General features: G+C 43.3%; 1 protein-coding gene and 2 long non-coding RNA genes across 9 annotated transcripts; 1 reads left to right on the top strand and 2 right to left on the bottom strand.

Annotated features, from left to right (window-relative positions):
- The first annotated feature begins 5800 nt into the window (after positions 1 to 5800).
- Positions 5801 to 75496, top strand: JAG2 (jagged canonical Notch ligand 2). Of its 6 annotated transcripts, none has more exons than XM_086895609.1 (26): positions 5801 to 6996; positions 7821 to 8144; positions 33020 to 33074; positions 39681 to 39935; positions 40884 to 40944; positions 51492 to 51622; positions 52009 to 52128; positions 54086 to 54199; positions 55059 to 55172; positions 55736 to 55849; positions 56431 to 56477; positions 56752 to 56925; positions 59273 to 59423; positions 59701 to 59865; positions 60406 to 60519; positions 61526 to 61639; positions 62011 to 62124; positions 63047 to 63163; positions 63825 to 63852; positions 64709 to 64794; positions 67003 to 67116; positions 67315 to 67430; positions 68574 to 68819; positions 69259 to 69390; positions 70390 to 70546; positions 73189 to 75496. In XM_086895609.1, exons 1-26 carry the CDS (start codon positions 6817 to 6819, stop codon positions 73659 to 73661), a joined length of 3816 nt encoding a protein of 1271 aa, XP_086751735.1. In that variant the 5' UTR covers positions 5801 to 6816; the 3' UTR covers positions 73662 to 75496. The 6 variants fall into 6 exon arrangements, with proteins under 6 accessions (XP_086751735.1, XP_086751738.1, XP_086751739.1 ...); XM_086895613.1 differs by lacking the exon at positions 5801 to 6996 and adding an exon at positions 7020 to 7196; XM_086895608.1 differs by lacking the exon at positions 5801 to 6996 and adding an exon at positions 7193 to 7537.
- A 28524-nt stretch (positions 75497 to 104020) lies between these two features.
- LOC147652739 (uncharacterized) lies at positions 104021 to 112171 on the bottom strand. Of its 2 annotated transcripts, XR_015288369.1 has the most exons (6): positions 111970 to 112171; positions 111791 to 111879; positions 110408 to 110454; positions 110272 to 110315; positions 106062 to 106113; positions 104021 to 104151 (listed from the first exon to the last, which is right to left on the bottom strand). It is a non-coding gene; the product is annotated as an uncharacterized LOC147652739 (long non-coding RNA). The 2 variants fall into 2 exon arrangements; XR_015288368.1 differs by lacking the exon at positions 110408 to 110454.
- Positions 112172 to 118035: 5864 nt separating this feature from the next.
- Positions 118036 to 126653, bottom strand: LOC147652738 (uncharacterized). Its single transcript, XR_015288563.1, has 5 exons — positions 126134 to 126653; positions 124257 to 124777; positions 120976 to 123489; positions 119344 to 120126; positions 118036 to 119057 (listed from the first exon to the last, which is right to left on the bottom strand). It is a non-coding gene; the product is annotated as an uncharacterized LOC147652738 (long non-coding RNA).
- Positions 126654 to 127466: the final 813 nt, after the last annotated feature.

Here is a 127466-nt window from a genome sequence, read left to right as displayed (position 1 = left end):
ACCTGGATGGGTGTTCCAAGAAAAAGAACTGGTGATCAGAGCTAGCATTCAATGCAAGACAGGAAGAGCATCTCTGTGCCCTGACCTGCTGAATTAATGAAACCAGGTTCCACAAGGACTGATTTCAGAAGGGAGCAGGTAAATACAAGCATCAAGTACTTGTGCAGAGCCATTATAAATGAGGAGAAATACCATTACTCATTAGAAAATCATTGGAGGGATGCTGAAGAGGATAAGGGATCACCTGATGGAATCATACAAGCATAAGGAATAAATAAAAAGAGATTAAAATCTTGATACATAATCAAAATGAGAACTAAGTTTCACCAAAGAGAGGAACCACTTATATCATGCAAGAGGAATGCAGCTTGGGTGAAAATGACCATGAAACAACATAGTTCACAAGCCATAGGAAAGGAAAAAAGGAAAGGAGCAAAATAAATACAATGGGCTTCCAGAAACCATATTTCAAAAACCTCACAATACTGATAATAAGTCTCAGAGAAAAGAGAACTCAGGAAAGTTTGCAGCACCTTAAAGAAACAATGGTAAGGGCATCAATTCAAACAATCCCAGCAGAGCAGGGAAAGCAGCTTTTGTAAGAAACAGTTTTCGTAAAACATGACCACTTCATTGACCTGTAACGAAAGAAATGATTTATTCAGAAAAGAGATTCACTGGCATAGGAATATAAATATATAGGCTGAAAATGTAGGGACCAAACAAGAAAAATCAAGATGAAAAAGGAAATACAACCAACAGGGTCAAGAGCATATCAAGCAAACATAAAATACACTATCAGGGACAAAAAGGCCATCTATCAGAAGAACCATCCAACAGGGAAGAAAAGCATTTGCCTTCTTCACCACAGCTTTCAGTAAAAAGACCACTTGTACCCTAGTGGTTTGCACAGTTGCTGCCATGGATGATGGGAAAAGATCTCAGTCTAGAAGGAAGAAAGAATAAGTAAAGAATACTTGTCTTGATTACATATAATGTGCTTAGACTGCTTGTTAAAGCAATCTCAGGGCTGTTAACAGCTCTCAGGGATCCCACAGAGAACCAACAAGGTGTCAGAGTACTGCAGAAGTGAGACAACTCATTTTTGGAGAAGGAAGGAGCTTGAGAGAATGGCACAAGCCAACACCATCGGAATTTCCAGAGAAAACTGGAATAAAGAAATGTTCTTTAAACATCTGGAAAATAACAAGGAATTGAGTAACAGCTAACACCATTACAAATTTGTTAGATCACCCAGATATTTTTCTTAAAGCTCCAAGACTAAAAAGATGCTCAATAGATGGCAAAGCAAACTGAAGTCAATAACACTATGCCATTGCTAGAAAAAAAAAAAAAAGAGAAAAGGAAAAAAATTATTTAAGCAAACATTATGTGGTGTGTACAGCCAGAAGTGATTTCTGCCTGGTCTGTGATGTGCTCCTCTCATCCAGTGCTGCAAAGATCTCACTGGAACTCTGTGTCCAATCTGGGGCACTGGATTTTAAGTTAATTGAGGAACTAGGGCAGAGAGACTGCAGTAGGACCACACAAATGATGGTCTAGAAAATATGGCAAACAATCATGTAAGACCCAGAAAATAGACATTTTTTTTTCAATTGTAGACAAAGAGAGGCACAACACTAGCCCTCTAATATATAAAGGGTAGCAGCAGAGAGGAAGGGAATTGCTGCAAATCCATTGCAAAAAGGTCAAGAAGCAGGATGAAAACACAGTAATGCAGCAGTATGCATTTTCTGATGGTTAACCGTTAGAACAGGTTATTGCAGCTAAGAAATTTTATCTGAGAATGTTTTTTAATCACCTCTTATGCAAGAAGCAGGCACTGTTTTTCCTTCCTTGTGGAATGGGATAAACTAGACAATCTCTGGATATCCCTTCTGACCTTGCTCTCTGTGATTCATGCACCAGGAAAGCCATGGGCAGGTGTTTCTTTGAGGATGACTGAGGAGCAAAAGCTGGGTGTGGGTAGCAGACACAGCATGGTTCAGCCAGTTTTGAAAAGGTTTCTCTGATGGGCTGTTTTCTGAAAACCCACAAAGAAGATAAACCACTAAGAGAGCAAGAATTTCACTTTTAAGAGAGTGGATTGTGTCCCAGGAGTGAGCTGAGCTGGTTTTCTAATTATTTTTTCCCCAAGTGACCAGTTAACACCTCCACCCTCACACCAGGTGTTCCTGTTTTAAGCAGGGCTCGCACACAGGTGGTGATGAATTGGGAGTAACTCTCCAAGGCTGTGTTCAGTGGTTCTCCTTCACTTTATTGATGTTGCTGACCTTTAGTACCCAGCTGCACAAACTGTGTCCAACTGTCTTCTTGGGCCAGACTCAGCATATGCTTCTGCTGGCAGAAGACCAGGCCCCAAAAGCAGAAAGCACGCCAGACTGCAAAGTTAAAATGATAGGAAACCACCTCTTTTCTGCTCTAAAGCCCACAGAGACCAGTGCCAGATCAGAGCTGGGCAACCACTGAAATAGAAAAGGGTGCTGCCAAGATCTCAGCTCCTTTCCTGGCACAACTTCCTTAAGGCATAACTTTACTTTCCTAGTAGTAGTCAGGAAGGAAGACAAGTATAAGCACTACCTTATGCCTTCTCCACCTGGTCTTCTCTTGGGCTGTACAAGCAGCTCAATTCTAACTAAGAGAAACCACTTCCAGGTCTTATACTGAATGATATTTTAATTCAGCATCTTTGCAGTTTAGATCATGTTTGCTTGCATGAAGAGCAAGCACATGCATGTACATCCTTATTAATGACATTACACGAGCCAAACAAACCCAACAGGACTCTTCAGTCAAAGCCAAGGGACAAGATGTGTCTTTACCCTGCCAAGCCCAGAGCAAAACTGACCTTGCTCCAGTCAAGTTACACAAAGAAGAGATAAAGAAAATTCTCTGCTGGTTCTACCTCTGTTCCTGAGCAGTATTCTCCATCCATATCCTTAACCCTGGCCCAGAAGGCTTCACATGGAGAAGGAAGGAGAGAAATTAATTCTTCACAGCTGGTTCTGTCCTGCAATGCCTGCTCTCAAGGACAGGCAGCTGTAGCCTTTCTGGCCACAAAGGGAGGGTTAACTCCTACCCTGCCAATTTTCAGATGGATAGCATCCAAAATTATCTTCTTGCCTTTAACTTTCCCAAGTGGACACATTCTGGCCTGGGTAAGTGAGATGTATGTCCATATATCCATATGCACAGATAAATGACTTTCCTATACCTCTAAGGCACATGAATAAACCCCACCACTTCCTAGCTGCTGAGATCCTCCAGGGATATTTGATGCAAATGATTTAATAAGCATAATTCCAAATTATTTGCATGCAGGCATAACCTTAGCACAACTGCACATCTAGAGCAGAAAAACTAAAATCCTGCCCCAGAGGGCTGGGAATGAGGAGGTGTGGGATGCCAGCACTCCACCCTGCCTGGGGCTGGCGGTGAGTGCATCCCTCCCCTGCCAGAGGGACCAATGTTCTCCAGTCCTGTCCCCTGTGCAGGATGAGTAACTGCTGGCTGCACGCTCAAACTCCAGTCAAAGTCAACCATGAGTTTTCTCTGCTTTATTTTCACCCCTCTGTCATGCACAGCCCCTGGTTCCCACTTGGTACCGTCATCAGGAGTTGCCAGAGAAAAGAGAAGGAGCAGCAGCAGGAAGCAAGGGAGCAGCAATGGGAGGATATTTATGGGTTTTTAATCTGGATCTTGGCAGCCCTTGTTTTGGTGAGGAGGGAGCAAAAGAACAGCACCTCAAAGCTTGTACTTAGCATAGGGAAATTTATATCAACTCCCTCTGAGCACTGGACAGGTGTCTGTATGTATGGGACAGCCCCGTGACCCAACACAAAGGCACAGGGACCCTTCTGTGGGGAAGGTGAGGGGACAAGGACCCTGCAGAAGGGAGGGAAAGGTCTTGCCCTCAGCCACTGGCAAAAGGATGGCTGCTGGCACAGGGTGCAGCCAGATGCAGGATGGCTGAGGGAGGCAGCGGCTTGGGTGACAGCAGGCTGGGCTGCAGGTGTGGGTGTAAGAGGAGACACTTGGCAGCCGGGGCCTTGAGCAGGCCTGGGAGCGTGCAGCTGATTGGGAATGAGTTATGGAGCCAGCCGCCTCCGGCATGCTTGCTCAGAGCTGGGGAAACCTGGTCCTGAGAGCTGTCCTGCAGCAGGGCCCCAGAGCCCAGGAAATGCTGGAGGAAAAGGGGGAAAATCCTGCCCCTGCACTCCTGCAGGCAGGTGTTTGGTGGCCTGTTGGAAGTGACCAAGACACCCAAAGGCTGCACAGGACATTTTGCTTTTCATCTCACCTAACTTCATCTCTCTCCAAAAGCTAGAAGGAGGCAGCCCTGGTGGGAAGGGAGGGACGGTGCCAGAGGCTGGACTGCCCTCCTTCAAGGCTGGTCATGCACAGGTCATCTGATGCACATTGTCCAAGCTGCAAGGGATATCTCCTCTTAACCTTGCTCAGCATTCACCTCCAGATCTGGCCACTAGGCTTTTTTAAAGCGCAAAGTTCATTTGCTAAGAAATATTCTTGCTGCATTACCTGAAAACCATCACTATCTGTGAGTAACTGTAATTAAACAGCTTTCCATACCTGGAGGAGAATAGAGTGAAATTCCACAGCACTCAAAATATAATAACCACAGTGACAGAACTAAGGAGTTCAGGCTGAAAATGGGGCTGCAGCACTGAGAAGAATAAAATGAAAATTTCCCCAAGCAGAGAGAATGGCCGGAAATAGCTGCACCTTCCCTCTCTGCTCCTGTGAAGTCAGGTTACAGTGAGAAAAGGCATTTTAAAATGGCACCAGAGTTTCTGAGTACTGTGGAATATTTACAAAGGCAAAACTAAAGCAAAAAAAAAGAACACACAGTGTGCTGAAGGTAACAAAGAAATTCTGCGATACAGCAGGTAACCGAGCTTGACTCTGTAGAGACTGAGCATATGCTGTAACTACTGGATCACCTTTCTTCTGTATTACATTTGCTTAGCTCAGTGATAAAAATATGTCTTCCTCCACAGGCATATTGACCGCATAGTGCTGAAGGTAGATCGTGAGGTTTTATGTTTGTTTATAACGATACATGCAAACAAAATACCTGTCTTGCAAAATATTTTGGCTGCCATCCACCACAAAATAATCTTTAGGCAGAAAGCTCATCTAAGAAACTCCTTCCCTTCAGCCACCAGAAAGAGTAATTAAAAAACTAAAAAGCATTTGCTTGTCCGTTTGGAAGCCGGTGAGCAGGTCAGCTGGGCAAAGAGCATGGGCTCAGTGGAGTTTCTGATTAACAAAATGTAGCAACTTTAATATGAGACCTCAGCCCACCATAACAACCCTCCCTCAGCCCTCCCCACTTTCCCTCTGCCGCCTTCTAAAGGTGGTTATCCCAGAGGTTATCTTAACCAAAAAAATTCTTGAACGCAGTTATCTTGGGAGGCACAGTTTCAAAGAGAGGACACATAAAATAATTAAAAGCAATATGCACCTCTCCACTTCAGAGAGCTCCTGTTTTAGCTCCAGAGGGATGAGAGGGAAAGTAAGGGATGCTTCCTGGAGAGCAAGTAAGGTGAACCAGGACAGCAGAGGGGTAGGCTCAGGACAGTGGGGAAGATAGGAAACTGGAGCAGATTGTGGCAAGTGGGAGATGCGGTGGGGAAGGAGAAGCAGGTCTGTAGGTGGGGAAGCAGGAAAGCAAGGGGAGCGGGGCGGACAAGAGGATTTTGGAGAGCGGCTAGCCAGCTGGCACACACATAGCAGCTGCTGCTGTGTCAGCCTAGGAGAGTAGCTGCAGCTGCACGCTGGCCATGAATAGCAGAGGAGCAGCGTGCCGGCTGGCTGCTGGAGGGACGGGGGCAGCGGGGCGCTGAAAAGGCAGGGGGAGGCTCTCTGAAAGCTTTTCTGCGCAGGGAAACTTGACAGCCCTTTGATTTCTGAGCTGTTTGTTCTCCAATTGTCCACTCTGGTGGATGATCAGTACGAAAGAGTTAAACGGGGAGAGGGGGGAGGGAGAGAAATAGTAGGAAAACTTCAGTCCTAAATGCAGATGTGAGCTTTGATACTGTATCCATCGCATGCAGTTGTCTGCATGTATAGCCTTCATAGCTGTCAGCGGGGATCAAAATCACAGGGTGCTTAAACTAAAGGAGAAATCTCCGCGCAGTTACCCTCATATTTGTTTGAGCCACCACTGGAGGAGGACATGATCCACCACTCGGCCATCTGTTCTGTGCGCCGCACATGTCACTCTGCAAGCCCTCCTGTGTGAGCTCTTACGGGGCTGTGGGTTTACACACCCTTTGTGCCTCCCCATGAGCGTGGGGGCGCACACCCCATGCGCTGTTCCACAGCCATGTGTGGCTCTGCACAGCTGCGGGGGAGCGCACCCCACACGCTCCTCTGGGGCCGTGGCTGTCCCCAGCTTCAGGGTTCCTCTGCAACCACGGGTGCATCCACCCCACGCACTCCTCCACAGCTGTGGCTACACACACCATGCGTGTTCTTTCACTAGCATGGATGATCCCGTGCTCTCTTCTCCTCCATGGCTACATCTGCACATACCATACACCTACATGACTGCAGGCACAACCAGCCAGTGCCGCCGTCCGTGACTGAGGGCACACTGTTCCTCCACAGCTGTAGGTGATCCCCCTGAGCCCTTCCCCACAGCCGTAGGTGATCTTTGCTTTAAGCACTCCTTTAGAATTGTCGGTGACCCCACCCCGAGCACTCCTGCACAGCTTCAGGTGATTCCGCCCAGTACTCCTGTACAGCAGTACCAATTCCTGCATTACTGGGATGCTCCCACCCCAAGCATTCCCTGGCTGTATGTGCCCTTCCATGTCTGTCTGCACACTCCCTGGGCAGTTCCACACGAGTGTGGGCGCACACACCGCCTCCTCCACGGCCGCACGCATCCCGAGGCTATTCCTCCATCGCCGTGGGATGGGTGTCCACCCCACAGCCACCGACACACAGGTGCGAGCCCGCAGCTGTCCCGCATCTCTCATCCCTCTCCACCGCCCGGCGCTGCCGGGCCCCGCCGCGGTCAGGGCAGAGCGAGAACCGCCCGCCGCCTTTAAGAGCCGCGGCGGGAGCGGCTCTGGCCCCACCCGCCGGCCGCGGGGCCGGGCCGTCCCCCTCATTAATATGAAGGCGGCGGCCGCGGCGGCGAATGGGTAATGAAGCTGTCACTCCGGCACCTACTTGTTGGGTGTCCGCGGAGCCGAGGCGCACAGAGGGCGAGCGGAGCCCGCGGGAGGGGAGCGGCGGCGGAGCGCTCCGGGCGGCCCCGCCGGCAGCCCATGCCCTGCGCCCCCCGGCGCGCTGCGGGCGGCTCCCCCGCCGCCCATGCCGCGAGCGGCCGCCGGTCCGTGGCCGGTGGGCTCGGCGGGCTCCTCTGAGGCGGCGGCGCGGAGCGGCAGCGGGAGCAGGAGGCATGCGGGGCGCCGGCCGGCCGAGCCGGGCCCCCCGCGCCGCCGCGCTCGGCCTGGCGCTGCTCCTCGCCTCCTGCGTGCAGGTAGGGACGGGGCGCGGGGAGCTGCGCTCCGGCCGCGGGGCGCCGCGGCTCCCTTCTCTCTGCTCCCCTTGCACCTTACTCCTTTCTTATTTCTATTTGTGTCTATAACGCTATGTACGTGCGTGTATATATCTGTACGCGTATGTATCTTGCCGCGGCGGGGTTAAACCCGCAGCCGGCGAAAGTTGTGGTGGGGAGCCGGAGACCCGCAGCACCGCGCTGCCGGTGCTGCCCCCGGCCGCGGTAGTAACGAGGCTGTCTCCCCTTCGGTTTTTATTTTTAGGTGTCCCGGTCCACGGGCTATTTCGAGCTGCAGCTTAACTCGGTGCGGAATGTAAACGGCGAGTTGTTCAATGGGGAATGCTGCGATGGCATGAAAAGCCCCGAGAACCTGGACTGCTCCCGGGACGAGTGCGACACTTACGTGAAAGTCTGCCTCAAGGAATATCAGGCCAAGATCACCCCGGTCGGACCCTGCAACTACGGATTCGGATCTACCCCCGTTCTCGGTGGAAATATTTTCTATTTGAACAGCAACAAATACTCTCACCAAGGCAGAACCCCCGAGACGGGCAGGATTGTTATTCCTTTCCAGTTCGCGTGGCCGGTAGGTTTTTAATCGCGCTCTGGTTATCACTTCTTTTTTTTTTTTTGCGCGGTGTTCCCCCCCCGCGCCCGCTCCGGTCGGTGCTGCTCCCGCTCCCCCGTTATTGAGCGGGGCCAGCTGCCGGGGCGCTGCCTTGGGCGCGGCCGCCGCTTGAGGGGCTGCGGGGCACGGCCGGCTGCGCGGCGGGGGCCACCGCGGGCGGTGGCTGCTGCGGGAGCCTCCGGGGAGCGGCTGCGGGCCGGAGGCGCTCCCCGGGCCGCGAGAGGCTGAGAGCAGGGAAATGACAATAACGGGGAGCACCCCCGCCGTCCCCACCCGCGCAGCGGATCCCGACGGCGCGGCCGCGGTGCGGGGCTGCCCCCGCCAGGGGGCGCTGGCGGCGGGCGCAGCGCGCGGGCCGGGGCGCGTGCCGCGGCTCGCGCGGGCCGGGGGCGGGGCGGGGCGCGCGCCGGGGGGTCCCAGCACCTGCGCGGGGCGGGGCCCCCGCACCTGGGCCGGGCCTCAGCCCCCGGCACCGCCCGCCGTGGGCCGGGGCTGCCCCTCCGAGCCCGGCCTCAGCCCCCGGCACCGCCCGCCGTGGGCCGGGGCTGCCCCTCCGAGCCTGGCCTCGGCTCCCGGTACCGCCCGCCGTGGGGTTGCAGCTGTCCCTCCGAGCCCGGCCTAGGCCCTCGGCACCGCCCGCCGTGGGCTGGGGCTGCCCCTCCGAGCCCGGCCTCGGCCCCCGGCACCGTCTGCGGGCCGGGGCTCTGCGTGTCCGTGTGTGCGGGACCCCGCGGCCGCCGCCGCTGTGCCCTGCATTCCGCTCCGCCGCTCGGGGCTTTCAGGGTTTTGCCTCCTCAGTCCCCGCCACCCTGTGCGCCGCACGCAGGGTGCTGTAGCTTGGAAGGGACCTCGGAGACCATCTCGTTCCGACCCGCTGCCGTGGCAGGGACATCTTCCGCTAGCTAGGGTTGCTCAAAATCCTGTCCAGCCTGCTGTATGCCTTCCGTGCTCCCACGGATGGGGCATCGGCGGGGGCTGTAGGCCGGTGCTAGTCCTTGTCCTTGGAGACTGGAAGCATCCTTCTGCTTTTGGGGGTGCTGGGTGTGGAGAGTGCCCAGCGCTGGGGAGCGGCAGGAGGGAGGGAAGGCTGGGCTCCCTGCCCGGCTGCAGGCAGGTAGGATCCTGCAGGGAGGTTCACAGCTGTTGCCTTCAGCCCTTCCAAGTGGGCCACGGGGTGGAAGCTGGCAAGTTGTGAGGTGCTGAGGAATGGGGATGGTGCAGTGCCCCAGCTTGGTGGGGAGGTGCATTATCGGAAGCCTCAGTACCTGTGGATTGCGTTTGGCACCTGGTGACTAACAGATGAAATGGCCCTTACTGAACCTCTCAGACTGTAGCTCGCAGGATCTTGGTTACTTGGAGAATGCCTGCTAGGAATGGTTAGGCACAAAAATGCTTCATTTGCATTTCAAGCTAAAAGAAGCCAGTCTACAAAAATCATTTCGCTTTCTGTGCTACCACGGACCCTCCAACCTGATGCTTATGCCCCACAAATTAAGGACTGACTTATTTTGCTGCAGTTAAATGTTTAAAAATAAAAAAGGTATAACTAATAAATTTTTTTATGCAGAGGTACTTAAGTTCTGGTTGCCAGGTGGGGGGTATTTTGATGGCCTTTGTTGGTTCTGTGCCCTCTTGAACTTGGAAACGTTCCTGTTAATGGATATAGTCAATACCATAAACCCAGGGTATTGAAAACTGTGTTCTTAAATTATAAGATCAAAGAGAAAATTAAGATTCTTTCTCCTCTTTATTGGCCATTTAATACAGACCTGATGAAATTGTAAACTCTTCAGTAGGAGATTTCAGTAATGTTAGCACCTCAGACTTTGTATGTTATCTGCATGAGGAAGTAGAGGTAACTTAACTCATGCTTTTATTTTGCCAGTTACTAGTATTGCTACTTGAAACACAAGGAGAGTTTGATAATCCTTGCACTGCAGGTCTCTAAGCCCAGCTTCTTTGAATTTTTTTCCTGGAATAAGCACATTCTTACCTTGCAGCTGCCGGATATTGTTGTTCTGTGCTCACCCAGTCCTAAGTAAGGCCTGTTTGACCTGCCTCATGCAGGTGAATTAACACAGTGTCTCCAGCCCACACTGCCCTGTCTGCTGCTGTTTCTTGTACTGTTGCCTCCAGCGTTTTAAGGGAATTTAAATACTGGGGGTATTTATTTTTTTCCCCCATTTTTTTCCTGCAGCTGTTGCAAAGCAGGCTGTAATTTATCTAAACAGTGCCACTGCAGTCTAGTGGATGGTTAGCTGATTTTTGGACAGTTTACTGAGTACTCTCCCAGCCCACCCTGAGTTCTAAAAATAACCTGTGGAGGTTTTACTTACAACAGTCTGTGGATGCATTTATGGAAAGAAGTCCCTTCTGTATGTTGTAGTTAGATCTTGAACTCTGTGTGTTCTGTCTGTTGATGGGGAACACTGCATCTTTGTCAGAGTTGTGCATAAGCTGTGTAGACTTTGCAAGGAGAAGCTTAATTGTAGTGCTAGTTTATCACGAGGGTTTTTTGAAGTAGATTGAGTTCCTGGGTTATGTTTCAACTCCCTGGGGTAATTTCAAAATTATTCTCAAATAGTGTCTTTTCTGTATTTAAGTTTGCAAATGAGAAACAATGATATGGGCATAGTCCTTTCATATGACTTTTGTTTTTGCTGTACAACAGTAATGAAGTTACTGTTTCTTTAATATAATGGGAAGGAGCAAGAGTAAAGAGCATTGGAAATTGTGTCTTTCACTTATGAAACAAATTTGCTTTGGTGTTGGCTGTGGGAAGAGGATTTATTTCAGTAGTTCTGACTTGAATTTTTGAGCTCCACTGATGGAAACCAACATGAGTATATGCAGACTTCTTGGTGGATGTCATCTGAATGATAACTCCGTCACTTAGAGACTAATGCAGTAATTGCTGGGGGTGGGGAGTTCTTAAAGTCTGTGTGATACTACTAGTCCCAAGCTCGCAAGTAGCCGTAAAGCAAATAATTTCTTGAAAAGCGATTTGTTTTGTTTTACTGATTTTCTTTTTTAATTTTATGAGGGAAAATTTTTCAGTTTGGACAACTGTCTCTTCTGTAAAGCTGCAGTACCAGAGTTCAGCAACTTGCAGTGTTTGAAACAGTGTCAGTTATCCAGCTTATTCCTATTTCCTGTCCTTTTTTTTAATATCATTAGTCTGATCTCTGATTTGCAAGAGGGAGCTTGGGATAGTGCCAGCAAGTTCTTAAAATTGCTACCTTGGGATACATCATCCACAGAAATCTGGCAGTGGGAGAGGCTGAGGAACAGTTAGAACAATACAGCTGTCTTCTTCACCCACCTACCTCACATTTTTTTCTTTGCCTCCTGCTGTAAAACTTGAAGCTTAATGCTTGTTTGAGATTGTTAACAAACAAATGATGCAATTGAAATTTATGTGCAACTTTAAAACGAAGAAGACAGAAGAATTCAAATAGCTTTGAATTCTAGCACAAAGCTGTTTGTCCAGATACTGAAGCTTCATGAATACCTGGCACATTAATATTTATCAATAGCCATTGACAGAATTTTAGATTTGGGCTTAATTCAAGGTTGCTTCTGAAGATGGTGTTTTAACATTAGTTGTTCTGTGGGATGGGTTATGTGGAACCATTTCTTGTACTCCTTTGCAAGATGGCATGAAATGGAGTTGTGCGTGGTTTTTCCCTCCACCCTGTTCTTTCCCTCAGGGAATTCAGAGTTTTTCCTGTACCGTAAATATTGGTATGGCATCCATCACTTCAGTTAATTAGTCATATAGAGGAATTGTTCTGACTAGTTGTGGATGTTGAAATCATGTATTACAGTATGCATCATTAGCTTCTCTCAGCCCCTCTGTTTTTGAGATCCAGCTCTGACTGACAGTGCACCTATGGATACTGTGTACTCTGAACTCCTCAGGTGAACTTCAGCATTTAGAGTCTTGGAGATAAGTAGCAGAAACAAGCATTTTCACCTCTCCTTTGCTTGGTGCATAGCTAGGACTCTGTAACCAATCTGAAAGAGAGGTGGTAGAGGTTCAGGCAGCTCTTACATATTGCTTGGATAAAGGGTGCCTTCCCCACTAGGATTAGGTAACTAACTGATTTTATTTTTAGGCACTATTTTAGTGGTTTTCCCTATTTAGAGTGTGGTTGTAGCAGCTCTCTCTAACCTTCTGAAGTAATGTTAACTCTCAGGTTGATAAAAAATGTCTATAATTTTAATGTCCAGTCTGTGTTTCATTTGTAGCAGACCATGTGTGGGTCTCATACAATACTTGGAGGGGTTCAGTCTTGATCTCAAACATACACAGGAGTGTAAACCATCAAATATGTAAAGCTTTTGAGAGGATAGCTTGGCTTCAGCAGTAAATTTTACATTTCTTAGAAAGCAACCTGTACCCTCCCCTGCCAAAACCTGAGCAGGAATACTTGACCTTGCAGGTTTTATTGCTTAATGGGTACAGCATTCTGCCTAGCACTTTCACATATTGTCTGGTTAACTGCAGGATTCTGCATCAAGCTCTCCCTGTCCTTTTAATCTGAGAGATGAAGGTGGTTAGGGCCCTGGAAGACATCTAGCCTTCAAGCTCATTATCTGGGATCCGTGGTGCCTCTAGGGAACTAGATAGCCTGGCTGTAGGAAATGCTCTTGTCTATTTTTGTTTGGCTGGTAGATCCACAGTTGGTCTACCTCCTGTCTCAACACAGCCATCACTGCTCTATGATCAGGATCTTGAGGCTTTGTAATGAAAATATCCTGGATTAGATTACCCTCTGCTCCCTTATAGAGTAAACATGCATCCTGTCATCTAGGATGACAACCCATTGGGACAGATATGCTTAAATTAGGTAGGTTAAAGTTAGGCCGTTTAGCACTGGAAAAGGAGCTTGTGCATGGCTGTGCTAGAGGAACAGTAGGTATGTTTTTCTTATGAAAAAGATTGCAACTTGACAAATGAAACATCAGGGGAGACACACAGCAAACTTTACCTGTAATGAGTTGTTCTTTGCTCCATTGAAACTCCTTCTTCAAGAAAGTGCTTGCAAAAGCACATTTCCAAACAAGACCTGAAGACAGGGAATAAGAAGTGAGAGCAAGATGCTATACCAAAATATAAAATTCACCTGGTAGTGGTGGGCTGTAATGTACATGCATCACATCTTGTTAGCACAGGAAATCAGCATGGAAAAAATAATCTAGTTGGTAGCTAGATCATATTGATGATCTACATAAATGTTTAATATCTTATTTACCAGTAGCCTTTTTTCCCCAGGTGAAAGGCTTTGCTGACCATACTTGACTTTCCCTCCCCAAACTTGGTGTATGCTTACTACTTCTGCCTGGTGGGCTTGTCAGCAGACTGTGGACCTGCCACACCAAAATATTTCTTATTTTTGCCAAAATACCTGCAATCCTTGAGCTCATAAAGCCTTCTGCTTGTTGCAAATCATGAGCAAATACATTGTAAATCAGAAAGCATGGATCCACATTTCCTCGCTTTTGGGGAGGTAGATCATGGAAGTGACATGCTTTTACCTGCTCAGTAATCTATTTGGCTTGAAGCCTTTTTGATCAGAAATTAATGGTTGTGGAAATGGTTTATTATAAAATGATATCCCTTTGGTCTCAAGTGAGGCAAGTGCAAAGGATAATTTTCAGATTTTGTTTTGCTCTTTCTTAGAAGAAGATAACGGGGTGATGTTTAGAGAGTGACTTCAGCAATACTGGGAAGTGACAACTCCAGTTGATTTCAATAGCAGCTGCAGGTGTCACCTCTAAAAAAGAACCAAGGCCTTAATGGTGACTACTTCAGAACCACTCTTTGAAAAAGGGATTTATTATTGGCATGCTGTGTGTGCCAGCAACTATTTGCAGCTTGCCCAGAATAGAAAGTCTAAAGACTTAAGTTTCATGTAACTATAGGAAATCGGTCTTCTAATTTTAAGCAGAAGTGCTCTTTGCACTCTTAATCTTTCATGCATTCATGTCACTAAATCTAGAATTTCTTATGTCTTTGAAATAAATATGCCTCAAAGGACAGTGTTCTGTTAACTATGTAAACTTTATACCTTGAAGTTCTGGGGGTTTTTTGAATGTCACAGAGATGGTCAGATAGTAAAGAACACTTCTATTTATACTCCTTGAAAGTTTCCTTAAATAAACAGGTACTTATTTATTGGGAACACTGAGGCTGAAGTCAAAACTTGCAGACAAAGTCCCTCACCTCCCAGCCACTGACAATGTGCTTGTACACCTCTTGTCAGCTTTCTCATCTTATTCCAGAAGGTGCTCCAGCCAGCCTATCTTGAAATGCTACACTCCTAGCCACACAGCTGGTGTGGGCATGAAATCTTTGACTGAAAATGGAATAGGTATTAAAGTAGTCAGGATTACTCTTACATGAGAGGATGTGAGGTAGAAGCAGAGCATGTTTGATTCACTGCAGTGCAGTAGAGGCTTTGTAGCACTGTCTCTGGGCTGTTTAAAGATGTTCCAAATACTGTTTTCTCAACAAAAAAATTCTGCATAGGAGAGGTTTGCTGGAGACATGACCACTTGTAGCTTTAATCTTTAAACAATCAGTTTATCTTGGGACGTAGTTGGGGTGAAATTGTAATTGGTTTTTGTTATATCAGACTTAAGATATTTGTTCTAATTAGGCTGTGTTCCTACTATATTTTAGGTGGCTTGAGTGATCCTCTGAGGTTCAAGTGTTAGTGTAGATGTTGAGGAGCTTTGTGTGGCAGAAGCTGCTTTCTGTGTTTGACGCTACTGCTTGTGTTTCTTGTGCATATGCAGCTGGCTTTGAGAACTATTGGGAGTTCACTGTTTTTCAGCACAAAAGCTGCAAAAAAATTAAGCTTTTGTCAAGCAAATAATAATGTGGAACAACTACATTTTCTGAACTTTAAAAATGACAAAAATGGTGTAGTAGATTTTTAGTATATTTGTTAATATGTATTTTGCCACAAAGCTTTTCTTGTATGAGAAGGAGATTTGAGACAGATGTGTAAGGTAAATTGTGATTTTATTTTTTAGCCTTGGAAACTACTTTTGTCTTGTCCCTTGTGGGCCAGTAGCTGTCTGGCCTCTTGAGCAATACCTTTGAGTCACTTTGTGTAGGTGAGATGAGTGAAATTAATCTTTTTTTGTGTAGTCTGACTCCTTCACTTGTTTTTCCTCTAGGTGTTGCTTTGTGTTGGCTCTGAAATACATGCTATGAACATACTTTAAAAACTACCCCAAGTTCATAAAGCAGCTATAATCACATTGTATACTTAGTCATCTGCAGGAGCTTTAGGTTACTGTGTGCCAGAAAGCTTCCCTCCCTGCTTTTCTGAAAGCAAGCCCAATGTTTTGTCAACTCTGTGTGGGTCCTGCTTGCGTTGCCTGATCTGCTTCAGAGCTGCTCAACCTGCTGAAGAGACCAGAAAGTGACCCTGCCTTTTCTGCCAGCACATCCATTTGCTTTTGCTTTTTCCCCTCCAGTTCTAGCTGCAGTAATCCTCTGATCTGAAAGGAGCTTGAGAGCATCAGTTTGGAAGGACAGGGGCTGCTTCAAGGCATGAGGAATAAGGGTGTACTGGCAGTGCTTCTGACTCCTGGGTGCTTATCCATTTGTTTACCTGAAGGAGAGATGTGCTGTTCCTTGGCAGTAACTCCACCATTCCCTCCCTCTCTGCTCTGTGATAAACCTTTGATGGACTTCTTGCTAGAAAGCTGCTCTGGCTTTGGCTGGTGGGTGTCTAAAAGAAGGGCAGCCTCTGGTCAGAGGTGACTGCTGGCAGTTGTGTGCTGTGTCCATTCAGTGCTTTTGAGCTGCTGAGCTCTCACAGGAGGTAGAGATAAAACCTGACCACCCCAGCTTGCTCCTGCTCCCAAGGGCTGGTGAATGAACCAGTGTGGGTAGCTGAGAGCATTTCTGCCTGCTCATGTTAGACACCACTGACCTTCTGCCTCCCGTGGTGGGGCTCCCTTAGAGCTGCTCCTTCCCCTCTGTGCACCCAGGGAGACCTGTTGGGAGGGACAGAGCTGAGGAGAACAGTGTGATGGCTCTGCTGTGGATCACCTCGAGTCATGGAGGGATGGCCACCCCTGATGTAACCAGTCTTTCAGTGCCTTTGCTTACTGTATGAGAAAAAATACATAAATGATGGAATGCTGTCTTCAGCAGAGCCTGTCATGTGCCCATTGATACTACAGACAAGCAATGATGCTAGACTAGGACTGAACAGATGAGTTGATTTTTTTGATTACTCCAGTGCTTTTGCTTTTCTTTTTTTTTTCTGGTCTGATGGCCAGGCTCTGCTTGAAGATAGTTAATTTTAGAAATCCAGTGTGTGCAGTGTCTGTCCAGTTCAGCATCACCAAAAATTTAAATACCATTCATCTGAGAGAAATGCTTGCTATTTACCTGAAATGTCTCTACCACTGCTTTTGATATTAACCATTTTTCTTGTAATCATATTTGGGGAATTATTTACTATAAAATGTTGTTTAAGAGTTGAACTATACCTTGTGCTCATTTGTTAAACCATTCCCAAGGGTTTTCTTTGTAGTTAGCCTTTAATTTGTATATGAAGGAGAAAAATTAAATATTTATTTTATTATTACTGTTTCAGATGCTAAATAAAGTGGAAAAAGAATATTTAACATGAGGATCTTCTGATAACAAGAACTCTGAGATGAATCATGTAGTAAGCCTGGATTTTATCTGGTTGCAATGACTGTTTGCTCCTCAATAGAAAGCTACATTAGATGGATGGGGCAAGGCATTTCAAGGCTAAATGACAATCTTAGTCTTACTTGATTAGAGCTTGCAGAGGTTGCTAAGAAACAGCCTAATAGTCCTTGAGTCACCAATTGCATGCCCCTAGGACAGATGCACAGGTGCTCATTCTCTGAAGTTTTTGTTGTTGTTGTTGTTTTTTGTTTTTTGGGGTTTTTTTTTTGTTGTTGTTGTTGGGTTATTTTTTTTAAATCTGAGATAAGGCTGGAGTATTAGTACACAAACTGCAATCTGTTTACATTCTGCTTTGGGCTTGAAAGTCCTGATTATATATATCTTGCTCCCAGCAGGATGTGTTCTGGTGGGCTTTGTTTAATATGTTACAATTTGATTACTGTAACATCTAAATTACCATTGCAGTGCCTTTTCTAGTTCCACATAGTCCACTGTGTCTCTAGTTTTTCCAGTGCTTTCTAGTACTGTGAACATACCATCTTAATTATTTAAGCATATAATGTTCAAACTGGATAAATTTAACATTTTCAGATTTTTAGTGAATCTTAATACTGATGCAGTATCCTACAGTAGGATACTGTAAAAAATGTCCTTACCCCTTCATGCCAATTGGAGAGAATTATTGTATGAGCTAACAGTTAACTGAAGCATTAAATAGGGTTCTTTCCTTTTTTTTCTCTTTTTTTTTTTTTTTCCCTGAATATGTATGATTCTGTTTATAGCATTGCAAAGTTCAACAGTCTACTTTAAGAAAGAATCTACACTTTTAATGTAATAGGTCTTGGATTCCAGCTGGAGAACTTAAGATCTAATTAGGGAACTTGTTCATACTTGGAATACTTGATTGACATGTACTTTAAGTAGTAAGTTGAAAAATATGAAAATAGCTTAATTATTGATCCTCAATTAATTTACTGAAGTAGAATTTTTTAAGGTGTCCAGTTATTGGTACTATTTAGTGTTCTTCCTACTGACCAGGGACAATTTTAACAGTACTAGTCTGGTAACCTGTGCTTAAAAGTTCTAGTTACTCTTCCTTTTTTTATTTCTTTATTTTTTTAAAGATGGTGATTTTGATAGTTCTGACTCTCATGGTACAGTAACATGATTTTCTTATATCACAACATGGAATTTCTACTGTAACTGGCTGCATGTAATCAGCAAAGTCTAAAAGTTAGACCATGCTTACTTGGACAGTTAAGAGCAGGTATATCCATGTGCTGCCCTCAGTAATGACTGGTTTTTGCACAGCACAATGACCTGATAGCACCCCTGTGTTGGTTATAAACTGTTGTTTAAATCAGATGTTTATATATAGGCCCAGCATATTTTAGTGTTGTGTTTGGCTGTTGGATAGCTTTGTAGAACAGAGTATTTTTCCATGATTCATCCACACATATTGGTGCTTTCTCCTATCAGAAAGTGAGGAAGGAAAGGAAGTAGGGAAAATGAAGTGTTTGGACTTGCAAAGATGTGTAAGGTGTTGGCTGTCAAATATTTAGTGCTCCTGCAGTGCCTTCTGATGTTTATTGTTCAGCTGTGATAACTTCAGGGTTGTGGAGAGACTACCAAGTTATAAACCACATGTCTCTTGTTCTGGAAGAGGTGAAGGTAAAGTGGTTGCCCAACCCCAGCTGGTGGCAATTCTTCAGAGGTTAATTTCCAGAATGTATATTCCCTTTATCTAACACTGCATGTCCTGGACTTGGATTGAAGGCTGTCAGAATGTTAATTGTCACAGGGTTTAGGCAGAAGCACAAACTGTTGCGTATCACCAGAACTTCTCAAGCTGCTCATATCTACACCCAGATCACTGCAGATGTAAGGTAAACAAAACAAACTTTGGCTGACAGGAAAGATAGTCTTGGCTTGTGGCAGCTTGCTATCCGTGGTAATTTGTTTGTCCCTAAGCAATTAGGATGGATTTTAAAGATTTGGTACTCTGTGAACCTTCAGCTTGCCAAGGAATCTGGAGAAAGTTGGAACATCAGGGAGTCAGTGGCAAATGAAGTGCTGAAACTATAAAGTAGTTACTGGGACATATTTTTGAGTTATGGCTCCAGCTTTGGACTAACAAAATCACTGTTGGTTTTTTTTTTAATATTAGCCTACTTTCCATGGCTTTGTTGTGTTCTCTAGTGATACACATCCTTATGAGGAAAGTTATAACATCGTTACCCACTAGAGGAGTAACTAGGGGTCAGCAATGAAATAAATTTGAAGACTTGCTGACATAATCTCCCTTTCATAGCTCCCAGATCCATGTCTGTGAGAGGAGATGGATAAAAAAAAAATAGAGGAGCATTTTGAATATATGTGCTTAGAGTAAATTTACAGGGCATGTGATTACTTTCAAAGGCTGCTTCATGTATTTTGCTACTTTTGTTACAAAGTTTTCCTTCCTAAGGTGTGCCCATTTGTGGTTTTTGTCTGATTCGTAATAATGTAAAGCTTTATCAGATCCCCTCCAGATTACATGAACCTGAAAGAGATGATTGGATTTTGAAGTTCTGATGCTGCTTTGTAACAGTGGGATTGATAATGTCTTGGTTGTCATATATTCAAATTGCTTGGAATTGTAGGCTACATATGCTATTTTATGCTGATTTTCTTTACTGCTATAAGCAATTAGCTTTTTAATAGTAATTAAATCCAGTGTAGTGGTTAGTGCTGCAAACATGCTAAAGATTTACTGTAGCCACAAAGTACTGTTCAGAAGATTCAGTCCTGCTGCTGGAATATGATCGAAGCATTTGTTTCAGGAGTGTGTTTATTAACTTATTTTTTTCATAGCTAAACTCTGGCTCTACCATGTATATTTAACTGTGCATAATCCCTGTTTGATCCTTTATTCAAGTTCTTTGTGTGTATTGATGTACATGAAAGAACTTGCACCCACTCTTAGGGTGGTGACTTTTATTTTTCTGCTCAACTTACTCCTGTAAATTTACAGAGAACTTAAAATAAGGTGTTTTATTTCTGTTTGCTTCTCTGCCACCCTCTTTTAGCATGTGCAGAAGTTGAAAACTGAGCTGGTGTTTTGCTGGGGGCTGAAATGAAGGACAGCTTAGGTGTGTTGTCCCTTTCTTTTGGATGAATTACACTTCTGTTGTCGGCCATGAGCAGGTCTATTCTCTGATAAGTCTCTTATGGAAATGTGAAGTTCAAATTGACTTATTATTTTGTGACTCAATGTAGCAGTAAAACAGAGACATTTGTGTTTCTTATTGTTGAAAAGGCCTGTGGTGATACTTGTGCTCGGAGCCTAAGCCATGAGAGGAAGAGAATGGATTTTGTTTAGAGTTGCATGAGGGTTTGATCTGTGAGCTGCTGCCATCACTGTGGGCCAGTGGAGTCTTTGTTTCATGTCCCCTTTCAGCTGTGGCTGCTGCTGCCCAACGAGCTCTAGAGGTGACTCAGTTGGGTAGGGCTGATGTGGGAATTGAGGAGGACTTAGAAAAACAGTGCCACAATCTCTGCTCCCTTAGGAACAGTGATTGAGTGTGGGCCTCTCCCCTTCCTAAGGCACGACATCTAGAGCTCATTAGCTGGAATTGGTTTTGTGGGCATTTGCTTTTTCAAAAACAAAGGGAAAGATTGCAGTGCTATCAACAGCTAACATTATTTAAAAGTGTAAAGATTAAAATTCTACTCTGTATTTCTTGAGCCTTTGCATACATAGAACTTGGGGGCATATCTGGTTTTTTCTATATTTGCTTACCTTCTTAGTATGCATATTTCCAAGACAAAGGAGAGTGCATGCAGGTGTTCTGTGTTTAGAACAATAATTAAAGTATGTTATTACATAGTTAGTTTAATTCCCTCTTGACTTCAAGTTGAAATTATAATGATGCATGGCTTCAAGTGCCCAGAGGACACTAATATCCATGCCACATGGAGTGCAGAGGGGAGGGGAAGAGCAGTATTAATTACTAGTTCATCTTTGAATTCTAAATATTAGCATAAAACAACTCTTGTGCTAACCATTAATGTGTCTTCATGGTTGTTACATACACTTCAAAGGAGACAATCTAGCTACACTTTCATTAATGCAACAAGAAAGTGTGTGTATAATGGGCTTAATTTATCTTGGACTTCTTCCAAGGCTTTAGGAAAAGAGTAGGACGTGGATACTTGGTTAATATCAAGTTTGTCTGAAACAGTTCAAAGGTGGTAGCAAGGCTGAAAGCTTCTGCTTGAATTTGATAGAGTGATGTTCAGATGGACCCCAACTGTCTGCCTGGTACTGTACTTGTCCCTATGTGTCTCTTTAGCTGAAAGTCTTTTTTCTCTTTTCCCTAATTTCATCAATACTTTCTTCTGTTCTTTGCTATTGGATTAACTGGGTGGATTTCTGCAAACTCCTTGTGCCAGCTCCAGCTGTAGTGGAGAGGACTGGAGCTTACTAGCTGTGAAGTCATGAAAGTATCTTAAGATGTAGCTGGTTTATTTCCTATAACATAATGATTGGGCAAAATGTGTGTTGACACTTAATCCTATGATCCTCTATCTAAACCAGTGGATTCTGTTGGGGTTTTTTTGTCCACTAAAACTGGCTACTAGCAAAGAAACATCTACTGGAATTGCTACTCTGATCTTGTATATAATTTCTGATTTGATTTAATTTCAATTTCTAATCTCAAAAATCAACACCTTATGTTCTCCCCAAATAGGATGGAAGGCTGTTATTTAAAGTTCAAACATGTTTTCAGGATCAATGCACATGGGGTTAATTTCATTTTCCTTTCTGCTGCTTTTGCTCTAGAGCTCTCAAAAAGGGAAATGTAACTGGGGGATGTTAACTAGGCTCTCCTGTTTGAGAGAAAGGCAGAATAGAAACTGTGATATTTGTTTGACAGTTATCAGGTAGGCTGCTAGGATGTTGTCTCTTCCTTTTGTATAGTTGTAGTGTTCCATACCAAATCCTTTTGCTCTGGTTGGTAGCTTTTGTACTTAAAATAGTGTTAGTAATTGGCTGGCTTCTCTACTACTTTATTTCTTCTATGGTGTAGAAGAATATCTTGCTAATGCTATTTTATATTCCAGTATACTTTTGAGAAACCTCACTGGGACAGGCACAGTAACACCCATATCAAAGGATACCCAAATATTTGTTAACTTCTAATCAGACTACATAAAGATTTAGTGTATATAGAAAACTTAGGTAAATTAGCAGAGGGGAGCTGTGCCTGTAGGAAGGATGACTAATGCTTCTTCTATAAATGTTTTGTATTCTGTGCTCATCATTAGTTCTTACCAATTACTTGAAACAAAGCAAAGTGATGAGCAGGGTGGTTTAAAACTGTTTGCAGGTGGATTTTACCTTGTGTACATGCCGTTCTTCATTATGGTGTTGATTTTTCTTTCACAGTGGTCATGTATAAACAGAGCATTGCTGTGCTCAGGCTGCTGGGACAAACTGTCTTTTTTTGAGGCCTGTTTTCCACATGCCTAAAGCTTTTTATGGAATGCTAGGCCTCTGCCCAGCAGATCTGAGGATCAGCTCCAAGATGCTTTTGCCATGTTTTTTAGTTGTAGATTGGAATATAATTGCTGAGCTGGGCTTCCTTTACCTGCAAGAAAAGGAGTTTCACAGAGTTGTCAAAGGGTATTGAGTTTCTGCAAGTCTTTCCCCAGGACTTATTGGAGACCTGCAGGAGAAGATCTTATGTGCTTACTGACAAAAACTATAAAGGAATTTTTTCCCTTACTGGAGAGTGTGAAAAAGTTCAAAAGAAAAACACTGCTAGCAGTTGGTTTACCTTTTTATAGGTATGACTCCAGAAGGCCTGTGATGTCTTAATTCCTACTTCTCTACTCGTTTTTTTTTGGTCTAAAATATGTTTCCTGAGGTCACTAAGGATTCTGATCTTTGCTCAGATTCTGAATCTGTGTTGTCTGAGGCATGGGCAGAGCCTGTAGCAACTGTCAGGCATGCTGATACTAAGGCACACCCAAATGGCTAACAGGATGTATCTACTGTTTCCATTTATCAAGAGTACTCCCAGGGTCTGTGCAGAGTATCTAGAAGCATCTTCTGGAAATCTAGCTAATTAACCTGGTTTGCTCTGAAGAGACTGGCTCTTCCTGTATTTTGTGTCTGGGATCTTGTGTTATGATGAGGATTCCTTATGTGATTTCAAGTTGTGTTTTATGGAGAGTAGTATTGCATTTGAGGTGGTTCAATCAGCTAGGGAAAGTCCTGTAGCAAGTCTGTGACTGTTTTTTGCTTTTAATTCCCTTTCAGTTTTTAAGTTCTAACATTTTTTTTTTAGCTGTTATTTCCAGACTGTCACAGATGCTCTTGCCTTCACAGCTTCTGTGCCAGTCATGCTAAACTAATCCTTGCCTTTCCTATTCCTCTTCCCCTCATTCTCCCTGGAGAATAAAGATGATGTTTTGAAAGCTGTTTTGTTCCTTAGACTGGTTCCTGAGTGGCTGAGATGCCTAGCTTTTAATGGGAGAAGTATTTCTTGCTTGCTCTTCAGCTAGTATGGAATAGCATGTGTGGCTGGTGTGACACTTGGCTCAGTGACATGCATAGATGGTACAAAATCACTTTCTTAGTGAAGGAAGGTTAATTAGGAATAGCATTAGCCTTCATCTGTGCCACATGGAAGCTAGAAGGGGTTGGTTTTGGCTAGTGTAAATAGAATAGCTAAAGTTTGGAGATGAATTATGAAATTATTTCAGCTATTTTTCTGTTGGTAAACCTTGGTTTACCAATCTTCTCCAAAAGAACTAGTGGCTTTCTTACAGTTAAACCAGGATTTTTGTCACAAATGCGCTGATGAATTTTTGTGTGAGAAATTGCTATGAAATCATTAAGCTTTGTACCTCACTTGACACTTGTCAATCTTCTTCTGGTGAAATAAGTGCTTGCTGTATTTGAGCATTTCTGTTGTCTTGCCTTGAATGACAGTATGTTCTGCTTTGTGTCACCTGACTTAATTACTATTAAAAGGCTGTCTGGATTACCTTTTCCTCAGGGGATGTTTCAGAAGTCTACAGTCCTCTAAACCTTTATTCTAAATAATATGATCTCCCAGTTAGAGCTTTAGCTCAGCTTGTCTTTTTTTATCTGAACAGCATTTGTTGCATTTACTGCAACAAGTACCTGACTGAATAGCGTGCTTGGGTCAGTGATTTCTGCACTTGTTCTATTTCATGTGATATTTCTGTGTTGCAGAAAGGAGAATCTTGATTAGATTTTTCAATTGTCTTCTGTCATGATTTTCAAAGATGAGTTCTGAGATATAATTATAAATCTGATTTAGAATTGTGCTTTGTTTCTCATGGTTTCCTTTTCTTCCTCAAACACATTTTTGATTATCCTGGGATAATCAAGATTCCACATTGTAATTGTTTTATTAATTTTAGCACTGTCTTGTTTTAATGTCAGCCATCAGAAAAAGTTAAATACTTGCTTCAGAACCACACCTGTACTGGAACTGGAGTTCAGGGAACGTAAACAAATGTTCCTTGGAGGTTAAGGGCAAGAATATAGAAATCTGCTTGTCATTGTCCCTAGCTTTGTTTTCAACCTGAGAGCCTCCAGAAGTAGTTGTGGTTGGTCCCTCCAAAGTATTTGTACCAGTTTTCCCTTGGACTCCCAAAACTCTTAAAACCATTTTTCCCTTGGGCCACCTGTGTAGCATTTTGCTAAGTTCTGCCTAAAATGCTGTCTTCTCTGACCTCATTTCTTCAGGTCATGAGTCCTGTTAGCTTACTTTCTTACCTTTTAGTTCTTGGCAAGACCATGGAAATAGATGATCTACTCCTGACCCATCCCTAGGGCCTGTTCAAGCAGTCTGTCACATGCTCTGGTTGTGTCTTTTCCAGGCTGAGGAGTCTTGGCCAACACTTTAATTTCTCTCATGGAAATAACTTGATTCTTTGTTCTCTCTTGTGTTTCTCTGGACCTTTGATTTCTACAGTCCACCTCCTGAAAGACTTGATTTTCTCTATCTTCTTTCCCTATCCAGGGTGTTCTTTTCAACAGACTTCTGAATATTAAGTAGTCAAGGCATGGATAAGAGTGAAAGGCAGATCTCTTACTGTGATCAAAGAGCTTGTGTTGAGTTTGTGAAGGGAACTCATTTAGCTGAGAGAAGCTACATGGCTTTAGTGGATTGAAGGAGTAGCTGGTTATGATTATCAAAAGATAGAGTTAGTGAAACCTTGCTTATCAGTACAGATTTGAACAGAAGAACGAGGTCACAGGTATCATTAACCCAGGGTTGTGACAGGCTCTATGAAAATCAGTTTACATTCAACAAGGTTAGAAGTTAAAATGAGATTTGCAATGTTGTACACCCACTAAAATAGTTGGTACAAATAAATTCTGAAAGATACTGTAGAAAGAGAAAAGAGTAAGACTAAAGTTGTTTAAAGACCACCTAGAATGTCATTGTTCTAGTAACTAGAGTAAAGTTGCTGGTCATTCATCTAAGATGAAACTGATTATTTTTTCATAAGCATTACGAAAAAGCATTGCTTATTCAGTTGGGGAAAAAAATTCCTCCTTGATGTATTGATTAGTTTGATAAGCCAGTACTTCTGTTGAGACTTGTGTCACAGGGGAGGTGCCTAGAAATGGCATAGGCAGAAGGCATTTGTAGTAAAATAGAAGTGTTTCAATAAAACTGACAGTTTATAGCATAGATTAGTATTAAACATTGATATTCTTGTTTCTTGCTGGAAAATCTCAAGAAAGGCAAATTATCGTGGGAGTCCTGAGTAGCTGAATTTTCACTGATTTTTTTTTTTTTGTTGTTGGTTCTGTAAGTATATGGAAAACAGATGATTTCTAAGTCAATCCTATGGTGTTTGCTGAAATTTAAGTGGCCACAGTTGGCAGCTTGGACTTCATAGTTGGAACTTAATCTCCCTGAACACAGCAGAGATGTGTACATGCTGGAATCAGGGGAAGGGGGATGGATAGGGTGGGGATGAATAGCAGACAGCTATAAAAAGAAGAGGCAAGCATTACTTCTGTTCCCCTTGGACTAGCATTACTGCTATGTGTGTAATGGTGAAAGGCACCCCTTTAAAATAGGGAGGGGATCTTCTAGGAGCTGAGAGCTGTCAGGAGATGAGCTGTTCTTCAGATGAAATCCTCACGTGACTGCTGCCTGGTCACATCTCCTGCAGGCTTTTTTAAATGAGAAGCTAATGATTTGCTCCTGGTGCTGTGAAAACTGTTCCTGGGGTGCCTGTTTCCTTTTTCCTCAGGGATGCTGCTGCCCTGGCTGCAGCAGCTGTCTAACAGGTGCTATCAGAGGTCAGGGCCAGTGCTGAACCAAATGTGCCATCTCTGACTTGCCATTTGTCACAAGGTTGACTTGGCTGAGATGTGCTTTGAGTTTCTGTCTAGGGTGCTAAGTTACAAGAAGGTTGTGGAGTCTTTATTCCCATGGTTTAGCTTCTCATATGTAGATGGATCTCCAGAGGGCTTTTTGATCTGACTTTGAGCTGACTGTGTTAACGTCCTGCCTTGAGGAGCTCTTGTCTGTCATGGCATTTTGGGCTTTTGTGTAAATGGGTCACTGTTTCCTACAGGCATTAGCTAGTATGTGACTTGAGATGAGTTCAAGAACTCCACAGCTGAAATGTTTGCTGTCCCATAATATATAAAGACCCCTTCACACTGAGAAACTCCTGATCCATTCTGTCACTGCAGGAGGATCAGAGTATCTCCAGAGTTCCATCTGAAGATCTTGCTGCAAATGGGTTCTGTGGGAAGGTATATCAGGATCCTGGTAGTTTGATCAGCCTGGAGAGAAGCACACTGCTTCTGTTTCATAAAACACTAGGCACTGCCAAATAGGTGTTGCAATACCCCTTTGAATTCCTCCTTCAAGTTGTTTTATCTCCTGGATGTGTGCAGCTGGTTGTTGATAGGATTCTTCCACCTAGTTGCTAGGTAATTTTCTTTACCTGAAATGAGTCTCTACCTGTGTGTTAAATTTGATATATTAACTCCAGGACTGACTCTAATTCACTTGTTGTTTTTATTTGTACTCTTTTTGCAATGAAATTATCTTAATAGTCAAGATTTCCCTCTGCCACCCCCATATGCACACACACATACACACCCCTCCAACTCTGGTTTTGCTTAGTTTGGTGGAGGAGTGGAATGAGTGTTCAGACTCATGTAGGTGGAGATATCGGCCTGTTGTCTGTTAACCATGGCAAAAAATAGCCCCCTCACCCCTCCCTGGTTTTGCAGACTTCCTAAAGATTGTCAGGTGGGGCTAATTCACAAAGGGTTCCCCTCACACAACAGTAGGGCTCCAGAGTTTGTAAACATCTTGCTTTTGTGACTGGGCCAAGAGGAGTATAACTGCAGTAATTGCTCTCAAATACAAAACTTGAACTTGCTCAGCTGCTTTCTGCTATCTGCTGCTGATGTTTGCAGGACTCTAACCCAGCCTTCCATTCCTAACAAAATGGGATTGTTTGGCCCTGGTTTCCAAAGGGAAGGCTTTTGTTTAGGACTCACTATGATTGTGCCTGAAATGAAAAAATGAAGATGTAGAGGATGGTCATCATTATGATTTTGCATGGTGGATGGTCTCTGAATTCAGCAGACAAACTTCTTGCATTGCATGCAAGTGGCTGAAATATCCTTCAAGTTTCAGAAAAGTCCCCTACCCTGCCCCCAGCCCCCATGTTCCCCCCAAATGGGGATGATTTACCCCTTCAGTAAAGGTCCCTATTATGACTCTATAATGTCTGTTTCTACAAGATAAACCTGAAGACTGCCTGTCTGCCCTTAAACTTGTATTCACTATGAGTCCTAGATCTTCTCAGAATCTTTCTTAGTTTCTTCCTTATTCACTTTCCACCTCTGGGTTATTCATGAGGAAGTTGTATGAACTTGCTGCAGAGTTCCTGGGGAAGGAAATGGAATATGCTTGCCTTGAAGTCAGCTTTTTCCATGGCAAGCATCTGCCTGGGGGAGGGGGAAGAGGTGCTGAAAACAAGAAAAGGGAGGGCAAGCCCACAGACCTGTGCTTGTCTCACTTGACTCTAAGTTTCTTATGAAAGCAAGTATGAGAATTGACTGTGCTGATCAAGACTTAATGGACTTGGCTGCAAGAAATATTGGTTATGGCTTGTTCCAGAAGTTAAAAAAATTAACCTGCAGCAAGACTAGTGATATGCCATCCAGTGTTTGGACAGTTGAAATGTTTGAGTACAAATGTTTCCTGTGCTTGATTGAGGTTTGAAAAGAAAAAGTGTTTACTGGAGATGAGACCCTGCATTTACTGTGTGACTGTAGAACAGGAAGATAAGGTGGGCTTGGGATTTGTTTAGGAGCCACGCTTTCTTTGTACTTCATAGCTTTTTCAGAATGTGGGTTGGAGAATCTAACTTCTATACCTGACTGAAAATGCTGTCATCAGATTGATCATCTCTCTTGGGATGAAAATTCTGACATGACTGGTTTGCCAAAAAAAACCCCCATACCTTTTGAATGTTGATTTTCAGATATCAAGGTGATAGTAATAGTTCATGAAAATACAGTGCCAAACCAATATTACAGGTCTTGTTTCCCCCCTCCCCAGAAAAGAGGTCGCTGGGATAGTAGGGGGAGTGTTTTGTTTAGTATAAACAGTGGAATAATGCTTTGAAGTTGCTTCTGTCAACACCAATCCTGAGGAAAAAAACACAACTGAGGCAGCATCAGCAGGATAAACAGACTTAATTTGTATCTTTCCAAGCTACTTGGCATATCTGTTTAGTTAACTCCTACGAAATGGCTCTTGCATAAGCTGTGCTCTTCTGCAGGAGTGCACTGATGCTTTTCTGACTTGTAGCCTTCAACATCTCCTGAGTTTTGTTGTGATGAGCACAAATGATGATGATATGTTTAATTCTTTCCAAAAAATAAACCTAATCACCAGTCAATAGAACTAAGTCTGTTTTCTAGTGCTGTATGTTCTGTACCCCCACTCCCTTTCCCTCAAATCTGTACCGTGGTCACGTCAACAATATTTTCTAAATGTTTTGCCAGTACTAGTCCTAAATATTTTGCTAGTCCTGGTTGAAATGAACAACAGATACTACCTCACAAAGCTTCTTGTATGTATCAGAGCAGACTGGAATATGCATGTCCTGCTGTTCTATTAGCCTACAGCAAGAGTTGTGTGCAAGTTAAATAAGCATGTGTGGTGAGCTGTGTGTGTATTATGAGTAGGGCTCATGATTTTGGGGCTTTCTTAGGATACCTGTTTAGTGTTTTTTGTTAGATTTATGCATGAACTAAAGCACACTTCCATCAACAGTCTCCGTGGAGAACAGTTCTTAAATAACTTTTAAGTGAGCGTGTTCATATTAAAGGTACATCAAGAAGCCAGGACAGTGCTGGATGATGTGAGGGAGTTAAAGATTTGCTCTATGGGTAGTCCTTAGGTTCTGAAGAAGAGCTAAATTAACGCAAGTTCTGTTGCTATTCAATTTAAGAAAGATGTCTGGTGTCAATGTCTCTGCTAGAGATGAGTTACTTGCAGCTGGTGTCAGTAGATGTGTTGGTTAGAGACTTTCTGTAGAAGAGTTCAGGTGTGATTAATGTCAAGTGATGGTAGAGTTTCCATAAAATAAGTATGAAGCTGAAAATATCCCTTAAAATTCATATCCATTAATGTTATTAAACTTTAGTGCTTACTCTGTTTATTAGGTTACACTCAGGCTGAGTGTATGGATGTTAAAATTTCCTAATAAATCATTTTGATAATAAAATGTGTTTCTGATAATTGAGCCATAACTGGGAAGCTCTCAGTGCCACATATTATGAACATATTTAGTAACACAGATGCTTTTTGTAACTTTTCAGCTGTCCTTTTAAAGTGAAGTGCAATATTCAAAGACATGTAAGCAGATCTAGCGCAAGACTTGATACATGTGGTAGTGGGCAAGACTGGTTTTTTGAACGAGTGAGTTAAGGACCAGTTTTCTCTCTTGAGGTGTAGTAGTTGCATTCTGATGATCCATTGCACTACCACAAGGAGGAATTCCTCTTTCAAGTTGATGGAGAGGAGGAAGGATGACAGGTTGGGTTGGTAACCTTAACTATCTTCTCTAGAGGTAAAGGAACCATAAAAATCAGTTTTACAGTTGCATTTTTGCTGTGTCTGTTTGGGGTTTTTAAAGAGTGGCTGTGTTACTTAACAGAGAGCAGAAGTTGGACAACTGAGAACTGTCCCAGCTGAAGCTGATGGTTCAGTAAATACACATTTGTCTATCAATACTGTGTAGTGCCATTTGATTAACATCTCTAATCTCCTGCAAATGTGACTGCAAGCCTTCCTGAAAGGTTACACTCCAAATGCTTGTTCATATGTGAACAGCCAAGTGCCAGCCTGGTCACCCATAAAAGTAGACTCAGGGAAGTGAAAGGTCTTTGTCTTGTCTTTGTTGAGTAGGTTCTCTAAACTTGTTTCAGATGGGCTGTGGTTCTTGTTGGTGACCAGTGGGACGATGGTTAAAGCAGATGCTGGAGACCAGGCCTGTGGGACCTGGGGCCTCCAAAGGCATGAGGAGGCAACATGAGCTGTGTGGGCTCCTCCACATTTTGGAGGAGCATCTCTGCACCAGAGTCATAGTGGCTCATAATGTACTTTTAAGCTTTTATAAGGCTGTAAAGCAATATTTTTGGTTCCAGAGACTACACCAACTTAGACCATGAGGTTTGCCACCAGAGCTGTGGGATTTCTTATTATAAGCATCTAAAATGGGTAGAATGCCTCTTTATTGCCATTCACACAGTCCAGCACAGTCACACTGGAACACAGTGCATTGCTTGGAACTCTTTACCCACGAAAATTCCTTAGCATCTTGAGCACAGATGCTTTTAAATGTTATGATGGGAAAACATAGATGACTGGTCTGTTTTCCAAGATAGGAAGTCCATCTTAAATTTTTTGCTGCCTTTTGTGGGCAGTCAGATGCAGCAGCCAATTTGCAGCTGGACGGACCAGCCCTTGCATAAGTAAAGACATCTGCATTTGAGCACTGGTCTGTACTTCTAACACAAATCAGTGGAACACAGGAAAACTAAGGGATATGTTAGGAGGTAAGTAGTTAAAAGTGGAAGATGTGGATAACTTTGGACCTTGCATTGATTGGCAGAATTCTGCCTAGATATTAGCTCATAATTTTGGTGCAAAGTAAGGAGGCAGAAGTTGCCAGAAGATGATGTTAGGGCAGTATTATATAGAACTTATTTTCTCAACTATTCAATGTATGGATGTTTTTTTCAGGTAGCAGTTAGGAAGAGGAGTTGCAGGTAGTGTTTTCAGAGTACAATGGAATCCTATCTGCTTCCCCAAGTGCTGAGACTGGGGAGTGCAGGGAGTTGGAGGGTGAAGCTATTAAAATTCTCTGCTAATATTTGTCTTGAAAAATCAGGTGGAGTTGAGCTGTGCTTTCATACCTCAGAGCTTGAGCCCTTTGCTTTCTCAACTGATCTCTCTCAGTTGTCCATTTCCAAAGGCAGTACAAACTCAAGTATGTCTCTGTCCAGTATGGTCACTGCTGAGTTCCCTTTCCCCTTCCTTTAGTCTAATCTAAACAGTCACCACTAAACCTGTTTGTATTTCACTGATGTAAAATCATCTTCTCTAGCATATATCTGAAGGTGAAAACACAGTAGACTTATTTTCAAAAGCTGAGTTGTGGTTTGTATGTTAATGTAAGTGAGCAGTAGGAAAATAAGCACTCAAGTACATTTCTGAGTAGAATGATCTCTGCTGTAGTCATGGAAGACCTCAGAGAGCCCCTTCTGCTTGGGAGCTGCATTGATCCTGTTGCTGCTGCTCTTAAAAAATGGGGAGGTTCCAGTGTTTTGATCAACCCTCCTTGGTGTGGAGTTGAGGGGTGTATAAAGAGCTATCTCAAAATAAAAACACACATCTTGTGATGCAACAGTAAAATAGTCCCAATGACCCTGTGAAAGATGGCTGAATTCTTACATAATCCTCTTCCAAAGAAAGTCCTTGCAATTTCTTGGCTGAGTGTCCCCATATCCATGTGAATTTATAGATCATTAGGCTGTGAACTTTGTACACATTAGGGCTTGGCTCTGCATGAAGATGAGTATAGGATGACTTTATGATAGTGGTGCAATAACTCTTTTCTGTTCTTGATGGTTTTTCCTTGATTTTGAATGTATGTGAGGATCTCAATATTATTTGTAGCACTTGGAAACTATCAAAGCTGAATGGTTTGACAGCTATTCTTGTTCAACTCAAAGCAGTTAAAAATTATCTATGCATAACTTATTTTAAAAAGTTTAGTGTTTGAATATCAACATCTGTCCTACATATTTGATCGTAAACCAAGGAAAATGCCTGAAGCCTTGGTTTAGTGAAGTAAAGCCTTCATGTTTTTTCTAAATCATTTAAGAGCTGTCTGAAATCATGGGTTTTTTTCTTTCCTCAGGGGAAAGTACAGTACCAGGTGTGCTTACTGTAGTAATTGTTTCTGCTGTGTCTTTTTTAGATCTGTTTTTTAACATAATAAAAATGCTACCCTTTCATAAGACAGAAGTCTAAATTTTTTGATAGATGAAGGATGAAATGTGTATTCCTTCTTTAGATATGTTTTTCTGATCTGGTATAGACTTATTTTTCATGTGCTTTCTAAATGATAGCTCTCATTCCTTTTTAGGGGAAGTGGTTCAGTTCTTTAAGTCTTAAATATCCCAGCTGTTTCCCAAGGTTCAGAACCTCATTTCATTTAAACCTTTTAGGGCTGCTTCTGAAAAGGATTTCTGTGGCTATGCAAAGCTGAGCACTAGATGCAGTGGGGAGAGAGTAATAATAATTCAGTCCTCAATGTATGTATGTGTGTGCATGGAATGTTTTTGTTTTGCTGTTAGCATGGCTTGTCCCACAATATTTTAATGCTGTTGTATTTGAGAAGATGCTTTCAATGGCTTTCACATGACAATGGAGAAGTGAAACTTTCTACTGCTTTCAGTTGGCTTTCTTGTAGCAGTAATATCTTCTTATTTCAAATCAGTTTGTCTGGTTATAACAGTTTATTACTGTCTAATTGGTGTCTTGTTTTTTTTCAGAGGTCGTTCACATTAATATTAGAAGCATGGGATTGGGATAATGATACAAAAGCTGGTGAGTATTTATGCAAAGGTTGGAGTTTGTACTTTTGTGCAAATTGGGGAGGGGGAATATTGTATCCTGCTCCAGTCAGCCATCCCTCCAAATCAGCTCTAGGCAAACCTGTTATCTGAGTAAAAAGGGCATGTACAAATCCAAACAGTGAGTATTGGGTTAGGAACTGTGAAAAATTATTACTTTATAGGAAAAAGAGAGGACATTTGAAAATAAAGAGTGTAATTAACACATGACTCCTGATAATTAGCTCTAAAAATGCTATGCCCTTTTTTTTAAAAAAAAAACATAATCTGTAGAGTTGCACTTCAAATTCTCCTCAGTCTGCCTGTGATCCCACTAAGCAATATTGTGTACTAGATACCTAGATCTAGTACAAGTACTAGATCTCTGCAATAAAAAGTGTACTTCATATTTTTGATGAAATTGTTTTGAATCTTGGTATGATCCCTTCTCTGTTTCTCCTTAAGTACTGGAGCTTACCTTGCATTTTCAGTCTGTAAATGCTAATACTCAGTTTCAAGGCAGGGTTATTGATCTGAAGTGAAAGCAAGATGATTTTATAAATACTTCAAAACCATATCAAGGTGCTCATTGCCATAATGCTGCTAAAGCAAGACTCCATCTTGAACCTACTCTTTGTAAATGGTTTACAAATATGTCTTAAAATAACCAATGCTTCTGTCTACAAGAAAAAAATGAACCTCAGACTTGCATTATGGTTATTGATAGACTATTTCATTTCAGTTGGGATCAATGTAGAGGAAGGTAAGTGTTTGAACATTAAGATAATGAAGGGGTTATATATTTCCCAAGTCATCATCAGATTCTGTATCAGTATGAGCAGTGGTGACTTTTTAGCTTGTTCCTGAAACCTTCTTCTGTTAGAATTAAGCTTATTTTGTCTTAACAGCTCCTTTAGCCTTTTTCTATTTGCTGTGTTTTCTTTACATCACTGACATTAATGCTGTTGCAACCTTTCAGTTGAGTTTGTCCACAGCCTTCTTGAATGGCACTTCCTAAAGCTGGGTATGGTATTCAAAATGAGATCTTGTGTGCTGAGCAGAGTAAACCTGAATCTTGAGTAACTCAGAATAACTGGTTGGAGGAATCCTTTTGAATGCTTTGTTTCAGATATACTGTGTGATATTAATTAATTGAAATGATATTCAGGTTGGGAATAATTTATCTAGGGGCAGCTAGTACAACAAATATTTAGAGTATTCATGCCCTGGATACAGAGGGCAGATCAACTCATGAGATGGAAAGAACTGAACATGAAGAGAGCCTATCCTGCCATTCATCTGTATGCATTCAAGTGCTGGATTTCATTTTTTAATTAACTTCTTAGTAAATAAGAGTATTGTAACTTTCTGTTTATTTCTTAGAATTTGCAGAATCCTCTTGCAAATCTGTAGCTTTAAACCCCAGATTTCTTCAAAAGACACTTGATAAGAGGACAGTCACCTCAGGCTTCTGTTAGGTCTTTGTTATGCTTTTTAGTTTAACAAGCTCTAACAAATCTCTTTACTTGCATTCTTTTTTTTCCCCCTGAACTTCAGGCCAACAGGATATAGAGTGTCTTCTGGAGGCCCAATGTGCCATCTCCTTAAATTAACAGTTTCTATGAACTGTGGGAGAGTATATAAGTGTCAGATTACAGTTTAGCTCTATGAGAAACTGCTGATGGAAAGTGAACTTCCCTTTAATTTAGGCTGCCAGAGAGAGGTACTGCAAAGTTATATTGCAGCTGAAACCTTGAAGGCTTATCAGGTGAATTTAGGAAGGCTTTGTTAGCTTGTAATTTGGCAGAAGACTGGCTAAGTGCTTGTTTTGGTTAAATGTTTCTATAGTCTGTTTTCTGATTTTGTGATAGAGATATGTTGCTTTGCCGTGCTTCAATTTAAATTTGCATATAAGATTCCTAGGAAGAATTTCTTAATGTTGAAGGTTTTCCTTTTATTTTATTTTTTTTGAGGGATTTTGGCTGTAAGTCTGAGTCCTCCAGTAGGTTTTGCCTTGTGAATCTGTCAAGATGCAAAGATGCTTCACTTGTATTTTTGCAAGCACCGCTGAACTGCCAAACAGGCACAGATCAGTAAAATTTCACTTTAGAGAAGAGGAAAGGGAATACAGCAGCTCCTCCAGAGAGCAAACAGTATCAGGTCCTGGAGGGGTGAAGTGAATGTCTGTGGAAAGCCTAACTCCCTGTCAATCCTGAGCACTGGGCTGATCTGGGGATCGGGTTACATGTATCTTCTGTTGCTACTGTAAGATAGATTAATCAAAGTAATTGCCAGAGTCTGTTTATAAGCTGATTAATTAGTTTTAGAGTCAGGTTTTGCTTTCCTTAAATGGGGATGAGTAAGGCTGAAAGTTAAGTGTACAGTCTGTGTTCCAGCTTGGATTGTCAAGTGGGTATTAAAAACCAAAACAGCCCAAAACCCCCCATCCAAAACAAAACAACCTCCCCAACAAAATAAAAACAAAAAAATAGCAGCAACAAAAATAACAAAACCCAAACAGAACAACAAGGAAACAAAAATCTTCTCCTAAAACCTAGAAAGAGAGGCTTCCAGTGAACAACTTGAAGATTCATTTGTCATTCCTTCCCTCTGTATCTGAGCATCCTGCATTCTTCTTGCACTCAGTGAAGGCAGCAGGACTCAGAGCTGACCTGTGAAGTACCATCTCAAGAGCAAGTCTGCCATGGCAAATGTTTCCCCTGTACACATTATTAGAGAATCCTTCAGCCCTGGTTCCTGAACTGCTCCTGTGTTTTTCTCCTTCTGAGTGTAGCAGGGTTGGCTCGGGGGTAAACTTCTGGCAGTGTAGTGTTACCACTTGTTTGCTTTGGGAGGGTGGAAGAGGGGGAGAGGAAACTGGCTTAGATACAAAGTCACTGCAGAAGGCCTGCTCGCTGTCATCTGTCACAGCAGTTCCACTTTCCAGGTAAGTCACTTGACTTGGCAGACCTAGCAGAGGTCTTGGCAATGCCCAACCCAGCCCTGCCTTGACAAAGCAAGCTGGCATCTTCATATGTGAAGTAACTTTCCATTTGACTCTTGTCTACTGCAGGGATGCAGTGGTTGCTTTCCTCCTTCCCATTAATCTGTAGGAGACTAATCTGTCCACAGTGCTCAAAAACATGCTGAAGAGAATATGCTTCCTGAGAGAGGACACCTCCTACTCCTTTGGATGTGAAGTTCATCTGATGTCACTCTGCTCCTTTACAAACAACTATCAGCATCACCTTTTGTAGGGCCCTTTTGGCTTGTTGGGAGTGTCTGACCTCTGCCAAGGGTCAGGGTGCTGATGGACTGTGTTCTTATTTGTATATCACAGTTAGATACTCTTCAGATAAGGCTTTCTCATCCGAAAATCAGATGCTCTGGGAACATTAATTAAAGAACTACCTTTTAGCCATCATTTCCTTTATGCAAGCATCCCTACTACTATCTGCTTTTCTAGAGAGGCTTGTAGAAAATCTAATAATCAAGAAAATTGCTTGGGGGCTGTTTGTTTTGTAAGTAAGTTTGAGTAATGAATGATGCTTTCTTGACCAATAACCAAACAAATTCAATTATGCCTTTACTGAGGGCTAAAGAAGTGTGAATCCCTAAGATCTTCTTCTATGGCAAAGTCAGATGCAGGGAGCAAACTCGTCTCATCAAAACAGTTAGGTGAGAGAGGCTGAATATCTTCAGACACACTTTGGTATTGTGGGGGAGGAAGGAGAAACCTTGACAAACACGTTCCTCCCTGTGTTTACAGATCTCTCTGGGAGATGCACCTTCTACCTTGGATCAGTGTTAAATCTTAAGTTAAACAGAGCTCTCATACTTACTCTGGTACCTAAGTTTAGTATTAGAAATGAAATGTCTTGGGGCTGATTCCTTCATGCCTTTTGTGGCTCAGGGTAAATTATTTGGCTTGCTTATTTAGGCTGTTAAACCCTGCTTACACTGATACAAGCTTGAGGAAAACCCCTTAAAACTCTGAATACATTCCTTTTCAGACGAGCTTGTGAAGATAAAGTTTAAGTATTCAAAAAGATAAAAAGAACACTTCTGAGTTATTTCCCCTGTTCCTGACCCCCTGGTATCAAGAGGTCTGTTCTGCATAGGTGTATTTGCCCTAGCTGTAATGCTTGTTCCAGTTAACTGGGTCTGATGAATCTCCATTAGCCTGAAGATTCCTGATAAGAATTTTATTACATAAGCCACTCCTTTAATCTCTTAAAATGAGTGTTCTTCAGTCCATCTGATGCACTTTGAGGAAACACTTTGACAGCAGTAGCTGCTGCAGCTGTTTATAAGGAGCCTATGTTACTTATAACAGGAAAGCAGCTCTGTAATATATATTTGCTATTTGTTCAATTTTCCTTGACCATCTGGTGATTCAGCATGTTTTCCTTTATAGTTTTTCAGATCAATAGTCATTGGAGGAAAAGAAGATTATTAAAGGATGCTGAGATTTGCTCAGGGAAATGGTGGTGTCACCATCCCCAGAGGTGTTTGAAAGACATGTAGATGTGGCACTTGGGGACATGGTTTAGTGGTGGTCTTGGCAGTGCAGGGTTAGTGTCTGGGCTTTGATGGCCTTAAAGGTCTTTTCCAACCTAAAATGTTCTGTGATTCTGTCTAATCATTAAACTTTCAATGGTGACTGGTGTGATAAATATCCTGCTGGTAAAATGTGAAATGCAGACAGCCTTTTCTGTCTGTGCACATGCTGCTGGATGATGGAGGAGCCCTTGCAAGGGAATGAGAGTTAAAGAAGAGGGATAGGCTTCAGTGTGTCTTGGCCAGCCATGATGTATTTTATGAAGTCTAGTGCAAGGAAGTGTGACTTACAGCTTATACATGGCAATACCACTTTTATTGATAAAGCAGAGAGATACTGTGGGGTCTTTATAACTGGAGTACCTTTCAATGCCAAGTTAGAAGGGATTATTTTTAAGTTCAGTATTTTTTAATTTCTAGTGGAAACATTTTTATAGAAGCAAGCTTAGAAAAAGATGCCAAGAGAGCAAGATACTTTGGAGAGCCTGATACTTCTGTAACTATTATTTTCTCTTAATATTGGAGGGGCTGCAAATTGTCACCCTAGTCCTTTTACATGCTGAAGGGAAAATGCTAAGAAATGCACAGGATTCCTCTAAACTGTCAGTAATGTTCTGGTTGAGAAACAGTCATTCCTTGGGTTTTGTTTTCTAAATATATGAGGTTAGTGAGTTTTAGAAAGCAACTGGGTAGGTAAAATGTGTTTGCTAAAGGTGGTAGCTTACTATTGCTTGCTACCAGCTTGGCATGTTCTGTAGTATTAATAATTTGAACTTCAGGCTTTAACTCACTATTATATTAGCCTTTTGCTGTGTGCAAGTTTTTGGTTATTAATTTCTTTTAACATGTACTTTACAGAATCTTTATTTAAAAAGAAATTGGGTGGTGAAGCTTTGAGCTGGCATATGTTCAAAGGAAGCTTCTGTACCTTTTTCTCATCCTTAAATAGTGTTTAAGTAGTTCCAGATGCAATTTGCAGTCACCTAGAAAACCCATTAGAAAACTCTTCACACTGGGGTTGCTCACTGTCTGCCCTTACCCCCCTGCATTGGGCTTTGCTTATTTTCAATATTTGCCGAAGCAACTGTATAATTTCATTGTATTGGCATAGTTGTCTCACCTTCTGCTAATGAAGCTTCTATACAAAGAATTACATGGATGAAGATACAAAATGTATATTAATGTAAATGAAAATACTTTGTGTTGGGAGTTTCTGTAATGTTACAGCCTAGAATCCTCTTGTCCCCTGGGATATGCAGTTCTTTGTGCAGGTTTGGCCTTGGTGAGTGGAGCCTGGCAGTAGCAGAGCTGCTGCTTTCCATGGGGACAAGGCAGGATGCTCACAGAGTGTGCTGCAGCAGGGATCACAGTTATCAGGAGTTTCACTGATAAGGAGAATACAGAGCTGAGAATGGCCCTTGACAATGCTGGCTTCACTTGTTTATTTCTCCTCAAAATGTTAAACACTAGCTATGCAGTGTTCTATGGAATGGTTGTTAAAGATGTTTTGTCTTTATTTTTAGAGAGAATGATAAAATAGAAACAAGCTAGTTTATGTATATAATACAGGCCTACTGGAGCATTCACTATTGCTCAGTAATCTTGCAGCAAGTGGAATATATTGTTATATTTTTTTAAATTAAACTTGCAGCAGAGAACTTTATCTCAGCTATGATATTATGCAGATCTTGCAATTTTGTAAGAACAAAACGGAGGCAAGAAGAGCCTCAGATCAAGATAAAGCTGCTGGTTGTCAGCATGTGGGTGTGGTATGTTTGGCTGCCTTGAAAAAGAAGCTATTTCCTATGGATTATGTTCCAGGGTTTTTTAATATTTCCTCTGGGACACTTTTTTAAATTGGCCTTCCTGTAATGAACTTTGCAAGGCAAAGGAAAATTCAGTTATACAGTAGATCTTTATCATCTTAACATTTTCTTTGCTTTCTTCCCTTAACCAATTGAGTACTTCTGATTGGATTCCATATGTCCTTGTGTGCTATCAAACTTAACCCTCTGTTGAATTTACCTTTCTTTCCAAAAAGGTGAAAACTTACTAATAGAGCGAGTGGCACATGCTGGCATGATCAACCCAGAAGATCGATGGAAGACCCTACAAATTAATGGTCCTGTTGCCCACTTTGAAGTGCAAATAAGGGTGAAATGTGACGAAAATTACTACAGTGCTCTGTGCAACAAGTTCTGTGGCCCTCGAGATGACTTTGTTGGTCACTACACGTGTGATCAAAATGGAAACAAGGCCTGCATGGAAGGTTGGATGGGAGAAGAATGCAAACAAGGTAGTATGTTTCCTTTGTCTTGGATTAGCCCTGGTGTATGTAGAATAGGTATTTCTGTGGTGTCAGTGCTGTAGCATATTAATTGTAGCACTTACAGGCTTTGTCCTTTCAATACAAATCTTTGCATTAAACATCCTCTCTGAAAAGTGGAGCACAGGATACAGTGTTGCATCTGGTGTGTGCTGTGAGCATACCTAAACGAATTTAGTATTCAGGGGAAAATCTTTTTACTAATTGACTTTTTTCAATGGTGGTGTTCCTTCAAAGAAAAATGCTGCATTACATCTGTTAATGTTAGATTTTATTGAAGTGATATCATCACTTACACAGTAGACTTCAATCCTATAAAAATGCACCCATAACACTGTTTCTGCAAGTGAAACAGTTTTAAGTGTAAAGTGCACAAAGCTGAAAGCTTTTTGATAGCCTTTAATGGGAACAGAAATTTGAGTGTAGTCATCTCTTACAATGTACCACTCAATCAAATCTCTCTGTATTTTGCCTTCACTAAGTAATTAGTGCTAAAATTATTTGACATACTCTTCTTCCTTCTGAGGGCTTTTTGGTTTTGTTTTCTGTTCCTTTTCAGTAAAAAGCTTGTTAATGATGGGGAGGATCATTTTTAGGGCTTACTCAAGGTCATGTATCACTTAAAATTTGGGATTTCCAGCATAATACCAGTCTTACATCAGGTTTTAAAAACAACCATATTTTGTAGAAGTTTCAGTGCTGACACTCCTGCTACAAAGGTTTTTGGCTGTAATGGTGCTGTGTTCTGTGAAATAACTGTTTGGAAGGATCAACTATTGGAACATGGCAGAAGGTGATCTCCTTTGCACACACAACAGGCTAAATGATAGGAGCCCTACCTGAAGAGTTCCAGATTGCTGCTGTACTAATGGATACCTGGCTGCCCAGATTGATGCTCAAATCTTTTTGTGTCTACAGCTGTGTGTAAACAAGGATGTAATCTGCTCCACGGGGGCTGCAGTGTACCTGGGGAATGCAAGTAAGTCTGCATGCTTCAGTATCTTTTTTTTTTTGGGTGGGGGGAGCACTGAGTGTCCTCCATGTATATTGGCACTTTTAAAAAGTCTATTTTAAAATGGAAAAATTCTGTACAAGAACATGGATGGAAATGGATTTGAAGGAGATGTCATATATGTAAGAACTGCATATACTCTAAACTGTTTTGTGATACTGTTCTATTTTTTGCTTATATAGGACTAAACTGATTTGCTTCATGTAGTTCAAAACTGTGCCTTTATCAAATGAGAAAAATCTATATTTTTATTACTATTATTTTCAAAATCTTTAGGAGTTTTAATCTTGTTTGTTTCTCTCAAATGAAAAGGGCAGCTTGTTCTTTAGACTGTTAGATGAGGAAATTCTCACAGTCCTAGAGCACTCAATATACATTTTGACCACCAAAATGTAGTACATTTTGCTCTTCCAAGAAAAAAAAGGGGTTTTGGTAATAATAGAGATACAGTAGCAACCCCAGCCTAGACTTTCTACCCCAGGTAAAATTTTTTGGTCCCCAAATATGAGAGAACAGAGTGAAATGTTCCCCTAACTTTGTGATGCAGCTTAAGTGGACTGTGATAGCAGGGGCAGCTGATTGTTTTCCTGCAAAGGTTCAGACATTCAGTGTAGTAGGTCAAGGGGAAATGAGTGTTATTTTTACACTGGCTGTTGAAGAAATGGGACAGGTCCCCTTGCAAGTTTGGGATCCTGTGTAAGTTGTTGAGTTTATTTGTGGTCAGAGTGGTATGCACCATTGTAAGGGTGGGTTCACACAGCGGCTCCGTGTTGAGCCTGCTTGGTTGGAACGATGTGAAATTGAGCTGTGGCTGCCAGAACCCCTGAGAGCTGACAAATACCACTTTGTGGCAAGCTGTGACAGTTTAATTTGGCTTGACCCTTCTGACTACTGCAGCCTCCGCAGAAGTGGCAGAAATGGGATTCAGATAGCCCAGCTTAGCTGTGTTTAGGGTTGAGCTGGGGTTGAGGTACCAGTTCATGAGCATAGGTGACATGCAGACAAGTCCCATCCTGCTGCAGAGCCTCATGTTTTTAACACTGGGGGATAGCAGATGAAGCAAACCTTAAATTGTTGCAACACAGAGTGGTTTCTTACTGCCCTGAAGCCTTCATCAGATGCTGATGACTTATTGGGAGGTTTGTTGCATTGTAGTCCTCTGACTGAAAACTGTAAATTTGAAGTGCAGTGCTTCTGTCTGTGTGTGGTTTCACTTCTCAAGCTATAAAAACTTCTTTAAAAGATTTTTTTTCAGGGAAGATGTTTAAATGATGGCTTCCTTTTTGTGAAAGAAAAATATTTATATGTAAAATTATTTGTGATTTTTCACACTAAATATCTTCCTTGTGATTTCAAGTATTGGGTGCTCCTACTGCTGTTGTGCATTTTTTGATGCAAGTAAAGATTGTAACTGAGAGCTGGGCCAGTATCATTTCTGCTTGCAGAAGAAACAGTCCTTCCCTTGAGCCTTCCAAGACTGCATTTGTTCCTCTTGAGAGACTATGTTAATGAATTTTGATTCATGTAAGGGTTTCTGGTGTCCTCTAAGTGTTGAACTAGCATCCTAGGAGCCTATGAATATTTGCTTTTTGAATACAAGTGGTTTTTGGCTAAATGTGTAAAAGAAATAGATTTAAGCAAATACAAAGCAGTACCTTTGGTTGGGGTTTGTTGTTTTGTTGTTTTTTTTTTGGATGGGGGTGGGTGGGTGAGAAGGATTAGTACAGTTTCCCTTTCAACTTCCATTTCTCTGTGATACCAGCTGTATCTGAGAAGGCAGAAGCTGGAGAGGAGGAGGGAGGATTCAAGAAGGAGCTGTAAAACCTTTTGAGCTGAGAGGCTGGGTGCTGTTAGCTTTATCAGGGTGGCTGTCAATAGGTGATCTCACATGGTGAAGATCACTATGGAGCTGATGTGAGGAAGCATCTGGGGTTGTAAATCCAGATGTTCTCTTGCAACCTGCCCAGCTAAACTGAGCCCATAAAAATAACCCTGAGTCTGCTGAAGGACTCTGTCCAGGTATCTCACTGTTGTGATGGGTGGATTCTCTCACCTGAAAGGAAGTATTGAGGGAAGGAGTAGTGGATTGTGTACAGTTTACCTTGTTTCTTGATGCATGTCTGCTCAAGTCAGATCTGTGATCAGCAAGCTGAAGGAGAACAATGACTTTTCTCTCTGTGGCCACTCAGTAGTATTGCAGAAAGTTCTTAGCTATCTCTTTAATGGCAATTGTGTTCACACAGAAGCTTTAAATTGTATCTTTAGATTGTATTCTGTCATTATTATAAGACTATATTGGAAATGTTGCTTTTAACCAAAATGGATAATACTTTCTATAGAAAAATGATGCTGGCCTAAAAATAAGCAAGGCTTACAGACATGACCTTTATCTTCAGCAGTACAAAGGAAGCTGTTATTTAAAAGAAACTGCTATGTTTGGTGCTATTGAATTTTAATCTAGATTCCTTCATCCTGGTTTTTGGACAGCTGCCACTGTAATTTAACAGGTGAAAACAATGTCCTTTTTTAATTCAGAAAGAAAATGAAAATGTGAGAAAAAATATGGGTGTGAGGTAGCTGGGAACCAGCTGGTGCCAAAAGCTACTTAATTGCCAAAACTTGCAGTGCTGTTAGTAAATAGAGAAGCTGGAAAATGGTTTCCACTTTCAACTTGCATGAAAATAAAGGTAACTTAGGCAGAGGCTCCAAGGCTTCAACCAAGGTCCCAAGAAAAGCTCTATTCTCTGTTTCTTATATTCCAATGTAACTTAGAGCCATTCTTGGATTAAAAGTTACACTAAAATCAGAAGTAGCTAAATTACCTCAGACTGTTAATGAAGGCTATGTCACTGGTTCTGGATGTGTATCATCCTTTGGTCAAGTTTGTGCATCTATTTGCTTTGAGAAAGTTACTGTTGAGATGTTTTTTTCCATTTCTTCCACTGAGTTTCTATCAAAATGGAAAATAAGTAGGGAAGGCCAGGTGTCTCAAAATGACCTGATGTAGGAGGTGATTTTGTGATGTGGCTAGGTCTAGGTGATGTATTTCTGTCATTGTGGAGGTAATTCAGCAAAAATAAAAGTTTCCTGAATAAAGGTGAAAAATACATCCTTGGGGAAAGCAAAAGCAACTTAGCTGAGTCTTGCAAGGATGGAAAAATGCTACTGTCCTAAAGAGAAAATAAACCAGTCTTTATCCACAGTGCATAAAGAAAGACAATAAACTTTGGTCTGCAGTGGCAGGCTAAATGGTCTTTTTTTATGGACTTCACCAGGCCAAAGTAGTAGGAGGGATTATCAAAGACACAACATTGCAGAGCCTTGATGCTGGTACTTTGTGTGTTTTTACATCATTTAAAGTACTTTGTTAAATTCCATTAAGCTGTCTAGAGGAGAATGAAGTTTGATCTAATGGCTCATATCTGGCTCGGGTTCAATGACCTCATGAAATTAGCAAAGTTGAATATAAAGAAACCACCAGTGACAGTGTTTTTCCTTGATTAAATCTGCTGACCTGGGTATGTTTGGTACCACTCATAAACTGTCACTAGGCTTAACAGCTCAATCTTTCACTTCCTTGTTACCCAGAGTGGTATGGCCTTGGTTGAGGTCCAGATATGCCTCATGTCTGGCTTACATTGTCATAGCCCTGCCAGGATGATGGTATTTTCAGAAGTCATTCTACTTTTCTCATTGCCTTTGAATGTTTGTTTCTCATCTAAAGCAAAACAAAAGGAGTTGAATCCCTAGCACTGCTCAGCTTGCATTCTGGAGCCATGGTAAGAGCTAGGTTTTGTCCTGGGAAATACCAGTCTTACTTTCCACAACTGATACAAAAATTTCTTTAGAATGTGCAGACAAACTAAAATGAATTAGAAATGGGATCATTAATAGTACCCTAATATGAATTCTTGTGAATAAATTAAAGTTTGTGTGCTTTGAACCGACTTATTCTAGAATTATACATGACTGTTTTAGTTTTACAGTTTTGGTTATTTTGTTTGTTTAAACATGTACCTTATCTTTGCCCCATTGAAAAAGTTTTCTCAAGCTTTCTGTCCAGTGCCATGCCTTTTGTGGTCCTTGTATTCCTCTTCAGCAGTCCTGCAGTGCCTGCAAGTGCTGTGGGCATCTCCCAAGTGGTTTTGCTCCCTTCATCTGTCACTTTACAGGCCAGACTCTGCTCAGCTGTTACCCAGTACTTTCTTTAGAGATGTAGAAAAGCTGGAGCTGCAAAATGAGCGACAACTACCTGGAGTATTGATGGCATAAAACATGTTCTAGAGAGTCTTTGTTAGATCTTAGACTTCTCAGTAGCTGTCCAATATCACTGATGTCTCTGATGTGGTTTTGTGATGGTTGGGTAGATAACATGTTTAATATCAGCATTGGGGAACTTTGTCTAAGCCTTTTAACCCAGCAGCTGGATTCTTATAAACTCATTCTTGGGGAAAAGGTGATCTGGTGAGGCTTTTCAAAACAGGTTATTATTGAAAGACTCTAGAGGACTAGCAAAAGGTCATAGAGAATTGAGAAAATGAAGGAAATAAAATTCCTGCTTCTAAAAATTGGGAGAAAGTAAGAGGTAGAGATCTTCCACAGGTATTCCAGAATGGAATTACGAGAAATCTCATAGGGCTGCTCTGAGCAGTAAACTAGAAAACTATTTGGGCAGTGTGCTTAGCTGCTTTGGCATCTGGCCAGCTCAATTCCAGCAACACTGGGCTGCCCATGGTTCCTAAAAAGTGAGGCTGCTGTTTGGCCCTGCAGGAATGCACTTGGTACCAGGCTTGGGACATCTCCTGTCTCCTATTTGGTGTAAGATATCCTGTCACAGCTTCAGGTCTCAAAGATCTTGTAAAATTCTTACCATTGCTGTGTCCTTCATCACGTTGAGTTCTCTTGCCTGTTATAACCAGTGTGCTTTTATTAATTTTTTATGTCCTAGTGGTGAGCCCTTAGGGAATGTTGGTAAGCGTTTCACAAGTAGACACCTTAAGTTACACAAAGAATTTCATGTTTTGCTTCTTTATCGGTCAAGGAGCTGAGGCATGCTCTGCATGAGTGGGCTGGGAGGGTATAGAACATATCCTAAAGGTGGATGTGCATCCAAGAGATGTGAGTGGGTGTGCAGGAAGTAAAAACATGTAGTGCTTGAACTTGTGTCTACAGCAGTGTGGGGAGTGCAGCTGAACTAGAACAGTAGATCAAAGCAGCAGAGAGAATTCAATATCATACTCCAAACACTTTGGGACTTTAAATTTTAGACTCTCTAGTCTGTTCTTATGGCCTGAATGCCTGTTTGCAGCTGGAATACATTGGGTGTGCTCCTGGCATACATTGTCTGATGTTACCTTAGTTTAACCTAAGAGGAATCCAATTCCTTTGTTCCAAAACAGCTCTGTGATGTGAGCTAACACACCATCAACAGGAATGATCAGGCAGTTCACTAAAAAGCATGTTCCTGGTGTGAACTAATGCAAATACAGACACACCCTTAGAGCCACTTATGTAAGTTAACTCAGCCATGTTTTGGCTAAAAACTTTTGAACCATCCCCTCTTTTAACTTGTTCTCAAAGCTCTATGTAGTACTGGAGTTAGACTGTTAGCTTTTAATAGCTTCCTTTATTAGAGGAGAAAAAAGTTGTTAGGAAAAGTTAGTATCTTTTGGTGTGATAAGAATACTGAGGGGGAAAGGAAAAGATAACAAGCTTCAGGTAATTAAATTATTGGAACTCATTAATGAGTATGTTTTCCTTTGCTATTCACAAAATTATCTTTCCTATTTCAAAGGTATGAAAGTGGGCAAAGTGTTTCTGTGACAAATATTAGTGAATGAGTACTGTACTGCTTATTAACATTGAATCCAGATGCTCAGAATTGTAGGATCTAACAGCTGGACAATATTGCTGCCTGCTGTGCAACAAGTAATCTCCTAAAAGTTTAAACAGACTTTCTTACGGTTATTTTAAGTAAATAACTAATATAAATCTATTGTTCTGGCCTATGCAACACCATCCTGTTCACGTCACTCGAAAATTTAGTGGTTTTCTATTTAAGAGGGTTATTTCTCCCCCACCCCTGAATGATGCATTTTGCTTCTGCTCTTAATGTCACTGTTTTGCTTTGTTTTCCTGTATCGAGTGTTTTGGCCCCAGCTTCCACTTGAAACATGATTGGGAGAGGCCCCTTCCAAAAAGTCTGGTTATAAAAAGGTATATGAATACCTCACAGTGATGTTCTCTTCACTCTTTGTATGATGTGCAATATATCAGTAAGGTGTAACCTGTGATATTTAAAGGTTTATACCACATTGCCTACATCCTCCCTAAGATTTTTTTACATTTATTTTTAGTCCCCATAGTCTTTCATTGACTTCAGGAATAGACTTCAGTTTGGTGGTTTAGGTGTATTTATGCATGAAGCGCTGACAAAGCTCTGTAAGTAGGTGTAGAACAGAACTTATTTAAGTATCCTCTCATTCTTATGAATTACAGAGCTTTTTTTAAGGTTAACCAGCATAGATTAGTGATTGGATGAGATGGACAATGCAAAGTTTCTCAGCTGAACTTTCTGCACAGAGGGATCGGGACTCTGAAATAACCAGAAGTGATTGAACCAGGAAACAAACCATGTGTGAAGATAATACAAAAGAACTGAGTTTAAGCTGACCATCAAGGGCACCCTGACTTTCTGCTGTGTTGGGAGAGGTATCCTCCTTTTGGATAAGGAAGAGTTAATCACTGAAGGTGCTGAGACCATCAGGATCTGAGTACACCTCTTCACCTTTCCACATCACTTCCATAATTGCCCACTGTAGGATTTGACATAAACTTATGGAGTCTGGACAACATTTCCAGGGTAATCTAGTCCCCTCTTTGCCCAAGGAGGTCTAGTTAGACCCATTAAGTTAGTCCCATCTGATTTGGAAATGTTCAGTTGCTGCAACCAAGCTCTTACTAAATAATTATAACAAACTTCCTCAGAAGAAAGCAAAGGCTGCTGTGAGCTTTTTCCTTAATTGTATCTCTTTCAGAAGAACATAAGGAAAGCATATTTCTGTAGAAAAATAGTTTATTAGACTTGATAAGTTTAGTCTTTGAATGACCCCAGGAAAAAAAAAAATGTTCTGTTTCATGCTTTTTTCCCCACTTTCCTGTGCCTCTGGGTACACATGTGCCTTTGAACTGTGCAATGTGATAGTGCTTTTGTAGGATTCCCTGATGTTAAATTTACTACTTTAAATGCACTGAGGTTTACTGTAGAAAGTCCTTATCCTGAAATTTAGCTGTTCAAAGCCCACTGAAATGAATTATTGTGGCTTTTTCTGCTTGTCAAGGACAGCAGTGGTTTTTGTGCACAGTTGCAGTTTTTCTAATCTGACGATTGAAGAGTTGTCTAGAATTTTTGCTAATGTTAACTCCTGCCACCCCCACCTCTAGTCTTTTGTTTGAATTCTCATTTTTCTATTGCCACCAGACTCTTATCTAAGGAAAATGGAAGCTGTGAAGTGTTCTCGTAGAATTACCAGATCTATTCTCCCAAGTTGTTGGTTTCAAGATAACCAACAATTGTTCTTCTCTCCCTATTACACTCTGTGTTAATTGTGACCCAAGGGGATGCTTTAGTCTGGGAGCAGATGCCTGTGCTCCAGCCTTCCATCAGGAAGTTGCTAAACTATAACAATCTATTTATGGTAGCTTCTTTGTACTGCTAATAACCCAGCAAGGGCCAAGATTAAGCCAGGTCTGATTTTGTTTTGCATGTGCTGGATTGTGAAGACAAGTTTGAGCTGATGAAGTCAGCAGAGGGGAAGGACAAAGGAAGTAGAATCTTGATTCCAATAAGAATTTTCTTTGTCTCTTGAACAATGAGAATCCTTATAGATTCTCTATATTTGGCTTTCTTATTTTGTCAGATGTGAAAATTTAGAATTGCAATTTAGTTGATTCTCGACTGGGATGGGAGGGCAGGGAAGAAGTAACTTTAGCCCACTATTAACTGCACTGGAAGTTTCCTTTAGGCTTTTGAACAGCTGCTTAGTACTTGAAAAGGAGTTCTGGTTTGGGTTTTTTTTTCCTAAATGATGTTGAATTTGTGTTTGTACCATTTGGGTTTCTCATAGTGAATCATTAATCATTTTCACCTTTGTTTTTTGTCTTGATGTTTTTTCATAAATAACATACCCATATCCATAAATGACATGCAACCAAACCCATTTCTGGGTTGATTTATCTTTATTGATCCCATCTTGCTCTCAGGGAGGGCTGAGGTCCATGTAAGCACTATCCTTTTAGGAGGAAGTGGAATTAACGCTGCTCTAGCACCTGTTAATGTAGGATGGGACCAGACTTCCTGTTCAGGAGGAAATCCTAATTTACTCTTCCTTGTAAACTGAAGGCTGATCAGCTTACCACATAGTAACCTTTTGACTTGTAAACATTGTGTTCCTTTGGACTGCCTTTAGCCTCTAGAAATTATTTCCCTCAGGCTTGGTGGTAACTTTAACAATAAACTTCGACATGTGAATGTCATGAAAAAGCAGCAACCTTTTTTCTGCTGCAGTAATTTCAGTGTCATCATGCATACCTACAAACTCAAGTAAGTGTGTAAGATACCTTCGAGTTCTAGAAGGTGGCTGGTTTTTTTTTTTTTGCATTTTTATGCACCACTGCAGTGTTAAACAAAGAAACTTGTTATCCATGGGCTATGGAGAATAAATTGAGTTACTGTGATTATTTGCTTTGTGATGCAAACTTTTAGCTCTTGAAAATGCTTGTTGTATGTGGGTGGGGAGTTGGCTCTGGCTGGGATAGTCATGGTGAATCACTGGCAGTAGTGCCAGGTTTGGCATGGATGAAGATTTGGGTTTGGGCCAGTAAAGTGAGTTGCAATGCTTTTTTTATTGTTTATTACCATCCCCTGAAAAGATTTTTCTGTCCTTGAGGAGGAAGGAAGAGATCAAATTTAGCAGGAGCAGTATTTGTTTCCTCTTGCTGCTGCTGCAGCCAAAGAAAGAGGCTTCTAAAATATGAGTGTTCTTCAGGCTTCTGCCAGCCCTGTTCAGAGGAGCAGTTGAAGCCTCTGGGCTGGGTACTCAGCTGATGCTCTCCTTGGAGATCTGCAACTGGGAGCTTTTCAGGGCAGGAAACTGGGCAGGTACTGGGACAGGAGCTCAAAGTAGTTCTAGAACTTTGCATGAAAAGAATGGTCTTGCTGAGATCTGCATCTAGATTCCTTTGTGCCAATGTAAATAGTAGGGATTTAAATACCATGCTGCCAGCACAGCTTGTTCTGTTCCTCTGGGGACAGATCCAGCTTACTGAAACAGTGGAAGGGGATTGATTCACAAGCAACCAACACTCCTCATTTATGCTTATCATCCTTGTCTTCTCTCACTGTCCCCCCAAAGACTTAATTTATTTTCTACTCTTTCATATTCTTCAAATCACATGGATAATAGAATGGTAGTGTCAAATCTAAAAAACATAGTTTTATTTCTGATGGTTTTTTTCCTCTAGGCAATAAGGCTGCACTGTTGTGCATGTGCCCAACTCTCGTTCAGTGTGATTTCATGCATCTCTCTGTTGCTAGTATGTGTCTTGAATTCTGTCTAAGAAATACACTCTTAACAGACAGAGCATTTATTTTGTTGGCCCAAAAGAGCAAGCTTACTATTTCTTGGTACTTAAAATATGTGTGAAATATAAATATATGTTAAAAAAAAATCATTAGCCTATGCCCTTTCCCCCCACTTATGAGTTCAGATTTTAATACTTTCCTGTAGCATAAACAGTTGCTTCTTTTAGCAGAGTTCTGTTACAGATTAACATAAAGATACTGGTCTCAGAAGAAATCTTGGGGAAAAAATTCAACTCTAAGCTGAATGAATTATTAATGGATTTTGTTTCTGTTCTTGTTCCTCCTTTCTCCAAAGAGTACTTTTTCCATAGTGCTAGTAGAGAATATGGAGGATATAATGGAATAAATCCATGAAAAATTGTTTTCTTGAGAAAATTGTCAAGACTGCTGCCTTTCTGGCTGCCCTGATCTTTTAAAGGTTGTAGCACTCTAGAACAAATTGTCTATTATCTTGAAATCTCTCTTCACAGAAAAACACTATGTTGCTTGATGCAGTAAGCCAGCAGTCTCCTTCTGAAAATCAATTTCAGCTTTCTTGTATCAATCACAAGTTTTGTCCTAGTGTGAGATGGTTGTGAAGACGGGACTTCTTGTGAAAGAACAACTAATTCATGTCCAGATCTCATAATGTGTAGTGCTTGGTGGTGTTCGTTGCCATGGCGTGTAACACATTTGAGCAGGATGAGTTCCCATAAGGATGTTCAACAGGTCTAGTTGTGTCCCTTCTAAACAGGATAAAGTTTTGTTATCTGTTGCACATTGAGCAGTTTACCTTGTTCTTGAGAATGGTAAGTGTAGTGTTGTAAATACATGTAATGCTGATAATGAAGCATCATGTTGCTAACTTTTAACATGTGAACTTACATCTTAGGTGTCATTATGGTTGGCAAGGACAGTTCTGTGATGAGTGTGTCCGCTACCCAGGCTGTGCTCATGGGAGCTGTAATGAACCATGGCAGTGTAATTGTGAAACCAACTGGGGTGGCCTGCTCTGTAACAAAGGTACTTAACATTAATGTACAGGAAAAATAAGTTAAGTTGCATGATTAACTGATAACCCATTAACCCTTTTTATTTCCTGCTAGTGTGCAACTACCTGAGTGTTTCTGTGCCTTAAATCTTGTGTGGCAGATGGTGCCTAGGCATTAGAAGTGTAGGAAGTTCAAGACAAAAGGCTTGGAATTGTCCTGACTCTTCTAACTCCTGCAGTTGTCTCTTGTTCATTCTTCCCTGTTCTGTGGATAGTTACCCAATCACATGCTAGCCACTGGAATATGGGGATGATGTGGGTGAAGGATGTTCGAGCCAGAAAGGCATCTGTGTGTCTGACTAGGGATTGAAATGGTGGTGTCTATGTTCCCTGCTGACTGAGCCTTCTCTCTGTGCAGATCTGAATTACTGTGGGAATCACCACCCGTGCCTGAATGGAGGGACCTGCATGAACACGGAGCCGGATGAGTATCGCTGTGCCTGCCCCGACGGCTACTCGGGAAAGAACTGCGAAATCGGTACTTTGGGACAGTCACCTCTCCTTGGAGATCTGTAACTGGCATAGGCACTTCCACATTTCAGTGTGGATATGCTCCATCTCTCCTTTCTAGTGCCCATGCCTGGCCATTCAAAAAATCACCAAAGACAACAGAAATGCTGCACCAGTTTTCCTTTAGATAAGGCTGAGACTATTTCTTACCTTGCACTTCTCTTCCTTAATCCAACCATGCAGTTGGGCTGTGGTCTCATGAAATGGGTTACACATGTGCCTTTCCCTGTTACCTTACTTCCTGCTGCCCATTTTCTTGTTTACTGGCTTGCTGGCAAGCACGCATCTTTTCTAAGCTGGGGACAAAGAAAGATGGAAGTGATGGATGCTTCTGTTTCTACTCTGATGTGGGGCTTTGGTCCAGTTTTAAGTTGGCTGAATCTGTTGGTTATCCTTTTTAATCAACTGAAACTTAATCTTTTAATGTGGGACTCTTAATATATTTGGATTAATAATGAAATGTTAACTACTATGAAAACGTGCTCAAACCCTCTTAGAGAGTCACCTTGAGCAGTCTGAACAAAAATATCTTCCCTGTGCCTGTTGGCAAAATGGAGGAGAGCATTTAAACCACATCTGTGATAAAGTATGGCTTTGACTAGAGACTAAGAGATCTGTGTCTTGAAAAACTGCTTCCTATCTTAACCACAGCACAAAGATAGCATGTTACTTTTCTCTGTCTGTGTATGTGTTAAACAAAGAGCAAAATGTTCATGTTCTGAGGACAGTTTTGGTCTCTGGAGACTTTTCTTCATTATTCTCACTTTGGAGCTAAATGGGCAGTGTGTAGTTTCTAATTCCTTCATATTTTGCTTCATATAGTGATTATCTGGGTGTTCTGTTTCTTTGTCATGATGTGTTGTTAAATCCTTTTTTTGAAATCTGATATTCACAGCTTCTCACTATGAATTTTGCTGTTGGTAGTTAAAATTTTAGGTGAAAAGAACCAATTTTTTTCCACTTCACTGCTTGACTTGAAGTTCACTAAACTGTTATCAGCAGAAGGTTTTTGGAGTTAATCACTCTGATGATGTAGATTTTAAACTTCAGAAAGCTCTATGTGGTATTACAGATACCATCAAAACTTGAATTTTGCTTCAGCTGGTAGAATGTGATATAAAGTTTAGACTAAAATGGATGAAACCTTGCCACAGCTTACCCTGAAAGCTGTGGGTGAGTATGTGGGGAGTTTCAGGTGAGGAGGCAGTGAAAAAGGGAGCCATATACTTGCTGAGACCTTGTGATATACATACAGTGATTTTTTAACAGTAGGTTGATGTGTGAGCTGCTTTAGGTACTGGTACTAAAAAGATTCCTGGGCTTCTGAGAGCGAAAGTTGCCAAAAGGAAGTTGCAAAAAGCTTGTTCCTCCTCAACCTGGTGGTTGTTTTGTGCAGCCTCTGCCACTTTTACAGCCCTACATGGAGTGGCAGGGAGCATCCTTGCCTGTAAGCACCTCTGTTCCCTGATGTTTTTAAGGAAGAGTGCTAGAATGAAGCTAAAGAGACTTTTGATACTTAAACTACTACAGCTGTTAAGACCTCTGCATGCAGCATATCTGTTTTGTCTCACTGAATTTAAAAGAAGTGCTGGAGCACTCTGGAGGTGGAAGTGCATGGCTGGAATAGAGTGTTAATGGGGAACATTGCTGGGATATTGAAATAGAGTGAGCTCTGTCTGTGCTTAGGCTTTCTAGTCATTAGGTGGGAAGGATGATACATCTTCAGTGAAATCCTGCGTCATTTTCCATCAGAGAATCTTAAGATTCTGTGGGTGGGAGAGGAAGGCTCCAAACTTCTGTACGGGTCTCTCTCCACTGCTGTTTCTCTTAGTTACTTTTAGCCAATGCAACTTTTAACCACAAGTTCTCCTTAACTGGTACTGGAAGAGTATTTAGCAAGAATTTCTTTCCTTCTTTCTCCCCAGCTGAGCATGCTTGTGTATCTAATCCCTGTGCTAATGGTGGAATTTGTCACGAAATTTCATCAGGCTTCAAGTGTCACTGCCCGTCGGGGTGGAGTGGACCAACATGTGCTATTGGTGGGTATGGTTTTGCAGGTGCCTGACCTGTTGGGGTGGAAGGGTTAATGCAGCTTACTTGGTGATACCATGTTCTGTGGGTTTGGAATTTGGTGGTAGTCTTTTACTTTCCCAGTCTTTTAACAGCTGAGTACTGGTAGAGTGAAAAGAGGAGGGTTCTGTGCAACCCACAGCACTGACTCGATGCAGTTGAGATCTGTTACCAAAAAGTTATCAAAAGCATAGCTGGACCATATCCAAAGAAATGCTCTGTTGCCAAAGCTTGTTCAACAATTCCTGATTCCTTAAGCAAAATACAGAATGGTTTCATTTCAAGAAAAATACACAGAATAGGTCAAAGGTTTTCCCCTTCTTTAATAGCAGAAAAAGTAGATTTGCACACTTAAATGCTTAAGTGTCTGATTCAGAGGACAGAGAAGTGGTTGAAATGTATTGTGGGACTATAATTGGTTTGAATGTTGCCTGTGATTTGGAACACAGGTGGCTTACCTGTTTTTAAACAGCTGCTGTCCTCAAAAAATAAATACCAAACCAAAAACCAAACCAAAAAAAACCCTGAAAATTACCAACTACAGAACCAAAACTGGCTAAATTTGTGTCATGATCTAGGGACATGATATTCAGTGAGCATGCAAAGCATAGGTAGGTTATCTGATTCTACTTTGCTGTTTGCTGATCTTCTCTACCCTGTCTCAAAGATGTGAGAAAAGCCTAAGTAAAAATTAGGTTAGAAATGTTAGTCTGTGCCTAAGCTTGTTTGTTTGTAAATTCTTGCCCTTCATCTCAAACTAATTTTGAAGCAGAACCTGTTAAGCAAAGCTGTAAGCTGTGTGATGGAAGTTCCCCTTTGCCTTTGCAGATATTGACGAGTGTGCATCAAACCCCTGTGCTCAGGGAGGGACCTGCATTGATGGTGTCAATGCATTTGAGTGTATTTGTCCACAACAGTGGATTGGAGCCACTTGCCAGCTTGGTAAGTAGTTCTAAAGCTTTGGAGACCACTGCAGATGATTCCTAAACAGTGAATAATCCTGTGTATTTCTGCATTGGTGTTTATTGAAGGAAATATGGAATATGCGTGTTGTTATTGGTATCTTAGGTCTTCTTTAGTAGATCTCAAAGCCAGAAGTTTCAAGTGGATCTGTAACTATTTAAGCCCCAACTTAAGCTTACTTGTAATAGTTCTTTTAGAATGCCCCATAACTTTCCTGTTGCAAAATGCAGCGTTGGTGATGGTAACTCCTTCTCCATGGTGGCAGAACAGTGACTAAGCTTGTGGAGGCCAGGAAGGGCTTTGCCCCAACTAACAAATTGCCTTTTTGAGTTTTGGCCAAGGGGAAGAGTAAGATAACGTGCATGTGCTACTATAGGCAGGTGTGCATTAAAATGCTGTGGTATGTAAATGGTTTTAGTGCCCTACCAATGTTTAATATGAGCTTTTGATGCTTGGATTGCATGGACACTTTGCTTGGTGCTGCGGTAATCTGTTTCTGGGTTTGTTCTTTATTCTATTCTTTATTTTCTCTTCTTTCACAGATGCTAATGAGTGTGAGGGGAAACCCTGTGTTAATGCTTACTCTTGCAAAAATCTCATTGGTGGATATTACTGTGACTGCATTCCAGGATGGACAGGAGTAAATTGTCATATCAGTTAGTATTTCTTTAGTATGTATGTTGACAGTAGGATACTTTAAAAAGTCCTTTAAAAAGAAATTATGATGAGTAATGCATACTTCTACAAGAAAAAAATACCTGTTGTCAGGATTTTTCTAACCTCTAGCAATGTAAATTGAAAATACTGTTTGAAAATTTATTTTGAAAGGTAATTGGTATTAAAGTGAGCTTAGATATACATTTAAGTAATTAATAAATCTCTTGACTTCTTAAGTGTTTCTGAATGATATATACCGTTTCAATTTAAAATAATTTAAAGTTAAAATGTTAGACATGAATTAACTGATCTTGATATGTCATTTTAGTACACTGTAGTAGAAATATAGAATGTAAGTTTCTATTGGATATTTTCAAAAAGTAGGGATCTTTTAAGACATCAAAAATCCTTCCTTTCCATTGAAACATCTAGAAAAAATCCTTTTTGAAAATCACTTGTTCTCCATTTTTATGCTAAACCTTTTTGAAAACTACTTGCTCTCCATTTTTTATGCTAAACCTATACTTTCCAGCTTAGTCTTCCAGTCTAAATTCTAATGCTTTTCATATTTTATCCATAGACATAAATGACTGTCATGGGCAGTGCCAGCATGGAGGGACTTGTAAGGTAACTCTTGTTCATTACATTTTGTGTTGAAAATTAATCTTTCTCTGGTTATGATTTTTATAGTTTGCAATTACAGTTTGGTTAAATGAGTTCAAATGTTAAAAATGTAACACTGCACTTGCAGACTCCTTGCACCCATTTCACAAAATAAAATTCTGTGGTGCTACTGCTGTCTGCATATCCAGAATACAGAAGTAACTTGAATTTTTATGTGCAAGTTTTTTGTGAATAAATGAATCTTTCTATTTTTGCTTCTTTTCCCTGCTCTGCAAAGGATGAAGTGAATGGTTACCACTGCTTATGCCCTCGTGGTTTCACAGGAAAAAACTGTGAGATAGAAACCAACGAGTGTGAGAGCAATCCCTGCCAGAACGGGGGCCGCTGCAAAGACCTGGTGAATGGATTCACTTGCCTGTGTTCCCAGGGATTCTCAGGAGTCTTCTGTGAGGTGAGGGCAGCACAGACATTACTGCAATGCTTGTCATGGACTGAATTCTTGAAAGAAATATATCTCTGGGTTTAAATGGGAGTGACCCAAGGTTGCAGCGTCACTGCCTGTCGTAGCTGTTACCTGATACTCTGAATAAGCAAATTTGTTGTGCAGTGCTGTCATAGTAGCTGTAACACTTGAATTTGCAGCCTGATAAGCTGCAAGTTGTTGTAGATAGGTGTTGACTTTCCTAAGGATTTTAAGGCTGCAAGTATTCCCTAAACTTGAAATGTCTGGCAATTTCAGGACGTGTGTCCTTTAGTTAGACTGGAGTGCTTTATGTTCTCATCCTTATAACTCTGAGGTACATAATTGAATTACCCTTCAAGTAATCCTGCTGCTATTGGTAGAAGTAGAATAATTATATATCAAATATTTATATATAATGGTGATAATTAACATAATTACTAAAGGCAGGCAGGCAAGTATTGGCTCTTAGAACTTTATCTGAGATCATTGAGATCTGGTGCTTAAGGATTCACATCTGAAATACTGAATTCTTAGCATTAATTCCTAAAGTATTTAATGGTAAAGAAGATAGTCTCTTTTCTAGGGAGGACATTAGGCTTTTCAGTGTAAAATTATTTTGCATTAAGTATTCAGTTTCTGGCTTTTGCTGATAGTCAAATTCATCTGGCTGTTGTGCTTAGTATCAAGTGGAGGCATTAGGCTAGAATTTGTTGGATTTGCTCCAGAACTTTCTTGTGGAGGATATTGGAGTGATCTCTCTTAAACACTGAAGTAATTTTATTCTATATTATTTGCATCATTAAAGAAGCAGTGCCCTCATTTTATTCAAAATTTAAAAGGACTGCAGATACCAACCAGTTTAATAAAGCTGGTGGAGCACCTAATAGCTCATGAACTGTTGCTGCATAAGGATCATAACTTCAGTGCTCTGCTCTGGGCTGATTCATACAATACTGTGTAATTAAAGTTTTAGCAAATGTGCTTGAATAATAGGGGGGAGTTGGCTGCTTGCCTTGTGAGCTGCAGGAAATATCTACCATTGATTCCAGATGCAAAAGTACCAGCTACTGAACTTGCATTTGGAAGGGGAAATTTACACTAATGGAAGGAAACAAATGGAGATATCTGATAGAGGAGATCTGAGAATCTTTCTCAGACTATAGCTATTTTTTTTATAGCTTGCTTTGAATGTTCTGTGGGACAGCACGAAATGGTTTGCTGAAAAATTCTCTGTTGCGACTAAAATTGTACGTGCTCCTCTGAATTAAATATTTAATGCCATTTGTGTTCCTTCTCCTTTGGCTAGTTTTGCATTTTTCTCCTATTTAGCTACCGAACTGCTAAAAATAGGGATCAAAACCACTATTGAACTTAATTTCATGTCTATAAAGTTGACTGCTATCTTTCTTCCAAGAGAGATGTGAAGAAGGGAATATTGACTTGAGGGGAGAAAAGCAATTCTTAAGAAAAAGAGTTTGGAGGAAAGATACTGTGATGTAAAAATATCCCTTTTGAGACTGCTTTGTGGATTTTGAGACCAATTCAGGATATCACAAATCTGTGATCTTGTGTGTTAGTCTAAAGCAGAAAGCAGCAGAATATTTTTGCCCCAGCAATGTCTACGTTAAAGGTTTTATTGATGAAGGTGAGGTTTAAATTTTGCTCTCTGGATCAGATGGTCAGAGTTCAAAATGCATCTCAAGTAAATGTGTGTAAATTGGCGTGGTGATGTTGTGAATTAAAATAAGGCCCCGAGCAGTTGGGTCTAACTAGACCTACTTTGAGCAGGAGGTGGGGAGTAGCTGACCTCTAGAGGTCCCTTCCAAGCTGTGTGGTTTTATAATAAACTCTATGTGTTAATTGAGATGGGAAGAGAATTTGCTCTAGGGGATGGGATATTGTTCAGGTTCTGTGTATTTTAAGTCTCTTGCAGACACAAAGCTGACAAGTGCACTGGTATTTAACTTGCCTTGTGGCACTTGGTACGTGGGTGTGAAGGACAGAGAAGTGACTTAAAATGATCCAGAGAAGTTGCAGTGAGATGTCTCCTAATGGCTTAAGTAATTATTTACTGACTTATTGTAAATGTGCTTATTCAGCCTCCTCCAAAGAAGTACTTTTTTTAGCAGTGTCAGAAATGCTTTGTGTTAGGATAGACTAAAGTAAGCTGAAGTTTCTGTCTTGCAGGATGGAATGCAATATTTATAATTCATAAACCTTCTTAAAACTTGAGGTTCCTTGTACATTAGCTTCATCTGTGTCTCTGGCAAAGCAGATAATGCTGCTTACTCCTGGGAAATGAAGCAGCTGCTGCTAACTGTGGTCTCTCTTACAGATGGATATTGATTTCTGTGAACCTAACCCTTGCCAAAATGGGGCTCAATGTTATGATCTGGGAGGAGATTATTACTGTGCCTGCCCTGATGACTATGATGGAAAAAATTGTTCTCATCTCAAGGACCACTGCAAGAACAATTCTTGTAAAGGTACCTGCTGTTGTCCATAAATCTGTCTTGATGGTGGTATATTTAAAAAAAAAACCAAAACATTTTGGGGAGCAGTATAATGCAGAAATGTTTTTATTGTATTCAGTTGGACTTCATAAAATAATGAGGCAGTGAGGAACTGCTTCTTATTTATGAAGAGGTAGATGGTAACTTACAGCTAACATAAAATCGTGATCAGTTTTAATTTTTGTAAAAGGTCTCTTAAAACTAAAATCTGATACAGATCATTAGTCTAAAGACCACACTTCTTTTTCAGTAATAGACAGCTGTACAATAGAAGTCTTCACTAATGCTACGCAAGAAGGAATCCGTTTCATTTCATCCAATGTTTGTGGGCCTCATGGACGGTGTATTAGTCAGCCAGGAGGGAATTTCACTTGTGCCTGTGACAGAGGTTTTACTGGAACATACTGTCATGAAAGTAAGTAGGAGCTTGTAAAAGATTATTCTTTTTGTTCTAAACTTTTTTTAAAGTTAACGTTATGAAGCTTTACAACATAAAACATTTAGATTTCAGTGAAGTTGCATAAGGCACTGTTTCAGATGTACTGCTTGAAATTGTTTCTTCTGGTAGCAGTCTTTGGAGTGCTTTATACTTCCTCTGTGACAGAAAGGTGGTTTTAGTCCAAATTCAGTGTGTCTGTACCCACTACCTTGATGTACAATCTCATGAGCCACAGATTTCTCCAACGTGAGAATGATAAAGAGGGGACTAGAACTTGTATTGCTGGTCTGGGTGTTTTTAAACCCCTGGATATTCTTGCCAGGTAAGCATAATGCTCTGATTTGACTTGCTACAAGGGAGACAGTACAGCCAGAAACCCTACCAGGCTTGAAAACAGATGTTTGAGCTTTTCTTCTGCATTTTCTTTGTGCTGCTTTTCCTAGAGACACTGTGTAGATCACTCCTCTGAGGAGGTGAAAACAGCCTTGAGCAGTAATTGTTGATATTTTGTTGTAGATATCAATGACTGTCTTGGGAAACCTTGCAAGAATGGTGGGACATGTATCGATGAAGTTGATTCATTTAGATGTTTCTGTTCAAGTGGCTGGGAAGGAGAGCTGTGTGACACAAGTGAGTACTGCTCTGTGTTGCAGGGTCAAATGATGCAGCTTTGTTGTAACAGAGGTGGCTGGTATGTGCTTAATAATGGGGTAGTTTCTCTGTGCTATAACTGCCTTGTTTGCAGAAGTATCTTCAGAAATAACTTCAGGTAGCTGCTCTAAAAACCTCAGCTCCTTTAAGGAGCAGAATCTAATTTTTTGGTATAGTTCTTACCTTAGGAGAAAACTTCTCCTGGGGATAGGCAAAATTGTTGGCCAAGAAGTGAACTAGGCCAGTTCATGATTAAGACACCTCAGAGGAAACTGCAGTTGTTTCTTTTTCTGCTCTGAATGAAGCCCCTTCTAAAACATGATGGCAAGAACTCACTGAGACTTATTACAGGACATGCATCAATTAAGATGTGAAATACAGACTGAGCAGCTTTTGGCAGCTATTGCTGTCAAAACAGCCTTTTGTGTGGTCTAGATGAAGTTTATTCTGGAATACTTATGTTCCACCTATTAAAATGCTTGTCTCAAGTGAAAGGAGTTTTCTCTAAAATCCATGATTGTTTAAGTATGTTTAATGTGTGCACATATGTATGTGGTTAAGCCACCTCTAATGGTTGTAACTCTGTTTTAAAACAGAACAGAAAAAGGGAGCCTTAACTGTCTCTCTCATCTCCCAGAATGTCCTGGGCTGAGGCTCCTATTCAGGACACTGTGGTCCCTACTCAGAAAGAAAGCTCTTCCTGAAGTTCAGAATACAGCTGTTTGTAAAAACAAAGCTACTGCAGTGCTTTACTCAGGAGCCATACTGAATGGTCCTTCTAAGCTGTCAGAAGGTCCTAATTCATGTTGTTCTGTATTAAATCAGATTATTTTCCTTGCTTGTATAAACATAACCTCATAATAATTAGGATTTCTGTCTTCCTAAGTAGCACAAAATTTATTTTCTTTATAAAGAGATTTTTTCTGTTTTCTCATGGCCTTGGCTGGGCTAGATCATCTAATTTGAATAACTGGGTTTTTTTTAGATTTCAATGACTGCTCTCCTAACCCATGCCACAACGGTGGCCGATGCATTGATTTGGTAAACGACTTCTATTGTGAGTGTAAGAATGACTGGAAAGGCAAAACTTGTCACTCACGTAAGTGTTTTTTGCTTTGATCTTTAGATTACCCAAAGATTTATTTTCTTCTTGTGGGACTGGAGTTCCTGAAATTTAAAATAAAACAATCGCAGTGAAAAAATAGGTGCACTTTCATTACCCCTTCCAGTTTCCCAGTCACAAAATGGAACATTTAAAAAATGTATTCCTTCATGTAGTGAAACAGTTTCGTGAGAGATGTCCTTAGATTCCATTCTTTGGGTTGTTTATTGTAATACAACAAGAAGAATTATGAGTTTCTGATACTGGTGCATTTATATACAAAGTCTCTTTAATTCTGTGATTAAAAAGTACCTGTTTGTAACATTCAGCAAGACCAGAAATTAAAACTGCTTTTTTGTGGTGTGTAGGTGAATACCAGTGTGATGCAAACACTTGCAGTAATGGTGGGACATGCTATGATGATGGAGACACATTCCGCTGCTCATGTCCTCCAGAGTGGATAGGAAGTACTTGCAACACTGGTAAGCTTTAAAATTCTCTACAGATGAAGCCAGAGGAAGCAGAGAAGTGTTTAAATAATCAACTGTTTAGTAAACAGACACAATGTTCTGGCTGGCCAGTTCAAAGCTGTTCCAGTTGGGTGGTGACTGAAATTTAATTTCTTCCACTCACCTGACATGATACTGATTTTTAGGAAGCTGTTCTCTGGCTGCTCATATGGTCTTTTCCATAGCTTCTCTTTTAAGCAGTTTTAGAAAACTTGGACTTGTGTCTTGACTTTTCCGTTGGTCTTTAGAGGCCCTGTGTAAAGGTTTTCCTGGGAATTTAGTCCTCTGCTTGGCTTACAGAGTCACAAGCTTTGTGATCATGAGGTGTATGAGCAGGCCTACCCAGGAAAAATGAAATTAAGAGCTTCTACCTGGGGGATTTGCAGAGTTAATGCCTGTGGTAGGGAGCTACTTGATTCCCTGCCCTTTGAAGACTGAATGTAGTATGTGGTGCATCTTTCTGAAAAGGAAACTTCCATTATGATCAGGAAGTTGAATGAAGATAATTTAGTACGGTCTAATTTTTAGATGCAATTGCAACTTTTAATCAAAGCCTGAGCTTTAAATACTAGTATTTTATTGCAAAGAATGCCTCACAGCCTGGATAACTCTGCCAGATAATTTAGCAGTACTTGAAGACTGCTTACACAAATGGGGCAGAAAGGAGGTAATTCCTTTTTAATAAAATTTCATGGTTCAGTTAAAAAATTGGATTGGGATGATGATGAAGGTGGGTGAGAGACTGTCACGTGATTGAGTGTTTTGGAGTTTTTTGACCTTTTTGTAAGTTTTAAACAGTGTTTAAATTAACAGTTAAAGGTTGTGATACTGACGTACCCAGATGACAGGTACACTTTGTTTTCTGGGCTAATAGACACTTTTTCTGTTTTCAAAGCTAAAAACAGCAGCTGCATTCTAAACCCTTGCATGAATGGTGGGACCTGTGTTGGCAGCGGAGATTCCTTCTCGTGCATCTGCAAAGAAGGATGGGAAGGACGCACATGCACACAGAGTAAGGCTTTTCTCCTTTCTTCCCCTGCATCCCTCTGGGATATTGGGAGTGTCTGGCAGAGAGCTGTTAGCTGAAACAAAGCGAGTTTATGGGGTTCATGTGCCAAAATATCTGAATCATTCAGAGTGGGAGGTAGGTAAAGGAGACGATGCTCGAGTAATGAATGAAGAGTTTGTCACGCTGCTTTTTGCATCCTGCCTCTGCCAAAATAAGACTCTCGGCCTTCTATAAAAATAAATTTTTTGGAAACGTGTGCAGAGCAGGAAAAAATACTCACAGAAAGAATAATTTTAATAATGAAGAGTATCTGGAAATGCAGGCAGTAGTGTATAAGCCACTTTCTCTGAAGATAGCAGTTAACTGCTTTGACATACCAAGACAATGAATTGGTTAGGTGGAGTAAAGCCTGTAACTTTGTTTTTTATTTTTTTCCCCCAAGGGCGTAGCATTGGGATTGGGAGGGAAGCTCTAAATTTGAGTTCTGTTTTTACTCTGCCTACTGTTGATATATATGATAATTGAACTTTTTTTGCAAGTGTGGAAGAAAACATTCAGTTCTGTATATTTTTCTTACCAAATTTTGTGGCTTCTGAACTATAGCGTTATATTTTAGAAAATAAATTGTGCCACTATTTACACTATCCAATATTCTTTTTTCTAGATACCAATGATTGCAACCCTCATCCATGGTAAGTACAGGAACTCCTGTACCTATTGTGAAAATAAAAGTGAGCACAGTAATGCAGATTTATGTTACAGATTAGAATTAATTTTACTCTGAAATAATTGAAGCCAGCCTCTGGAAAATATCTTAAAACTTTTTTTTTGCTATGCCATATGTATTCCTTGACAGCACCAAAGACCACGAAATGATCTTGAATTAATTCATGTATGAACAAATAGAAGTATTTCAGTGTAGTCTCCATGGTGGAACTGACCACTAAATTACAGTGATATGAAGTGAATCACATGTGATAAAATTTGAAGCATTTGTAATTGGATGGAGTAGAAAATGAGAAATCAAAACCTGTTAGTTTATAGTAAATAATTTTAAACAATATAAAAATGTCCTGTTTGACCTATTACTATGTATAAACATGTTTAAAAACAAAACTGAATTTTTGGGAGATAAAATGGGAACATTTTAAGTACACAGGCTGATATTTATGGTTGAATTGGGAAAAAGCTTGTGTGGATGAAACAGTCTGCCTTATCTTTCTCAGTTGTCCACTCTGATGCCATAATCTGTGCTTCATGTATTAAAAAAACAAACAAATTTGGAAAACTTTGGGCTTTCTTAGTGTTCACTTGAAAGTGCTGTTCCACCTCATTGAGTTCTGTGGATGTGCTTCCTCATGGATCTGTGTGGTGTTGCTGTTTAATTGCTGACTTGCTAAGCAATATTGTTTATCTAGCATTATGCTTTTGCTCTTGATAGAAATAAATTGTCCCTCAAAAGAGCAGCAGAATCTTTAATGAAAAAAAGCTTTAATTGACCAATGAAACAACGTAGATGGCTTGTTAACTGCACTTTTTTATTTACAGTTACAACGGAGGGATCTGTGTTGATGGAGTGAACTGGTTCCGGTGTGAATGTGCCCCCGGCTTTGCTGGTCCTGACTGCAGAATTAGTAAGTACCTGCATGGGTAAAGATCTGGATGGTTGTACCACTCTGCACAAATTGGAAAGAACACCTGGTGACCCTTTGTGCATTAGCTCAGCTGAATTCCAAATAATGAAGTAGAAGCCACCTGTTAGCCAGGTACTGATACCTTGTAAATAATAGCAGGTTATGGTCTGTTACGCATTTCATTAAATGGCACTGAAATGAGTTGGCTTAAATCATGCTTAAAGCCTCGATTGCTGGATTTTCTTGGACAGTTCTGTTTCTGGGGTTCTGGCTTCATAGAAGCTTAATTTTTAAATATTTCTCTGTTGATAAGCATCTTGTTGGTAAAGATAACATATATCTGAATGTGTTCACTTAACGTAAGAAACCAAAATGGACTGAGACATTCCAAATGGAAACAAAAACATTGAGTGTAGTGCTGGCACATGAATAACAGAAGTATGATAAAGGTCTTTCAAAGCTGGAAAACAAATCTGTTGCACTGCATTTATTCTGAAGGGTAGAGGCCAAAAAGAAGGGTGAAAAACAGATCCTAAAAGTGTGTTGAAGTGTTGTGGAACAAGCTGCTGTGGGGGGCTTTGTTGTTTGGTTGTTTTTTTGGGTAGTTTTGGTTTTGTCTTTTTAAAGGAATTTTACCATTTTGACTTGAATATATACCTTATTTTGATACTTCATATATACCTTATTTTTACTTTCTGCTTTGGAAGATCAGACTTCGAATCTTCTGTAGCTTCAAGGCTTCTGTGCTTGGTCCTTCCCACTCCATCAATATGGTGATGTGCTTTCAGGTTTAGACTTATCCTCATTCTAGCACAGAGAAAATAAACCAGCACTTCTGGTTGGAGGGCAGCAGCTGCATTTGTGGAAGCATCAGCTTAGTGATGATACAGAACCAGGCATGGCAGGTCATTGTGTGTCTAGATCCAGATACCCAGAAAGGGATATTGAATTCTCCCTGCCTGCTCCTCTTCCCCTTGAGGCTAGGATGTCACAAATACAAATACTGTGCATTTGTAATGGAGCTGCAGACATTTTTTTACTTGTTTAGACTGGTGTAGATAGAAGGAGTAGCTCTGAAATAAATGCCTTTTATGGCTGATAAAGTTAAGTCACCTTTTTTAGCATACAGGGTCTGGAGAATCTTAAATCTATATAGCATGAAGACAGGAGGAAAGAGTAGTTAAACCCTGCTGAAGTTTAGATCTTAGTGCACTTTTGAAGGAAGTCAGAATAGAACCAAAAGTTCTTCCACATCCATTGGATTGTTTTGCATTGCCTACAAGTGTAACAGTCTCACTGCTGCCATTTACCACATTCACTTTCAAAGTCCTGTACTTTAAAATGAGCTGTTACCGTGTGTTGGACAAGAGCTGGTGTTTAAACAGTTTTCTCAGGGGTTGGAAAGGGCATTCACACTCAGTGAAGAGAAATTTTTCAAAAGATGCTTTGGAAGAGAGAGGTTCTGGTTGAAAATGAGGCAGCTGGTGCCTGTGGCTCACAGCTTGATAAGTTGGTTTCTGTTGCATAGAGTATTGGTCACTTCCCCACGATAACAAATGACACATTGCTGTCCATCTGAATGAAACACGCTTCCCTACCTTTGTCCATTGGTTTCTGTGGCTGAGCCTCTAAATATTTGTTGTTTTTTTTTTTGAAAGAAGCTTTTATGCTAGGTCTATGTATTCATCTACTCACTATTTCAAGGTTATTAATGTTCATCAAATGTGTTACAAACCAAACTGTTACTCTTCTGCCTTACAGTCATTTGTAATGCAGCAAGTCACTTCTTTGAACATTGTTGAGCAAGATCATTGTTCAGCTCTTGCACTCTGATAACTTCATGAAAGCACATGCTTTTGTATGAAGCCTTAATATCTGAGATTAGTCCCAGAACAGGATGTGAGACTCGTTCTGTAGCTGAATGTGGACAAGGCATTAACACCTTCAGCTGTCCAACACCTCTGCTCTGTGAGATGAGTCAGCATATGACTGCTGTTTTGATTATTAGAACTTCAATTATTGTGCAATTATGAGAAATCTGTTACAGGTTATTTCTGAAATGGCAGAACTGTTTAATTGCAAGATTAGTTCTGTAGCCACACTGTCCTCTGCTATAAAAAAGGAGGTACTGTTAGATAACACCTTGGTAAATTATTAATTACAATGTCCTGTGTCCTTGTCACTGAGTTTTACCTATTTTCTGTCTAGATATTGATGAATGCCAGTCTTCTCCTTGTGGATATGGTGCCACCTGTATAGATGAAATAAATGGATACCGATGCACTTGTCCTCCTGGAAGAATTGGTCCTAGATGCCAAGAAGGTATTCCTATATCTGTAATCAACCTTTACCCAAAACACAATAGGGCTCAATGTAGCCAGTATAAAGTTTATATCTATATATAGTAGTCTGATAGGTAAGGAACAGTAGCTAATATTTTAAATTTAAATTTGTATAATATTTATAACTTGAAGAGGTGAAGTGTCTGAATGTGCTTTTTGTTTTGTTTTTTTTCTTTAGTGATTGGAATTGGAAAGCCTTGCTGGCTTAAAGGAATGACCTTTCCCCATGGCAGCCGGTGGGAACAGGAGTGCAACAGCTGCCACTGCTTGGATGGACGTATTGACTGCACCAAGGTAGGCATTTTGGCCTATTTACTTAAATTCCTGTGGCTGAAACAAACTCATTGCTCTTCATGCACAAGTTAGTCTTTGTCTCCTCCAAATTTCCTTGTTTTTTTTTTTAAAAAAAAAGTGACTTTCTGTAAAAATAGTTATGGATTGTCTTTAATATCATAAGTTACTGTCCTGCTGTCTACCTGCTAGAACAGGCTCTCTAGACCATTTTTTGCAGAAAATTAATGCAAGATGGAATAAACAATAAATAAATTTCAGTGCTGAAGCTTTGCAAACACAGTTTTAGAACTCCTAATTTTGTGAAATGTGAGGTCCAAGGTGGAGGACATGTAGGAAGAAATTTTCCCTGGGTATTAACTGCCTTGTTGAATAGTCCTTTAGTAGCTTTATGAGTTGACAGCTTTCAACCTTTTTTATATTTATTGTGGACTAGATCCTGGTGGTTTTGTGACTGAGGAAAAGTAAGACCTAAATGCAGATGGAGCATGTGCCTTAAATTCAATTTGTCCATGTGTGGTATTAGGTTTAGAAATCCCTATGTTCCTAATAGCTGTACAGTGCTATGTAGATCTTGAAGGCTACATGAAACTGTAGAGTATCCAGAGTTGGAAGGGACTCACAAGGATCTTCCAAGTCCAGTTCCTGGAATGGAGCTGTGTTTTGAAATTTGCTGCACCCAGTAATTTGTGGGTACCAGCAAACTGTTACCTTTTGGGAGCATGGTTGGAGTGGTTGTGCTTATCACCAATGTGCATCAGCTCTTAAAATATTCACCATTCTCTGGCAGGGGTCTCAGTGTGAATGTTGAAGAAATTAATCTTTGTGGTGATAGTTCTCTTTCTATATTGTAGAAGCCTAGAGGACTAGATTAAAATAAACACTTAAATTTCTGTATAACTAAGTGTAACAAATCCATCAACTTGTAAGGAGATATCCCAGTCAGTGGTTTCTCAGATTATCTTTGCACAGATTTTTACTCTTGTATCTGTACTAAATGTCCTCATTTCATGGAGAGCAGTTCCATCTGCTACTAGGACTACAGCAGTATCAAAAGATAGATATTTTTCAGTGTGAATTGCTTCTTTGGATTTGATGTATGAGAGTAACTACCTGTAAAAGTGCTTTGTTCTTTTTAATTTCTAGGTGTGGTGTGGAAAAAAGCCTTGTCTGTTACACAAATACTGGGATAATTCCAATAATCAGTGTCCCATGGGTCAAGAATGCCAGGAGAAGTATATGAAATGCTTTCAACCACCATGCACAGACTGGGGAGAATGCAGTGCCTCTGAACCTCTGCCTAGCAATATCAAGTGTCTGCCTAATTCTGGGTACTTGGACAATGATTGTGCTAGGATTACTTTAATTTTTAATGGAGACAAAGTACCCCAGGTGAGAATGGAATTATTACTGAAGTATGGCAATGTATGTAGGGATCTAGTCTATGTCACAGCATGAAAGATTAGGGTTTCTAGTATGGCTCCTTGCTATTATAAGCTTGCAAATTTTATTACTAAACTCCTCTATTGCTTTTAATTGTGCTTTGTCTAAATGATGAGGCAAAATTTGGGTTTGTACTATTTTATCTTCTTGAGTCTTGAAGAACTATTTACATTTCAAGATGGGCTCAGACTGTACTAACATAATTATGCAAGCTCAGTTTTTTTGCCCTTCATTCCAAAACCCTCTTCTTCACTTTTTTGCCCTTTCTTGCTCCCTTCTTTTCTGCCTTCATCAGTTCTTAGCAACTGTGAGAACTCTGAAGATCCTTATGTTTACATGCTATTTTTTACTTGAACTAAAATGGCACAATCTCCCTCACTTCTAACAGGGCACTACAACAGAAAATATCTGTTCTGAAATCCGGTATTTACCAGCTACTAGGACTGTTTCTAGGGACAGAACTCTGATAATATTGTGTGATCCATCCTACTCCACAGAGAACGCAGTGGAAGTTGCTATTGTAAGTATAAGATGTGTGTGTATATATATACAAAAATGTTTTCTTATTAGTTTTTGCTGGGGAAGAAGCTGTTCAAGCTTGTTTCACTTGAATGCAGGTGGAACAATCCATGGCTTAGTCTTGTCTGCAAAGCAATTTTGTGATCTCACAATTTCCTACACTGCCAGAGAGCTGAAACTGCAGGTTTTGTTAATGATAGATGGCTACTACATGCTTATGAGAAATTACTCTAAAGACTAGTTCAGCCCAAATTAGTGAACAGGTGCCTACTTGTTCTGTCAGAAATCTTGGGCTCTTGACCTCCTCAGTAAGGAGATATGGTTACATGTGGCAGGATTTATTTCTGTGAAGAGGTTTCTGCTGTGCATTTAGTGTATGGCTGCTTCAGGCATGTTCTTTAAACACAAGATACTAAGTGAAAAGTGGCAGAAGGTGCAAGTTGAGTAGATGAAAGTCACTGTTATCCTAGTGAAATAAAGACTTGCTTTAGATGCATTTACAGCTCAATCACCCTATGCCTGTGTATAGCTTAGTTTTCAAGAAAAAGTTTTCATGATACCTATTTATCCAGGCAGAAGCTGGATTATCTCTGCTAGTACTGTAAAGTGCCTGCTGAGCCACAATGCAGGGAGCAAAGTGTATGGTATAAATAGAGCAGACTGTTATTAGTCCTAGCTTCTATCTAGATAATCCACATATCTTGAACTGCTCCAAACTATGACTAAGTTTAGCTCATCAGTTTAAGTAACATGGAAGTCACTGCCTTTCCTTTGAGGTTAACAAGTAGGTGTGCTACCCACCAAGTCTGACACTGCATATGCAGTTTGGGTAGAGCCAGCTATGCTGTTGCTGTGGTAAGCTTTCAGAGAACTGTTTGTAGCTAGTCTCAGGCAAATTCAACTGAGTGAACTCAATTAAGATGTTTCTGGATTTATAAAGAACGTTTCCATGGTTAGGTGACTGCAATAACTTCTTGCTTTCCCCCTTCACTCCCTTTAGTCCTTTGTCCCGCACCGAGATGAACAAGATAACAGCCTCATTCAGAATGCTGCTAATACAATAGTAAATGCCATCACCAAGCGACAGAACAGCACGGTTATGTTGGCAGTAACTGAAGTCAAAGTCGAGACCATCGTTGTTGGGAATTCGTCATCAGGTAAGGTTCCAGTGCATACCTCCTCTGTGGTGTGTTTTCTGTTCCCCTGCTATATCAGACTTATCTTTCTTTACACATTGGAGAAAATGATCCACCAGGTTGTCTTTAGTTGCTGTTACTAACTGATGAGAAAGTGCCTTGGAGATCAAGAATTCTGTCCTTGTGTGCTAGTTTAAACTTAACCTCATCCCTAACATGATTTTCCCAGATACTCTTGCCATGGTTTTGGCTCTGACTTCCAACCCAGCTCTCCAGCCAAAGCACACCTTTCATAAGATCAGGAGTTGTTCTTGTGTGCAGTTCCAGTCCTGTCCAATTCTCCTACATTAACCTTAAAGCAACCTCAGCCCTTGATGCTGCTGGCACTGAGGCTGTGAAGAAATGAAAATATGGGGAGAAGGAAGGTGTGGTATGATACCAATCTCTTCTGAAGTGCTCGTGTGCTATTTATTTACCTTAACAAGAGTCAAAGATGCCTAGTTTCTTCCAATACTTGGCCATGATGTAAAATTTCACTCTCATTTTCAACATGTGTTTTTCACTAGTGCACAGCTGGCTTCAAATGTAGCATTTGTTCCTCTTTAAGAGGATATAGTGTGATTGGAGACCTTTATCTCTGAATGCTGGCTCTCCAAGAGCTGTGCCAAAATAAGCTATTGGAGGTTTTGCATGGCTGTGTTCCTGCCTGGGGGAGGCAGGAGACGGGCTTGTGGAAGACCGCTGGTAGTCTCAAGTTCAACTAAGCCCCAGAGTGAAAATCTTACAATGGTAGGAGGCTCTCCCAACTTTTTCTTAGACCTCCCCAACATAATCTTCTGGAAGATCTTCCATCCATAGTCCAAACGATTAGCAGATTGCCTGGTTCCACTTCCCTTTCATTTTCCTTCTAGGAAATGCCTTTCATCTGTTAAAGTCTTGGCAAATGCGCTTTCCTCAGCTCTCCTGAAGGAGTGTGCCTGCTTTGTGCTTGCCTTAAACAGCAGTTGTGTACAAGATAAGGAATCTAGCTGGGATTTTGACATACCTCAGCCTCTGGCTTTTCTGATTGCATATTAAATTCTAGGGCTAAAGGGATGCAGATTATTTTGCCTCCTACCTCAATAAGATTTAAAGATTCTCCTAAAATAGTAGATTAATTTGGGTTCTCTTGCAAAATGGTTTCCAGACTCCTCATTTTAGTATGGGTGCTCAGCACTGACCACTGGCCCTGAGTTCTTTAAGTGGAGTTGTTATGAAACAATCTGTAAACCTGTTTTTTTTTGATTTTATTTGTTGTATTGCTGCCCCTTAATTGGTCAAGGTGGGTGAAAACCTATCAGAACTTGTGGTGTAAAGCTCTATGTGTTGAGAATCTCATCCTGTTCATGATATAATGTTAGGTTACTTATGAAAAATCAGGATAGAGTAGCAGCTATGAGTGCAATCCTTCCCATAACTGATAAAATACAGTTTTGAGATCCCTTGGGGCCAACCACGTTGGCAGTTTACTCACCCTCCTTTACCAAAAGGAAATGTTTGAGAATGTGTCACATTCCACATAACAATGTGCTCAGAAGACACTTGAACATTGGAGCGAACGACCATGGTGTTGAAACAGTGATTGTTTTTGTATAGTCATTTCCAGGTTATTATGTAAGCAGATGTCATAAAACTGCTGAGGGAATTTATGTTTGGATCAGGCACTGGAGTGGTGGGTTGATAGTGTTTGTCTTCAGAGCTGTTGAATAACCCTGTTGCTCTCTATAAAAACACCTCATCTCTTGTTGCCCCTTACTATGTGTTTTTGCTTATCAAGAAGAACAGATAAAAGTTGTTATTCTCTCCTAGCTGTACAGCTCTTGAGGAAGGGGGGCAGAAGAAATACAAATATACATACATTTTTCAGAAATATTTTCCTAGAGAGGTACTGTGTCTGTGTAGCTGGGAGAACACTATAGTGAGATTTGGATTGGGAAAGTAGAGAAAAGCAATTGCCACAACAACTTTTGTTTGTTCATTGAGCAGGGAAGACTTTTCTCTCTAGGGCCAATACTCTGATATTTCGCCCTGAGGTAGAACAGGAACTTCCTGAAGAATGCATGGACAATTTGGTTATGCAGTCCTAACCTGTATGTTTTTGGAGATTATTGATCCATAAGCGTCCATAGACACTGATGGTAGAGGACTGTTCTTTCTGATGATAAATGCAGGATGTATTTGTGGTGCAAGTGCCAGTACTTCTAGACCAACTTAGAGGCACAGTGCTCCATTGCCTGCCTCCTGCTAGGAGAAGGTTTTTCTTCAGAGAAAATCCTTATCCTAGCAGGATTACTCAGGTTTTCTTGGCCAACTTTGTGTAGATGCTTGAGAAAGATGCTACTTAACAAAACCAGTTTGTCTGTTGGAGGGGATAAAATATCTCAAACAGAGCTTTCCTCCCTCATCATTCATCATGTAAAACTAAACTAGTAAAGAGCACTTTCACATGGACCTGGTGCATTCAGGCAGTTGTTATTGTGCTGTGATGACATCTTACTTCCTTTCTCCTAAAAACAGTTCAGGGGATCACCTGTAGTTAAGTATGGATGCTTCTCTTGCAAATGTCCGGTGCTATGTATCTTGTTCTGTTAACGCGAGACTTTTTCTTTCCATTTGCCCTCTAGATTATTTGGTTCCAATTCTTTGTGCAGTATTTAGCATTGTGTGGCTGACTTGCATAATCATCTGCGTGTGGTGGACTCGGAAGAGAAGAAAAGAGAGAGAGAGAAGCCGTCCTCCCAGAGAAGAGGGTGCCAATAACCAGTGGGCACCTTTAAATCCCATAAGAAATCCTATAGACAGATCTTACAGTAACAAAGACATTCGTTATGAGTGCAAAAACTTCATATCTCCTCAAAAGAGAACTTGTGATGCAGTAGAGGAGTATGTAGAGTATGAGGAAGAGGAGGATGAAGAGGAGGAAAGAGATGAGGAAATGGACAAATTCCTATCTCACAAACTCGCAAAGCCTTTGCCGACAAAGGTGTCTGACACATCAGAGAGCAGTCCAATAAAGAAATCCCATCAAATAGGCAAAATGGACAACAGATCTGTAAAAAATGTGAATGCATCAAACTTTGAAGGCAGTAGAGACTAACCTGTATTTGGGATGTGGGCAGACTGCGCCTGCGCTTTTGCTGGGGAGGGGAAAAATTGACATCTCCACTTTGCATCAAGGACTAAAAATATCTGGAGTCAAATGTTCATAGTTTCTTTATTTTGCGTAAAAAAAATAAATAAAAATAATAAATAAAATTTATTTTGTTTCTTTAGCCTTGTATAAATTATTCAATGACTGTCAGATGAAAAAAATGAGTAATCTTTGATAGTTGCTATTTTTGTAAAGTTTACTTATAATACACTCGCTATGTGGCAGAGGAGAGGTTGTATTTTCAATATGTGTAAAGTTTATTACAAAAGACTGTACACTGTTTACAGAATGTATTTCTTTTTATTACTTACTCTAATTTAATGGTGGCTTTAAAACCTCCTGGTTGAGGAAATTGTGTGAACTTTAAACTGCTTTCTTGACTTTGAATCTCTATTAATGGCAGCTCACTGCACTTGTTACGTTAGTAGCTTCTGTAAGATTTTTTCCAAATTTGCCTTACACACTTTGTAATAGGAACAAAAAAAAAAATATAGAGATCTTTCAACTGTGGTTTAAAAGTGGCCTTTTTATTTCTGTTTAATTACTTTAGAATTGCAGTATTGAAGCATGTGACAAGTGCCTTGAGATTAAACTTTTTCTATAGCAACTGTCAAAGACTGCCATATCAATATAGTAAAATTGTGAGAACTCTAGGTTCCCCAACTGACACAGTTTATTTTCTAATAGTGAAAGTGCTTTTTTGTAAATATGTACATATTAAATGAATCACTCTGTATATTTGATTTAATAAGTTAAATATTTTGGTCTTTTTTTTTTTTACATGTCATTCCTTTTAATTTATGTTGCAGAAAAGGAGGTTCTATGGCAGTTTATAAGACTTTTTTTGGTATTATGTCCAGATTAGAAAATGATGTTAATACAATCAATGTTAGGAATCTGTTGGTCATTTGTATTTACATAGGAACATAACCACTTACATGTAAATAGATCCAGAAATGTTTGTTTATCCCCATGTTCAGCCCATCTCAAGAACACTAACGGGTGCATCTACTGTACAGTACCAACATAGAGGCATTGTTTTTTTCTTTTGTGAATATGTTAATTACATGTGGTATTACTTTTTTTTGCGTTTAAATACAGGCCTAATGAAGGGAACAATATTTTCCTCAATCTTGTTTCTGTTGTGCTTTATTCATCTTTTGCTCTAAAGGAAAAAAGCTGGCAAGCTCAGAGGATGGGGAGTACCTCAGTAGAAATGGTTAAATATTATGGAAGGCTTATGCTTTTTTTTTTTTTTTAAGGCTTTTATTATTGCTGTTAACTGGGCAGACTGTAAGTTTATTTTAATTACTGAAGAAGCATAACACTACATACACCTAGTTACCCTACCACTGAGAGGAACGGATGTCTGAGAGTGTAAACTCTGGCCCACAAACAATGTAAACATGAATGTTTTGAAACCAGTTATTTTATACAGGAATGCAGGATTTGCTTTGCAGGATCATCTGTTTTAGTACATTTTTTTGACATGTTCTTAAAAAAAAAAAATAAAACCTTTCAGAAAAGAAACTATTTATTAAAGCATTTTATAATGATGTTTGTTGTAACTTTTTTACTTGTGCTAAATATTCAAAACTTATTTTGATAACCTGGTTAGGAGTTAGTTTAGAAAAGGGTACTATCCTTCTCATGTTCCCCAGTATAATCCTGAGTATTTAAACCAAAACCACTTTTTTTCTGCTACTCTTGTAACTTTTTGTACTGTAATGCTGCTGTCTTCCATAATCTAATAAAATGATTCCCTCATTGTGTGTAAGATACTCCAGATTGTTGTTTGCTTTCTAAGTGCCTGGAGCTCGCATGTGACCAGGCTAAGCAGAGGAGAAAGTCCAGCTTTAATTCCTGGTCCTTCCCTTAACCCGAGCGCACCGAGCGCCGGCGCTTCCTGAGCCAGCCTGGCAGCCTTGTCCCACGGCCAGCCTGCAGAGGAGGTGCTCTCCTCCTTAGAGACACCTGCAGCTCCCAAACTGGGGCTCTCCCTGCTGTGATAAACACCAGGGCTCTGCTCATCTGCCAGCAGCTGCACTGGATGATCCCTGTGGGTGCCATCCAGCTCGGGATGTTCTGGGTGTCCCGTGTGCCTGTTGTGCAGTGGTTCTCCTCCTGGCTGCTCAGTGAAGCCTTGTCTGAGCAGAGTTTGGCTTCCTGGGGTGAGAAGAGAGCTGGCTGAGCATGCAGGGGCCTGATGGGGGAGATGTCCTTTCCTAATTGTGTTGGATTTTGAAGTAACGTCTCTCTACTCTGCAGTCATTCAGAGCTTTTACACGTCATGCTCCAATCTCAGTTGAGGTCTATTCCTGTCTCTGTAACAGTTCCTTTATATATGTTTTACATAGGAAAAGATTAATTCCTGCATGATAATATGGTATAAAAGTTGAATTTTTTCTAATAGCAGAATTCTAGATTCTGGCAGAGTTTTTATTCTAGTTATCATACAGCTACTTTTTATTGCTTTTCTTGGAGAATTTGCTTTTCTTCATCATGACAGAAACAACTCTCAGCTCAGTTCTCAAAATCTGTTTTCTTTCTCAAAAGGAGAAATAATAGATTTATATGTTTGGAATAAGGTCACTGCTGTTCTGTCATGTAGTCATGAGCTGGCTCATTGCTCCCAAAGGTGCAAATTCTGTTTATTCCCAGTACTGAGGTAGCATATGCTTCAGTATAAGGGGGCACACCAGTGGTCATCACCCACTGTTGTGAACAAAGGAACTGATCTATGTCCAGGAGCTGTTCCCCCGTGGATTTGCAAAATCACCGCAGGCAAGTGTTTCAATTTTGTAATGCTCTTTCCCTGCCAAAACCAAGAATTATTTGATGTCTCCTTCGTGTGATGAGTGAGTTATGTACACTGATACACACAAAACAAGATTAACAAGGTTAGGAGGATAAACAAAAAAGTAAACTTTGCACAAATGGACCGTGGTCGATTTTATGCAGATCTTATTTCTATGCTGCTCTTAAGTTACTTATATGTCTCCACATGCTTCATCTCACCTTATTCAGTAGTTTTGTTTCCTGTTGATTTATTTTCACAGGAGATGTTGAACTCTTGCATCTCGAATACTTGCTGATGCACATGTGCTGAGCATTATGGTGCTGCCAGAATCCTCTCTGTTGCAAGAACGACATAATGAGACAAACCAATAAATGGACTCTTGTGATTTTTCTAAGTGATGAATAGTTGTGGGTTAATTTTTCTTCACTGATGCTCTATCCAAGACCTGATATTAACCTGAAACACCTGCTGAGCTCAATTGTTTTTTGGCCATTTGCTGTTCTCTGGTTTATTCTCCAGCAGGCCACATAATTATTCCTCTTCAGGTCTGACTGTGCTTGGATGGAAAGTTAATGTATCCAGTAAAATAACTGACTCTGCCCATATCTTTTCAAGAACAAGCCAAGGGTTGAAAGGCTTTTCAGTCACTGCCTTTAAAGCTGCAGAGGACACCAGTTGCTGTTCTAGTTGTGAGGAAACTGGGACAAAAGGGATGGGGTTATAGCGTGTGACAAATTTGCAGAGGAATTTGTGTTAGAGACGTGACATGTGACTGAATTGAACTCCCTCATTTTACTGAGTGCTGGTGAGCCACCCTAGTGCTTTGGGTGCACTGGAGAAAGGATGAGCCTGAAGAGCAGTTCAAATAGCTTGTGAGCTGTGCTGGGTAGTTGGCATCCCTTAGGCAGTCTAGCAGTGACTTTTAGGAGGTTTCTTGTGAGTGAGAGGAGTAGAGATTGTCTTTGCTCTTTCTCCATTCTCAGCACTAAGGTTGGTGCTTGTATCAAGCTTAGAGTATTGCTCTTGCTGTGAAAAAATAATGAGACTCTCATTGCTCTGTTCAGTGCTGCAAAGCAGTCCCTGGCTAGCCCTGTGTTCTTATTTCATCACAGGCAGTGAGATAAAGAATGGGCTTATAAAACAGTAAAGAAATAAAAGGTCCTCTTGAGAATGAGAGATGACTAAATCCTTCCCAAGTCCATCCTTGTTTCTTTATGAGCATATGGGATTTTCTGCTTTTGCTCTGTATACATTTGCTCTGTATATTTTTTCAGTGTGACAGGGACTTAGTCTAAGTGCAAAAATATCTCTTCTTCAACCACTTGATTGTAAACATGTGCTTACAATCAAAAGTTTATAAATTAATGTCATAAGTAATATTCCTAAGTAGGAAGTTTTGGGTTTTTTATGAGAATCATTAAGTTTCATAGTTCACTGGGTCACCTTTTCCCTTGGAAAAGATAGATTGCATCCATCTAGGAAATCTGGATGGTTTATACAAATCTCCTTTTTATACTGTATTTACTATTTCTAGAGCAAGAAGAAACAGACAATGTACAGGGCAGTGTACATTACAAATGAGCTGAACAGAGACCCACCTGTCCTGCTTCAAAGTTAATAATCTGTGTTTTTCTGCAGACAATCAGCATGATTTTGTACAAATCCTTCTCAAAGGATACCTTTCACTGTCTTTATGAAAGGAGTACATAAATCAACCACCTTGAGGGACCAATGAGCCAATCTTTAGAAGCTCAGAAGAAAAGCTCTATTTAGTTTTATTCCCTGGCAACAAAACTGCTTCTTCAGTTTTTTTCCTAGATGGGAAAAAAATCATGGAAAACTTACGCAATATTGAGGAGATGTCGTGTTTTCTCTCATATTAATGTACTTCATCCATTATTACTTTTTATAACCACTGAGACACAAGGAATGAATGTTCTTTGCTGAAGTCAAACTAAGATTTCTTGTTTTCCAGTGGTGGATAAGGCAGAAGGATCTCTTTGCAGGTGTAAATGTGACATTCTGTAAGGATGCAAGACCGTGATTAGGGAGGCAGGATGTTTTCTTACCTTTGGGCTCCCAAAAGAGGCTGATGCTTTCAAATGTTCTGGCAAAAAAAAGGACCCCACAGCCAACCAAATACAAATCCTTCAGCCCTGTTGGGTAGGGAGAGACTTGTTAACTTGTGGGTCTTTCTCAGCTGCTACCCTGTCTTTTCTTCCACCCATCTGAAGGAGGCTTGGGTTGGAGGGGACTTCTCCCTGTGGCAGATTTGGCTGATAGGCTGTGAAAGGAGCTTGGGCAGGGAGCTGTGGAGCAGGTTTGGAAACTGCTGTGGCAGCGGCCTACAGAAGGCCCTTTGAAGGCTTGGCCATCTGCCTGCAGGCATAACTCTGGGCATAACCCCACCTACTCATTCATGAAGCCCCACCTGTGGGTGGAAGTTGCTCTGCCAACAGCTGTACTGGTGCAGATCAAAGGTCCATCTCCTGTAGCCTCCTCTGTCCCGCAGTGGCCGGTGGAAGATGCATACACAAAGTGCAAGACAGCAGCAAATTGCAGCGTGAGGCCTTCTCACACCCATCCAGCTCATTTAGGGTCACAATCAGCAGTTAGGGTCATATTTGATAGGCATCTCTCCTCTGTAGCATCATATCATCCTTTTTATGCTTTAGGCCTCCACAGCATCGTGTGGCGATGAGTTGCACAACTGCACCATGAATTGGGTGGAAAAGCACTTCATTCTGTTTGTTGCAAACCTGCTCCTCAATGAGGTGATAAAAAAACAGTGAGCAGTTGTTCCCTCTCCTCTCCACAACATTTGGGATTTACACTTCAGGCACCACTTTCTCCCTAAGTCTTGGAGTTCAAAGTCTCTTGAAACTCTTTCCACTTGCAGACCTGTTCCAGGTCTCCAGCTGGTTTTCCTATATGACCTCTGTGCCCTTCTAAATTATTCTCTGTCTCTTTGGAGTCAGGTTGACCAAACTGAACAGCATCTGCTGTATGGGCACCCCACAAAGGCCAGCACAGTTCTGTACACTGTTCAGATCCTTTCTTGACCATCCCTGGTGTACTGATTTCCTTTTGACCCATGTTGGCTTCAAGACTGATGAGAAAGAAGAGGTGGTTGTTTCCTGCCTTGGCTCTGCATGCTGCTGGCTCTTGTTAGATCCAGGCTGTCTCAATCCCATTGTTCTGAGTGCTGGGATCCCTTGAAAAGCTCACCCCACCATGACTGTCTGCAAGGGGCAGCACTGGGGTTGTGAGGGTCCACAGTGGGCCTGAGCATGGTGATCCTGTTTATTTGGGGCAGGGCTGGAGAGGGTGGATATGCCAATGACAAGGATTTGTGCACACCAGGCAGGACAGGAACGAGCCCTGCAGCCTTCCCAGCAGCGAGGAGGCTGAAAAGGATGTGGGCATCAGTGAGGGTAGAAGAAGACTGTGTTCTGGGGAATGCTACATCAGTAATGTCTAGAGGTGAGGGTTAGGTAGGTACCACACTGCACTGGTTCATCCCTCTTCAATTCCTCTGCTGCTGAAGAGCTGTGCCACAAGTCACAGCTGGCACAGTCTGTCTCAAAATCCACCAAGAGCCCTGCACTCTTCAAGGTGAGGCCGAAAGGGCCACGTTAATGCTGCACCACCACCACTTGTGGTTTGCTGCTGGAGAGGCAGAAGGGAGAAAGAGGAAGGGGTTGGCTGGTGGCCATTGCCCTGTGCCCTGCCCTGGGCAGACGTGGCTGCTCAACCTGTGAGGAGAGCAGCCCAGGAGGCTTCTCCCCACCGTTATTTATCAGAGAGCATCAGCTCTGGTTCATCACTGGCTGCCTCTTGGGAAAAGCTTACCCCTGCCTGACAACTGCTTCAGACAGCTCATTGTTTTAGGAGCAGAAGAAAGACTCTGGCAGGGATTTTTTAGGTCCTGATACCTGCAAGTGCTGGAAAAAAGCACCCTCAAGCTCACAATTAGTTTTGTGTATCTAGGAGTTATAGTTTCAAATAAACATGTAGGTGTAGCATCATTACAAAATGGTGTATGATAGCTGTTGGGGAGAAGGGAGTGGGTTGTCCCTCCTTTTGTGTCCTTTCTAGCTGTGGACCTGGGGCCTGACCTCTCCATGGGTTAGAAAATATGAGACAGTTTGTATCTGTTTCTCCTTCTGACATGTGGCTTATCTAAGTGCTTCCCTCTTTGGTGGTCCCCTCACTGATGTATGTCTGCATCACTGGGCTCCACTCCAAACTCCTCCATGTGTTACTTACTAGGAGGTGCAAAGGGGTGACAGAAAGGGCTGTTCAGTGCTGAATCCCCCAGTCAGCCTGTACAGGGAATGTGCCAACCAGCTCTTTTTCTGGCTGAGGTGAAATCCCTGACCTGCTCTGCCTTCTGTGGGGCTAAAACTCCTCCAGACAGGGCTGGTCCCTCCACGGGGCACCACAGGCTCAGCAATTTTTCATCCCCACTTCCCAAAAAAAATGGAAATGGTGAGTGCAGCAGCTTCTCAATGAGAGGTAAAACTTGCTGGACCCGGACACTTGGGCAAGTTAAAAGGTGAGTGTGGATCAGCAGGCTCTCCTCTCTATTTGTCTTCAACCTTTTTTTTTAATTTTTAATTAAATGATAACCATTTGCTCTCTCAAGACATTCTTGAAGCCTGCACTGGGAAGTGCAAGGGTGCTGCCTGGGCCCCCTGGGCCACTGGGATGTGCCTGGAGGCCACCCTCAGCCTGGAGAGGCTGGCTGGCACGGTGGCACTGCCCTCCTGCAGGGTCCCAAGGCCCCACGGACACTGCAGGTCCCCTGAGGTGTTCTGACAGTCTGCTGACACCGCTTCCAGTGCAGATAAACCAGCGAGGTTATCTCAAGTGCAGCAGTAACATCTAAAAAAGTGAGGAGGAGAACCCTCTTTGCACTGTGTCACCCTGGATAAAAAGCTGTTAATGGGCAGTGGTGGTGGGAGCAGAGACCCAGCACCTTCTAGGGGCATGGTGTGGCAGCAGCCTGTGTGGGGGACCACAGCACAGGGCAGTGGAGGGAGCACATGGCCGACATTTTCCAGCCTGGGTGTTTGAATTTTGCTCTATATTTAGTGCCCTAAACGAGTGCTTTGATTCGCAGTGTTTCCAAGCACCTGCTGCTCCCATTGACTCTGGTGGTCTATATGGGTCCCAGCAATCCTCAGGGTTAAGCTGCTCTATCCACATGCCTAAATTTGGGTACTAAAGGTTGGGAGCTACGGGTGCTATATTCTGCTGGGGTTTGTGTTTCTCCTGCTGTGGGGCATGGTGCTAAACCGGGGTTTGTGGGCAACGTGTTTTCAAAACAAGGGTGGCTTTGATTTGCCAGTTTCTGGTTCGGCTCATCTGAGCAATTAATCATTTATCAGAACAGAGAGAGATTAAAACTTCTAGAAATAAAATCTGAATATAGGCTAGCTGCTTGTTCCCAGCAGCAGATGCCTGACACACAGAGTGTGGCTGGTGCAGGACATTCCTCTTGCAGTGGGAGCGTTTTCCAAGGCCTTTTCCCTGCACACCCAGTGGAAAGGCTGAGCTCTAATGCTGAATGTGACCACCCTGCTGTCAAAACCTCCAGCTGACTGTGACAGCTCAGTGGGGCACTGCTGCAAGTGGAGCCAGGGCTGGCCTTTTAAGGAGCCCTGGTCTGGGACTGGGCATAAACAGTTTTTGCTTTCATGCTCATTTCCAGGGCAGGTAATTTATGTATCTTGGTAAGAACTGGCAACCACGTCCATGCTTCTGTCCCTTTGTAATATCCTGTTGTTGCTTTCCAGAGAAAAATACCAGCAGACATTCAAGGTTACTTCCTTGGCATGCTCTGTGTGTTTTCAGCCTGATTGTATCTGCACTGTGTAGATGTTTCCTGACATGCTGCATCTCCCCCGCTCTTGCATCACAGGCTGAGCATTTACTGTGCATGCTTTGCTGCAGCAGACCTTTCCTTTCTGACCACAGCCCCAGCTGTCTTTCACAGGCTTGCTCCCAGCCACCTTCCCTCCTTTGTCCAATTCCCAGATCACCCCTCAGATGCTTCATGGTGCTTGATAAACCTTGGATGTTGAAGCAGGTCCTTCTCCAGAGCAGGAGATGAACATGGCACAGATCAGACGCCCACACAGGTGCTGGAAAGGGCTCTCACCTCTCTTCTTTCCAGACAGATGAGGTCTCTCAAAGGTGGCTTTCAGAAGTGACCTTCATGGCAGGCTGGTGCTCCCAAGTGTTGTTCTGGGTCTCTGCAGCACCTGGAGGAGGAGCAGCCCCAGGATCCTGGTGCATGCCTGCTCCACTGACCTGGCACTGCTTCTTTTGCCCACCCAGACCTTGAGAAGTGTGAGTCCAGGTTTGTTGTTCCTCATTGCTCCAGGATGCCTTGACATTCCTTAAGGAGATGGGAGCTCATTCCCATCTCCAGTGCCAGGCCTGGGCTGTGGCAGCACATCCAGCCCCAGCACAGGGCTCATATCGCGCGTGGTGCTGCAGATGAAAGCTGTTGTTTGTTTACAAGCTCTCCTCAATTAGAACTCATTTGCTGCTCACACACTATATTTAAAAGCTCATGTTTAAATCAGCACTGGTGATTTAGGAGTGCCTGTTTTGTTTTCTTTCCTAGATACATACGATAATTCCTCCACCTGTTAAAAATCTGTTGCTAATATCTTCTGTCAAGTTTCTTTTTCTTTTTTTTTTCCTGTCCCCTGCCAGGATAGCCAGAGGCCTGCAAGTGTTTATTTAACTCTAGCTGTTTACCTCTCATAAATTTCCCTACCTGAAAATCCATTTGGGATCAGGCAGGAAAAAGCTTTACAATCATGCTTAGATTAAATAGTGGATTAGATTAAAATAGTCAGAAAGTTTCAGTTTGGGCATTTTGGCAGCTCTGCTGCTCTCAGAGCTACTCTCAGAGAGACTTTCCAACACACTGCCCCAGGGGTATGGAGGGGATAGGTTCATGTCTTGGTGCCACTGTGTACCCCCGTGTCCTGGCCAGTGCAAGTGTCCCAGGAAGTGGGGCAGGGAAGGAGCTCTGCCCATGGGATGCTTCCCTGAGCACTCTCCATCCTCAGGGAACTGCTCCAAGCAGAGCCACTGCACCATCCCCCTGGGGTGTATGTGACCTTTTAGCCTTAATTTCTGCAGGTCAGATAAGTAGGGGAAAATAGGATTTTAATATTTTTTTCTCAAGGTTATTGGTTTTAAAACTTTCCTGTAATTTTTTTTTATTCTGTTCATTCTTCATTAATTTCGTTAATTCACTGCAAACTTCTATAACTGATGTTTATGTATACCTTTTTTCAGAATATCAAATCAATCCAATCAGATTCACCCATGGGAGGATGACTTTAGTATTTCAAGAAAAGTTTTGTCCAGATTGCAAAATCCTTGCTACAAAAACTGTATTGGGTTTGTGTGCACTTGTTTTACTGCACCTTTCCATGAATGAAGCATGTGAGAGCTCCTGAGCCAAATTCTGGTGTAAACTTAGGAAACTCAGGGTAAGCCCAGGACAAGAAGAAAAACTTCCTCACCGTGCAGATGAGCTGATCCAGCAAACTTCCAAGGAACAGGAGCACACCCAAGGTTTGAACCTATGGCTTTGGCATCTCTTTAAACAAAACTCTGTCTTGTCACAGTATTATTTGTAGAATTATCACTTTCTATAACTTTTTGTCCACCTACTGAATTTTTATGAAATGGAATGTTTGCAGAGACCAAGATGAATTTTCCAAAGGGCTATGGACTGGCATGCTGACAGAAATGTTTCCCATATATTTATCTGATTGGGACACACATTCGTTTCCTCCAGGCCCCTGGGCCTTCCCTATACCTCATGCTTTAGCCAAGGGCCAAGTGCCAACCCCCATTTCCCACTTCTACACTTTGGAAATCAGCAGAATCATTCTGGATTCTCTGAAATGTGCATGAAAAAAAATTCTTTTGTTCCTTTCATAATTTTTAGAACAACTCAAATGTCTTCAGGGATTCGGTCAGGAAACATAATCTTGAATAAGATAGAAACAAGAAAGTCAAATCCTTGTTGTATCTTCCATGCTATTTCCATCTCCAATCTATTTCCTCTCTCAAATTGCTTTTCTCCAGAGTTACACTCTGCCAGAGATAACTAGGTGGCAGTGAGTGAAGAAAGGAACAGCATTGTCTACAGCTTTGAACCATGAATAGCCCTTGGAAAAACAGCAGCAGAGAGAGATACAAGTTCAGGTTGATAAAGCAGGTTGCCAAGTGACTGAAGACTTGATCCTGTTTCACTGAAGTTGGCGGTGAACTCCCACGGACGTCACTTTATCGCTGCTCCCAGCCCATCTTGGGTGCCATCCACCAGCAGAGTGTGGGCAGAGCGTGGCTGTCAGGAGTTCTGTGGGGATGGGGCTGAGTTTGCTGCTGGAGCCTCCTTCTGCTGCAGCTGCTGGGGCCAGGGTACCGAGCAGCCACATCAAGCAGCGTGGGTCAGCTGAGGTTCAGCATCGTGCTGGTTCTGTGCAGTGCCCTTTGGCTTTGTGCTGTTGGCAGAGTGAGCACAGATGCACACACGTATGTACATCATATTTACGTGTATCAGGGCCTCAAAGTTGTAAGGAAAAGTCCCAGCAGCAGCTGCCATTTACCAGTCCCCAGTGATGGAGGCCCTGAGCTCTCTGTTGATATTGCAACTCATCCTTTGGCTCCATCAGCCAAAGCCACCTGGCTGGAATGATCCAAACCCTGGTTGGCTCCTCAGACAGCACAACAGGCTGATCCTGTGTGGAGGGCTCACCTCCTCAGCCCCTGACCACACTCACAACTGTGCCTTCAGCAGGTGAAGGAAGAAAATTAAGCAATTTAAGGCCATTTTGATGGCTGCCCACTTCCCTACTACCCTCTTCTGCCTGCTTGGTGCACATGACATGGAACATGGGGCAGCCCAGCAGCACAGCCTGTCTGTGTCTGTCTGTCTGTCTGTCTGTGTGACTGCTGTCACTGAGACCTGCTCTCAAAGACCTGCACAACGTCAGCCAGCAAAGAGAAACCACTTTATTTCAGTGCCTCTGAGGGGGCTAGAGGAATAGCTGAGCAGCAGCAGCCTAATGGATTTTGGAGGGGGGTGGGAAGCAGGATGGGACATGCAACAATTTGCAGGGAGGCGTGTGGGGAAATGTTGTTGCAGTGATGAGGAGCTGGAGATGGAGTAACAATGGCTCCAGTTTACATTGTGCTGCACCAGCGCTGTGATCTGCTGCCAAGATCAACCCTGGAGAGAGGAACTTGAAAATAACACGAATAGTGTGGCAAGAGAGATACCCTACAGCATATCCTGCTCCCTCGGACTTTGCCTTTGAGTCAGGAATGAAATATTGGAGCTATTGTGGAGAAGTGAGGCTTAAAAATAGAAGGAAAAAATGCCATTTTTTCAGGTTCTTTTTTCCTCTAAGGGGATATTAATTGTTTTAAAGTTGTGGTACTTCTAGTTTGAGTCAAGGAGGAAAACACTTCAAGGCATTGAAAGGGCTGGAAACCATGTCACTCATCAGCTGTGGTGTGAGAGCTGCCCCTTATCTCCATCGCCATAGCGATGCTGCTGCTCTGGTTACTCTCCCCGATGGGTTTCACAGCTCCTGCATTACCCTCCACGCTCAAGATCCTTTCAGAGGAGGCCTGGTTAATACCATGGGTCTCACAGAAAACTGGTGCTGAAACCCAAGTGGGTTAGCAGCATTTCTGGCTGCACATGTGCGTTACCTGCAGGGAACAAAGAGAGGGCTGGTGCCCAGGGCTCCTGTGCAGGAGGTGAAGCTGAATTCCAGATGAAAGCTGGAAATTCTCTTCTGTCTTGCAAGAGCAACAGTCTGTAACCAAAGTGGGTTTAGGGAGTTTCAAAGTTTATATTTCTTCCAGGGTTTTACCTCATTTGGATTTTTTTTGTATTTCAGGGATCAGTGGGCTGGTAAAGCTTAGGTCTCTCTAGGTTTTCTAAGAACTGCATTTATACAAATGTGAGATGAAGCAGAGCAACATCAGATCTGGTCACAGCCATGTGAATGCTGTTTATCTGCTGTCTTCAGAAACAGCACTGCCCTCTGTGTGAGGCTCCTGGCTGGATGCCTCAGGATGCTGCCAAGACTGGACCTCCTGCAAACTCCTTTCTGGGAGCACAGAACCCTCCCTCTCTGCCCCTGAGCTTCCTCAGGAGTGGAGAGGCCAGTCTGGGATGCAGCACCACCACTACAACCAGACAGCTGTGGACAGCTTCCAGCCATGCTCCCAGGGATTGTCCCCCTGTCCCAGACTTGCTGCTAGTCTTTGATGAGTGACTGCTGCCACATGGGGACAGGGCTGCTGCCCTACAAGGAGAGAGCTGCACTGGTTTGTACAAATATAGCAAGTGACATTTATGTCTGAGTTTACCAAATTCAGCCCTTTCCCACTGGTAAACTGTGAGAACCAGCAGAGTTGCAGTGTTTATGGCCAGAAGGAATTGCTAAAACTGGATTTACACAGGTCACTGAGCTCAGTCACTAGAACACAGTAACTTGTTTCACTGAACCTCATGTTGCTCTGAAGACACTGGGAGATGGAACACCTCTTTCTCTTTGTCCCAGAACCAGGTCATCAACATTGCTCACTCATGTGCTTTCCTTCTGGTTCAAAAATCCTTGTCCTTCTATGTCTTGGTAATGTTGCAGATCCCAGAAGAGCTGAATATATTCAACTCTTCAAAGCATATGTATCAGGCTGTCTCTCAATCCTCTTTGCTAAAATTAAGGAGTCTCTAAGCTTCTAAGATCTGCCTTTCTCCCCTGCCTCTTGCATCCATGATGGCAAGCATACATCCCTGCCAATCAGCATCAGAAGAAACCTGATCTCCCACAAATGGTTTCCAAAACTCAGGATGTTTCATCCTTTCCTCAGGCTCTGGAAAGGGCCTGTGACCAAACTTTGGGATAAGAACCTCCTATGGCTGAGATTCTATGGGCAGCAGGTGTTGTGCAAGCATCTCCAAGGGAGGTGGCCACCCTGGATGAGGAGCTGATGGTTTCTGTGGGATGGTGCCCAAGTACAAGGTTCCTCCAAGAGCTCAGAGGAGCCACCATGCAATGGCTCATTGCTGCAGCAGATCCAATCAGCAACAGGAAATGAATAAAGAACAAACAATGAGTTTTAAAAGATGGAAAGAAAAGATAGTTTTTTATCTTATGTGGAACCTGACAAAATACCCATGTGCTGTTCAGAGATGGCATGACTTGATAAATGTGATGAAAATACAACATGGGGGCAGAGAAAATACTTGGGGCCCAGTACTGCACTGGATGTGGGTGTTGGCATCTCAGACATTATCCCTGACCAGCCAAGACAGGTTTGATGACAGTGCTGTGGTGTTCTGAGTCCATGCTGGAAGGAGGGGCATTGACTCAACACTGAAGGTGGAGCAGGCTCTAAGCATTAATACAGGGGCTTTTCTAATGACACTAAAAAGGAAAAGGATAAAAACACCAACAGCACCTGAATTCTGGAGGAACAATGTCTCTCCATCTAGAATCTGACTATTTGTGCACAGTTATATCAGTGCTTTTAGGGCCTAAATCTCTATGAGAAGACTAGGGTGAGGAAGTTCAAAATGTAGGACTTGGCAGCCAGCACTGCTCACAGGAGAAAGAGGTCTCCTTTCCATGTGTTTCTTAGCTCAACACCAAAAGGAAGCCCCCATGCAGCCTTCATTTTGTGTTCAATTTGGTGTTCAGAGTGGGCAGACACCTTCCAGCTCCCCTCCATCCCAAGCAAAACCCAAGTGCTGCACTCACCTCCCTGTGCCTTTGGCTTTGCCTGGGGTGGAGGAGAGACAGGAACACTGGTGGTTTGCACCCAGGTCAGGGAGAAAAGCTCATTGCTCTCTGACCAGCTAGTGCCTGGCCTGGTATCTATTAGGACAGAAAAATTAGCAGCTCAGTTCATCTCCCATTTCTAGTGTCTGGACACAATTATTGATCCTCACTGAATTATCCTTCCTGCTACAGAAAGTTCTGTCTCAATGCAGGCCCTCTGTGAAGTTTTATTCAGTTCAAACTTAGGCCACACCCTGCATTTCTCATCAGAACAACAACAACAACAGCAAAGAGCACCCCAACAAAACTCTCCACCCACAACTTGCCAAGAAAAACCCAAGGCCGTAGTTGATAACTCCAAGGAATTCTCGGGGACCTTGCTCACATTCACCAAACAAATTCCTTCCTGGGAATTATTAGCTTGGTTGGAAGTGTTTTGTTGCTCTCTGTGCAGTGTTGGGTCTCAGGTGACAATTTAAGAATCCTCTGCCCACAGCTGACTGACTCCAGTGAGGAACATTTCACCATTTCATCCACCAATCCACAAAACATTGTTACTGAAAGGGGGGAATTGTGTGGGGTCTGTTGGGTTATCAAATCATTCCTCCTTTAAAATATAAAGTATTTGCCCAGGAATACTCACCTGGCTGTGAATCCTTTCAGAAGAAGAAACATTTAATATTTGTTGCTTTCAATCTGGACAGGAGACCAAGAAGCCTTCTCCTGCAAAGCTGTTTGGATGCCACAGAGCAGCCCATGGCTTGTAAACATGACAAACTTGTCTCCCTTATGAGTAATAAATATTTTTTGAAACACCCATCTTGGGTAAAGGGGAGAGGTGATTCAGCAAACACTTCAGCAATGGCCTGGGTGGCATTAATCAGCTCCCATGTCAGAGATGTTGTATGTAGTCATCTCACAAACCAAGCTCATGGCAGCAGCTCCTGCACCTCTGAGTCAGACACAGCTTTGAATCCTCCAGGTGCTGAGTTTCCCAAGTGACCTCAGTGGTTTCCCAAATGGGGAGTCAAGTGCAGAGGATTTGGAGCCCACACATCTGCAGTGGGAATGGGACACCATCCAGCTGCTGAATAAGGGCTAAAGGGCTCTTTGTGCAGGACAGAAAGGCACAGGAGAGGAAAATGTGTTAAAAACTCACTGCATAAACCCAGCTTTTAGTGCAGCTTCTTTCTTATGCCTTCCCCATTTTATCCAGAAGTTGAGTTCTTGATGGAGCGTTAATGAGAACTTCTGAGAGCACCTGCTTGGCTTCTGCCCATACACAGAAACGTTCCCAGGCTTGCTCCCCAGGCCTGGGCTCACGTTTGGGTCTGGAGACAGCTGTCAGGGAGGGATGGGCAGCCTGCCTTTGGCCTCAGAGCATGCCCAGCACCCAGCTCTGCACTGCTGATGTGGACCAGCCCTGGCATGGGCATGGCTTTGACAAACATTGTGGTGTTCAGACACCGTATTCAGGGAAAGTTCTCAGATTTTGGAGGTGTAAAGGAGAGAAGCTGTCTGGCAAGTGTTCCACAGCCCAGGAATTTGGATCCCCTCTAATTTGATCTCCCCTGTGTGCCTGCACTTGTCCTTCAGTTGTTATCCTCTCTTCAGAGTCTCTTCCTTCCAGTTTGTGACCGTGCTGGACAGCCTGCAGTGAGGCTTCTCAGTGACATTTCTAGGAGTAGAGTCACTCCAGAAGCAGCTGAAGAAAAGTACCACTGAATATTGTGCTTTTCAGCAGTTTTTTCTCCTTGCTGTGTTGTGCCGTGAAAATTTCTGTCTCCTGGGTCCCTCTCCAGCCATCCCCTTCTTCCATTTCTGCCTGCACCTCCCCAGGGACTGCAGCCAGGTTGTCTCCTGTCAAAGGTCACCAAGCAGCAGGGTTAATACAGCCACAGATCGGTAGCACAGCCCTCCTGAGCCAGAGCCCAGACCACAAACAGCCTGGAGCACTGTTTGGAAAGAACTTGGAGAATTTGCTGCCTGCAGCACCCTCCTCTCCAAGGGATGCTCACAGGCTCTCTGCACCCTGCTGCCTTCCACCTTTCTCACACATGTTCCCCAAGGAATTCTCTCTGCAATCAGAGATATTGATATATTTGCAGCAGGGACAAGAGCCCTGTGTCCTCAGTTTGGATACTTGTGGCTTTTTAAGTTTAAGGATGCCCATGATTGGGGGTGATTGATGTTTGTTTTTTTCTCAAAGGTTTTCCCATTCCTCCTGACCCATAAGTGGCTTTCTGCCAGCTCTGCCACTCCTTGTCCCTCTGCCTGGCAGCAGTGCTGGTGATGACACATTTCACAGGTCTGTGGGAGAAATGAGTAAAATTACACAGGATGACAATTTCCTTTGTTGACAGTGTAGAGGGACACAAATTTAGGTGATTTTGAAACCTATCTGAGTTGGAAATATTGTTTCCAAACCAAAACATAATTTTTCAAAAAAGTTTGAAATCTCCTTGGGAAGGTAAAAGTGGGACTTCAAATGTCAAAACATTTTCAATCAATACAATCAATGCTCCTTATTCCAGACTTAGTGTTTTCTGAAGTACACTGCTGTTTGTAAAAGAATATGCATTAAAAATTAATGAAAAGTTGTTTCAAAAAATAAAAAAAAAGAAAAAAAAGAAAAAAAAGAAGAAGGCTTTTAGAAAAGACTGAGATAATATCTTAACCTTGGCATGAAAGTGCCAGTGCAACTTCCTGCAAAGTCGCTTTTGGTTGAAAGCTCCATGTTCCCACAGAAAATTTGAATTTATTTAAGGAATGGCATTTTCTTTTATTTTCCTTTCCTTTTCTCTTCTTTTTATTTCTTTTATTTTTTTTTTTATAATGTTACTGACAGAATAGGACTCAACCTGATTATTTGCAGGCAGCTGTCTAAATAAGCTATGACAAAAATGTCTTCTTGTGACACTGAAGAATGAGAAAAGTATTTTTAGTCACTGAAGTGGATGTACTTAATATCACACATTTTCCCTCTACACTTTTTCCAGTGTCTTTCCCAAAGCTGCTGGGCAGCACATGTCTCTGCTCAGGAATTTCATCACTGGGTTTTTTCTCTCAGTCTTGGGCCCACCTGAGCATCCTGCTGCCATATTGTCCTATTCTCATTCTCTCTTTTCTGCCCCAATGTGAGTTGATTGCTTCTTCCCCCTCTTTTGTCAGCCTGATAACCTTTTCAGGATCCCAGCCATTTGTTCACAAAGTGTGCACTGGTGCCCACAGGCAAATTTTAAGTCCCTAAATCCCCTCTTAGATGCCTCAGTGGTGCATTGAATCTGGTTCAATAGCCTCTTAAGAAACAGACCCTCCATAAAGAGCCAGGGGACAGTCACATCCCTTTCTTTCTGCTGCAGTTTGCCCTCCAGGATGAATAGGAGCATCCCAGCTTGCAGCTGATTATTTTTTTAACACTTGGAGACATCTGCCTGGGAAAGTAACAGCCTCCCTGGGATCTGCACGTGTTTGTGCATCAGACCTAAGTCAATGGAGGGCAATTCTCCAGAAAAGATCCTGGGCATGTGTGTGAGAGAAAGAAATTGCAGGGAGGCCCTGATGAAGGGAGGAGAGAGGCCCATGAATGACCTTTTCCAGAGAAGGAGGAGGGGGAGGGCAGTGAAGAAGAGGAGTGGAAGCCAGTTCAACCACAGTGCCCTTCCTCCTTCCGCAGAAAGGAAAGGCAGATGAAGACGTGAGTGTGGTGAAACCCTGCATTCATTGCCAAAGAGAGGGCAGATCCCTGCCTGTGCAGCCCAAGCCCTGCGATTTTCTCCCCACCCCTGTGCAAACAGCTCGTCCCTTGCTCCCCATGTCCCCCTGAGGCCCAGCCACGATGGCAGGGCCTGGCAGTGGCTTTCCCTGCCCACACGGCTTGTGCTCACACACAGTGCCACAAAGGAATCTTACAAAAGCTGGAGCAGGGATGGTGTTTGGCCCTCCAACCCCTGACCCTCCAACAATGTAGTTAATGATTGTGGCTATCAGATACACTGGCTCAGCAGTGCATCCATCACTGGGCTGACAGGGATTCAATCCTACAAGGGGAGGGAATGTGCAAACACATTCGATCTTGGCCCGGCCAGCCCCCAGCGTTCCTCTGGCCCTAAATCCAAGAACAAGCAGAGGGTTTCCATCTGGTGAAGAGCTGCTCTGATTTCTTGTAAAATAATAGACAAGATGGACCTGTGGATGCTGGCAATGCCTCAGGTATAGGACCAGCCCATGAGATGCAGCTTAGCTGTTGATGCTCCTTGCAGTACACTGAGAAGAAGGCAAAAAAGCAGTGGTGCTTTCCTTTCCATGACAGTCTTTGCCTGCTCCTCTGCAATATTTTACTTGCTTTACTGGGTCCAATCCTGCAGCCCAAACCTGAAGCCTGCAGGTTTCAGGCCTTGCTTTGCTGAACTAAGGCTTATTCCTTGCACCTGTACTGTTTCAATGTCCCACCTCTGCACTAAAACCTCCTGCCCCATTTGTTTTCAGTCCCTGTCCAGGACATTGTGACCCCCTCTCCCCATCCTGACAGTTCTTCCACACATTTTAAATAAATTATTCTGTAATAAATCACAGCAGTCCTCACATGATGGAAAACTCTGTTTGTTCTTGGATTTGGGGGAGGTCCATAAAGATGCTCTCAGGCACAGCAGCCCCAGGAGTACCAAAGGGAGGAAGACACAATTGGTGCCATGGCAGCAACAGTCCCAGGTCAGTTTCTCCATACTTGGACCCAGCACAAAGCTTGCAACTGCTGGCTTGTCCCTGTATTTTTGAATATCACAGTATTTTCACAGTGAGAAAGGTCTGAGGCAAAACACTGAAATACATTTGCTGAGCTCAACATTTTTTTTCTAAGAGGCTTGGAAAAATCTGGAAGCATTTCCTCTGAAGAGGCAGTACAGAAACAAGCTTGAACCCAGAGTTTCTAAAGACCAACCTCCCCTTCTGCTCAAATGCCATCAGAAATTCCCACTCCTATTTCATTCTCTTGCCTCATCATGTCACACGTGCCTGGAGCTGACAGCAGGGAAGCGCTGGGCATATCTCACAGTGGGAGTTTTCATCTTCACAACCCCTCCATATGGAAAAGGAGAGGTTCAGATGAAGCACCACCAAACCCAGGAGCAGCAGGAGACAACTGACCACAGAGTGGGGCATGCGCTAACCAGCGTGGTGTTTCACACAGCAATTATTTCAAATATGGCCAGGGTTAATTAGCTGCTCCTGATTGCCACTGCCTGGAACAGGCCACCCTCTGTCCAAGGGCTGAAGCTCCTGATCAGAAACTGGGCAGGCAGCACCAGGCAGGATTTGAAGGCGTAGAAGACACTGTGGTGTGGTTTGTATCGTATCTTGGATCCCTCAAGCAGTCCAAAACTCTGTCTCAGCTTTCTCCAAGCTTATTCCTAAGCAGATAATGTGAGCACAGGAAGGCTGGCTGTAGTCTAAGGCAACATAGGTAGATCCTGGCTGATGGGTGCTCTCTCAAGTGTCCCATGCCAAGGCATTTTGATGCTCCCTGGGCAGACTCATGTAAACCCCTTCCCTGAGGTTTCCAACATGACCAGGTCCAGTTTTTGTATGTAGTGCTGCTTGAAGGGAGCAGCTGGCCTCACATTTGGAGCTGCAATGAATGCACAGGCTTCCCCCTGCACCTCTCCCTTCTCTCCATGATTTCACAGGGAAGCAGAACACGGCTGTCAGCAGAGGGAGGACAGCCTGATCCATGTCTGGGTAGTGATGCTGTGCCCGTGTCGCTGGTCCCATGCTGTCAGGGTCCCGGAGGATCCGCTGTGCTGGGGAAGCTGCACTGCAGCACTGCGTGATAAGAGCAGATAAGAGAGTTCCTGCTCTGATTACAGCATGACCAAACAAGTTTCCTGATCCCCTACCTACGCCAGCCACTCCTTGAGACAATACTGTTATCCCAGGCGGGAATGTGCAGGCAAGCAGGAGCAAACCAGAGCCACAAGCCCTGATGCCCTGTGGCAAATAAACGTCACTGTGTGCCCTCATCCCGGGCAGACTCGGGGACTCAGGCAGGGAGATTTCCAGGGGAAATATCCTGGCAGGGCATCAGGCTTGGAAGAGACAGGGAGAAGAGAGCTACAGTGAAAAGAGAACAGGATGTGAACCAATGTGGAAAGTATGTCAAAAAGCAACTAAGATTACACAGCAACAGTTTCTCTTTGCCCAGCAGCAGTTTGCACTGGGTGCCACAGGGGAGCTGGAGCTCCAAACCACTGTGGTGTGACCACCTAGTCCAGAAAAGCTTCTCTGCAGCTTTGCATGTGGGCCTTGGGCTTTGTTGGCTTGGCTGCCAGGGAAAAAAGTCTGTCTGACAAACTGGATCAAGCTCTGTCGCTGCAGTCCCTGCTGTCTCATGACAAGCAAGGTTGGGGAGCTCTCAGCCATGTTCTCTCATGGGTCTGTCCATTTGCGTGGGCACCTAGCTGGGAAAATGCTCTTACTCAACATTAGATACATCATTATCGGGCTGATATTGGTATTTTAGAGTAGACCATATGCTGACCTGTGGGGAAAGACTTTGATGAATTAGGACCTCACTCACAGGGTTTCACCTGCCTGATTTCCTTTGAGTCATTGAGGGAAATCACTCTCATTTTAAGTGATCACAGGTGTTTTTGGAACTTCATAGTGAGCTTAGCTCCTGCACCAGCAGCAGACTGAAGCAGAGAGTTCCAGACCTGCTCAGGACTGTGCCTCTCTGGTCTTTTCCATACAGTTACTTGAAGAAACAGATCTGATTTTAGGAGGAGACCTGCTGTGCCAGGGCTGTATATTCCAGCCCTTATGTAAGCACACAGATACCATGGGACCCTTCAGTCCCATGAAGGGTCTGAAGGCAGTGAAGCCATCAGACCTAAGCCAGTGAGGAACTTGGAGCACCAGTCTGATGAGGAGCAGCTGAGGAATCTGGGGCTGCTCAACCTGAACAAAAGAAGGCCAAAGTGGGGCCTTATTGCTCTCTACAACTACCTGAAAGGTTGTAGATGGAGGGAGAGTCTCCTCTCCCATTTAAGAAGTCATAGGGTGAGAGGACATGGACTCAAAGTTGCACAGGGGAAGTTTAGATTGGATACTGGGGAAACTTTCTTCACTTTAAGGGCAGTCAAGCCCTGGAACAGGCTGCCCAGGGAAATGGTGGAGTCACCATCCCAGAAGGAATTTAGAATACATGTAGATGTGGCAGATGAGGACATTTTAGTGGTGGGCTTGGCAGTGCTGGATTAATGGTTGGACTTGATGATCTTAAAAGTTTTTTCCCAACTTTAATGATTTTACGACTTTATGAAACCAAGGCAAATGCAGCCCAAGCAAGACCCATTCCCATGTGACTCAGTGCACAGCTGAAAGTGGTTTATGAACCTCTTGTTTTCACAAGCTCTGTGAGTCTGTGCTGATTTAATTTGGGTGCCCTACCTGCAGCTGGACAAACAGCACCACATCATGCCAGGGTGTGCATCCAGCACGTGCAGCCAGGACCTAGGAGCACACAAGGGCCCGTTAGACCATGGTATTTAGCAAAACCCACAAGAAAGAGTTTTCCAGCTATCTCAGAGGGCTCATTTGCATCTGGAGAGCTGGTTTGCTTCTCTGAACTGCTTCCTGGCCTGCCTGAACAGTGCCACCCCAATGGCTCCCCAGGAATGCCTTAAAAGGGACCACTGGGTAAAACTTTGCAAGTCAGAAAGGTGACCAGAAAAAATACTCTGAAGTTATTTTTTCCCCCATTAAATCTAATTTTAATAAATACAGAAGGGATCACCAGGGTTTTCTGCTGCTCTTCAGGCCAACTTCTGCAAGGGACTCAAAAGGCAGAGACAATCTCTTCCCTTCAGAAGTAGTGAAACTTCTCTGGTAAATACCTCTGCAGCTGTAAAATGGTTGAACACAGGCTTTTCCATGAATCTTCATGGGTTGCTTAGTCCTGTGAACACCTGCTGGGTGAGCTACCTCCTTTCATCCTGAGACATGGGTCAACAATTGTGGTAGACCTTCTCCTGGTGTTTTGTCTCTTGGGAATTGCACCTTGGCAAGGGGCTGTGAGGTCAGAAGAGAAGAAAACCATGTGTTTCATTTGGCCAGCTCAGACCCAGGAGATGAGGAGGTGTGTGGAAATAAAACACATTAAGGGTAAACTCAGATGGTGGCAATGATTTCTACTTCACTGAGGAACCACCTACCGAGTCTCCTGATCCCCACCACTGCTCAGCAGATAGGCAACTCCAGTGCCAGAAGCTTAGCAATGGTAATTTATCATGTTTGAAGCTGCAATAGGTCTCTCTAGATGTAATTAAGTGCTCTCTCAAAGGAAGGGACTATTGCTAAGCCTTCCAGGCATGTTTACTTGACCACAGAGGGCCCTCATCAGAACATCCAGTACTAATATATTATCACTAATGATGACAACCAACAATTTCTTCTCCACATGAATTACAATTACACATTCTTACTTAGCTGGAGAGTCCAATTATCCACAAGGAAAATTTTTCTCTCATACAGGACAAGAAATGTTAGCAATACCTACAGGTTTCTCTTTCCTACCTTCTTTTTTTTTTTTAATTTGAGTCTTTGCTTTCCACCTCTAATTTGTTTCAAATTATTTCCAGCATTATTAGATTGGTAGGAATGATCATCTACCGCTTTTCTCTTTTGCCAGCCCTATGTGCCTTTAGATTCTCCACATTTTTATCCACATTTTTACAGCTAGCCCGAAGGCAATGTATCTCTCAAACCAGCCACCACAACAGATTTTACTAATCTTTATTTCATCACCAAACACTTCAGCACAGCATTTGACATCTGAGCTATGCATTCCTCTCACCTCAACTTCACCTTTGCAAAGTGTTCCTTCACCAACAAGCACATTTTAAGGACCACTTTCCTGGTGTCCCATGCTCCATCCTACACTTGACATAACAAATTGCCCCTCAAAGATCATAGGAGGCTGAAGCAGTTTGGAGGAAGGCTGCTTATCTCAATGCAGTCCAGTGAGCTGGAGGAGGCTATTCCCCGTGTGTAGAAGTGATACTGTGACAGAGCCTCCAAGAGCAGTGCCTTAGGAGGTCTGTGACCCAAAGGAGCAGCACCAGCTCTTGCCTCTGTTGGAGGTGAAATGTGCTAAGAGGCACTAGTGTGAAGGAGTTTTGACTAGACCCCAAAATGGGTGAACTGACACAAGAAGGAGACACTAGGAAGGCCTGAAACTGCAGGAGGAGAAAGTCATGGCAATCTCAGCAGCCTCTAACAGGCAGCACTGATTCCCTGAGCTGATGTGGAGGGATGGGGAAGTGTTGTGTTATCTAGGCTTAAACAACTTCCCCAAGTTCTCTGTGAATTATTTTCTGAAGGGCACAGCCCAGAGCTCAGCAGTGCCTGCTGCTACATCCCTCAGTCTGGATGGCTGGACTGCTCCCAAGGGAGGACACAGGGCTGGTACCACCCAGGGAAAGCACATCAACCCCCAGCACCTGGTCCAGCCTCACTGTTCCTGACCATGAAATTCCTTCTGAACAAGATTTGCCTCCCTGTATCTGCAAGACTATCTCCAGGCAAGTCATGCTTGCTCTGGAACACTGCTCCATCACTGACTTGTGCCCCAAGGGATGGAGACCAAGTGTGTCTCCCCATGACCAAGTTGTCTCCTGCTGTGATGCAGAGCCCACATCTCAGGTGTGCTCTGAGATGTAAACCTGCTCTTTGCTGATGTGGATGCTCATTCTAGGCCTCTTCAAGTAAAACTCCTCTTTTATATCTATCTTCCCCACCACCCCCAAATTGTTTCATGACCAAAAAAGAGCTTAATCAAGGAAACTGGAGCAGAGCCAGGGCCGGACCCATTGCTTGTTCTACCCCACATACTGTTTTGATGTAGTTTTGTTGATATTGAAGAGAGCTCATCTCTGAGGGCAGACTGAGGTTTATGAGCCTCCAACATCCCCTAGCCACAGCCAATATTCCAGCCAGCGTTACACCCTCTACTCCGATAATTTTGCTACATCCTGTTAAGTACCTGCCTATCCAACACATCCTTGATTAACAAAACTCTGCAGCCACTTCCTGCCGCCATTCCCACTTTAGAGCACTGAAACCTGTTGGCAACATGTCACCAATTTCAGCCAGGCATCAGGGTCTGGCCCTCAGAAATCAGGGCGTTGCAATCAGTAGGGTTTGCTGCCTACAAAACAGAGCTGAGTGTCACCCACATTCTTCTTGGAGTCCTCCCTTGGCTCGCAGGGCCTGCTCCTGCCCACCCTGGAGCCTGGCCTGTGCAGCAGCGGCCTCCTTCCCACCGGGATGGGACTGGGAGCGCTGGAATCTCATTCATGCATCTGCTGTTGCACCACTGCTGCCAATCCAGCCTGGGCTTTAGGAGAGGAGAACATGATCACTTTGCAGGACGCTGCTGGAGTCGCTGCACAAGCCAGGGAGACCATCTAATCCTTGCATTCCTGCAGGAAAGAAAGCCCCCAGTGAGCTAAACATAAATGGCCAACGGTGTGTGTGTTATTTTTAAGTCCAAAAGCCTGAAGGCAAGGTTTAAAGGAGAGCCTCATGGCATATTTTTCATGAGCTGTCTTAAGTCCCCCTGTCTCTTGCCTGGATTGCGTCAGCCAGCAGTGACATATTTTGGTGCAGGACCTGTCTCTGTCCCTGTTCTCAAGCACTTTAAGCCAGGCTGGAGCAGGCAAACTGAGACACGGAGCAAATGCTGGCTTCCATCTACATATCTTGTCACCCAGGATTGACAGAGACCACAAAGTGGCCTCATAAAGGAATAAAGTCAAATGATATGGCTGCCTGATGTTCCATGTTATACTCTCCTGGAGCTGCAGGGTGGGTCACTGTGCCCTGTGTTGATGTCCCTGCCAGCAGCCAGCTGTCCCTCTCCAGCCAGAGGCACTGAAACAGCCCTGCTGTGCCACACCACGTCCTCCCTGCCTCCCCAAGCACGGCTGGGACCTGAGGATGCCAAAGTTCAGCACATATCCTCCTTCCCCTCCCAGCCTTGCCGGCCATGGAGCACCAGGGCTACACCAGTGTCCACAGCACCACTGCTCCTCCTCCTGCATGCTCAGCTCCCACTGCTGCCAGAGCATCCTGTGTCTCCTGGCCAAGATAAAAATGAATTAATTCACGTTATGGACGTGTCTAAGTCCCATGTTTAGCAGCTTTGTTGCTGTGTGGGGCAGCATTAGGTGCTAAAATGTGAGTTGCAGCTGCAGAAGGCTGAGGGAATGCACCCGGCCTAGGCAGGAACCCGCTGTCCTTGTGCCCACTCAGCCATAACTGGGCATCCCAGGTAGACTCTGGCACTGCATGGCATTGAACAATGGATTCCTGTGCAGCCCTTTCTCCACTGAAAGCAGCTGCAGAAGCAATGGAATGGTCCCCAAAACTCCACACTCTCTGATGCACTGGTGTTTCCATATCCCAGCAATCATTTCTGACAGCAACGTTATTTTTGTGAGACTGCTTCAGCCTGCTGACATAACTATAAAGTATAACCATCTTTGGCTTTTGCAATGTTTCCTGTCTAAAATGAAGATGAATATTTTTGTTAATCTGCAGATGACTCTGAAAACAAGCAGCTATTCAACCTGGGATGAAATCTGGAAGGTAGTTGGGATTTTTGTTTTTTTGGAAGGAAATATGACTTCTGGGGACAAAGTCGTATTTCCACATATAGAAAGGACTGGGGCTGAAGTCAGAAACCATCATGCCCCAATGTCAGTGGATGTGAGGGGTGATGGGAGGCAGCCTCAGGGCTGAAGGATGAGTGTGGTTTTAACCCATGTTTCAGGATGGCCTCACCTGTGCATACTCAAGCATGTGCTGACACTTTATCCTTAAATCCCAATATCCCATGTGCATGCTGCTGCTCCCATCCACACTTCTCAGTGCAAAGAAACAAAGATATATGACACAGAAAATCACCATTAGTGCTTTGTTTTTGTATGATGAACCTGTTCAAATGAGCTGCCTTTTTTGATCTATTTTAGCTTTGGCTGGGACATCCCCCTGGTTGCTCCTCTTTTCAGTGACCTCATGTGCACTTTTGCTTTTCCTAATCCACCTTTGTCTGTCCTGTCTCCTATCACCTGAGGACCTCAGCTCTCACAGTCAACACAGATTAGAGAAATAAGGTACACCTTGCTCCACCACCAGACCAGCTTCTGAAACTCCCTTTCCTCCTCTACTGCATCAGACACCTGTGGGGCAACTGGCACAAAAAGGACTGATGTGAAAGCAGCATCCCCTGCATAGACAGAGGAGGATCCTGATCATGTGGGCCAGTCCCTGCATCTCTAGAAGTGGATACATAAAAGCAGCAGTGACTCAGGGGTGGCAGCACAATGTTCTGTAGAACCACTAGAGCTTCTAATAATGGCCTCATCCCTGCTGGGTGAGGCATTGGGCATCATCTTCAGACTCCCCTGGAACAGAGAACTGCTTCTGATGTGATGAAGGAAAAACAAAGGAAACACTAGCATCATTTTGGGAATGGAGATGAGGGGGCCTAGTGTCTGAGTTTTGTAATTAGTTGAGTCATAAGAGTGAAAGAAAATCCGTTTAAAGAAGGCAAACTGATTTAATTAGCAATATGATTATGAGTGCACTGCCTTCCCAGGCATAGGAAAGGTTCTCATCTTCACTAGCTTCATTAAAATAATGACTCATACCCCTTCTTCCTCCCCACCACCCTCGCCATAGGTCCTCCCTCTCCCATGCCTGCGACTGTGCTGGGATATGCCCTCGATAATCTTCTGCTATCCTGGGGGCCTGGGAGGCAGGAGGGCCATGGAAAGAATCCCAGCGTTTCCATCTGTCGAATTCCCGAGCGGCAGAAACCTGACCCCGCACGGAGAGGGGACGCGCTGCATTATTGCTGCTGTGGCACAGCGAGCCCTTGTCATGCATTATTAAGTGAGCTCAGAGAGGGAGAGACAGCGACGAGGGGGGTGAGCGAACCTGAAAAGTGGAGAAGTCAAAACTAACCCCGCAATAAAAAATAAATTTAAAAATAAATCCAGCCCTGAGCAGCCTCGGCAGTCGATGCGGCAGCTGCTCCCATGGGCAGAGCAGCCCAGGCACAGAGACATGACAGCCATGCTGATGGCTTGCTGCAGTAGCGTGGGGTTTTTTCATGGTTTCAGCCAATTTGTAGACAGGGAAGGAGCCTATGTGAAAAATGAGGCAGTAAATGTTAAAGTCTGCAGTACACTTGTTTCTGTCCTCATTTGCTCAGTGCTGAGGGAGTGGGAATACTTTGTCATTGGATGAACTGCCCCGGAGCCAAACCCCACAGACATGGGGTGGCACTGCTGTCACCCAAGCCTGCTGGACACCAGGGCTGGTCAGCACATCCCCCTGGTCCAAGAGCACGTGTGGGAATGGTGGCAGGGCCCCTGCCCCTGGCAGAGCTCTACCATGGCCACAGCACCCCTAAACCCTCTGCTGAAACTGCCTGGGACGCACATTTATCTGTGCAGCCCTGCTCCCAGCCAAACTGCTGCCCCGTGAAACTGCACAGCGTGGAGCACAGAGGAAGAGTGTGGGTGCAGGGTTTGCCCTCTGGGACTCCATCACCTGTGGAGATGGATGGGACTTGATGTGGGGTAAAAGGGAGACCCCAGAAATCACCTGCTTCTGCACCACTGATCAGTGTCACAGCAACAGCAGGAGGGCTTCAACCAGCGAGCACCACTGAGCCCACCTGAGAGGAAAGGCCTGGAGCAGACATGTACATTTGGGCAGGTATGCAAATTCACCCCAGTCTTTCCCTCAGCCTGTTTAGTGATGCTTTTACGGATGCTTTTGCCAATTTTCCAGTCCACTGGCAACTATTCCTTATATGGAAAAACAAAAGCATAAACTTCATGTGTTTCTATCTGCTTTTAATGAAATTTAATAACTTCAGCAACGAAACAGAATCAGCCCAACTAATTTTTTGTGAACCCAGAACCTGTAAGTGGAAGGCCTGTCTGAAGCAGAGCAAAAATGGCCACTCTTAGTATTTGCAGAAGAGGCAAAATTGCAGAGAGCCAAGTATTGCAAAACCCCAGGTTCTGCAGAAGGTGATTTATAGTTACCTGCAAAGATGTGACTAAGGAGCTCAGGAATCTAAAGCTGAACAACAGCCCATTGATAAGCCCCAAGACACTGCAGGCCAAACTCTTGGCTACCCCCCAGCTGACCCTGGCAGTGTCCTGCACTTGCCTGAAAGGCAAATGTGTGCAGGGGAGAGGCAGTGGGGAGCACAGGAGGGCACTGCTGCAGCCCAGGGGCTCCACACACCAGGGACTCCACATGACAGGGCTGGTTTGTTGTTGTGGGCAGAGGATGGACAAACCCATCGCTGGAGGCAAGCAGCTACATCTCTGTCAAGGGGCTGAGGGTCAGACCTCTGCTAACAGTGTTGTGAGATTTTTCAGGGATGTTTTCTTTCCACTTGTGCTCCCAGAAATGCAGAGGCACACAAATAGAAAAGGACAAATCAATAAGCATTTATGAGCCATGAAAAAGCTTTCTTCTAGCTCAGGTAAAATCTTAGTTGTGCTCTTTATGTGGCTGGGATGATTAATTGAGCTTCCCTCTCCCTCAGAGGCAAGCAGAAATAAACAGGAATGCTTTCCAAATTCAGGAAGGGCATCCTCCCTCCCTCTTTCCCTCCCTCATTTCCCCAGTATAGGTAGATTTTTCTGCAGACAACTCAAATGGCTATGTCTGAAAACTTCTAAATTCCTGAACCTGCTTGGTTTGCTGCAGCATAGCCTGGAATACAGGTGGATGTCATCCTGGCCGTGGATATGTCCCTTCATCACACATTTCCCTGTGTGCCAAAACCCCCCTCCAGTCCTGAGCTCCACTTCTGTGGTCAGAGGCAAAACTTCCCCTGGCTCCAGTGGGAGCAGGAGCACGTTTCACCCAGCAAATCCACTCCATATCGCCATATGCTGCTTTCTCTGCGTGTTCTGTTTTCCTTTCAGCTCTATCTGCCCCATCAAAGACGGGAGCTGGTGGCGGTGGCCGCGCGGGTGTTTGCACAAAGGCGGTAATTCAAGCCTTGTTTTGGCAGCGTAGCCAAGGCACTGCTCCTTGCTCCAGCTGACCTCTCCTCTGCTGCCCTGCCCGCCCTCCTGGCTGGGTGCAGGTGCCTCTCACCCCAGCCTTGCCCCTTGCTGTGCTTCCTAAAACCATTTTCCTGTGACTCGTGGATGGAGCAGCTCCTGCCCTGCTCAGCAGGACACCTGAAGGTGCTACCATGGGACAGTTAGCATCCTGAATTATTTTTAAGACCCTGTGGGGCCAAGTGTGCTGGGCAAAGGCAGCAAACTGAGCCATTAACATAGCACACATATAACAGCACTAAGAGCAGGTGCTGACAGGGGTTTGACTGGTGTAGGTCTTGGCTTGGGCAGGAGAGCCAAACACTGCTCTCCCCCCTGCTGCACCCATCATGACCTGCTGTCAGTGCCTCTACCACCTCATGCTCCCAGCAGCTATTGCAAACCAAAGGAAAACATGGATGTTTGTCATGTAACTGTCCCATTTGTTGGTGAATCTTCACATGGATGATACCCAAGCCCTTTGGCTCACCCTTTGCAATGGCCTGGAGCAGTGCTTTCTGGCCTTTCCTTTACAGAGACTTTATTTTGAACCTCTTGCCACACTCCAAGGTCTCTGTAGTGAGTTTGCTGTTCCAGGCTTGGAGAAAGAGCAGGGTGAAATTCCTTGTAGCTGCACATCTCAGTTCAGTTTCTCCCTGCTGCAAGAAATTCCAGGATGAAGAACAGCCAGATCAAAGAGACAATCCCAGCTGAAACATGCACGATTTGCATATTCCATTAAAAAAAAATCAAAGAGGAGGGTGTGTAAAATATTTGAGCCCTGGAGCATATACATTGTATGCCCCAACAAGATGCTCCATGCAGGGCTTTTACCTATTTACTCTGATGCCTAATAACAATTAAAAAAAAAAAAACTGCTGTAATTTGCACATCCCAAAAAATTCTGGTTCATCTGATACACAGACCATCTCCTTGAAAGAAGCACAGATACCCCTAAAAGACTCGGGCAGACTTTTGGCAAAATGCTTACTTTTGAAGGTCAAACTAAATACATTCCTTTTGCAGTGGGAGGTCCCCATTGATAGAAATCTTTATTGCTCTGGTTTTGCTGTTTCATTTAGCATTTGATAGGCTCCAAACACAAAGGGAGGTGAGTGGAGGATACATGGACCTTTCTCTGCCAAATTTTAGAATGGCACTGTGAAAAATCAAACTGGCAAAACTAAGTTGGTTTTAGGCTGAGGAAAGCATGGGCTAAGAATTTAATTCTGCTCCTGGCTCTGCTGGCAGCCAGCTGGATGACAGTGACAAGAACACTACTCTGAGACACTGTTTTTCCATCTCTTAATAAAAAGTTATTGATCCCTTTTTGTAGTATTTTGAGACCAACTGCTGGAAGATCTGTGTGAACCAGACACCATTACTGTTAGCATTAATATTCTTGCTGCCTTTTATTATGCCAGTAGTGGCTTCTAAGGCTGTGAGCCCATATTGCTCTGCCCAGGAGGATGAGCAGGAGGTGGATAATCTCCTGAGTCTAATGACTGTGTCCTTCTTTCTGTCTAACAATTCCAGCTCCTCAGTCTGCACTGAGTGCACTGCCTTCCAGCAGGAGACCACAAATAAAAGAGCAGGTTTATTGGTGAGGTGGGTCACAGGGCTGCTCTGCTGACCCCCACCTCCAAAGCCTTTCTCCAGCAGTGGTTTGCACATCAGCAGGCCTTGGGGGATGCAGAAAGGCTGCAGGATGGCACGCAAAGAAGAGGCAGGGGAAGATACCCAGGTAGAAAACACCACTGGCAAGAGCAGAGCATCTCCTCCCCCCTGTGAATGCCCCAGCCCAAACCCAGGCAGGAGCACAGCCCTTGGCTGTCCCATGCAGAGCTTTGGGCTGAAGGAGACACACTTCCCCTTTTCCCTGTGGGTGTTTTCTCTGGGTAAAACCCTCCTGTGCCAACACCCCACACTCGCTGAAACACCCACCCTGCCATGCACCTCATCCTGCAGTCCCACAGCCCTCCTCCTTCCCCTTGGAGGGAGAAGGCACTGTAGCCATGCGTGGACATGCCCTAAGAAAGATGCTGGCTTCCTCCCACTGAGTATTCCTGGCTGCTGGCACTCCACAGCAGCGCTGTATTGATTTGCTTAAAGGCGACGGTCGAGTCCCTCATAATTTATTGAGAACCAGCCGGGTGCTTTTTGCTGACTCCCACACCTTATGTGGCTCACATTAATCCGGTGCCAGCAACAAGTCATTTTGGAGAATACAATTCCTCTCACAGAGCATCTTCCAAGAAAAAAATAATACTCAGGAAGAATGTACCTTGAGACATCAAGCATTTTAGTGCTGGTTTGTTTGCCTTTTCCCAACAGCCTGCCTTTAAGGTACATCATTTCTGGCATCAGGTTTCCTCACGTAGAGACCATTTAAGTACTTAAGGTGCTCTCTATGTACTCAGCCAAATGTTTTGCCAAGAAACCTAGAATTTCTTTGCTTTAGAGGCATAAAGTCTTCCATCTGAGTCTTAATTACAGGGTTGAATACACAATGAAACTGCAGCTAAGCCCCTACATGTATGGAATGTAACACCACTTCACTGCGCCTCACCTGAAAGACAACTGGTAAAAAAGCCACAGATGAGTAATAAACTGGAAGGACACTAATAAGAAAAGAGAAAATATTTAAACAAAAAATCTCCCTCCAGTAAATAATTACCTTTTTTTTTTCTGATTTCGCTCCTTCTGATAAAAGACAAAGAGCCCTGTCAGGAAGTGACTCCATCTGAGAACCTCCTTTCAGAAAATGTGGTTTTAGTGGTCTAGACCATCTTCTCATGGGCAGGGGAAGGGTGAGAGTGAACCCGTCTGCATTTGAAACACTCTGATGTGGCGGGTGACGAAGCTCTCTTGAATCATGCTCCTGATCTGGTGTCCCAGGGGAGGCAGAATGGAGTCCTAGGCCTCCCTGAGGAGGAGGAAGCCCAAAAGCCATTGCTCCTGGGATATGTCTTTGGTGCTATCTGCAGTGCTAGGAGTCAACAGGAAATTTTCCTGGGTTTCTGTGGGCAGGAGGTCAAACCAATCTGCAAGGCTTGTTCTGCATCTGGGCAGGGGCTGAGTATCCTTGAGGATGTGGCAAACACAGATGCTCCTTCCAGGCTGTCCTGGGGCTCTGCAGGGCACAGCAAAGCTGTGGGAAGTGGTCCCATGGCCATGCTTGGGCCAGCCCTGCCCATGGTGGCACTGTGCCCACCTGCCTCTAACTCCCACCACACCATTTCTGTCACAGGAGCTGTGCCACAGGGTTTTGGTGAGATAAAACACTGTGGGTGAAAGAGATTGCCCAGCTCCAGGGAAAAGAAAGAGGAGTAGGGAGTCTCCTTCCCCTGGGAAGGCCAGGGAACAGGCTGAGCTGAGGCAGTGCATGGGGTGGGCAGCTCTGGAGAGGTGGGTAGGCTCCTCTTGCCACAGCAGCCAGCTTTGCCTTTCCCCTCCTTGTGGGTGCTGTGCCACATGCCACAAAGAGCCCAATGACAGAGTGAAGCCCCCTGGATAAACACCTGGTATGGCTGGCCCATCTGCTCAGTCAGAGGCAGGAAGACAACAAACAGCAAGGTAAAGTTATTGCTTCGACAGAAACCCGCGCTGCGTTTCTTAGCAGGAGAAGCCTCATCAAAGCATACCTGCAAGCAGGGAGCATGCTTCACCCAGAGCACACAGTCTTCATATTTAACCTGTAATTTATTTTTTTTTTTTTTCCATAGAAAGATCAAATTAGCTGCTTTAGCTCCATCCCTAATTAAATGTCTTTCCTTTTTCCTTTTTCCAAATGGCAAATTCCTGCGAATTCAAACAAGTTATATCACCTGGCAGAATTAATTTTTAGTCAGGACATGCCTGTCATTCCAAACAAATTAGATATCTGAAGGGGAGGGTTCAGCTGCATTTCTGTGCACTAACCAAACCAAGCAGTTATGATCCACGCAGGGCCAAAAACGATATTCTTCAGGCGACAGTAACCCCTATGCATACCAGCACCTCGCTCAGTCAGAGAGTAAACACCCATTGTACCCAGGCATATGCTGCTGTGGGTCTCTGAGCCCATGTTTAATGACCTTGTCAGGGAATGTGTGTGCTGTACTCTTACATTTTTAAGAAAGCATAATGGTGCTTTTGTCTTCTGTTTTTTCCTGTGCGGCAAGTTGCAGCTAGTCTTCAAACTTAGCTTAAAAACTTCACTTGTTACTTCTGGACAGTTCTCTAGCCATTTCTATGCTTTCTTTTTTCTCTTCCTTTTTCTTTTTTTTTTCCTTTTTTTCTCCTTTTATTTTTTTTTTTCCTCTTCAGCTGGGTGTCTTAGCAGATATTGAACTTGCTTTTTTAGTGCTGTAACTGATAGTTTGGGGACCAGTTGTGTATCTGTGCATATGTCCATCTGCAGACTCAGTCTCCAGTCCATTGGACAGCCATATAGCAAAAGCATAACCTGAAGCCCTAAAATAAACACTAATGCTCCATTCAAAGGGCCCTGGTGTTTAGTGTCTCATTCAGGAGGGAGGCTCACTAGGTGGCTGTCTTTTAACATGTGCCAAAGTCCCACTAAATTAAAGACTCTACAAGGTTTTATAGGCACTGAGAAGACTGAAAATGCAGGGTTCATGACCAAAGTGAAGAATTCTCTCCTCCCCACCTGAAGGGTTTTAGGAGAAACTAGGATGTGGAGTGGTAGGAAAAGGGGGACAAGGGAGAATGGTCTTAAGCTGACAGAAGGCAAGTTTAGATTAGATATTAGGAAGAAATTCTTCCCTGTGAGGGTGGTGAGGCTCTGGCACAGGTTGCCAGCTGTGGCTGCTCCATCCCTGGAAGTGTTCAAGGCCAGGCTGGACAGGGTTTTGAGCAGTCTGGTCTGGTGGGAGGTGTCCCTGCCCATGGCAGGGGAGTTGGATGAACTTTAAGGTTCCTTTCAACCCAAAGCATTCTGTGATTCTTTGATGTTCTTTTTGCCTGTGTTTGTCCTGGTGTGGAAATGGGTGTGCAAAGCACAGGTACAGCTCATCAGCCTGCCCCTAATTCACAGATACAGAGCTCAAAAGCTGCTGCTTCAGGCATCCAAGCCTGCAGCTCTGCTAGAGAAAGTGACACTTCATTACAGATAAGATAACAATCCGTGTGCATACCCCCAGAAAATGGATACAGAAACTCCATATAAATTTCTTGGGGCTGCCAGTGGAATTGGGAGTTTCAAGAGGATACTTGGAGTTAGGAGGAAATAGGAGCTCTTCAATTAAAGCAACAAGAAAGAAGACAGGTCTTTTGATGACTTTTCTCAGTGCAGCTGGGGATTTTTCATAATTCCTTATGTTATTTTTAAGCAGTTTTAATTACCAGAGAACAGAACTTGTGGCATCAGAGTAGGATTCACCTCACAGGATTTTAGATGTTCACACCACCACTGTTATCCACCACAGCTCTTATCAGAGCTCCCTCCACAGCCATGTAACACAGACCAAAGGATGGCTCTAATTATTTTGGGCATCTATTTCAGCATGAGATAGATCCTTCTTCAAGACATTGATTCTAAAAAGACAACAGCAGGTTAGATGGTAACCAGATAGATGGAGGCACCTGGAGCAAGGGAGATGAATTTCACCCTAGGTACAATTTAAGTGTTGAACAGGTCTACCAGCCAACTGCTTTGGCTGCAAAATTCGTAGGAAAATTAGTCAGGGAACTGGAGGAATCTGGCTCTAGGCAAGGAACATTTCCATCTCCTGGCAGGAAGAGAAGGCACTGGGAAGTGAACAATTAGAAAATGCATGAATATTAAAATTCTAATGGCTCCTGAGGTGCATGTTAACTTTGCTAAAACCTGAATGCAATGGAAGACACAGAATGGGTCTTCCTGAAGAGTGTGAAGATAAAGGGAGCTTTTTCATCAGCTGATTTTGCTTCATGCCCTCTAACACCTCTCGGGAGCCAGCATCGCACTGGAGCGGAGCTGAAGCAGAGACACCCAGAGCTGTGAGTCTCAGTCATGAAGGGCTGCTCACCAAAACCACCTGAGAGCATCCTCAAGCACACTGAAGTGAGGGAGGGGCAATCCTGGGAAATCTCCTTACAGGATATGAGGTTTGCAGTGATGAAGTCTCAAAGAGCCCAGATCAGCTGATTTGCCAGGAGACTTTTGCTCCCATTGCCTGTGGGACAGCCGTGCAGGAGGCAGGGAGGACCCAGAAAAGTGGGCTAAAGAACCCATTTCTGTACTCACTGCTCCACCATAGAGCTGAAAGAGACCTGCAAGGGTCGAGTCCAACTCCACCACATGCCATAAACAGGGGTGTGAAACACAAATAGCTCTGCAGGACATGAGGTGGAGGATGGCAGGACAAACATGAGTGTGGGAGCAAGGCCCTGAGAGGGTGATTTACCCTATGGCATGCTGGGAAGAGGGCAGAATTTCATCACTCACACTTCAGCTGAGTTCTTCATTCCCAAAAGCTCTGCTCTCCCATTTGGATCAGGAGCTGCTGCCTCCATATACCACAACCCCTTGCTGCCCCATACTGTGAGACCCTGCCCAGGAGAACCACACCAAGGTGCAGGGATGGACACACAGCTGAGCCTCAGGACAGGCAGGAGATGTTGCTGTGGACAGATGTGTCCCTTCCCCCATGCCTGATGCAGGTGGCTCAGCAGCCCCCACATTCAGATCCGTGCCTGCTGGTCACACCCCAAGTCCTCCCATCTTCCAGGGGTCACAAATGCCACAGCAGGCAGTCTGCACCTGTGTGTGAGCTCAGGATTTTCTACATACTTACAGACAGAGCTTTACAGGTTCATCAATCCAGATCTTCCCATAGTGCTATAAAAGACCATTACATATCATGTCAGTGCTTTAAGACTCTGCACAAGTGCCCCACATGAAGATAACACTTCCCATCCTGAAGCACTTACAATTGAGACATAAGAGCAGAGGCAACAGGTGGGCACAGACAGCCAGGCTGGAGGGAAGCACATGTCAAAAAAGGAAACCCAAAAGTTCAGGAGGTGCTTATGAAGCCGCACATCCCTGTACTGAGATTGCTTTTGCCCATTTCACTGCATCAAAAAATTCACGTGCTGCATTCTGGGTTGTACAGATGACGCTGGAGACAAAAATGGATCAGCCATAACCATATGCTCAAACATGGTCAAACACTGGCAACTCATAAGGATCCTGTACAGGAGATCCCAAATTAGCTATTTTTGTTTAAATGACACTTCTGCCCTTCGAGCTTTTCTCACCAGCTGTCCTTTGGAGGACTGTGTTCTATATCCGTTTGTTTACCTACTCTGCTGTAGGAACCGTTCCTATGACAGCTCCTATTAGAGAACACCTGCAAGTCTGAAACCCTGTGCCCCTTGGGCTGGAAATTAATTGTTCATCTCCATGGGCTGAAGCCTGAATCATTTAAAAAAGGGGACAAGTGAGAATTTCCAAAGAGTGGTCAGAACTGCATCTATATGGGGAGCTGCATCTAAAAGATGGCAGCTTCAGATAATGATTTCCAAAATTACTCTCTCCCAGTATATTAGGTGATGGATTTGAGATGGACTTCTGCAGCCGCCTTCCTTTGTTAACTTCAGGATCCCTGAGCTTGCTCTAGCAGGTACTCTGCAAATGTATAGAAAAGGCATAGCCCGGATTTTACATTTTAATTCTATTCTGCTCTTTTTTTTCTTTTTCTTTTTTTTAATTCTGCTCATTAATAAGAGCTGTAAAAAGGTGACTTTCAGCTTCACACAGCTCAGATTCTGTGATTGTGTGACAAATCCAGAAAAACAAATCTCCCACTGAGATATTCCTTCTGCATTGCTGAAATTAAACTGAGGCCAAAATTTCCATCATTTCCTAGAGTACAAAACCAAGAAAAGACTTAAAAATGTATTTTTCTTGTTTGTGGCATTTTCCACATTAGAACACTGCTAGAATATCTCTAGAAGGATGTCATGACATGAGCTTGATCAAGCACAGGTAACAGATCAACAATGCTGGCCCAAGTAAGTCAGGTGAAAGCAAGGTCACTATGCTTTCAGTGCCCCATTGCTCCTGTGAGTTAGGTGCAGGCAGATTGGACATTTTACCACCTTTCTAGTGACCACCTTGCTCTACAGCCTCACCCAGTCTTTTATCTCTTGGCTAGAAACTCCTCCTTACTGGGGCTTTCTGTGCTCCCAGACTGGAAGACTCTCCTCCACCGCCTTTCTTGTCACTCCTCGTGAGTCCCATGGAGGGAGTAAGCAGCAAAGAAAAATGTCATTCATTTAAAATTCTGATTTCTTCCCCTTGGTTCTCACCTGGTAGGGTTCATGGCACAGCTCCTTAGGGCTGTGTCTGCAGCTGAGCAGCCCAGGGTTAGGACTTCTTTCTGGGGGATGAGAGCAGGCTGGAGAGCAAATGAAACCTCTAAAACTCCTCTGTCTTAGAAGCACAAACCTAGGCATGTTATTTAACATTTTGGCTGTTAAGGTGATACCTCTGAGTCTCAGAAGCATGAAACACCTTGACCAGGGCTTGTCCCAGAGCCCAGATTTCACAAATGACCCAAGAGGTCCCTTCAACTCTACTCCCTCCTACAAAAGCCAGCTTGGGAAAATGAGGCTCAGGTATCAGAACCACGTATTTGGATACATCTGGTGGCCCAGCAAGCTGCTAAAGCAAACCCTGGCAGTGCTGCCCCTTGGCTTGTCCTGTAACACAATACAGAGCAGCTCCCAGGACTGATGCTTGGCTGTGCTGTCACAGAGGAACCACTGGACTCTGCTGGTAAAGTAATCCTTGTGGTGAGGCCAGGGGCAAAGAGAAGAGGAGCACACTGAGGAGGGCAATCCCCACCTCCTTCAGAAATTAAACACTGTTCCACCCCTCCAGCACTGGGTAGCACTTTGTTCTGTGAAAGCACTCACAAGAACCAGGAAATTTTAGGTGAGCAAGCTGCCCAGCTCTCAGCTGGGTCTTGCCTAGGCCCTGTGCAGGCACCATGGAGGACCCCGTGGTCCCAAGTGCCTGGCCTCACAGGAGGAAAAACCCCTCCCAGAGAGACCAAAACATGGAGAGACACCCTAAACCATCCCTCCCACCCATGGACAGTAAGAGCCTGCTTTGCTCAGATAGCTCTGTATTTCTAATTTCCAGTATCTTATTGGCACCTATGCTTTGAGTGACACTTCCTCATCAGGTCTGTGGCTTCAAAGCCTGTTTCCATGAGCAGTGCTGGAGGTCTTGCAGTGCAGGGATGGCAGCCAGGGCCCAGATGGGACCAGAGCTGTATGTATGTCCTGGGTAGCTGCCCCTCTCCAGCCTTTCACAGGCTGCCACATCACCGGGGTTATATTTAGTGAGGCATCTGCAGTGACAGTCATTTTTCCAGCATTTAGGAAATGCTAGTGCTGTCTTCTGGTTGGCTGCCAGGTGCTACTGGGAAACATGTGTTGGGATTATTTTCAGTGCTCTCACCACCACAGTGCCCATCAATCACCCCTGTGGGACTGCTTCAAGTCTGTCTGGACCACGGCAGCCTCACTAAGTCCTCCTGCCTCCCCAGGGTGGGGGGAGCACAAGCATGAGGAGGCTCAAGGGGGGCATGCACATCATTTTTTAAGGAATTCCTGTCATGCCAGGCTTGGCTTGGCTGAGCCTAACCAAGCCTGCTGCAAAGCCTGGGGTGGTGTTTAAAAGGAGTGGGTCAGAGCTGGGGGCATGCTCAGGCTTCATGGTGAAGGCTTCCTCCAAAACGATTCAGGAGGAAACACTGAGTGAAAAGCTCTTTTTCCTTGATGTGCTGGCTCACAGCAGGGGTTTCAGCAACTGGGATGTTGCTTTATTTCACAGCAGCTTCTCCAAAGAAGCAGCTCTGAGTTTGCTTTCTCCAGGGAACTTCTTGCTCTTTAGAAAGGAAAATGCACCAAGTAATTGCTCGTGACTAAGTGAGGCATCGGAGACCAGCAGATGGTTTTATAAGTATTGTCATTATATAATTGATATGCTCTGTTAAGCCCTTTATTTTCTTTTAAACAGGGTTTTTCTTTTCAATGTACTTTGGCCACAGCAGCATCAAAGAAGCATGGCTTGAACAAACACTTCTGCCAGGTCTTGATTGCTCTTTCTCCTGGATTGCAGAAGCCTTCCCCCAGCATTTGGGGGATTCAGTGCAGCCTCAGTACCCACTGCTTACCCCTGGAGCTTTTCCTCCAGGCTTTTGATGATCATGGATATTCCACCCCAGCCTCTCCCCTTCCTCACAGCTATGCTTCCCTTCCCTGCCTGCTCTCCCACACACATTTCCTTGCTATGGACTAACTTTATGCTGAGGTCAGCCCGGGAATGAACCTCAGGGGGGGCTTTTGCTGCACTCAAGCCTTGGCAGGGTCTGGTTTTCCTGTGGGTTCAGCACTGCTGGCAAGTCCCTGCAGGCTGGGATGGGGCTAAATGCTCTATCCCAGACCAGGGCACCACATCAGCTGGGGAAGGGATGCAGGAACAGTGGCTGCCTCCCCAGCACTGCTCCATGGACTCCTGCCCTCTGTGCAAAACCCTGGGAAAACACATTGCAGTCACAATGTTCAAGGAGAATCTGCACCCAGGGAAAAGGAGAGGGTTTCCCAGCTGGCAGAAAACAGCAGAAACCACAGTTGTGGCCCCAAGCCTTTGCTTGAAAATGTCAACTCAAAGAGATTTCTCTCTTTCTCCTACCAAAACCTTCTTCCATTCCTGTTGTGCCTCAATAGTCTTAAAACAACATTTTAATCTGCGTGCTTTGCTTGGCTGCTCTATTATTTTTTCCACTGGACTACATATATATATCAAGCTGCTAGTGACAGTAAAAATGTCTTGTGAATAGTGTCATTAACAGTCAAAGTGATGGCTGTGAATTAAAAAATATTTACAAAGGAAATCTGGACACTGTTTAGAGCACCTGCTAAGATACAGAGTTTTGCAATAGGTGAGACAGAAAAAGACATAAAATTTCTCAAATATGTTGCTGGTGATGGATGGATTCATCACTGTGTTGCATCTGTTGGTCCAGATTTCTGCTTTGCTCAGAGAAGTGCCTCTTTATGAAATTGCTTATAAAAGTGTTCAGGTTTCCCTGATGGTAATGCTGATCTGCATTACATATTATGACAAAAGCTGATAGGGGATGGATTATTTGGATCCTGGGGGTGGGGAGGTCCTGTTTGTGCCAAGAAAGACATTAGATGCAGCTGATGGTTTTATGATTCAAGTGGGTATGCAGAGGTCCCCTTAGCTATGTGGGGTGTGTGCCAGTGCCACAAACCAAACACACTGTGCTGCTCCCGACAGACATCATTGAAACACACGGTTTGCTCTATTTAAAGCATCCCTGCAAACATTGAAGCAGTGTCCACATCACCCTTCCACACCTAACACTGACTCCCACATCTCCCTTCTACTTTGTTCTTGACAAAAAATGCCACCAGTGACTAGCTCTCCATGGAAGGCTCCTTCTTTGACCGGGCAGGCAGAGGCATGCTGTACAACCAGGGACAGAAGAACAGTAAAAGTGTGAATTTTCTACCACATGAGAGCAGCATGAATGATCATTCTTCAGCTTATGGATCAATGCAATGGCTCAAAGCAGAAGAAACAACCCAAAAGAGGATGGGAAGACCTTTGGGGCCATCGAGTCCAGCCCCAACAATCCCGTGAGCATCACTCAGCCCTCCAGTCTTGCCTCTGCATGTCACCACCACGCAGTGCAGGATCAGGGCTGCACCCAACACCTACAATTTCCAGTGAAAAGCCAGAAACCCCAGTGTGCTAGAGGAAGAAAGAAAGAGGAAACAAGTTGTCATCTCTGTCCTGGGCCCACACAGTAGGAGGGCTTTATAGGTTGAAAGTCCCTGTTTGAGCCAAACCTCAGACAGAACAAGCCCTGGTTAGCATTTCCCCCTGTGATTTTTGCTGAACTGTCAAGAAAAAAGTTTCTTCTCAGCCTCTTGCCATTCCTCCCCGAAATTCTGAGCCCTGGCAATAGCCAAGTCTCTTCACAGTTTCCAGGAACACATGGGAAGGTCTCTGCAGTTCATGTGTACTCTCTCACAGGGGTCTGCAGAGTGCTGACAGCATCCCCAAGTCCCACACTCCGGCCTTGGTCACCTCAAGCTCTGCATGCAGCAGCACATGGTGAATGCATTGAAAGCACCCTGGATGTCTTAGACCTGCTGTGCTCAAGTGGTGGAGGAGGTTTGTGTGTGGTCAGGACGTTCCATGTGTTCTGAACCAATTGGATTTCCTGTACAGTGACTTTTCTGGAGCTGACTGCATCCAGCACCGCTGCTGTACCTCCCTGCACTGTGCAATTTCTCAGTCCACACCCACTGCACCTTGCCCAGACACCTGCACGTTCTCAGCTGGGACAAACCCACTGCCCTGCCTGAGCTGCAGATCACCAGCTGCAGGCACTTTGAAGCCAGTCTTTAAAAGCCCAGGAGACTTCTCCTGTTCTTGCAATAGGAGCATTTACTAACCCTGCCTTGATGCCACTGCATCTATGCCTGTCCCCGGCACCAGTTGCAGCAGGCATCTAGAGAAAATCAGCTTCAGGAAAAGTAAACTGCATCTTGAGGGGTTTTGAAGGCTGGCAGCCTGTTCTCCTGGAGCAGGAGCTCCCAAGCTTGAGTAGCTAACCCAGAGAGGGCTGTGGGCAGTCTGAGTGCACCAGCAAATTCAGTTCTTGGAAACACTCATGGTGGGCTGAATCTAAGAATGGTGATGTTCATGCCCAGAATGGGAAGTATTTTTATTTATTTTATTTTACTTTAAGGTTTTGGATGCTTCTCAGTGAAACATTTAACACTAATTATCACCTAAAAAATGACCATGGATGACTTTTTACTGGACTAATAGAAACTGAAGCATGAGCATTCAACAAAATATTTTGTCTGCAGGAACTGCAAGGCTGCATTTAAAGCAAAGTGTTCAGAGTGTCTTCAGAAGTCCTTTCTCAGCTTACTCATGCTGTCCTGGGGGAGGAAGGAGGGACAGGGGGACATGGCAGCCTCCAAACCCCCTTTGCCATGGGGAAAGCATCGCCCTTTTCATCATCCTTATGCAATATGTACTTGGGGCTTGCTAGATCTCATCTTGCAGCTGAGAAATTGCACCACAAATTTCCCCCTGAACAGGTTTTCACATGTCATTAACAAATCCCATAACATAAAATCGATCATAGGAAATATTCAGCAAAAATGTGGACTACTGGGCAGGAATTTCTCTGCTTCCCTGTGTGTGATACCTTTTGAATCATGGCTACCCAGTATAGGCAAAACTTGTGGAGTTGCACAAGTTTCCATGCTCAGGGAATTCTCCCCACAGACTTCAGAGGGATTTCTGCATGGTTTAAAGTCCAGAATACATCCATCATGGTGAAAGAAGGGATCCTTGTGTTTGGTTGTCCGGGTTTCATAAGGAAAGGGGGAAACCCAAACCGGTTTTTTTCACATTAAATGGTTATTATGTGGCATGTAATGAGCTAATTTCAGGGTAAACTGTGTGTGTGTGTGTGTGGTGTGTGACCCTGGTGAGTGACTGCCCTGGAGCCCTTACATGCGAAGACTTCAATCAAGATTAGTTAAAATGTAATAAATCTAAGTAGGCAGAGTGGTCTGCCCTGACTATTAATAGCAGGAGTGGGGAACTCAACAACTGCTGGTTGCTCAAAGGGCTTAAATGGATAAAATGAAACAGAAGGTATATGTTTTATTATAGGGTGTCACAGTGTTATCAGATGCGTGGAAATCATCCTTGCAATGCTACTGCACCACTAAATCTTGCATGCAGGCTGAATGAAGAGGATTATTTCCAATATCCTTTTGCTCATGCTGCTGTCACAGCTTTTCCATATTTGACTTTGGGAAAAGAAGAAAAGAGTTTGCAAAAGGAAGAGTCATGGCAACGCTGCGTGTTAGCACCAAATCAAATTGGTCATGGCTGATCTCAGCGGGACATCAGAAGTTACAGAGCCAGCAGAAATGGCTAAAGAGCCTTTGCAGGGATCCACTGGTATTTGGGTTTATATCCATTTCAAAGGGAAGAAGATATGGGTAAAGCACTTTATGACAGACTGACGTAAAGCATTTATGAATGTAAGAGAGTAGGCAACTTGGCCCAGTATGCCAGAGGAAAGTGCATTTAGAACTGGATTTTATTTTCAACTCTGAGGAGTCTGCCTCCAGTTCAGGCACTGCCTCTTAATCCTTGCCCACCTCTGCACTCTCCTGGGCACTGGGTCTGCCAGTGGTGTGGCACAAGCACCATTCCTCAGCATATGCTTATTCAAGGACTACCCCAATGTGCCCAATCTTAGCATCTGTAGGAGGTATCATAATGCTAATACAACCTGTGGGTTGGCTTGAAATATTTTTAGATATGTTTCTGATATGAGTCTCCCTGTGGGTGTGTAGCTGGGATTAGCAGGTTTTCTGCAGATATAACTAGTAGAAATGAACAATGGAAAATGAAACCTAATTTCCATTATATTCTCTCGCCTCTTCCAGAAAAATGACAAAATATATTAGAATGTTGGAAGTAGGACACATTTATTTGACTACAGCTATACCACTTCCTGTAATAGCTAGTAGTGACTTCCAAAGTTCCCCATTTTTCTTTCAGCTTCCAAATTCATAGTACTATGAAGGATGGCAAGGCATAATGCTGTTAGGGGTTGGATTTTTTTGTTGGCACAGCATGAAATCATGTCTATCTTGCTGGCATTTTCCCTTACAGGTCTAGGGGTCTGCTTTGCACTTAGTCTTCCAGATTTGAATATGCATCTAGAAGTTGAACCTCCTATCCAGTGACTCTTTCAAATGATGCAACTTCCTGAAAATCTACTACAACCTTAGGAAAACCAAGAATGGGAACCAGTGATGCAGTGGTTACCATGGCAGCAGCCTTACAGTGCCTAAAGAGGGCTACAAGAAGGCTGGAGAGGGACTTTTTACAGGCTGTGTTGTGATATGACAAGGGATAATAGCTTGAAACTCACAGAGGACAGGTTTAGATCAGACATTGGGAAGAAATTCTTGGCTGTGAGAGTGATGAGAAGCGGGCACCAAATGACACAAATTGACTGTGTCCTTGCTCCATAGTATTTGGGAGCAGGTCTTCATTGGGATCCATGGATGACCCTCCAACATGAATATTTTTTACCTATTATTGCAGCTGAAAATAACTCTGAGGCCATCCTGTAACCAGTCAGAATGGTTAAAATGGAGGGTTTGCATTGTGTGCAGAGAGAAATTCTGCGGAGATGGAAGCACACGGGGCCACGTGCTGCAGCTCCATGCTGCAGGAATAAACAGCTGGACAGGCTTATCCAGAGAATCACTTATATAAGGGCCAGGGTATCAGCTACACCACGTCCTGCATAGTCAGGAAACATGCAACAGGATGATCCCAGAAAGAGAAAAAGAGATTGTCTCTACTGCTGAGGCTGCTCTGTAGTGCCTGCACTGTGTTGGCTGACTGTCTTCTCTCTGGCCATCTGGAACCAGGAAAGCAGCACAGAGCGTGTGTGAGGGCAGATGACAACAGCTGAAGCTGGAATGGAGAAGCAGAGAAAGACAGAGGAAGCTGTTAGTGATGCCAGAATCTATTTTGGTAGATGCAGGGGTTTCATTTATTTTGCAACATATATCAGAAATTGAGAAAAACTAGAAATGAGTCCTAAAATGATGAAGGTAGACTTGTGAAAAATCATTAATTTTTTACCAAAAATATCAATAATTTAGACTATTGATATTGATCTACTAAAATACTTGAAACAGCAATTCTCTTCCTTATCTTTCCCCTTTTCCTCTCCATTCCAAGTCCCTTTGTTCCTTACTTGTCACTCATGTCACACAGATTTTGTGATAATCTGCATTTTCTTTTCAGCTTTCTTGCAGTCATCTGTTTGCCCGTGTCTCGTTTCTCCTCCAGTCACTCTGGGTGCAAATCATCTGACGCAATTTCAGCCATTTGAGAGTCAGGTACTCGCTTGGGCTGATCTTCTGGGCTCGTTTTACAGTGGGCAGAGGGAGACCCAGCTGGCAGTTTATCCCACGCTCTCTAGGAAGGGGCAAAAGGCTGAGCTTAGCTTACACTGGACATCTAAATCTGAGACAGAGGGTGACAAGCCCTGTCATCTGTGACTTTCCAATAACTGCATAATACTGGGCTTGCAAGGACAAAAGGAGGAATAAAACAAAGATGTGCTGTAATGTGAAAGGAAAAAGAACTAGAAAATCAAAATTCTTCACTTGTCAGAAAAAGAGAGTTTTAATTTTATTTTAAGAAATGTTATGTTTAGGAAAATCCAAAACATTTTCACGTATATTCCAAATTTAGGGCAAAAGGGGATTTTTAAGCAGAAAAGTACAAACCAGATTCAGTAAAATTATAGACAATATTTCTCTAAACCTCCCCAGCACGTAGTTGAATACTTCATGAAAGGTGAGAGAAATTTTTAAGCAAGAGCAATCTTCTAGCAGCTGTGAGCAGATTTGTCATTGACCAGCAAGCAGATGTGTTCTGTGATCTGACAGATGTTGCAATGACAACAGAGGAACCCAACACATGGATCAGAAACACATTTTATCACATTTTATCAGGAGCCCTGGTGCATTGCCTACAAAAAACCATAAGGCAAAACCAAGTATTAAATTTATCATAAAATTACCTAAAACTTGAAAAAAGTTTAATATTTTCTTCTTTTTTAAAGTAAAACAAATCTGTAGAACTTCATGTGATATTTAAGTGCCTCTATCTCCACTTCCCTGTCAGCCCCATATCATCCCTTGACATCTCTTCATTTCTCCCTATTTGTCTCAATTAAAAGATCAAATGTAATTTTCCAGCTGATTTTCCTTCCTGAATTTTTTAATTCCATTTTTCCAACATCCTATTTAATGTCAGTCTCTCCACACATGCATAAATTACTTCATAAACCTGGGGGGTGGGGGGAAGGGAAGAACATGTGCACATTAGATAAAACCCCAAATAATTCACAAATTATGGCTAAGGAATCAATTCTACTAATGCCATGTGGGTTTTGATGCCATGGGGCTGCCTAAAGCCTGCCCAGTCACTCTGCCCCTTCCAAGGAGCTCTGTGCACAGCTCTTTTCATGGGCCATTGAGGCGAGGTGTGGACTGGAGGTGGTTTGGTAAGCTCTGTCTGGGGTTTCAGGCCATGCAGCTTTCTGCTTTGTCCTGAGAAGACCTGACCTGCAATAATGCTCAAAATCCGGGGAGCTCCCCTGCATAACTGGAGAACTGTCCTGTTTAACAGCATCTCGCAGATTCTGGCTGCCCAGCTGAGCCCCAGCGTTCGTGTGTGATTGCAATGACTGAGAGGAACCTTCTTTCTTCTCATTTTAGTAGTAATATATTAAATTGGAAATTACCCCAGCTGGAAAATCAATATGTCCCTGGCTTATGAATGCACAGCCCCTTCTGCAAACAGAAGTTTAATTTACCTCCCAATTGCTGTGAACTGAGGTGATATCAACTGCAGCAGTGTCTCATGTAATCATGGCTGAGGTCAGGCTTTAATGTTTGCAACCTCCTGTCCAACAAACAGCTCTTCTGTCAGTGAATTTGTTGGTAGGGCTGTCAGAAAAAAACAAAACAACACTTTCTCCTTCTAAAAGCACTATCCCTGTGATGTAGATGGATCACTGTTATTGCAGACTTGTTCTCCTTGTGAGAATTCCCTGAGCTGCTCAGAGAGACCTGTGAAAAGAGGGATTCTGCACATGGGGAGACTGAGGCATGAGGTGGCAGCATGGCCAGGGGGGATTTTCCCCTTCACCGTGTTGTCCTGACATCTGTGCTTGGCAGAACTGGCAGTGAAGCAGTAGCTACAACTCCCAGGCCATGCTTCCATGGTCCTTGCTTCCCTAAGGAATTTCCCCTGTGCTGATGTCCGAGTTCAGGGTCACGTGCTGGTGACCAGCAGATCCAGGTGGCACTTTTGTGAAGCATGTTGGGTTCTCCTTGGCACTCTCAGCTGCCTCCAGACACTTTCTTCTTCCCTGCTATTTACTCCCAGGTCTTTTTCCTCACCTTTAAGCTGGTGAAACGTTGTCTGTGTCCAAATGCCACTGCACTAAATTCATTTGTCTTCATAAACATGTGAAGGCAACTATAAAACTTAACTATAAAAGTATTTATATATATATATATATATAACTACAAAAGTGAAAAAAATGAATATATGTTAATGTATTCTGCGATCATAAAACCAGAAAAGGGAGAAAAGAAAGCAGTGATTTTATCTCTGTAGAAAGAATAATTTAAGAAACATTACCAAACATAGCTATAGAACATGGCTAATGACTCAATTTCAGGTCTTAACCTCCAAAGTGACCTGCCCATAAATGAGGTATTTTTTCAACCTCATGTACTTCCCAAAGTGCAAATAATCCACAGCATCAGTGATTCCAGTCTCATTTATTTGCACCAGTGTGACTTTATTTTTCAAATAAAAAGCACAGTGCCACACATTTTGCCTACAGCTGGAATAACATGAGAGCTGTTAGCTGTTAGAATTCACCCAAGGGGAGCAGTTTAAGGTAAAGCAGCATTAGCCTGGGGCACATGTCACCACACAAGAGAACCCCTTCAAAATGAAAATAAAAATGCAAATCTGCCCTCTGTGTTGCCTGTTACACCATCTCACTAGGTTTTAAACATTAAGAGAACAGCCTTGTTTGATTTTTTTACTCCCAGGTTGGTTCTTTAGCTCAGTGCACAGATATTATTCTGCCAAATAACTCCTGTGTAATTTGAGCTACGCCACAAGATTAATCCCTTGGTTTTTTTAGAGGACAACCTGATGGAAAGAGCTGCAGTTAGCAGGTGGGCTTGTGGCAAAGAAAAGAGAGCAAGGATCAATTATAGCCTTGAACGTGGCTGCTCAACTATGTATCAGATAACCACCAATTCCCTGAAAATCTGTCACTATCCAGCAGTTGCTATGCAAGGGTGAGTGTGGGGCTGCTGAGTTCATGTTCACAATCAGGCCAGGTGGGTGATGCCTTTTAAGGAGAAGTGGCAGGAGGAATGCACTGGGACCCAGGATGAACAGCCCTGTCGTTTTTGCCAGAATAAAATGCACTTGACAGCCTGGGACCTCTAGTTCTGTCTGCAAAGGGCTTTTGTGGGGTGACAACATAGAAGCAGAGCCCTGCCAGTCAGGTTATGATGCTGCTGTGATGGTGTGGATATGTGGAGGATAAGGAATGGGTCTGACCTAGGAAGCACTTGCTTTCTCCTGGACACGGCCCCCTTCTGAATATCCCCCTTTTATTCACTGTAACATAGGTTTATGCGCATTTCCAATTTCTGATTTGTCCTCCTGTTGGCACTGTTTCACAGACATCATTTTGATACAGGACACGAAATCTGGAGGTTGGTTTAATTGGTCAGACAAGATTATCACATGAAAATGCTTAAGATTGCTCCCTTACCTGTGGATGAGGCAAAGCTCTTTGATGAGAGAAAGAACATGCTGGTTCCACATCTCACCTCTTGAAACAGACCTCAGAACCTGGTGAAACATCTGGCTGATCCAGCTGCCACACTTACCAGATCTTCATATTCACCAAGCCAAACCCACTTTATCCCACCTCCTGCTACCAGCTCACCTGGCAGCAATTTTCCTTGCACTGCTGAAATATTCAGTGGAAGAGACCTGTGAGCATGAGCTTGAGACCCACCAACATTATCAGGTATGGAAATGGCTCTTAGGTAAAAAAACTCACCTCCTGGGGTGTGCATTTTCCAGGATTACCCAATATTTTTCACCAAGCTCTCACAAAGTCTGAATGAAGTTGAACAGGTGAAGAAAAGAAGGGGCAGTGGGACACATCACTCACAAGGTGACCACAGATGAAACTGTCCCCACACATCCCACAGCTGGGTGCTTCTCAAGTGCTCTGCAGAGTCATTCACAGCTGCTCCTCAACAAACCTTTTTATACTATGAAACTATATCATAAAGACAAAATCCTGCTCAGAGGCCAGAAAAAATAACCAAGGCAAAACAAACACAACAAGTAAACAGATATTTTAGTGCCAAAAGGCCAGTAAATTTTTAAGTGTCAAGAAATGAAGCTGTTTTCAGAAGGGACTAAAAAGATTGAGGTAATGGGAGCTCAGGGACTTGTGGTTGCCACTACACAGTGGGACAGCTGAAGTCAGGGACTGGTCCCAGCTGTCCTCTTCATGTTCCCCATCCAGAGAGGCAGGATATCTGCCTGCCCCAGCCATTGCATTTTTAACTCCATGTGAGTCAAGACCCTCAGGTTCCTCCTTTTGAAGATAGGGCGTAAGTCTTTATGTCTTAATTGTGTATAAAAATACTCACCAAGAACCAGACATGGAGTTACAGGGCAGTGACTCACAACTGCCTGTTATTTACTAAATAAGTTTATGATACACTAAGCACTTATTATGTTCTTCTTTGCCCTCCCAGGGGAATTGTTGAAAACAAATTTTGGGAGATGGTGTCTGTCCCAAAGCACCTGTACTCTGCACAGAAAAGACACATGAAGTGTGCAAGCATAAAGAGTGGGACAGATAAGAGATTTGCCAGAGGTTGCAGCATTAAAACTGGGATTTGTTACTCCTCATGCCCCGTTCCCTGTCAGGTATTTTGTCTGTTCAATTCTGACACTGCTACCCTGGTGATGGAAAAAGTTAAGTGAAAAACATGGCAGAACAGAATATTACCAAAGAATGATATGGGCTTTTACCTGGTAGCTGTTTACAGAAGTAATTATTACAGACAAGTAATCCTCAGGATTCCATGGTCCATGACAAAAAGGTCGGTTTTCTTTGACACCATTTTTATTTCCTGTCTTCTTCCACTGAGAAATGGTAGTTCAGGATAGGACAAGATAGGATGGGACATTCATTGCAAGAGTGCTTGATACAGATCCTACTGCTGTCCTGTGGGTACAAGTGATATATCCATGGCATTCCAACTCTTCTGGGGCAGAGGGGAGGTGGGTGATGCAGGGTTTTTCTCCAACAGATGAGTGGGGATGAAGAGCGAGTTCCTTGGCTGCTCCCCTCAGTCATCAGCTTTGCAACCCTACCCTTGGTTCATCTGGTGGTGGGTTTTGGGGTGACCACTCATGCTCTCCAGTGAACTCAGGGTGCTCCGCACACCTGTCATGTCTCCATCCCTGCTCTCCTATTGCAGAGGTGCCATTCAGGTGTTTCCCGTTTTACCAGGTGACGACAGTGATATGAACTCGGAGAACAGCGAGACCTGAGGTCAGAAAGGGAAGCAGAGGAGATTGCATGTACCTCCTGGAAACCTCAAAAGAAGCACTGGAAAAGCTGGAGCAGTAAGCTGAATGTTAGCACCTGCCTCTGAGAGCTCCCTGCTTTGTCTATAATTGGAGTATTTGTCCTTGAAGCAGCTCAGCTATGTCCCAGGGGAGGAAGAGCAAGGAGAATGTCTCAGGGCACTGTAACAGCCAGCGAGCTCCAGGAAACATAACTGCGTGTATCTTAGGCTTTTGTGTTTCCTGTGACATCTTGCTGGATGTTAGAAAGGCAAAAAATTTCTAAGAACAGCAAAGGATCCTGATAAAAAATGAGTAAGAATTCAGGCCCTTTGAAAACCACTTGCATTTTACAAGCATTTATTCCTACAGACAGGCAGCAAAGTGAGAAGTTGTTCAGGGATCATGGGGATATTCCAACCATATGAACATGCTTCCTATGGCATTTACTTCTGACTACCTAAACCCACAAATGGCTGTGGATGGCGAGAGGGGAGGGGAGCTCTCGTGGGAAAGATGGAAGAGGAGCACTGGTGGTACAATGGTACAACCAGATCTGTGAAAGGTTTCTTATCCTTGGGACTATTTTGAGGAAATTTTGTGTGGACACAAGTATCTGCACATGCAGCAACCTATCAGTTTAAGTGAGGGTATAGGAAAACAAACAAATTTCATAGGAACTGCCTCTGGCTGTGGAAGCCAAGGGAAGAGAAAGGGTCTCTCCTGGTGGACCAGAGACACAGTGCATAAGGGTAGGACCTCTGCATGGGTTGAAATTGGGATGGGTTGAAGGGAAGAGGTGAACCTTGAAGCTTTCCTAAACCAAAGGAGGATGAGCTGAATCCCTCCAGTCAGTGCAGTGGTGGGTGTTGGAAAAAGGCAAATCCCTCAAATGCTTTGCCCTTCACAACAACAGCCTGAGCCTTCAATATCAAGATTTGAAGAGAAAGGAAACGTGAAGAGGAAACTGGCAGTGTAGTCCCTTGGTGCAGAGCACAGTGGGCCTTCCAAAGACGTGTGTTTGAGTGTCTGTGCAGAAACAGGCTCAACCCACCACAGCTGCTCAGCCAAGCTCCAGGCAGGGGTGGGACCTGAGCACCAGGTGAATCCCCCTCTGTTCTGGCAGATGGACACCTTCCCAGGACAGCAGGAGCAGCAGAGGAATGGGTATGAGCAGCCCTTGCCCGCCTCAAACGCCTCGGTGGTGAGAACCCAGCAGAGCTGATGGCCCCGGCCTTGCCGCCAGCCCTGTGCCAGCGAGCCTGCCCGGCCTTGCAGCCGCTTTATCATTTTAATTTAACTCTGCAAACCATGAGCTGTTAGGGCAGGATTCATACCTCTGGTATTTGCTCTTGGCTCCGGCAGGAATACACTCTCCATGGCTTTTGGGTGACGGGGAGGGGCCCTGCACAGCACGGTGCTCTGTTGACATGGCAGTGCCTGGTTCCTGCAGGGTTACTCAGCTGGCTGGAGCTCACGGGGCATGGAATGGGCTCCCTCAGGGCATAGATTTGGCTTCTCTGGGTGAAATCCAAGCAATGCTCGCCCACATGCTGCTGAGGAGTGGCATGATGGCCAAGGGAGGGTCCCCCAGCAAGGCAGGGACGTAGCTTCCTCTATTGCCTTGTGATTGCTGCTGTACCCAAAATGAACTGGACAAAAAGCCAGGCTTAGGTAGGTGGGCACAGCACCAAGTGAACCTGCTGGATGTCCCCCTCCAAGGTGAGGTGGGGGCTGAATGTGGGGCTGGTCCATGCTGATGTGATGTTGTAGCACTTCCATGGGTTTTCCCAGGCAGCCCCATGGCCCCCCATGAGCCCCAGCCCGGCAGTGTGCCCAGGCCTGGCGTGCCGGGGCACCTTCCAGCCTTGTTCACGGTGGCCATGCCTTCCCTCTCCTGCCAGCCCATGCTGCCCACGCTGTCTCGAGTGCTTCCTGCAAGCACCAACAATGGAGCCAAGCAGAGGGTGCCATCCCCTGGGAGCACTGGAGAGCTCCATGGTATGTCCCTGAGAAGGCTCAGAGGTTTGTACCCAAGGGCAGCCTTCCCAGTGGACATCTTGGCAAGCTGCAGCTCCCAGCTGTCTCTCCTTCATCCCAGGATGATGTGGAGCCACCCCTGAGTGGCAACTTCAGCATTGTCCCTGGGTTGGAATGGGAAGGGAACCCATTCTGTTTCAAACCTTCCTGTAGCTCCTCAGGAGAATATTTCTTGGAGCAGATAAAAGAATAAAGATTTTGCTTTGTTTCTGTTTTCAAAAGCAAAATATCTCAGTGAAAACATTTTAGATCTAATAGCTTGACTAAGCTTTGAATTCCTGTGGTCACAGAAAGTGATGTCTTATGAACATCCATAAAAACTTCAAGCATTAATCACAAGTGCAATTTTCCCCTTGCTTCTGTAGCAGCAGCAGGTGATGTGTTACAGTGGTGCAGGACATGCTCCTGCAGGGAAGGGAAAGGCAGCCTGCAGGATGACTCCAGGGAAAACAGACCAAACTCCCACCATCCACGAGCATGATAAAGTTTGGAGTATCATTTTGAGATTAAATTAGTGGAGATGCTCCAGACACAGTAACAGAGATCACCCTTTGGGTTAAAACTTTTCCAAGCAGCCTCAATAGCAACACCACTGTGTCACTGGCAAGTGAGACATCTTCCCCCAGTGCC

Source organism: Cyanistes caeruleus, chromosome 6 (genome assembly GCF_971803275.1).
Source record: "Cyanistes caeruleus chromosome 6, bCyaCae1.hap1.1, whole genome shotgun sequence".
NCBI classification, from domain to species: Eukaryota; Metazoa; Chordata; class Aves; order Passeriformes; family Paridae; genus Cyanistes; species Cyanistes caeruleus.
This window is presented reverse-complemented; position numbering and strand designations above follow the sequence as displayed.

What these genes read in the sequence shown, in the direction of transcription:
- JAG2 (XM_086895608.1), top strand. Translation starts at nt 7,193, where the DNA reads ATGGGTAATGAAGCTGTCACTCCGGCACCTACTTGTTGGGTGTCCGCG. An exon ending in TGGTCCTAGATGCCAAGAAG is followed by an intron (nt 67,117 to 67,314) that starts GTATTCCTATAT and finishes TTTTTTCTTTAG; the next exon opens with TGATTGGAATTGGAAAGCCT. An exon ending in TGTTGGGAATTCGTCATCAG is followed by an intron (nt 70,547 to 73,188) that starts GTAAGGTTCCAG and finishes TTTGCCCTCTAG; the next exon opens with ATTATTTGGTTCCAATTCTT.